Source organism: Triturus cristatus, chromosome 3_1 (genome assembly GCF_964204655.1).
Source record: "Triturus cristatus chromosome 3_1, aTriCri1.1, whole genome shotgun sequence".
Lineage (NCBI taxonomy): Eukaryota > Metazoa > Chordata > Amphibia > Caudata > Salamandridae > Triturus > Triturus cristatus.
The window spans coordinates 717,415,718-717,559,896 of record NC_140583.1 but is presented as its reverse complement, the minus strand read 5'-3'; the positions used below and the strand labels follow the sequence as shown (position 1 = coordinate 717,559,896).

At 44.6% G+C, this 144,179-nt stretch overlaps 1 protein-coding gene and 1 long non-coding RNA gene across 2 annotated transcripts in view; one reads left to right on the top strand and one right to left on the bottom strand.

The window, feature by feature from the left end:
• Window positions 1-47,542: 47,542 nt before the first annotated feature.
• Window positions 47,543-112,262, top strand: LOC146860842 (uncharacterized). Its single transcript, XR_014979215.1, has 3 exons — window positions 47,543-47,759; window positions 109,872-111,302; window positions 111,443-112,262. It is a non-coding gene; the product is annotated as an uncharacterized LOC146860842 (long non-coding RNA).
• Window positions 112,263-139,077: 26,815 nt separating this feature from the next.
• LOC146860841 (uncharacterized) overlaps window positions 139,078-144,179 on the bottom strand; it is a 915,295-nt gene continuing 910,193 nt past the window's right edge. Inside the window, exon 42 of the mRNA XM_085646176.1 lies at window positions 139,078-139,213. Coding sequence (XP_085502302.1) covers window positions 139,078-139,213 — 136 coding nt within the window. The remainder of the gene's footprint in view (window positions 139,214-144,179) is intronic.

The following is a 144,179-nucleotide window of genomic DNA, read 5'->3' as shown; positions in this document are numbered from 1 at the left end:
AGCAAAAATTTGAGAACAATATGACTTTATTTGTTCAATTTGAGGTTACAGGGGATTCTGGGTAGGAAAACGTTGGTGGGTCCATGTAAGCCATACCTCCCTGGACTCCCCCAGGTGTCTAGTTTTCAGAAATATGTGCGTTTAGTAGGTTTCCCTAGATGGCCGCCGAGCCTGGGCCAAAAACCCAGGTGACCCCCTTTGCAAAACCAGGTTGTTTTGTGATAGGTAATTTTGATGTCTCCTTGATGCGTTTTGGTCCCTTGCCTGTCGCGGGTACTTGGCCCACCCACGCGATTGAGTTATCATTTTTATCGGGAGACCTGGGGGAATGCTTGGTGGTAAGAAATTTGAGTCAGTCCGGGGATTCCACAACATTCCCAAGCATAAATTTGAGAACAATTTGAGAACTTGGCCCATCCACACAAGTAAGGATTCATTTTTTCTGGGAGGTGGGGGCATTGGCATCCCCATTTTGGGCAGCCCTTACTCCTAAAAACAATTTTTTTTAAATCCCTAGCATCTAGTGGGCTTTCTGCTTCCCGGGGGGTCTGTACGTAAAACCTTCGTTCGGGCACTTGTTATAAGTTGTCTGGACTACTGCAACACACTTTTGGTCACAGCTAATGAATCAATACTGAGTAATCTACAGGTAGTACAGAACACAGCGGCACAGCTTGTCACAAATATGCCCACCCGAAACGGCCTCCCTCCCGGTCTTGCAACAACTTCACTGGCTGCCCATTTGCCAGAGAATAAAGTTCAAAATTTGCTGCATTGTACATAAAGCAAAGGATCCAGTCACCTAGCTGATAAACGTATCTTCTACCAGCCGGACAGGCCCCTATGCTGTGGTGAGAAATCTCTCCTTATCATTCCTTGCTTAAGGAAATCCTGTACAAGAGGTAAAGCCTTCTCCTATATGGCCCCCCAGTTATGGAATCAACTGCCCCATAAACTTCGAAGACGCAATGGTCTTTCGATTTTTATGAAACTCCTTAAAACCGAACTCTTTGCCATTTAATCCTTTGCTGGTTCTGCTCTTATACTGCTCTAGCGCAAGAATACCCCTTTAGGGGTGATTCAGGCACTCTATACATTTTTTATTTAAATGTAATGGGTTCAACATAGCTGTTATTTCTGCCCCCCCCCCCCCCCCTTACAGGAGAAACAAGTGTAGTTTATTTTGGTATTTCAGGAATTACAGGGGAGTTTGGAATCCCAGCTGTATTTCCCCTCCTCAAACCCTCACCCTGAGATTCATTGTATGGTGGTGGACAATTCATCAACAAGTTATTCAAGAGTTCGTCATCTATGACACTGCTTTCTCCTTCTATTCCAGCCTTTTTTTACATGTTCCCGTTTCTCTTTTTGTTTTCCCTTAATGTCTACTTTTTCTGTTATTAAAGTATACATTCTTGTTTCCTGAATAATATCCTATCTAGCTTCTATATATTGATCTATGGTTCTTCTATATCTTCCTTAATATTTCTCTTTCTCCTTCTGATGAGCTATGTGTTCCCAAGTTTTTAATGCCTCAAATTTGGCAGATCTAGGAGGTGATCTCATTTCGTATAACTTCCTCCTTACGTTTTCAATGAATCCCAGACTTGGGGCCTGATTACAATGTAAATTCGAAAGCCTCCGACCACAGGTCAGAGGCTTTCTGAATTACATCGTTGGTTTCAAATCCAACTGCCTTATTACGATGAAGGCTGTTGGATTTGAAACCTGCCGGTCGGACCAAATGGCTTCCAACAGTCGGAGGCCGCTCATATCCCCTATGTACGGCGTTTACGCCATGGGGATTATCATGTCGGTTTCCGACAGACGTTTCTTGCTGGCCTTTCCAACATGAAAAACCTGTTGGAAAGCGACTTTGGGGGACCCTAGCAGGGCACCCTTTCCACAGAGGCCTCCAGTTGAAAGCTGTTAATCCCTGTACCGAGTGGCAGGCACCATTAGGTGCCTGCCACTCTGTGCAGGGATTAACAAAAACACCAATTTCTCTATGAGAGCTTGTGCTACAGCCGGTTTATGGCTGTAGCACAAGCTCTCATAGAGAAGTGGGCATGTGTGACCGCACCATTTGCGGTTGCATCCTGATAAGGAGGTTGGGACCACTGACCAGAGGTCAATCGGTCCAGATTCTGCAACGGTGTCATCCAGTGAACATGATAATGAGAGCTTAAATGTCCCATAACGAGGAAAGTGTAGAACCTCGTCTTTCTCAGTATTGTTGTGCAATTGTTCAAGTCAAATACATGGATGTAATCCTATATCCATCAAATACGGTGTATCCTGGTAGATCCTCAGGCGGTACATATTCTACTACTCTAACAGGTATGGTCACATCTCCTTAATTTAATCTTCGTAAACCTTTGAAAAATGTCATTTTTAGTTAATTTTGTATTTCACAAATGTTTTCTGTAAGATCCAGAAAATGAAATTCTCCCACAATTCACTAGTTTGGCAACCACAACCAACAACAGCATGACCTTTTATGACATAGTCAACCAATCTCAGCGCAACTTTACACTAACTGACCAATCATAGCGCAACACACTGTGAAGTCACTCTTGCTCCTTGCAGCAGCTCACACTCCTTTACAAATGTCCTTTCAGTGCATCTTCTAAGCAAGTACACGATACAAAGCAAACCACAATCAACTCTGTATGCTCCACTAAAGGAAACTTGATTATTACTCTCACAAGGTAACTACAACTATTTTTTCTATATTCTAAGGGGCAGATTTACAATAACTGGCGCATCCCTGCATATCAGCAGGGATGCGCCAGTTATTGTGCATCATCTGCTCTGCCACCATGGATGCGCCGTATTTACAATGCGGCGCACGCACCATAGGGTGGACTGATGCGTGACGCATCTGCTGCCGTAAAGGCGGCGCATTGCTGGAGTTGTGTCTCAAGCACGACGCGGCTCCAGCAATGCTCGGGGGTGCCCTATCCTTAAAATGTTGTGTCAATCCTTGCGCCTGCTTCAAGCAGGCGCATGGTTTTGACGCAGCATGACCTTAAAAGTGGCTGAGTGAAATCTTGTAGATTTCACTCAGCCACTTTTAGGAGGCGTTCCTGCGCCGGAACGCCCCCTCCTGCACCAGAACACCTACATGTGGCGCAGGGCTTTACAACGTGACGCATCTCCCATATGCGTCACGTTGTAAGTACCCCGCACCATGGCGCTGGCTTTGTGCCGCCGCTGCGTCACAAAAGTGATGCAACGGCGGCGTAAAAGAGGCGCAAGGGGCTTGTAAATCTGCCCCTTTATATTCATTCACTTCAAATGAAATCTCGACCAGCAGGATTTCACTGTAATTGATACAGTTATTCTCTGTGCACATGAGATCAACTATATCAACCACTTACCACTAACACACAAAAGAAAGTCCTTTCCCATAAGAAGTTGTTGACATTTCACAACCAACACCACAACACAGAAAACAACTCACTCAGCGTCTTCTACACTGAGACCACCATGTAGGTATATATATCTCGAAATCTAACGATGGACATGATAACAATTTCAACTTCTTTGCGTTAAGTTATATGGCATACAACTTTCTCAACTCTCGCATTTCATCACACAGCCATTGTACAACTCATAAGTTAGAGATACCATTCAAATACACTCCCTTCAGAGCCATGCAATTAGGAGACCCAACCTCCTAAAGACGTTTAGTCTAGCCAGAATTATACAAACCAAAGGCTCTGCAGTCACTACACAGAATAAAAGCAGCAGAACCTGATGTTCTGAAATAATCTATGACTCTTCCTGTCACTCATTTAGAGATCCATATCTCATAAGCACAGTTTCTATGGAAAGAACATTAAGACCCAATGACAAAACTAAGGTAGTTTCGGTAATTTGGTTCTTGTATTAAAGATCCAAAATAAATGCATATAAGTACCATTCTTAGCAGTTCCGTCATAATTCTTACAGCATGTAGTATAAAACCAGTCATTTACTCAAAGTATTCTAATATCTAGATAAAGGATTCATAAAGAGGGTGGTTAAGGTTACAGAGTCCTACCACCAGCAAAGGCAGGGGGATGGTTCAAAGTCAGATTCTCTCATAAGGGGAAAAGGGATCAAGTTAAAGTCCACTAAGGAGAAGTCCATGGGCATGGGCAAGGGAATGGAGCAAAAATCAGGTACGTTCTGGTCTAGTCTCTCACCAGGCAGCTCCAAACAGTCCAGCAGGCAAGTTCATTAGCAAAGGAAAAAAGGTATGGAGCAAAATCAAGCAGACTATCGGCAATGAAAGATTCCAATTGATTTACACAGTAGAAGTTTCAAAGGTAGTAAGGGCAAAAAGCAGAGACAAGCAAGGACCCCTCCTCCTTTGGAAAGTCTCTTTCTATACTCCAAAATGTCAAATTGTGACAGCAGTAGTCACCCTACATTGGTCTGATCATCATGTGACCATTCTTCCATTCACCAGGTACAAATTTGATACGCCAGCATATTTTCCAATATTGCTTATGAGAAACGACTGTCCATTCCATCCTCACAGTTCACAAAAAGCTATATACTTTGTTACTCTTCATGGATTCAGTCAAACGGTTGAGTTCCCACTGAATCATTCATAATTAATTATTTAAAGTGTCTTATTGATTAAAGAATGGTGCATAAGCAGAACCGATAAAGCAACTTTTGAGGAAATGTAACAAAACCTACTCCAGGCAATGAAATAATGCAGTCTAAGGAAAAAAGGTAATTCAATGCATTTGAAGTTAGTATTTCTTATTCAGTAAAATAAACTGAAAATTAATTTCAAGCATAATAAAATAAACCAAGCAAATCATATAAAGAAAAAATTGTAACGTTTGTCAGTGATTGTTGCAAATAAATGTCTACACATGAATATGGCCTACTACTGCAATTTTCAAAGTACATACATGTAAATTATTCTTAAAAATCATTGTAATAAATTTGTTATAGCGTAATTCAGACTCTAATAACACCAAGCATTTATATTGACAGTATCATTCATGTAAACTGTTGCACATTCATTTTGCACCACTTTTGCATTACAACCAAAGCAATAGAGATGCTAAGTCTCATCTTAAGAATTGCACTATTTTGTTGGTAAAAGCATTTTCATAAATAGTTTTCACAATTGTTCTGTTATAATACTCAATAACCATATTAAACTTATCATATTTAAATTCTTCTATTTCTACAAATGAAAGCACGCTTCTATAGTGCTGGTCCTTCAACTTTTCTCAGTTTCAGTATTGTTTTTCTAGATATGTGTAAAATGCACGTTAGAGTTTCAGTGTCTTAATCAGTTATTATGTGGTGTCAAGAATAATCAGTTTTTATACTGTAACAGGAACTAGGCCTTTTCAGTTTTATGTCTGGGGTAAAGTAGAGTATGTTTACTTGTATCACCTGCTCCATACATATTGGCAAGGTCTGCAGGAATGACATTTACTTTCAATGTTACTGTTTTGAGTGTGATAAATTGCATATATACTGTCACCACCCCTCCCACGGAAATTGTTATGTGAGCCACTGATTGTGAAACATACTTTTGAAATGGGAATAAAAAGAGTTTACAAAAAAAACAAGTACAGGCTTCGTAACTGTAAGCTGAAACGATATTACATACTCTGTGTGCCTTAACGTGCACGTATGAAGGAATGTGAAACAACTATATAATCATAGTCAAACATGGAAAAGTCCACATGTGCCGGCAAGTCCTCATCTGTTGCTTGAATGGATCGAACTCATCCTAAATATAAGATGCGTAAATTTTGCAACTTGCTGAAAAGAAATTGCAAGCAAAGGAACCCCACACCACCAGCAAGAGACTGAGTTATTGACAACTTAACCATGCAAGTCTTTGTTAACCATATTATTTTACATCACCTAACGCCACACTAAATTTGGCAATGATTGAATAATAGATAAGCCAAACAGTGCTTTCTACTTGAAATATGAAAAATTCGGTAATCATAATACTGGTAGAATGGTACTGATTTGAAACTCGCTATATACTGATTACATTTATATAAGAATGTTTTTTTTAAATTACTTCGTGCTCATTACTTGACAATAATTTAATTTCAAATGAATTGATTTGCCTCACATATTTGCACACTTTGGTTAATTTTGCAGAGCCAGTGGACCACCCAATACGTTTGTCTTAAATGTTGCATTTAACAACACTTCAAGTGTGATTCTAACACTGAATTTTATACTGACCTATTGCACAATATTCTGGAAATATGCAGATTTCAATTGAATTTACTATTTGGGGGATGAAGTCCCCATGACTTTTGAGTGTCCCTGGGGACCAACTAGCCCCCAGTAAGCCTCACACAGCTGGATTGCTGAGAGGTGGTCAGAGGTCACGCCCCCTTTCTCAACTGCTCTGCAAACGCTCCTCCTGGTGCACTACTGCTTTCGGGATGAAGTCCACTTTAGTCCTGAGGCCCTCAGGAGGCAAGGGGACCTCACCACCCCACCAGCAGTGCGCCGAGAAGAAAGTTTTCAGAGTGGTGGAAAAAGGGGCATGGCCTCCGACTGCCTCTCAGCAATCCCACTGTGTGGGCTAGTTGGCCTCTAAGTACCCTCACTAGCCCAGGGGACTTCATCCCCCAACCAAGAGCGTGTTTTGCAGAAAAAGGGGTCAGGCCTCCAGGGAGTAGCCGGCCTCGGGCATATTTACAAGGGCTTTATCTCCGCTTCCAAAGCCAAAAAAGCAGAGATAAAATCAGCGCCCTATTTACTATAGGGTGCTAACATGCATAATCGCATGTTAGCACCATTTTTCCCAACGCCTCACTTTGCATCTTCAATGAGATGCAAAGTGGGCGTTACTGGGCATACCCAAGATGGACTACCTTGCAAATATCGCTGATGTTTACATCGCGATATTTACAAGGCAGCCCACATGATTTTAGCGCACATTAGATTTTGGCAAATACGGCCGTTTTCGCCAAAACCTAACATCTGCTAAAATCCTAATTTAGCCATCCCTAACATAGGGGGTGGATTATGCTGATACGACCCTATGGGTCGTATCGGCAAGGTTATCGCCCTTTTGCAGGGAACATCGCTGGAAAACCAGCGATGTTCCCTGCAAAAGGGTGATAACCTCGCTATCTCTGGAATTTGTATTGCTCTGGAGTAACGCGTTGTTAATAACGCGCTACCAGGGTGATAAATACCAGAGAAAGCCTGCGATAATATAATTATCGCTAAGCACGGCCAGCTGTTAATATGCTCCTTGGTTTTTAACCTTTTATTTTAGGAGGGGGCTCTCCTTCCCTTGACCTTTTTAGAACCCTGGGGTCCCATCCCCTGGGGCCTGACCTATTTTAAATTTTTTTATCAAAATAAAAAGGGAGGGGGGCACATGGCCCCCCTCTTAAGGTCGATTTCAGCACAGTGGACGCCATATGCTTGGGCTGGGCCTTTTATTAATAAAAAAAGGGGAGGGGGCCGCGAGGCCCCATCCCCCAGGCCGATTCCAATTTTGGTATTCCTTTCATGGGAGGGGGTCTGAGGGACCCCATCCCTGAGGCATGGGCATCTCATTGGGGACTATGGGGGGATCTTGAAGCCCCTGCTGCCCTGACCGGCATCTGCCTCCTGTGGGAGCCGGCATTGCTTTTTGCACCCAGGAAGATTCTGACATGCAGCTCCTTGGGTGTAAAAAGCAGTCTGGCTTGCGTGAGTGACAGGGCTGGGGAAACCCAGATGGGCAGGGCTAGGTAGCCTGGTGGTGAATAGGACGATTGACAGGTAGATGGGTGGGAGGAGTGCACCTGGACTCTGAATAGGACTGTGCTCTGCCACCACAATGCCGGCTCCGCCCCCTGTGGAGCGTCTGATGACTCTGCCCTACACCCTGAATGAAGAAGCCTGCATCGCGTAAACAAAGTGCTCCAGAACTGGACTGAACTAGGCAAGGGCCCCCCTGGCCTGGGAGAACAAAAGAAATGTAGTATAAATGAAGGAGCCCTGCTCCTAAGAAATTAGATCCTGCTACAAGACGAACCTCTGCCTGAGGAGAAGGAACCGGGAAAGCTGTAGGAGGAGTACTGTCCCTGACCTGGGGGATTGGCCTGCAGTGGTTGCCTTGCTGCTGAAGGAGAGGAGAAAGATTGCTGATAAACTTTGCTTCAACTTGTGCTGTTTAAGGTCTCCAAGGGTTTGTGCTGAGCTTGCCCCCTGAACGAAGTCCCAGGACCAGTGGACTTCACCGCCTTTGAGAACCGCCGTGAAGATGACGCCAAGAGAAGTGTGCGCCTCCCAACCCGGCACGTACTTTCGCAAGCCTGTGCCCCCTGCCCAGCCCAAGCACCGTGACTAAGGCCCCCGAGCCGTAGCTCGCAACGCATAGGAAGGACTGTGTGACACCTGATTTGCCTCTCTGCATCGTGCCACTTTGAGTGTCCCCTACCCTTGCTGTGGGCAGGCTGTGGCTCCTAGAGTGGTTGGTTCGTGGCTCCCCACCAGAGCGTGTTACCGGCTTTGCCTCACGCTGAGAACAAAGGCACCGTCCTCGAAGGGACAGGCTCGAACACCGCAACTAAGAGCCAGCGCACCGTACGTCTGCATCGTCCCCCTGAGCGCCGCGACTGAGGCCCCCTTCGAGCCGGAGCTCGCACCGCGATTGAAATGACTTCGCGCCGTACGCGCACGCTGAGGATTTACTGCGCCATCCCTGACGAACTTCTACAAAGACCAAGGTACTGTGCCCCCTTCACACCGTAAGGTGCACGCGTCACCCGGAGTGTCTGCCGGCGCTTGTGAGCCCCGCTCGCAGCCTCTTATACCGCACGAACCGGCCGACGGCTTTAACCAAGAACACTTGAACTAAATAGTATTGTGGGCCCGTTTTTACACGTTATGGTCCATTTTAGTTGATGTTCTGAGAAAGAAAAAGTAGTAATATAAAAGTCCAATTAAAGTCTTTATTTCAAAGCTTCTTCACATTTAATATTTTTAAACGTCATCGGTTAAACACATAAATTCAATAACCAAGCCAACAAGTGTTTTGCGAGTATCTTGCTTCTTCAGGGCTGTTGTTTTCAAAAACATAAATAATATTTACTTAGTATATATGAACCCATGCAGCAATGCTGGGAATACCTCAATGGGTGTGTGTGAAAACCAGAGTACAGAGTAGAACCCAGAGTGAAAAATAAGTATTGGAGCCTGTAATTATGGCCCAACCAGCCGAGAGAAACTGGAAGAATTCTGAGCAGCCAGCTTCTATAGAGACACCAGATCAAGTCCCCTTTCTTCAGGGAGATGACTTGTCAGCCCCAGAGGGAACTGAGCCCCAGGAGTTTGGGCTCTACACGGCAGAGCTCTTAGGCCTAGGGGGGGCCCACCAGGGAAGGTCTGTGCCTGGGGCAGAGAACCTGTTCCACGTTTGAAATCCTGAGGCAGGAAGCGGCTGATCAGGAAAAGGGAAGTGTTAGTGGTTCCCACAGGACCTATTGGGAGGAGGGACTCCTATAAATTGAGGCCCGGGACCCTAAACCTGGTGCCACTATGAGAGCGGTAGTGCTTCAGCAGTTTAGATAGTTTCTCCTAACATTGCCGCATGAGATTTCCATAGCTGTGCATCTATGCCAGACAAAACCAGGAGTAGGTTAGTTAACCACCTCTACTGGCCAGGAAGATCTCAGAAGGTGAAGGAGTTTTTCAACTCCTGTTTCACCTGTCAAATTAGTGGCAAGACAGGTAGTCACCTAAAGGCTCCCTTAATTCCACTTCCAGTGATTGGGGTACCCTTTGAGAGGGTTGGGATCGACATTGTTGGTCTCCTTGACCCTCAAACAGCAACCAATTTATACTAGTGGTAATAGATCATGCCACTAGGTATCCTGAAGCAATTTCCCTCAGGACAACCACTGCCCCTGCAGTGGCCAAAGCGCTCCTTGGTATTATTACTAGGGTTGGGTTTTCTAAGGAGGTAGTATTAGACAGGGGTACAAGCTTCATGTCTGCATACTTGAAGCATATGTCGACTGAGTGTAGGATGACTTATTGGTTCACTACACCAAACCATCCGCAGACAAACTGGCTTGTTGAAAGATTTAACAAGACTCCAAAAGGTATGATTGGTGGACTCAGAAGGAGGTGGGATGTCTTACTATCATGCCTGATTTATCTTACAGAGAGGTGCCACAAAAGGCAGTAGAGTGTGTCCCCTTTGAACTTTTGTTTGGACATCCTCCAAGGGGACCACTTTGTCTTATAAAGAAAGGATGGGAGAGGCCTCTCAAAGAGCCTAAACAGGATATTGTGGATTATATGCTTAGCCTTCATTCCAGGATGGCTGAGTACATCAAAAAAGCCAACAAAACTCTTCAGACCCGCCAAGAGATCTAGAATGCATTTATTTATTTATTGATTTAGTGTTTTCTATAGCGCGAACCAGACCCTGAGTTGGGTGTCAGAGCGCTTTACATTTCGACCAATTCGATATCAGCAGCTATCCCATTAATTCACATCTAGAACATCTCTAAGTGTTCCCCTAACATTGGCAAATATTTATCTATACATCAAAATATACTGAGGGATACTAGAAAACATTAGGTTACATTCCAGATTGTCTTGTCGTACTTCATTTTAGGAGTAGCGGCTAGCCATTCAAGCTCAAGATAAGCCAGGATAAGGATAGTATTTAGCCTCGGGAGGTGAACAGTTTCTTTGTTCTGAGTTAGTAACGCCGTATTGACATCCTATATCCATAACTACTTAGACATCTCTGTTGTTCGTTATGGGAGATATTTACCCATCAGAAATTACTTAGTCTCCTTTTTGAATCGCGGAGCATAGGTGATTCTTCTAATATTTGGTGGGAGCGAATTCCAAATCCTTGCTGCTGCTCCTGTGAATGCTTTATCGTACGTTTTTTCTTACAGAAGAGTGCTGGTTTCAGTAGAAAATCCTCTGATCCTCTCGAGGGTCAAGTGCCACCAGATAGCATGATTTTATGAGCTAGGTAATGTGGAGTTTTTTGGTGTATCGCCTCGTGAGTGATACAAGCAATTTTTAGCTCTATTCTTGCTTCGTATGGCAGCCAGTTGAGCGTTTTCAGATGAGGAGTGATGTGGTTGTATTTTCTTGTTCCCGTTATAAGTCTAGTTGCTGCATTGAGACAAGCTTTTAGGGGTGTTGTTGAGATCTTAGGGAGTCCTGATAGGGTTGCGCATCCATAAGAATCTCTGGTATGAACGAAAGGCTGCCATGGTGGAGATCCAACCAGGGCAAAAGTATTGGTTATGGTGCTTGTGGCACCTAGGGCCCTCCAGGACAAATGTGACTGGTATGTACCCTATCCTTGAAAGAAAAGAGGTGTTGCCGATCTGGTGGACCTTGGCACATGTAGGAACCCCAAAAGGGTCACACATGTAAATTGCCTGAAACCCCTATAATGACAGGGGTGACATGACCATGGTCATGGTGGTCACAGATGAGGGTCAAGATGCAGAGAGTAAACCTCTCCCTGACCGCCTCTATCACAACACTAAAGATGACTTAGTGGAAGGAGGGGTCTTTTCACATATCCTCACTGACCAAAAGCATACTGATTGCAAATCCTAAATCAGTTTGCTCTAGGACAGGCTCTAGTATGGCAAATGATAACACTGATCAACATTATCATAGAAAAGTGCACGTATTCCTCAGCATAGCGCCTCACATTTCATTTCACACTTTTCACCTTTTCAGCATTGTTATTAAACACCATTGCACTGAAGTGCAACACATGCAGCATTTTTCAAGTATCCAATGTACATGTACAGTGCACTGCTTCCCAGGTATGCACAAAGTCTCAAAGTGTGTAAGGTAATATCAGGTTGAATGTAGCCCTTCACATAGCATGAAACCTTTAAACAGCCTACCAGCTGAAAGTGCACATATGAGGGGTTAAATCCGTTCAACCTCTGCAAGAGCCCTCTCCTGGGGACCGTCCTGGCAAATTAATGGGGACACTCCCTTATCAAGAAGACATGTGCTGCTTCTATAAGGATTGGATTGAGCAAGCGGATAACTCCTCCAGAGAACTTTTTACCATTCTCAAAGACCTATCTTCTCTAGAGAGAACAGTGGCACCGGCCTCCAATTCGAAGGAGTCGTGTAACAATATTGCCAACTTTTTTTCTGCAAAGGTATCAAAAATGTATGACACCTTCCCGGATGAGGCTTGAAACGGCACTGATTGTCACACTGTACGGATCCCGAAGTGGGGGGATAACTGTCTCTCAGAATTCTCCCTTCCCTCCCCAGCAGATCTGAAAAACATAGCCTTAAGCATTAAGTTGGGCTCCCCGACAGATCCAACCACGCCAAAAGTTATCAGTGTAGGGCTAGATACTATACTACCCTGTTTGTAACCTCCTTTCAAGGAGAGAGGGTCCTGGACACGTGGAAGCAAGCAGTTGTTATATCCCTGAAAAAAACCTACAGCAAATATGAACCTACTGGAGAACCTGAGGCTTGTCTCATTGCTCCCTAATTTCTCAAAAATAGCAGAAAAGGTGGTAAACACACAACTGGTGGCACACATCAACCAAAGCAATCTATCCTACCCCTCCCAATCAGGTTTTAGAGCAACTTACTCAACAGAGTCTGCTTTACTCGTTGCTACTGAGACAGTACGCATGCAGGTGGATGAGGGCCTGATGACTGCACTGGTCCTACTGGACCTTAGTGCAGCTTTCGACACGGTATCCCATACATTACTCCTACACCGTCTCAGACTAGGTGGACTGGACGGAGCTGCCTTTAGGTGTATGACCTCCTACTTGCAGGACCACAGCTTTCAAGTTACACAACCTCCACATACCTCCATAAACATTGCTTTATTTCAGGGGGGTGCCCCAAGGCTCAATTTTGAGCCCCACTCTTTTCAATATTTACGTCTCCCCCTTAACAGAGATAGTGGAGAAACATGGTGGCACCATCGTATCATTCGCGTATGACACGCAGCTAGTGGTCACCCTATTTCCCAACTCAGTGAAGGCAGCAAACAAGTTTGTGGACTGCCTAAATAACCTTGCTTCTTGGATGACAAGCAATTGCCTGAAACTGAATGGCAATAAAACCGAGATCCTGGTGGTAGGGAAGTCTCAATACATCTGGTCTTCAGTCTGGTGGCCAACAATTTTAAGCCCTGTCCCTAACCCTAAAACAGAGGTGAAAAACTTAGGAGTCTGGCTGGATTCTACTCTCTCCTTTGAGACTCATACCAGGAAAGTTGCAGGCAAGTGTTTCTAAATTCTGAAAATGCTGAGAAAAACCTTGGACATTTTGCCTCCTTCCACTTGGAAAACCTTGGTCCATGCCCTTGTGACATCTCAATTGGACTATGGTAATGTCCTATATCTAGGTGCAACAAAAAAAATTCTCCATATGTTACAATGCATCCAGAACGCAGCAGCGCGCTTAGTTTTGAATCTACCCAGGAAAACTTCCTCCAAGAAAGCCCTTGAGTCCTTACATTGGTTACCAATAAATAAAAGGATTCTCTTTAAGGCCCTGTGCTTCTGTCACCGCACCTTGCAGGATAAAGGCCCGCTCTACCTGCGGGACCTTCTCACTCCTTAGAACCCAGGTCGGCACCTCAGATCTACAGGGACATACCTGGTTAAAATTGCCAAGGTAAAAAAAAGCACAAATGGGCGCTCGATCTTTCAGCTACCTGGCAGCTAAAAATTGGAATGTGCTTCCTTTGACTCTCCATGCAGAACCTTCAGAGAACCTTTTCCGGAAAAGACTAAAAACTTTGCTTTTCCAACTATAAGCCCTGCCACCTCTTTCTTCGCTACTCCGGATCCTCTCTGACCCCCTTTCTGGCCTGTTTACCTTTTTTGTTTTGTCTGAAGAGAAGTCTCAGCGCGGGGACAAGCCAGTTGGTGTAACCAGGCACTTTATAAGTTATATTATTATTATTATTATTCAAAACCCTCAAAAGCTCATTTATTGAGCTAAAGTCAGGAAAGTACTGGCAGAAACGTCGCCGTATTCCATGCTTGATGCAGCAAAATCTTGGGGCTATGACTGAGCACTATATGACGGCTCCGCACCATAAACACAAAAGGTAGCAAAGCAGCAACCAGCACAGAGTGCTGCCGCAGACTTTAAAGAGCTGGTTAGAATAGCCAGATGAGACAGGAAGAAAGGTCAAAGAAAGAGGTGGTGCCAAGCACCCTCACCACACCGAACAGGAACTTCCCAGACCTCTCTCCTCCTCATAACAGCAGGAATGTAAGAATAATCTGCCTGGGTATGAATGACGGAAGTGTGTTTTATAGCCCTTCTGGTTCAGTAGTGTGATGCAAATAAACCATGGGGTGTGTTAGCCAGAGGCTCACTAATCCTCATTGAAGTTGTAGACTCGCGTATTGTATCTTTCAGTTTGTGAGTCATACACCTTACTCACATTGGATGCACCTCCTCTCTTATGGTGCCCACTACCCTGTGAGTGACTGCAACAGGATAACAACCCTCTCTACCCTTGAGTGTGTAATTTGAATGTCTTGAGTGGGTGGAGCAAGCAGACTCCAAACAGCACAGGGTTCTGACCTCGGTTATGCGTTCGGGTGTAACACTCTGCCCCTTCTGTGAGTTGTCCTGAAACACCTGTGGAGCAGAAATTGATTTAGTTAACTTCTGCTTCATCTATTTGTGTGTCAACTGCTCATACCTTTGTGTTTCAATTACAATAAACGTTGGTTAACTCCATTGTGTGTCTTGTACTACATGTCCCATGGTGCATTGGTATGGCTGCTGGAAGTGTAACCTTAACATGTCTCATTGTATGGACCATTTGCATTAACAGTACAATGTTCATGCAACACTTACTTGGGTTGGATCCAGGAGTAACATCCAGCTGTCCGAATCTGGCAACTGCCTCGGGCTCAATGGTGCCTCCCACCATTGTTTCTATAGCTGTAGGTTGAACTAGTGTGGAAGGTCTACCCCCTATCACTCGTCCTCTACAAGGCATCTGGCAACCTTCTCCTTGGTCCTCGACCAGAGTTCATACCACCTCTTGCGTATTTTCTCCACAGCATTTAGGTTTGCCTGCATGTCAGACCAGATTTTCTGTTTTGTGGGCCTCAGGGATGGCCATGGAGGCCTTTCCAAACCACAAGCCGTGATGGGTGCAGACTTTTTCCATAAGGATTTCTATCTCCTTCTCACTGAATTTATATTTCCTCTTCCTACCCACTGTCTCCTTCTCTCCTTCGTTGCTTTGTAGGGTTGCTGTTTCCAGTGGCTCACAGTTTTCAGCAGTCAGAGCAGTCTACCATGCCTTGTTTCTCTCTCTTTCTCTCCCTCTCTCTCTCTCCTTCTCTGGCAGGCACTAATTAGCACTTCCTGGGCCAGGTGTAAGGGCATGGGTGTGGCCTTTGTTACAGGAAGTGTTTCTCAGATTTGAAATTACATTTGCAAAATCGCAAAATTTGTTTCCTAGAATTGTGACTTGCTTACTTTTCAGGTGGAAATTGTACCACAATTCAATTCAATATTTTATTAAAGATTTGGAACTCCTAAGAGGTCCACATAAAAGTACATGCATATTATTACAAGTGATAAAACATAACAAAACTCATTCCACGGACCATCATAAAATTATCAAAGACCTGCATTAGCAAGGCTAGAATTCCTTTAGATAACATCAGTCAGTATTGCCAATTATCCCAATATACAAAGTAATTAAGATTTTCAACAATAAAACCATTAGGTCACGGCAGAAACAAGGTCCAAGACCTCTATTGTAGAAGATAGCGTTTGTTTAGGACCGTATTAAACAATAGCAGGTACATTTAAGTAAAAATAATATGCATTACCTCAGTGCTTAGAGAAACTTTTTCAATCATTTGGGCAGCAGCACTTAGCTATTTCAACAGAAAATAGCATTTTAGAACTAGCAGCATAAGAATTGAAGTAACAGAGCATATCCTGGAATGTGAAAAGGACAGTAAATAGCAGCCAGTTCGTATACAAAATAAGGTCCAAAATTCAGCTTCAGCTAAAAGTTCAATTTAGAATTAGCAGCAAAAAGAAAGGAATAACAAAGCATATCCAAGAATGTAAAAAGGACAATAAGTAGCAGCCTATTCATATGCAAAATAAAGTCCGAGATTCAGCTTTGGCTAAAAGTTCAATTTGGAAGTAGCAGCAAGAAAAAGGAATAGCAAAGCATATCCTAACCTGTGCAAAAAGCAATTCAGTAGCAGCCAGTTCATGTGCACAATATATACAAAATCCCACTTCAATTAAGTTTTGAAGTTAACAACAAGAACATAGTGGGAAACAAATGCAACATATCCCTATTGTGCAAATAGCAGTAAATAGCAGCCAATCAATGTGCAAAATACAATCTGACAAAGGAGAAAATATTAATACTTCGTAAGAAGATGACAAACAAGGGTTTAACCGTCCAATTAAAACAAAATATAAATTTAAATTTATACCTAAACTCCTTAAAATTATTTAAAAGTTTTACACACACTGCTTCGTTTTTAGGACAGAAAAAGATAATCTCATGCTTAGGCTACATTTTTAACACAGTCTTGTCTAAACATCGGCCGAAGCCAACGATGACGACTTGAGGCCAATGCTGGACAGGCAAACAAGACATGGTCCGGGGTCTGAATGCTCAGTTTACACAAATTACAAGTTTTTTCATTTTTCAAATTCTGGAACCAGTTTGCTGTTAAGTCATTTAGAGGTAAGAGATTCATACGACATAAAGTGAGCAAACGTCGAGTTCCGTGTTCTAGATTCCATAGTAAATATTTTTGTGAAATTCTCAGTGAGTTTGTCCTGGCTATTAGCTTTAATCTCTCTTTAGAATTACAAAATGTAGTATCTCTATTAGAGCTAATTTTGCCACTCAAGGTTTTCAAGAGAGATTTAAATTATAATGGTGGATGGGTGAACACTGATTCTTCTTGTATACAATTTTTTTTTAGTGCCAATGAGAATCACGATAAAAAGAATAATTACCTGCCTTAACACCGAAGATTTCATGACACATGAAACCTCTTAATGAACCTGACTCGCTACTTTTTAGCTGATATACCCCCAGCGTAAAATCCTGGATAAACCTTGGATCTAGGAACTTATCAAGCCAAATTCCAGTCTAATTGCTGCCGTTGGAACTAATGTGTTAAAATTACAAATTTTACGTAGTATCTGACCTTCAATACTATCTCAAAAACTGCAGTTCTTAACGGGGATTGATTCAATCGCATAGAGCAGGGTTGGGAGAATGTTTGCCTTAAAAACCATCAGGTGATGTAAAAAAAAGTCTTCTATCCATAGCACTATAAAAAATACGCAAACCATTAGCGTGGGATGTAGCTTTGCAAGAGCTATGTTCAATATGAAGTTTGTTCTTCGTACTACCTGCAATATGTTTCCCTAAATAAAGGTATGAGTCGACCATCTCCAGCTTTTCAGGACCAATTTGCCACTTGAAATTACATGGTTTTCTACTTTTATTACTTTTCATAATTAGGATTTTACTTTTAGAAACATTTATTTTCAAAAAATGGCCCACTGTGTAATTTTGTAGTAATATCAGCTTCCTGTTTAACCCGATAGGGGTTAGGTCCATGACTACTATATCATCTGCATATAAAAGACATGCAAAAGGCAGTCTACTTATCTTTGGTGCATCTCCATTTGCTTGAGCAAAGAAATCGGGTAAATCTGCTATATAGAGAGAAAATAGTAGCGGTGCTAACAAGCAACCTTGTTTCAAACCATTTTCTGTAGGGATTACATCTGATAAACCTTGATTTCCACCCATTAGTATCTGGCACCAAGTTTGTGAATGTAGTGCAATAATTAAAGATAGCAGGGGTGAGGGCAATCCCATTTTTTGCAATTTTCTCCATAGTAGTGGTCGATCTACCTTATCGAAGGCTGTTCTAAAATCTATAAAAGCCACGTATACATTTGAGTTATGAGAAATTGTGTATTTCTCCTCTATTAGTTTCAACGTGGAGATATTATCTAGAGTGGAATGCTTTTTTCTAAAACCTTGTTCTATGGTGAGGACCTTTTTCTCCGTCATCCATTCCGTAAGATGATCGAGGATACTATGTGCAAATTTTTTCCCCGCCGCATCCAATAAGGCTTTTTGCCGATCATTCCCTGGTTGTGTTCTAGGGCCCTTTTTGTACAGAGGGATTAAAATACTTCCAGACCAAGATGGTGGTGTCTTCCCCTGGGAGTAACAAAAATTAAACAGTGGAGCTAGATAAGTGGCCCACAAGAGTGGCTCCTTTATAATTACCGTCATAGGAATTTCATCAGTACCCATAGCCCCTGAGGATCTCATTTTTTTGATAGCTCCAGCCACTTCATTGATTGAATGTACATAATTAGATACAGGGGTTTTAAACTGTTCGGGTGCCGCAATGGTTGTACTGATAGAATTAAAATTTGCAGAATACAGTTCTAACAAATGAAGTTTCCATTCCTATTCTTTTATGGGTATAGGGAAAGATTTCACTCTAGTGCCACAACAGTCGGCGATTATTTCCTAATACCTTTTGGAATTATTTTTTGATGCTGCCTCTTTTAGTTGCATCCATCTTCCTTTATTTGTCTTAGGGAGTGTTTTTTTCTCTGTCTTTTCCTCTTTAGTAGATTTATTAAATGACTTCGCTCGCACAAAAAATTCAGAAACTGAGCCCTTACTAATTTATTTATTTCCCTATTTATAGTAAGCAGTGGGTTGAAATATGATCTCCGTTTAATTGGAGCATGTGTTAATGTACAGGATTTAGGCAGGAGACCTATATTGTAGGAAAAGGCTTTGAGTAAATCTGGTTGAGTCATACGCAACTGTTATTGAGTGCTGCTGATCTCTTATTAGTGCCGTTAAGTACACTTTTAATTTAGCGGTCGTTGAGTATTCCAGTGAATTCTACCATTTTTTGCATTGAACCCTACTGTGTCGCCTTTCAAGTTTCATCGGCCTACCTTAACACAAGTGAATTAAAATTTAAAGCAAATCAACATATGGGGCTTCATGTAGGTAAATTACATTTACCACTTCATAAATACCGAATCATACCGAATCGGTATTTATGAAGTGGTAAATGCAATGTAGGTAAAAAGTCGGTAAAGATTACCGATTCGGAAAAATTCGGTAATTACCGAATCGGTATTTACCGAATCGGTAATGAGGCATACCTTACCATTGATTTCTCAATGGGATGGTATGCCTCATTACCGAATCGGTAAATACCGATTCGGTAATGGGGGAGCACATTCAAGGGTGGTAGGGTGTCACATTGACACCCTGTTGCACCCCTGATTCCTGCATGTGTGCACATGTGGCACACATACATGCCCTGAGGGCATGTATGTCTGCCACATTGCACACTTAAACGTGCACAAAAATGCTTTTTTTCACCTATTCGTCATTTACCACTAACCTTTAGTTGGTGGTAAATAACGAATCCCCACACCCACGACACACTCCCCCTACATCTCATTTCATGATTTGGTATTTACCGAATCGGTAAAATTACCGATTCGGTAATTTTACCGATTCGGTAATTTTACCGATTCGGTAAATACCGAATCATGAAATGAGCCCCCTACATCTCAGAAGCCCAAATACCGGTCGGTAACGGTATATTTACCGAAAATCGGCCGTTACCGACCGGTATTGGGCTTCCTACATGAGGCCCATGGTCACTAAAAACATTTCCCAGGACTTTCATATTTGTAAATTTACAGAAAAAATCTACTGAAACAATTAAATAATCTATAATAGATAACTCAGTTGGCGCCTTATGAGTGTAATTTGCTGCAATATCCTTTTCCAGCATCCCATTAGCAATTATGAGATCTAGACTTCTCAAGCCTTCAAGTAATAAGACTCCTATTTTGTCTGTCCTGCTTTTATTCGGAAATTTGGCAACAGGGATAGTTGGGGCTTCATTTTTATTGGTGTTAGAAAATACCCTTATACTGTGAGATGAGAGTTTAGAGTTCAAATCTCCAACTAATAATAGGGACCTGCAATTTTCACTTTCCAGGGTAGAGGAGATACAAATAAATAGATCTTTTAATAGATAAGGAATCCAAATGATTCTGGCCATCCTTATGATCTAACATAATTGCCTGAAATAGGTTAGAGGCATGAAAAATGTCTTTATGTGACCAACTAAGGCTTGTACATAACAAAATAGGAATACATCCTTTAGCGTGACCTCTATTCACAGGGAGCGCAGGCCGGCTCAGCACAATATAATCTTCGGTGGACCAGTTCTTTGTGATCCAAGTCTCTTGTAGACAAATTATATCGGCATTCTGCTCTTTCAAGAATAAGAGCTTGTTTTTATTAGTGCTTAAGCCGGCTGCGTTCCAAGATATCACATTAATATCCTTGCTAGGAAGAGTTCCCACATTTTAGGCCTAAGGGTCTATTTGAATTAAGAACGCCTGCAACCCAACTCCATTTCTTATCTTCCTCCTCTGCAGGAAGCAAATGCTGAGTATTTTTTTCTGTATGGAGTGAAACCCTCCTACCTTCTTTACCGAGGAAAAACTGCAAAATACTCTCTTTCTCTGAGAAAGGTTTGCCTCTTACGGAGGTTTCTAGATCGATATTAGACAGCATTATTTTGGACCACTTTTTAATGGTAGCTCCACTTCTGGTATTAAAACATCAATGCCACAATAGCATAGTTTATCGCTGTGTGCCATTATCAGGTGGGAGATAGCTTTGGATGCAAATGTTACTCTTGCACCCCTAGGATTATTATATTTTTGAACCTCAACCAGAGCGATGTCATTGCTTTCCATCATCTGAAGGCCTGAAATTTCAGCAAAGCAACCAACAGAAAGGTCCTATTCATATATAGTTCATGGTAAAAAATAAACGAAAAATCCAGGTTATAAGAGGCAGGATGTGGGTTATTAACTAGGCTGGATACCTCAGACATGTTTTCATTGGGATTATAAATGACATTATTACCTAAAGAAGAAGCAAATAGAGAAGCATTAGGGTTCAAAATACTCTGAGCGGTAGGGGGAACATTTATATCTATTATCACTGCATCTTGGGTAGATTTAATTGGTGCACTTATATTCAGAAAAGAGGAACAATGACCCGATAGATTGACCTCTGTTTGTCCATCTTCTTTCTTCAGAACATTTGATTCCAGATTTGATGGTATATTGTGGATACGGTTAGGGTCGAAGCGTACATTTTTTGACTTTTTATTTATTTATCCTTCGGCGTTTTTACTTTTTTTCTTCTTCTTTTTCTTACCAGGGCTGTTACATTTGTTCTTGGTAGTCTTTTCCTTAATAGGAGAGCATCCGCCATTTAGTCCTTCCTCTATAAACTGCTTAAAAGAATTTCCACCTGTGTTTAGAAAGACAGGGAAAACCTTTCGAATTGTACTTGAAGCTGTATTTTCCGTCTTAGCTTGTGGGCGGGACGTAGGTACACCCACTGTAGCTAAAGGCTCAGATTCGAAGAGCTGCTGTAAAGTAGAGGAATGCAATTTATCAAGAATATCTTCACTTTCTTTCATTTTGGTTTTATTTTTTCTACTAAAGAAAGGCTAACCAGCCTGGATGCCAAAGTCCCGCCCTTTGTTTGAGTATCATATATAGCTTGTCAGAGTCTTCCTCCAAAAGAAGGGGAGTGGGAGACCCCTTCCCTAGATTAGGTATACTGAAGGGAATTACGCAAACTTTGCCTGACAATAGTTTTTTTTCAGAGGCTATAAACTTTGTCAGGGCCAAAACAGAGTCCAAAATAGAGTCGGAGTTACTTACTGATTTCTCCATTAAGGCTAAGATGGAAGCCAGCACTCTTTCCAGGCAAAGTAATGATTCCGACATCAGCATTTTTGACTCTGGATTATTAATTAGGGGAAAAAAGTTTGGAGATAGTTCAGGAGTTAATAAGCCATGTAAATCTAATAAGCTTGTTCCACTGGGTGTATTACTGAACAGTTGCATTTTAACAGGATGATCCTTGGAGGAAAGTGAAGTGGTAGGAATAAGAATCCTGGACGATTCTAGATTATGGACTTGAGACATTTTAGGAGACTGATCTAGATTAATGTCAGGTAGCATGAAATCTTCCATTATGTGTTCTCCCGCTTTTGGAACTAGTTGAGATACTCCATCAGGATCAACGGCTCCGGTTAAATGGGAGTAGATGGTTAAATTTGACAGCAAAGAGTCAGCCACCCTAGATTCCGAGTGTTGAAGATCTGTAGACCATGATCCACCGCTTTTAGACCGTTATATGGAGGGTACTTCTGGCAATGGTTTTTAGGGAATTACTTTGGCCTCTACATGATCTACATGATCTTTTTGGGACGACCCCAGCATCCCTACTGATTTTAAACTTGTTTCTTTTTTAGGAAAGAAGGAAGGATGGTATTGAAACTCTTCAAAACGTTTATTTGTAGTAAGTTGCTCCTTAGAGGATTAGCTCTAGTGTTTTTGCAGGCTCTTGTGTACACCAATCTGCCAGTGCGTAGTTTTTTTGCTGTCATATCTTAGTTCATACATTACAAGTCCCTTAGCCAGGCCGACCAGCACAGCCAGAGAGCTCCAATGCCCTAGTGTGCCGATGCACCGATGCGCTGCTCATGCAACACTGAGCACCGAGCGCCGAGTTTCCACTCTCCAGTGCACAGCTCAAAATCTCACAGTCTCACAAGCTCAGGCAGGAGGCTGAATTACTGGCTGCTAGCACAAGCCTCTAGGGGCTCATGAAGACACAGGAAGCGCAGGAAGGGAGCCGCGCTTGTCTCCAGTAGTCAGCGCGCTCGTCTTCAATGATCTTCAATGATCAGAAGTCACTACAAGTATACGTGACATGCACCCTCTACCTCTTGCACACCTCCAATAGATCTTTTCTCCAGGGACAAATTGCAATTGTAGATTTGGCAATACCAAAGTCTGATAGAATCTTAGCAAAGTTGTGGCAGAGTTGTGGCATGGTTAGACCGGATCCTAGGTCCTTAGTGCTTAGTTGCTTGAGTTCTTGTCAGCTTGCCTGGCAGCTTGACAGCTTGGAGGCCTGGGTGTTTGGTATCTTAGTGGCCTTGAAATAATAAAAATGCTTAAAAAAAAATAAAAAAACAACAGAGCAAAAACCAGGGATAAGTCACAAGGGGGGGTTGCAAATTTTACCACGTAAGGCCTACGTCCATCCCTGTAGGAAGCTGGCTCTGTATATACTATACCAAAGTAAGGTAGAGCGTGCACAGAGTCCAATGGATCCCCAGAGGTTTAGCAGAGGCTAAAGCAGATAATACCTTTTCTCTTTTGTGGTAGTGTGGTTGAGCCAGGAGGCTTATCGGAGGGTAGTGTTAAGCATTTGTTGTACATACTCAGGCATGACATGATGTCACATACTCAAAGACTGAATCCAGACCAATTGTTTGTATAAAAAGTTGTTACTTTGTTATTCTGATTACTACAAGCAAGATTTACTTATTAGCAGGCAAGCGATAGTACAAAAAAATTATACTTTTCAAAATACGCTATGTACTGTATTTGTAGAGGTATATAATTTACTTTGCAGTAGAGAAAATGGGTTGTAAACTCTTTAGAATAATTGTAATGACTTCAGATAACTTTACAGTTACTTTTCAGTTATTTTTCTAACTTTGTGCAAAACAAACTAATAATAAAGTTTAGGCACTGCAGTACATCGGTAAGCAGGACAACTCATTTCAAGACACTAAGTTTCTTTGTCGCCATACAAGAGAGAGTCAACCCTTAGAACATTTTTCAGAGAAAAACCACACCATGCAATCCTATGGGAAAAACAAAGATAGCAATTGCAGGTAAGTAAAACGACTTTTGGTGTGGTCCTTTTGGAGGTAGAACCAATGTTCACCAAGGTTCAATTCTGCAGTCAAGGTGCACCACCAGCGTTACTAGGACATCCGAGTGCAGAATGCAAGGGTGCCAAAGCCAGTCAATTGGGACTAAGGGCAAAACAGTTGAAGGCTGCTCGCGGGAAGGTAAAGCATCCTTCGAGGGCAATCTTTAGGACTGAAGGTTATTACAAAAAGGGGTGGGGGGGGACAAGGCAGCACCAGAACACCACCACCAGCACAGGGGCAGCGGGGTGCAGGGTGCTCACACAGAGTCAGGTGGCCTATGTTACCCTATGGAGATCGTTGGTTCCAGTATCAGGCTGCAGGCTCAGTCCAGGAGCTCTTTTCGATAGAACTAACAGCCAGGGGAGGAAAGTGAGATGCCAGGCGAGATTGGGACACTGTTGGTTCTGGTCACCAGGATGCAGGGGTGTCTTTGGATGTCGGGTTTCTCCTAACCGGGCAAGTTGCGGTTGAGGGGGGGGTCGTCATGAAGAGCTTGCAGGAATTGACACTGGACCTTGGAAGTGATATCCCTCAATGGTTTGGCAGTTAGTATCGCTGAGGAACCACTTCTGGACTGGCAGGCCCTCTGGACATGGGTCGTGGATGGCGGGTGCAGAGGTAAGTCAGAGAGCATGGTTTCTTGGTTTCTAAGGGTCTTGATCTTCTTTTGTGGACAAGGCCACTGTCCTCTGGAGTCTCAAGTCTTTATTGAAGCAGGGGATTAGTCCTCATCAAGTCTGGAGGGAGGGTGCTGATCATTTTTGGAACCGTTGTTTTCTCCACAAGTTGATTCGGATCTGTAGTCAGGCCGTTGGGCCTGAAATCTTCACTGCTGCCACGCCTTCAGGTTCTAGTCTTCGTAGGTCATCAATTCTGAAATCCAGGACTGCTCCCTAAATACTGTATTTAGAGGGCGTTTTAGTGATCTCATGGTAGTAGCCAGTGGACTACTGACCTTAGGGTGACTACACCCTTGGTGTGCTCACCCCACGTTTGGGAGTAAGCACATTCCCTAACCCTGATTGGGGCATGTCCCCCATCAGCAAGTGGGTGGTACTGAGGAGTGGGCTCCAACTCACCTCCCCCACCTGAGGGGTGGAGTTGGCAGAGGTGGGCACACTCCTGGGCTTGCTAAATGTTACCACCTGTCTTCCTGCTGCAAAGGGGGTGAAACAGGAAGGTGGCCTGCTCCTGATAGCAGAAGAGGCTGGGGGACTCGTTGCATGGGTGGGAAGGCCTTTGAAGGTCGCCTGCCATATTTGGCTCTTCCTGACCTGGGGGAGGCGTTAACACCTCTGCCCAACAAAGGCTTTGTTTCTGGGCCCTGGGAACAACCCCAGGGGTCCAGAAACCTGTCTTGTGGTGGCAGGCTGGTGTTCACCAGTCAGGAACCCAGCATGTTTGGTTTGATTCAGGGGTTCCCTCTAGAAGGGACCCCTGAGTACAAGGAATAATAAATCTGACACTGGAATCAGTGCAGATTTATTATTCTGAGATGTTGGATACCAAACATCCCAGGATCCCAGAACGCCATTATGGTGCTAGGAAACTCATAGTGACCAGTTTCTAGACCATATACTCAGTATGGCATTACTGTGCACTTATACTATCTAATAATAGCCTTGGGTATTATAGGGGCCTGTCTGCTCATGCAGATAGGTCCCCACCCTGCCTTAAGGGTGACTTACCTAGGCCACATGCAGTGTTGGCCAGGCATGGCACACAAGGATAGGTGCCAAGTTGACTCTGCACTTTTAGCTGCATCTTAACAGACTGCAATGGCAGTGGTGCATGTTTGTGGTGAGACGTATCTGAAGGTGGCATAATACATGCTGCATCCCTCAGAGGCCTTCCCCTGGCTACTATGCCCTTGGTACCAAAGGTACCCCTTACAAGGGACTTACTGGCATGCCACGGTTGTGCCAATTATGGAAACAATGGTTCATGTTAGGGAAAGAACACCGACTCTGGGAACCAGATTGGCAGGGACCCAGGGCACACTCATTCAAAGTGCATCAGGTATCTGGCAAAAAGTTAGGAGGCAACCATGCAAAAAGGGCACTTTCCTATAATCCCTAATTTCAATTCGCTATCTTTCGCTAATAGGGAATCACCATTTCTGGATTTTGTTCAGTAGAGGAAGTTTAGGTAAAATTATTGCTAAAAGATTATAGTGAGTGCAATGCACAGTGTTGTTTTATTACAGTAACTAAGGGCCATATGTAGGTAATTGCTATGTACCGATTCCTAAATACTGAATTTTACCGATTCGGTATTTAAGAATCAGTAAATAGAATGTAGGTAAACAATCGGTAAATTTTACCGATTCGGTAATATTCATTATTACCGATTCGGTATTTACCGAATCGATAATAAGGAATACCTTACCATTCATTCCTATGGGCCTGGAGGCCCATAGGAATGAATGGGAAGCCATTCACTATTACCGATTCGGTAAATACTGAATCAGTAATAGGGGGAGCATATTCAAGGGTGGCAGGGTGTCACATTGACACCCTGTTGCACCCCTGAATCGTGCATGTGTGCACATGTGGCGCACATACATGCCCTAAGGACATGTATGTCTGCCACATGGCACTTTTAAAAAAGCACAAAATTGCTTTTTAAAAAGGTATTCGGTATTTGCCACCAACTTGTAGTTGGTGGTAAATAACGAATCCTTAAACCAAAAATGCACTCACTTGAGTGCTCCCTACATAGGATTTAAGTATTCGGTAATTTACTGATTCCTTAAATTAAGGAATCGGTATTTTACCGATTCCTTAGAATAACGAATCGGTAAATTACCGAATCCTTAAATCCAGACTCCTACATCGCAAAGGGCTAAATACCGGTCGTTACCGACCGGTATTAGCCCACCTACATATGGCCCATAGTGTGCAGTTTTGGGTTTCTGTTCTACAATTTTTATGATTGTTGTTCTCCACACTATTCAATTATGATTCTTTCAATAATACACCATTCATGGTGTATGAGTATAGAAACTGAGAACGGTAAAAACGGACAATGCAATGCTTAATTTTTAATGTAACATAGCATTACAGCATAAGAAATTAGCACTAATTTGTTTGTTATTATGAAGTTATGTATTGTTTAAATTGTAACTATATTGTGTAATTTCATAAATGTTAATACTAACTCATATTTGTGTTTGTATGTATTCCATAATCTATTGGAGTAATTTATTTCACTTATTACTTTTTTCAAACTGTTTCATAAGATTATATTCTCAGGGTACACACCCAGGTAGACACTAATACAGTCATTCACATACCCATATACAACCCGATACAGGTACTGACACACCCAGCTACACACCAATACAGCTACTGATAGACCCAGCCAAGCACTGATACAGCCTCTCAAACACCCGTACACACACAAATACAGCCACTGACACACCCAGGCACACACTGATACAGTGTGTGACACATCCAGGTACACATTAATAGACCCTGATATATCCAGCACACACTGATACAGCTAATGACACATCCGGCCACACTCTGATACATTCATGCAAACGCCAATAGTGCCACTGACACATTCAGGCACATATCGATAGAGCCACTTAGACATTCAGCTAAACACCCATACAGTCTCTAAAACACCTATATACATGCTGATACAGCCACAAATATACCCAACCACAAACTGATAGAACTGCTGAGACACCCAGACACACATTGTTAGACAGTGACACAACCAGACACATACCAATATAGCCACTGACACACACTGACATACCCACACATACATACCAATACAGTGTCTAACACACCCAGGTACATACTGTTAGACACTGACACATCCAGGCACACACTAATACAACTACAGACACAAACAGCCACATTCCAATACACAAACTGACACACCCAGGCACATACTCATACAGCCAATAACACACCCTCTTGTATATTGATACATCCACTTAGACATTCAACCAAACACTCATACAGCCCCTGAAACATCCACACACATTCTGATACCGCCACTAATACAGACACTTACACACCCAGGCACACATTGTTAATGACACTGACACACCCAGGCAAACACCATTATAGCCACTGGTTCACCCAGGCACACACCGATACAGCCACTGACACACTCAGGCACATACTTGTCCACCCAATAACACACCCACTAACACATCAATAGAGCCACACACACACCCAGGCGCACACTGATACAGCTACTGACACACCTAGCCACACTTCGATACAGAGACTGATCCATTCAAGCACGCAATTTACAACCACTGACATACCCAGACACACACTGATATGGCCACTCACACACCCAGTTTCACACCGATACAGCCACTGACACATTAAAAACACGCCTAGTCACACTCAAATACACAGACTGGTACATTCATGTGCACACCAATGCAGACACTGACACACCCAGCTACACACAAATACAGCCACTGACACACACAAACACTAATGCACTCACATACCCAGCCAAACACTGAAACTGCTGCTCAAACACCTGTATACACACACGCATCCAAAACGCCTCCGCCTGACTGATCGTCAACGCCCCCCGCCACAGCCACATCACCCCCGTCCTGAGAGACCTGCACTGGCTCCCCATCGACAAGAGGATCACCTTCAAGCTCCTCACCCACGCACACAAAGCACTCCACAATGCCGGACCAGCCTACCTGAACAGCAGACTCAGCTTCTACACCCCCACCCGCCAGCTCCGCTCCGCCAACCTCGCCCTCGCAGATGTCCCCGGCATCCAACGTACGACCGCCGGCGGCAGATCCTTCTCTTACCTCGCCGCCAAAACCTGGAACACCCTCCCAACCCACCTACGACAGACCCAAGACCTACTCGCCTTCAGAAGACTCCTCAAGACCTGGCTCTTCGAGCAGTAGCGGCACCCATCCCCCCCCCCCCCCCCCACCCCTCAGCGCCTTGGGACCCTCACGGGTAAGTAGCGTGCTTTACAAGTACCCTGATTGATTGATTGATTGATACAGATACAGGCACTGACACACCCAGCCACACAGTGATACAGAGCCTTACACACCCTGACACACATTGTAAGACACTGACACATCCAGGCACACACTGATACAGCTATTGACACACCCAGACACACTCCAATACAGAGACTGACACTTTCCGTCACATATCGATACAGCCACTTAGACATTCAGCCATACACTGATGCAGCCTCTCAAACACCCACACATACTGGTGCAGTCACTGACACACCAAGGTACCAACTAATACAAACATTAACCTAAACACACATTGTTACAGACACTGACACAGCCTAGGTACACACCAATATAGCCAGTGACACCCAGGCAGACACTGATACAGGCACAGGGACACCCAGGCATATACTCATAAACCAAATAACATACCCACTGACATATCGATAGAGCCACTTAAACACCCAGGCACACACTGATACAGCTACTGATACACCCAGCCATACTCTGATACAGAAACTGCCACACCTAAGCACATACTCACACTGCCAATGACACACCCAGTCACACATTGATACAGCCACTTACACATTCAGGCAAAAAATGATACAGACTCTCAGACACCCATACACTACTGATACAGCCACTGACACACCTAGTCACACACTAATACAGACACTTACACACCCAGGCACACATTGTTACAGACAGTGACACACCCAGGCACACACTGACACAGGAACTGAGATGCCCAGGCAGATACTCATCACCCTAATAACACACCCACTCACACATCGATAGAGCACTTACACACCCAGGCACACACTGATACATCTACTGACACAACTAGCCATACTTCGACACAGAGACTGATACAATCATGCACACAATTTGCAACCACTGACACAACCAGACACACACTGATACAGCCTCTGACACCCAGTTTGACACCAATACAGCCACTAGCACATTAAAAACACAGAGTTCGCTCTTTGTTTGAACAGATGGTAGTTCTAAAAAGAACAGGTTGTTTTGTAGAAGGTATTTTTAACAGTTTTATTGTTTTCTTGTTTCTTTTCATTAAAAAGTAAACTGGGTACGAAAAGGGTATGGTAGGAGAAATTTAAACAAGCAATTGACTTAAATGTTAAAAAGACAATAACTGGCAACTGGAAGCAAAAATATAAACAGCGATGCTTCTTGCACATATTTAATAACCCTTTCGGTGCTCATGACGGAACCATTCTGTCATGTGTACAGCGGCACTAAATCCCTCTGCTGCAGACAGCAGAGGGATTTCCTTTTTTTGGTGGCCTCGGGATGAGGGGAAGCTCCTGAGGCCCTTTTTGAATTTCCAATGCAATGACAATTTCAGTTTGATTGTATCAGTGCTTGTGGGGTTATCTCAGCCCCCAAGCACTGAAACACTTGGGAGAGATATTATTGGAAAAGGGAGGGATCTCCCCGTTCCAATGGTACCCTTTCCGAGTGGATCCCTGCTTGTGGATTGCCCCTGGAGGCAAGGGCCTTTGCTCCCCCATTAGATTTTTCCACAGAGAGTCATTGGGAGCAGATGGGACAGTAGCCCCCAATCCACCCACGAGGGGGGGGGGGGCAGAAAGCACCAATGCCCACACCCTACCCCCCAAAGAAGGCAGAAGACTTTCTGGCCCCCCAGGAGGCAAGAGGGGGCAATAGCCCCTGTTCTGCCCCCCCCCCCATGGGAGACAGAAAGCCCACTAGGCACCAGAGATTTTTTTTATATACGTAGGGGTGGGGTCTGACCAGAATGGGCATGCCATGGACCCCCCCACAAAACAACATGCTACAGTCTTTCTGCCCTCCCTAGCAATAACCCATTATCTGACCACTCATGGGGGCAGAAAGCCCACTAGGTACAAGTTTTTTTTTAAATTATATATAGGGGTGGGGGCTGCCTAGAATGGGCATGCCAATACCCCATCCCAAAAATAATTGCCACAGTCTTTCTATCCCCCCCACAAGAGGCAGATGAGGGCAATAGCCCCTTATCTGCCCCCTTGGGGGCAGAAAGCCCACTTGGCACCAGGGATATATTTTTTCAAAATTCAGGGGTGGAGCTGCCCAGAATGGGTATGCCAATGCTCCCACGCCCCCAGAAAAAAATCCGCAGTCTTTCCGGCCCCCCAGGAGGCAGATGGGGGAAGTAGCCCCTGAGCTGCCTCCGGGGGGGGGGGGCAGAGCGCCCACTAGGCGCCAGCGAATATGCTGGCTTTTTTATACATAGGGGGGCTGCCCAGAATGGGCATCCCAATGCCCCCGCCCCTCCCCCCAAAAATTACCACAGTCTTTCTGCCCCTTTGAGGGCATATTGGGACAATAGCCCCCGATTTCCCCCTCCACAAGTCGGCAGAAAGCCCACTAGTCACTGACTTTTTTTCGGAATGTGCCTACCTGTGGACTTTAGGTCCTAACGCAGCCGGCACCTAGGGAAACATAGCAAACCTGTATATTTTTTAAACCTAGACACCAAGGGAAATCCAGGATAGGGTGAGTTTTGTGCCTCTCCCCAGGTTCTGTTACCCAGAATCCCTTGCAAAACTCAAACTTAGTTAAAAAAACAACACATTTTACTCAAATTTATGTGATGTAAAGTTCTGGAATCTAAGGGGCACAACAAACTTCCACCAACCAAGCATTCCCTCAAGACGCCAGATAAAAATGGTACCACACTTGTGTGGGTCGGCCTCATGCCAGCAACAGGAATCGGCCCAAAACGCAACGTGGACACATCACATCTTTCCAGAGAAAACTGACCCTTTTTGGGTAATGTGCCTACCTGTAGGTTTTTGGACCCTAGCTCAGCCGGCACCTAAGGAAACCTAGCAAACCTATACATTTTTGAAAACTAGACACCCAGGGGAAACCAGGATGTGGTGCCATGTGTAGCTCTCACTAGTTTCTGTTACCCAGAACCCCTTGCAAACCTCAAACGTTTTTAAAAAAAAAAACATTTTCCTCACATTTCTGTAATGGAAAGTTCTGGAATCTGTGCAGATCCACAAACTTCCACCCACCCAGCATTCCCCAAAGTCTCCAGATAAAAATGGCACCTCAGTTGTGTGGGCAGGCCTACTACCCACAACAAGAAACAGCCCAAAACGCAACGTGGGCACAACACATTTTTAGAGTGAAAACTGACCCTTTATATGCAAAGTGCCTAGCCGTAGATTTTGAACCCTAGCTCTGCCGGCACCTAGAGAAACCTAGCAAACCCTCTACATTTTTTTAAAACTAGACACCCAGAGAAATCTAGGATGGGGTGACTTGTCTGGCTCTCACCAGGTTCTGTTACCCAGAATTCCTTGCAAACTTTCCCCCACATTTCTATGATGGAAAGTTCTGGAATCTGCGTGGTCCACAAACTTCCATCTACCCCGCATTCTCCAAAGTCTCCCCAAAACAATGTTACCTTACTCATGTGGGTGGGTAAAGTACCCGCCACAGGCAAGAGCCCAAAATGAATTGTGGAGACATTAAAATTATCTATAAAAAAACAACCTGGTTTTGCAAGGGGCGGGGCACCTGGGTTTTTGGCCCCAGGTTCAACGACCATCTAGAGAAACCTACCAAACCCTCACACTTCTGAAAACTAGATACCCTGGGGAGTCTAGTGAGGTATGGCTTGCGTGGATCCCTCAACGTTTCCCTACCCAGAATCCACGGGAAACCTCAACTTTAGCTGAAAAAAACCAAATTTTACTCACTTTTCTGTGTGGGAAAGTTGTGGGATCACCGGGCTGACACAAATTTCCTACCACCTAGTGTTCCCCCAGGTCTCTCGATAAAAATGGTACCTCACTTGTGTGGGTAGGTATCGTGGCTGCAACAGGAAATGGCCCAAATCTTGCTGTGGAGACTTAAAAATCACCCATCGTAAATCTACCTGGTTTGCAGGGGGGGCACCTGGTATTTTGGCCCCCGGCTTGCTGTCATCTAGGGAAAACTACCAAACCCACACATTTCTGAAAACTATACACCGTCGGGAGGCCAGTGAGGTATGGCTTGCGTGGATCCCCCAACGTTTTCCCAATGTGAGGAAAATGAGATTTTATTTTTACAAAGTTTGAGGTTTGCAAGGGATTCTGGGTAACAGAATCTGGTGAGAGCCAGACAAGTCACCCCATCCTGAATTCCTGTGGGTGTATTGTTTTAAAAAATGTATAGGTTTGCTAGGTTTCCCTAGGTGCCTGCAGGGCTAGGGTTCAAAATCTGCAGCTCGTCACTGTGCAAAAAAGGGGTTCATTTTCACAGTAGAAATGTGGTGTATGATTATATCCAAATTGTGTTTGTGTAATTTCCTGTGGGGGGGACTAGGCCTACACACACAAATGAGGTACCATTTTTATCGGACAACTTTGGGGAATGCGTGGTGGGTAGAATTTTGTGGATCCACGCAGATTCCAGAACTTTCAATCATAGAAATTTGAGGCAAATGTGTTTTTTTTTTAATCAAAGTTTAAGGTTTGCAAGGGATTCTGGGTAACATAACCAGGTGAGAGCCAGACACGTCACATCATCCTGGATTCCCCTGGGTGTGTCATTTAAAAAATGTATACGTTTCCTAGGTTTCCCTAGCTGCCCGCAGAGCTAGGGTTCAACATCTACAGCTAGGCACTTTGCAAAAAAGGGGTCTGTTTTCACTGTAAAAATGTGGTATGTCCATGTTGCGTTTTGGATTGTTTCCTGTCGCGGGCACTAGGCCTACCCACACAAGTGAGGTACGATTTTTTATCGTACGACTTTGGGGAATGTGGGGTGGGTTAAATTTTGTGGGTCTACGCAGATTCTAGAACTTTCCATCACAGAAATGTGAGGATAATGTGTTTTGTTTTACAAACTTTGAGGTTTGCAAGGGATTCTGTGTAACAGAACCTGGTGAGAGCCAGACAAATCCCCTCATCCTGGATTCTCCTGGGTGTCTAGTTTTAAAAAATGTATAGGTTTGCTAGGTTTCCCTATGTGCCGGCAGAGCTAGGGTTAAAAATCTACAGCTAAGCACTTTGCAAAAAAAGGGTCAGTTGCACTGTAAAAATGTGGTGTGTTCACGTTGTGTTTTGGGACATTTCCTGTCACGGACACTAGGCCTCCCCACACAAGTGAAGTACCATTTTTATCGGATGACTTTGGGGAATGTGTGGTGCGTAGAATTTTGTGGATCTACACAGATTACAGAACTTTACATCACAGGAATGTGAGGATAATGTGGGTTTTTTCACAAAGTTTGAGGTTTGCAAGAGATTTTGGGTAACAGAACCTGGTGAGAGCCAGACAAGTCACCTTATCCTGGATTCCCCTGGGTGTGTCGTTTAAAAAAATGGATACGTTTCCTAGGTTTCCCTAGGTGCCCGCAGAGCTAGGGTTCAACATCTACAACTAGGCACTTTGCAAAAAAGGGGTCAGTTTTCACTGTAAAAATGTGGTGTGTCCATGTTCCCTTTTGGATCGTTTCCTGTCGCGGGCACTAGGCCTACCCACACAAGTGAGGTACCATTTTTATCGGAAGACTTTGAGGAATGCGGGGTGGGTGGAATTTTGTGGATTCGTGCAGATTCCAGAACTTTCAATCACAGAAATGTGAGGAAAATGTGTTTTGTTTTACAAACTTTGAGGTTTGCAAGGGATTCTGGGTAACAGAACCTGGTGAGAGCCAGACAAGTCACCTCATACTGGATTCCCCTGGGTGTCTAGTTTTCAAACATGTATAGGCTTGCTAGGTTTCTCTAGGTGCCGGCAGAGCTAGGGTGAAAATCTACAGCTAGGCACTTGGCAAAAAAGGTTCAGTTGCACTGTAAAAATGTGGTATGACCACATTGTGTTTGGGCAATATCCTTTTGTGGGCACTAGGCCTACCCACACAAATGAGGTACCATTTTTATCGGACGACTTTAGGAAATGCGGGGTGGGTAGAATTTTGTGGATCCACGCAAATTCCAGAACTTTCCATCACAGAAATTTGAGGATAATGTATTTTTTTTTTACAAAGTTTGAGGTTTGCAGGGGATTCTGGGTAACAGAAACTGGTGAGAGCCAGACAAGTCACCGCATCCTGGATTCCCCTGGGTGTATCGTTTTAAAAAATGTATAGGTTTCCTAGGTTTCCCTAGGTGCCCGCCGAGCTGGGGTTCAACATCTACAACTAGGCACTTCGCAAAAAAGGGTTCCGTTTTCACTGTAAAAATGTGGTGCGTCCACGTTGCGTTTTGGACCGTTTCCTGTCGCGGGCACTAGGCCTACCCACACAAGTGAGGTACCATTTTTATCGGAAGACTTTGAGGAATGCGGGGTGGGTGGAATTTTGTGGATTCGTGCAGATTCCAGAACTTTCGATCACAGAAATGTGAGGAAAATGTGTTTTGTTTTACAAACTTTGAGGTTTGCAAGGGATTCTGGGTAACAGAACCTGGTGAGAGCCAGACAATTCACCTCATACTGGATTCCCCTGGGTGTCTAGTTTTCAAACATGTATAGGTTTACTAGGTTTCTCTAGGTGCCGGCAGAGCTAGGGTTGAAAATCTACAGCTAGGCACTTTGCAGAAAAGGGTCAGTTGCACTGTAAAAATGTATTGTGTCCACGTTGTGTTTTGGGTTGTTTCCTGTCATGGCACTAAGCCTATCCACACAAGTGAGGTACGATTTTTATCGTACGACTTTGGGGAATGTGGGGTGGGTGGAATTTTGTGGGTCTACGCAGATTCCAGAACTTTCCATCACAGAAATATGAGGAAAATGTGGTTGTTTTGACAGAGTTTGAGGTTTGCAGGGGATTCTGGGTAACAGAACCTGGTGAGAGCCAGACAAGTCACCCCATCCTTGATTCCACTGGGTGTATCATTTTAAAAAAATGTATGGGTTTGCTAGGTTTCCCTAGGTGATGGATAAGCTAGGGTTCAAAATCCACAGCTAGGCACTTTGCGAAAAAGGGTTAGTTTTCACTGTAAAAATGTAATGTGTCCACATTGCGTTTTGGCCCGTTTCCTGTTGTGGGCACTAGGCCTACCCACAAAAGTGAGCTACTATTTTCATCTGAAGATTTTAGGGAAAGCGGTGTGGGTGGAATTTTGTGGATCCATGCAGATTCCAGTACTTTCCAACACAGAAATGTGAGGAAATGTGTTTTTTTGTGACAAAGTTTGAGGTTTGCAAGGGATTCTGGGTAATAGAACCTGGATTCCGCAGGGTGTCTAGTTTTCAAAAACGTATAGATTTACTATGTTTCCCTAGGTACCGGCAGAGCAAGGGTTCAAAATTCACAGCTAGGCACTTTGAAAAAAAGGGTCAGTTTTCACTGTAAATATGTGGTGAGTCCACATTGCGCTTTGGCCAGCTTCCTTTTGCGGGCACTAGGCCTACCCACAGAAGTGAAGTACTAGTTTTATTGGACGACTTTGGGAAATGCGGGGTGGGTAGTATTTTGTGGATCCACACAGATTCCATTTTTATCTGGAGACTTAGGGAAGAGCTTTCCAATCTGTGTGTCCCGACACAGTACTGTGTCGCCTGCAAATTGTAGGTGTGTCGCGGGATGACACAGGCACTTAGCACATAAATGCTGCTAATTAAGAGGCATTCCTTTGAAAGCTTTGTTCTCACTATGCCTCATCTATTGCATAACGTCTCCCAGTAAATGGTCTTTTAAATACCTGAGACGTACTCGGGTGCGGCTGTGTGTGTGCCTGGGAAGCTGGGGTGTTGTGACTTAGGGTGACAGACAGAGGGAGACAGACAGAGGAAGATAGAGGGAGGAAGACAGATGGAGGGAGACAGAGGGAGACAGAGAGAGAGGGAGACAGAGAGAGAGGGAGACAGAGAGAGAGAGAGACAGAGGGAGGGAGACAGAGCTACGGAGACAGAGGAAGACAGAGAGGGAGACAGAGGGCGACAGACAGAGGGAGGAGGGCGACAGAGGGAGGGAGACAGACAGAGGGAGGGCGGGATACAGAGGGAGACAAAGGGAGGGAGACCGACAGAGGGAGACAGACAGAAGGAGGGAGACAGAGAGAGAGGGAAAACGTGGGAGACAGAGAGAGAGGGAGACAGAGGGAGGGAGACAGAGGGAGGGAGTGCGGGGTAGACAGAGGGAGACAGAAAGAGGGAGACAGATAGAGGGAGACAGAGGGAGGGAGACAGCTAGAGGGAGACAGATAGAGGGAGGGAGACAGAGAGAGAGGCAGAGAGAGGGAGAGAGAGGGAGATAGAGGGAAGGAGACAGAGGGACAGAGACAGAGGGACGGAGACAGAGAGAGGGAGACAGAGGGCGACAGACAGAGGGAGACAGACAGAGGGAGGGAGACAGACAGAGAGAGACAGACAGAGGGAGGAGGGTGACTGAGGGAGGGCGACAGAGGGAGGGAGACAGATAGAGGGAGATAGATGGAGGGAGACAGATGGAGGGAGACAGAGGTAGAGAGACAGACAAGAGGGAGACAGATGGAGACAGAGGGAGGGAGACAGAAGGAGAGAGAGGGAGGGAGATAGAGAGAGAGAGAGGGAGGGAGGGAGACAGAAAGAGGTAGACAGAGAGTGAGGGAGACAGAGAGAGAGATAAAGAGAGGGAGGGAAACAGAGAGAGAGGGGAGGGAGACAGAGAGAGAGGGACAGAGAGAGGGAGGGAGACAGAGACAGACAGGGATAGAGACAGAGGCAGGGACAGAGAGAGACAGATAGAGGCAGAGACAGACAGAGACAGAGCGACAGAGCGACAGAGAGGGAGACAGAGGGAGGGAGACAGAGACACACAGGGACAGACAGAGACAGGGACAGACAGACAGTTAGAGGCAGAGACAGGGACAGGGAGACAGAGAGGGAGACAGAGGGAGGGAGAGGGAGGGAGACAGAGAGAGGGAGACAGAGAGAGAGGGAGTCAGAGGGAGGGAGTCAGGCGGAGACAGAGGGAAGGAGAGGGAGACAGACAGAGGGAGGGAGACAGAGGGAGGGAGACAGAGGGAGGACGAGGGAGACAGAGAGAGAGGGAGACAGAGAGGGAGACAGAGGGAGGGAGACAGAGGGAGACAGACAGACAGAGACAGACAGACAGAGGGAGAGCGAGAGGGAGACAGAGGGAGAGGTAGGGAGGCAGAGGGAGGGAGACAGAAAGACGGAGACAGAGGAAGACAGAGGGAGACATAGAGCGGGGGACAGAGGGCGACAGACAGGGAGAAAGACAGGGAGGGAGACAGACAGAGGGAGACACACAGAGGGAGGAGTGCAACAGAGGGAGCGGGACAGATAGAGGGAGACAGAGGGAGGTAGACAGACAGAGGGAGACAGAGGGAGGGAAACAGAGTGAGAGGGAGGGAGACAGAGGGAGAGAGAGAGAGGAAGACAGTTAGAGAGAGGGAGACAGAGTGAGTGAGACAGTGGGAGACAGAGAGATGGAGAGAGAGAGGGAGAGAGAGAGAGAGAGGGAGTCAGAGGGAGGGAGACAGAAAGACTGAGACAGAGGAAGACAGAGGGAGACAGAGAGTGGGAGACAGAGGGCGACAGACAGAGGGATAAAGACAGAGGGATAAAGACAGATAAAGACAGAGGGAGGGAGGGAGACAGACAGAGGGAGACACACAGAGGGAGGAGGGCAACAGAGGGAGCGGGGCAGATAGAGGGAGAAAGAGGGAGATAAACAGACAGAGGGAGACAGAGGGAGGGAGACAGAGTGAGAGGGGGAGACAGAGGGAGAGAGAGGGAGAGAGGGAGACAGTTAGAGAGAGAGAAGGGGAGACAGAGTGAGTGAGACAGTGGGAGACAGAGAGAGAGAGAGAGAGAGAGAGAGAGAGAGATGGAAAGAGAGAGGGAGAGAGGGAGGGAAACAGAGAGGGAGGGAGGGGGAGAGAGAGGGAGAGAGAGAGAGAGAGAGAGAGAGAGAGAGAGAGAGAGAGAGAGAGAGAGAGAGAGAGAGAGAGAGAGAGAGAGAGATGTGTATACCGGGTCTAGTGGCTCAGTGAACAAAGGCACACACTGCAGGGGCCTGTGTTCAACCTCATGGTCTCAAATTTGCTTGAAAATGCACCATTTGCCCGCTTTTATTTCCAAATGTTCTTAAGTGGTTCGGGCTCGCTCGCTTCACTGCCTTACTGTGTCCCAAAATGATGCATCTCCAAAAAGTGTGTCACCAACATGAAAAGTTTGGAAAGCTGTGACTTAGGGGAACACAGAATTGTACAGCAACTGTTATTACCTATCGACTTTCGATGCATTTCTGCCTTCCAAATGTAAGAAAATGTGTAAAAAAGAAGTCACTTTGAAAAATGTTCTATAATTCACATGCTAGTATAGGTACCCACAATTTCGGAGATGTGCTAATAGCTTCTGCTTCTAAATTCTATATTTTGTTTCCATTTCGGAAATACATAGGAGTCCTTGATACTTATTTTTTACTCTTTATATTTTACCAAATGAATTGCTATATACCCGGTACACATTGAAAAAGCATTGCAAAATGCAGGTCAGTTATTGGCTCTGGGTCCTCGGGTTCTTAGTGAACCTACAAGTCCTATATATGCCCACAACCAGAAGTGTTCAGCGGATGTAACGATATATTGCTTTAAAAAATCTATCATAGTTAGAAGAAGTTACAGGTAAAAACGTTGGCACAAATGGCTGTTTTTTTCAACTCATTTTCAATTTTTCTTATTTACAACTGTTAGTTTCTTTAAAAAAAAACTTAAAGGATTTACACAAATGACCCCTTGCTGAATTCAGAATTTTGCCTACTTTTCTGAAATGTATGGCTTTCCAGGATCCATTATTGCTTTCATATCCATTTCTACCACTAACTGGAAAGAGGTTGAGAGCACAAAAAATAGCAAAAATAGGCTCGGTTCAAATCTGTCTGTCCCTGAAAGCCTGTTCCTGCTTTTTCGTACTTGGCTGGCCCTGAGGATCCCGCTGCCTGCCTGACATTGTTTCCTTGCTGCCTGTCACCTGTTGCTGTCCCGGTCTCCCGCCGCCGCACTTCCATCTCGTGTGGCTGCAGTGGGGAGACCGGTTCACAAGAAACTACAAGACCCAGGTGCCCCAGCGGTCACGAACCACGTGACCGAGCGTTGCGCGCCAGGAGGCGCTTTAAATCACGGTGCTGCTGCGGCAGAGCGGGTTCCCTGTTCCTGCTTTTTCGTACTTGGTTGGCCCTGAGGATCCCGCTGCCTGCCTGACATTGTTTCCTTGCTGCCTGTCACCTGTTGCTGTCCCGGTCTCCCGCCGCCGCACTTCCATCTCGTGTGGCCGCAGTGGGGAGACCGGTTCACAAGAAACTACAAGACCCAGGTGCCCCAGCGGTCACGAACCACGTGACCGAGCGTTGCGCGCCAGGTGGCGCTTTAAATCACGGTGCTGCTGCGGCAGAGCGGGTTCCCTGTTCCTGCTTTTTCGTACTTGGCTGGCCCTGAGGATCCCGCTGCCTGCCTGACATTGTTTCCTTGCTGCCTGTCACCTGTTGCTGTCCCGGTCTCCCGCCGCCGCACTTCCATCTCGTGTGGCCGCAGTGGGGAGACCGGTTCACAAGAAACTACAAGACCCAGGTGCCCCAGCGGTCACGAACCACGTGACCGAGCGTTGCGCGCCAGGAGGCGCTTTAAATCACGGTGCTGCTGCGGCAGAGCGGGTTCCCTGTTCCTGCTTTTTCGTACTTGGCTGGCCCTGAGGATCCCGCTGCCTGCCTGACATTGTTTCCTTGCTGCCTGTCACCTGTTGCTGTCCCGGTCTCCCGCCGCCGCACTTCCATCTCGTGTGGCCGCAGTGGGGAGACCGGTTCACAAGAAACTACAAGACCCAGGTGCCCCAGCGGTCACGAACCACGTGACCGAGCGTTGCGCGCCAGGAGGCGCTTTAAATCACGGTGCTGCTGCGGCAGAGCGGGTTCCCTGTTCCTGCTTTTTCGTACTTGGCTGGCCCTGAGGATCCCGCTGCCTGCCTGACATTGTTTCCTTGCTGCCTGTCACCTGTTGCTGTCCCGGTCTCCCGCCGCCGCACTTCCATCTCGTGTGGCCGCAGTGGGGAGACCGGTTCACAAGAAACTACAAGACCCAGGTGCCCCAGCGGTCACGAACCACGTGACCGAGCGTTGCGCGCCAGGAGGCGCTTTAAATCACGGTGCTGCTCCCGCGTCGCGGGATCGCGCGCGGGTAGCGCCGGGAGAAGCCCGGGACAAGGGCGGGACCGTCTGTGGCCGTCCGGGGCCGGAGGAGGCCGGGCTGGGCCCACTCCCTAAAGTCTATCGAGGCGTGTCCCCGCTCATTCAGGACCCTACTGACAAGGTATTACTGTTGTACTGTCTGGGAGACTGACTTGGCACCTGTATCATGGGAAAAAAAGCCATTACGAAGAAACGATCTATGGAAATGCAGACCAAAGGCACTAAGGTCCCCTTGCCGAGCCTGACTGCGATCGATAGGATGCTGCAGAAAACCATAGGCGTCGTTGTAACCGCCATAGAGAGCACAGAGAGGCGCTTATCACTTCCCCCTAACATGCGCCTAGCTTCACTAAACCCTTCCTCCAATGAACAGCCAATAGTCTCACCTGGATCCACATTCCTGGACTCTTATGTAGGACTTCCAGGAGTTGAGGGTAGCCACAATATCTTATTGTCAAAAAATCCTCCTCCTGTAATATCACTCTCTGCAACAAGTGCAATTAGTGCGCCACACATATCAACTGCACAGCACCAAGATACATCTGTAGAGATATATGATCCAGCAACTGATCCAGTGGCCATGGAGGACCCAGCCCTCTCCCTCTGTACGTCATTGAACAAGAGTGGGAGCCTTACTGATTTAGATAGGTCCCCACCCTTGCTAGCAAATGAGAATATCTGTCACCCTAATCATAATGAAATGAGGCCATATAGTGAGCCACCCTTAACGAGCAAAACCCCACTGTCTAAAACAACTAACAGACGTATTGCTAATCGAGTAAGAACTGGTGGGGCTTCGAAGAGGAAAATAATAGAAGCAGTACAAAAAGGGAGGGAACCAAAGTTATTTAAAACCCAAGATTTGGGAATCCCTAAGCAAAGACTGTCCATAAAAAGGATACCTGTAAGGCCCAATGATAACCAAGGGCGTCCCACTCAAATTATCACTACAGGTAGTCCTACTGGAACCATAACTCCTGCTTCTAATGAGGGTGTCTACGGGTCACTGGCACATATAGAACACATTGTTAGGTCAATGATTTTGCCAGTCCTTGAAAGGATCAAATTGGTAGATGAAAAGCTGGAGAAATTGGAACAGTTAACTCTGGATAATTTTACTTCCCTAAAGAACCTGATAAAGGTAGAAGTTAGAGGGAGACCAGAGAACTTACCACTATCCAATGTTGATTCTGCAAGCACCATAAGTGCTGGAAGTGCTGTAAGTGCAGGATTGACAGTACAATCAACAAAGGTACTAAACTGCAAAGGTCTGAATTGTAATCAACAAAAGTTAGAAAAACGTGCTAAAAGTCCAACACCTAGTGTAGGGAAGCTTATGAAGGGAAAAGCTGTTATACCACAAAGCACAGAAAAAACAACACATAAGCACGAAGGAAGTATAAAAACTCCTTTGATAACAATTGACCTACCACCAGATTCACTACCCTACACAATTGTACTCACTGGCGTTCCTGAACTGAAGAATGGGAAAGCAGAATCCTACCAAGAGTTAAAGAATAAAGTGTTATTCTGGTTGAATACGAACAGGCCGATCCCTAGATACTTAAATGGGGAGATATTGTTTGTCAGAAGGGTTGGCTGGATAGGTAGGAAGGTAAAAGTCATACAAGGAGACACGATTATAGTCAATTTCAGGGATAGAAACGTAGTGGCACTAGTTTGTAATGATGAATATTATAATGATAAGGGCCCTATTAGAATTAAAAATCTTAATTATTTTTACAGTGAGAAGGCTACCCGTACATATAAATGCCGGGCAAACACGGCATGTGAAGTTATGCCGTGGGGGCCCGACAACTTTTTCCAGATACCCACAAATAATCGCTTTTCAGAGCTATATGGGTTAGATGAGGCAAACTGACTTGAAGAAAGTTATGATAAAGAGGATGATATAATTGTCAAACCCATTAAGGCAACCATGGATGGATGTATTACTAGGGACACAGCCAAACAGGATAATAACCTAACCCTGCAAACAGAAGTGGGGAATATTAGTCCACCAATAACAAGAACTGGTGACGTAATAAATATAGACCTGAGCCAATCTGACAGCACTAAGGAAGCTGTGGTCAAATTAATTTCTTGGAACATTGCTGGTATAAAGAAAAATCTGTCTGATCCGGCATGGCATAATTATATCAGCAAAGCGGATCTCATTTTGTTCCAAGAAACATGGGGAGTGGAACACTCTTTTAAAGTAGGTTATAGGTCATTCCATATAGCAGCATCACATTTAAATAAAGGCAGACCATCTGGTGGGTTGATAATCTGGGCAAGAATCACGCTGGGTATCGACTTTACACAAGTGGATTCTAATAGCCCTGATATTCTGGCTATAAAATTTAATGACGCTAAAGGACGGGCAATGTGTATTATTAATATTTACAACAGACCCCATCCGTCAAATAAAGAATCAGATACAATAGCCCAACTAGATGGTTTTATCCGCAGTTTAGATCATAAAACTATGCTGATTATAGGAGGAGACCTTAATAGGAGTTTTGAATCCATTACGGGGTTAGATGATATCCATGGAGAAGAAGACAAGGCCTTTAATATCCCTAGCATTGACGCAAATTATACAACACCTTGCACAAATAGTTCATTGCAGATATTAAGATTGATTATGGAACATGGCCTACGCTCCTGTAATGGTCGACTCCCTTCTGATTGCCCAAGTAAACCGACCTTTGAAAGAGGTCGTTCTACTAGCCATCTTGATTACATATTGGTTTCCTTGAACCTATGGCCAATGCTCATAGATCTGAATGTGGATAACCGTATTGAAAGTGACCACTTTCCCCTTCCTTTGACTATCACTGGCTCATTGTTTATGTTCCCTAAGGTATTGATACCTAGTGATTATATTTCCATTCATGAGCCCTTGGAGTCCAACAATTGCAGGTCCTTAAAATGGCCTGCTGTAATGGGTAATGTCGATACAATTAGAGAAATCTATGTACTTTATGTAAAACTTATGTCGTCTTTAGATAACATTAATACTGAGAAACACTCGGTATCATTAGTACATAGGAATCTGATGCAGCAACTTAGGAAAATCCTCTCAAAAGAGGTCAACAAAGGCCAAGCCTGTCGGATTAACCGGCCTAAGGAGAGCCTTTGGTATAACAAAGCCTGCCGGCAGGCTAAATTAGAACTAATAAAGGCTATAAAAGGGAAGCAAATAAATATTTTGAGAGAAAAAAGAACATTTTATAAAAATACTATTTTATTTGCAAAAAGATCATGGGATGAACAAGTTTGGGTAGACTTACTTCAAGCTTGTAAATCAAAAGATCAAACGTTGTTCTGGAACCTCATAGCAAAGGGCACCAAAGAAGGTGTGCAATCCAGAGACAGTTTTCTAGAAGAAAAGGTCTGGGTTAAACACTTCTCCACATTATACTCATGTGAAGGGGAGGAGGAAGTAATAACAAATGAATACCTAGGGCAAAACACTTGTGATACTACGTTAACATTTAGCCTGGCAGATACCATACTAGCCATTAATTCAATTAAACAAGGTAAAGCCCCAGGACCAGACAAAATCCCTGGGGACCTTTGGAAACACGAGAACAATCTGTGGGCACCCTATATTAATTTACTTAGCAATGACATTGCAAGAGGTGCCCCAATTCCAGAAACCTGGCAGGGTGCAGAAATTGTGACCATTTTTAAGAAGGGGGACAGATCTAATCCATCAAACTATAGACCTATCAGTTTGATAGATGTCTTACAAAAAATTTATGCGCGTCAACTTCTCAATAAATTGAATATGTGGATTGAGGATCACTCTATTTTTACCAAATACCAGGCAGGTTTTAGAGCCAAAATTAGTACAGTAGACCAGTTTTTTAGATTTTTATGTTTAACATGGAAATACATCAATATAAGGAAATCCCATCTATACGTAGCCTTCGTGGACCTTAAAGCGGCCTTCGATTTGGTTCCCAGGGGGCAGTTATGGAAAAGGTTGAGGGATGTGGGCGCCCCTGGGGACATCTGCCAACAATTGATTAGGTTACACGAGGGTAACTATGCAAGAGTAAGGTGGGGGCCAAATGGAGAGCTATCGGAGAGAATAAATATAAAGAGAGGTGTCCGACAAGGTTGCGTTTTGTCACCAACCCTTTTCTCTCTCTACGTAAATGACATCCCTGAAACCCTCTTGGGCTGCGAGCATGACTCTCCCAAGTTGTGTGGTCAAGCCGTTCCGGCCTTATTATTTGCGGATGACACGATTTTAATCTCCCAGACACCTAATGGACTACAAAATCTTTTGAATAAATTTCGGGCCTACTGCTTGGATAAAAATCTTGAAATTAATGCTTCCAAAACGAAAGTTATGACGATTAATCCCCACAGAGGGTCCAATAAAGTCTTTAATGTAAACAAGGAAAAGATTGAACAAGTGAATATTTTAAATATTTGGGTATCACCCTCGACACTAAAATGAACTGGAAACCGCAAATAGAAAAATCGAGGTTAACACTAATACAAAATAAAGCCCCTATAATCAGGAAGTTTAAAAGTAGCCCTATTAAAGCAATATCACCTGCTATTGAACTTTTTAAATATAAAGTTCAATCAGCTACCCTATATGGGGCAGAACTATGGGGTCATGTACCACGAGATTCTTTTTCAGCCCAAGAAAACAGTTTTTTCAGGCAACTTTTAGCGATCCCGGGCTGTACCCCTCTTGTCCCGTTATTTTGGGATTTGAATATACGCCACTTGGACGATCAAGCTCATTTACGCCCATTACTGTACTGGGTGCGCCTGTGGTCAACTGATGAGCTTGCAGACTACAGAGATGCATTGAAGGAAATAATTCAAATAAAGAATGCTACTCAGTTGGTTTGGTTAGCGTATATTGAAAACTGGTTCACAAAGCTGGGCTTACGCAACTTATGGACAGATCCTGATTCACTTACCAATTCTTCCAAAAAATTGCTGAAGGACACATATTGGGATTATATTAATAATTCTGTATTACATAACCCCAAACTTGGACCATTGACCCTTAAATTTTTGAATTCTAAATGTGGAAGCAAATTTGAATATTTTATGGATGAAATTGAACCCCCTTTGGCTAAATCATTGTATTTAAAGTATCGCTATGGTATTTTGCAACTCAGTTCTAGAACATCTAAGTGGGCGCCCAATAATAATAATAATAAATCTGACCTGTGCAAATTGTGCGACATGGATGTAAAGGAGGATGAGACCCATGTCCTATTCATATGCCCTGCATATATGCGGCCAAGGATAAAATGGATCAAACCCATTTGTCTAAATTTGGGTCTTCGTCGTGTCCAGGATGGGGAAAGAATATTTAAGGGCGACACTTCACAGAGGATAGTATTTAGCCTGAGTCGTTTTCTATTTAATGTTGCGATAATTAGGAAAAGGAATGGTCAAAAAATGTAATGGTATCATCACTAAGCCTGGTTCTTAAAACATTTTTAAAATGTTTTACTCCTATTTTAAAAGGTTGGTAAACCAACATTGTGTATAAATTAATATTTAAAATTTTTATATTGTATATTGTATTTATGTATGGATTATTTGCACCCACTAGAAATGCTGCACTTTGTCATAATGATTGTTTTCATATTGTACGGTACTCTTTTATGATTATTATAACCGAAATAAAGAATTGAATGAAAGCTGTGAAGATGGTAATTTCAGCACCACAAAACCATGTGCAGGGAAAAAACAGACGCTTTCTTCTGCAACACTTTTTTCCCATCGCCCCCCCCCCCCCAAAAAAAAACACCAAACTTTTGCTGTATTTTGGCTAATTTCTGAGTCCCCTCCAGATGAATCAACAATCCCTGTGTATCTTTAAAAAATCCCCATGATGTTGGAAGAAAAGGACCCAAATTTGGCATGAATACCTTATGTGGACAAAAAGTTATAAGGGCCTAAGCACAAAATACCCCAAATAGCCAAAAAAAAGGCTTAGCGCAGGGAGGAAGGCCTAGAAGCGAAGGGGTTAATCTTTTCACAAGCCACAACCTCCAAAATGTTTTCAGTCACTGTCTAGAGTTGGTCTCTGTGATCGAAAGTCATTCTACAAGATGGCATGTCCATCAAGTGTACGTTTTATTTGATTACTCTGTAGGCATGTATATGATCGTCAGACTATAAACAACATACCAAGTAACGTTAAACTAAGAATTGTAGTCACATTATGAGTTTGTAAGTTTTGTGGTAGGCTCAGGGTCGTTCTTCCGTCTAGTTCCAGTCCCTCCGTTCTTGTGGAATCGACGCGATGGAGCCTCCTCAGCTATCGTGTACTCTACCAGCTGGAAACGAAACCGAGAACGGGAGGCCGCTGCCCTGCCAGGCAATTGGAAAACGCCCTGACAGCGAGCCAGAGCTTCAAATACCTGGATAGCAGCGACCTGAACTTCACACTCCTGGGCAGTAGTTACAACACCGTAACAGAAGCGGTCTGTACCACCTGACAGCGGCGTCTGTACTTTAAACACCGGGGCAGAAGCAGAAGTGCACTCCACGCACCTGGTATCAGCGGGATGTACTTCAAACACCAGGACAGGAGAGGCCCGTACTGCACCCACCTGTCTGCAGGCAAATAAGCAACCTCTTGCCTCGTGTGGTTGGTGAACAGCGTACATTTAATGTGACGTGGCCGGGATTCCGAGCGCATTTAGCCGTCACTTATTTACAGGTGAGGACGGTGATGGGTTCTTCTAGTTGGGGGAGGGTCTTATCTCCGAGTGGTCAACAATGTATTTGCATTGCTATAGAACAAGTTCTGTCATCACAGTAAAGCTGATTGAATTCATATAGCACCCAATCAATGCATTTCCCGAGCAATAAACATCAGTCTATCTATGTTGCGGTTTATTTTTCCGTCAAGTTGTCAATTCGCGCGCGCCTCTTTGAACCCGGGTGGCTGGCTATATGCAGTGCTGGATCTGACTCGGGGTGGGCTCCATCTTCACTACGGAATGGAGTTATTCATGAAACGGACCGGAATACCGACCGGCCCCGGCAGTACTCCGTCTCTGTGATGCGGCGGAGTGTGCGGACACCTGGGCAGAGACGTTTTAAGGCATGGGCAAAGTGGGCTCTGGCCCAGGGCCCCAGTCTTTCAGGGGCCCCCCAGATAAAGCTAGCTATATTCTGCAAATGCTTGCCCTGATGACTTTGAATAATTCTTCAACAGTCTGTTTTAAATACTGTTTCTCTTTCGTTTATTTATTGATGTGAGTGATGTGTGAAAGTCTATTACAGACATCTTGCAGGGAAATGTTGTGTTTATGTTTCATGCAACATCCATAAAGAAAGTTTCTTTTAGATCAAATCAGGACCTCATATATGAGAAATGGGAGGGTGTCACAGAGATTATTTGCACTAGAATTAGTGAGCTGCTTATGTGTTACAATATTGAAAACACACATCGCTATCTTTGAATATTAGATGTAACAACTTCAGAATTTGGTTCAGTTTGTCTGTCAACTGTCAATGACCCGACCAAAGAGGGCATGAAAGATCTGAAAGTGGATCATAAATTCAAAATTGTTCTGAACAGGGGCCCCTAAAATACAATCTGCTCAGGGCCCCCAAAATCCTTAAGGTGTCCCTGCACCTGGGCATAGCAGGGGCTCTAGCCTGCACAACTGGCATTTAGTGGACGATTGCCTCCTTTTGTTAGTCGTGCCCTGGCTTGGAGCAGAGCAGTAGGAGTTCAAATGAAGAACAGCTTGTTCCAAATTCCCAGGCATTCAAGAAAAACTAATATTTACTCAGCAGTTCACTTTTTTTTTTTTTTTGCATATTTATATAGCGCGAGCTCGACCCGAAGGTATTGGAGCGCTTTACATGAGCACCGTATTTACATTACACATTCAGGCACGGGGGATTAAGTGATTTGCTCAAAATCACAGGATGTGGACGCGACCTCGAGGCTCTAACTCTGGATTCCAGCACCAAAGTCGGCAGCGTAGCCTGACCACATCCTCTCCACTAGTTGACAAGAGAAATAAGCCTACGCAGCGTCAATAGATCTGGCTTTGGCCATCAGTCTTCTGGCTTACATGGGGTTGCTTTGTTTAGTTATGACTTTTGGGAAACTTTATTGTTGGGAAAGCTGCTATACTCTCATCAATGTAAAAAAAAAATGGTAACAAGCAAAAAAGCACACATTCCCATAGTAGTCCATGCAACTTAAGGGAACTAATTTGTGTGTGGAAGTGCTCCTTGTGAAAGAGGGCTGGCTGAAGTAATTACACATATATTTTTAGAATAATCAAAAGGTCTTGGCTAACACCAATCCCGAAATCTGATAGCAAGTTTTTGTTGACTTTCCAAAATTTTGTATGTAAGACATGCAGGTCTGTGCATGCTCTCCAAGAATGCCAGATTTATCTGTCAATGTCTGTACGTATACTCATAATGACTATTTATGCAGCACACAATAAAAACGGACCTTTGTCACATAATATGTGTTTTCTACCAGGCAACAAAACTAGATTTAATAAGCATTTAGCTTGCAAAAGGTTGAATTAAAAACTGCAAGGCTTCAGAATGATGTCTTGCAGGTAACATGGAGTTGTTTGAAGCGTGCACATTACTGAATCAGCTACTTTATCAGAATTGTAACCTGTGTCCTGCACGTAACAAAGTTATCTCTGCAAAAAAATAATCATTAACACACTAAGCTATTTTTATGAACCACAAATCTGTGGCCTACTTGTTGTGTGCTCTGAAGCTTGCCCATTAGGCCTATGTGCTAGTTAATAATTCTTAAAACCTGTGCCCTGAGATGGCGAATGCATTGCCCCAGTTAGTGCATTATCCACCAGAGTTAGATTATCACTATTGTACTCTGCAATCTACTGGATACACAGATGTACTCATTCGGGACCTTTGCTCCAATGTTTTCAGAGGGGATCCTACTGCTGCTTAATAATGGCAAAGGAAAAAAAGGCCAGTTGTGATGGGTCGATAGTGGAACCTATTTTCTGTCCTCCATGCTCAGGATGCTTTTGCATAAGAATATGGGAGCTTCTGAAGAAAAAAAAGTGACAGGCATAGAGGCAGTACCTGGCTGACCTAGAGGAGATGCGAAGGAGGACTAGCTGCTAGACCTGGATCAGCAGCAGGGCCAGAGGAAGTATGACATCAAACCCCTTTTGGGGGCAGGCACAAGCCAGACAGGGTCTACTGGCCTACAGCTGTGGTGGTGGGGGTCATTTGCCTCTGGTGTCTTAGGGTCTGTCCTACTGTGGCTGTGCAAACTGGGCCACGTACACCCATTCCCCATCTGACTCTCAATGTTAGGGAGCAGTCAAAGTCTTGTCTGGGAGATAGTGTGAGGGCAGAATATCAAAACTCAATAGTCAACTAAGACACAATAATTCACAGTCGAGCCAATTGCTTATCGTAAGTAGAGAAGTACTTTAAAGTCACAGCAAAACAAAATACCAACCAGGCTAGCACCAAAAGATGGTCTGGAATTCCTGAATACGAGTTCCTCGCAGGTGCCCCAGCATGTGGTTTCCCGCAGGTCTGGAACAACTGCAGGGTGTAGCACAGCATAGGCAACAAAACAATAGCATTGGTAGCTGGTAGGGAACGGTTGCGGGGGAGGTGGGGAATAGAAAAGAAAAAAGAAAACTTACCTACTGGTCCCAGGTCGCCAGCCGCTTCTTCTCCTCTGACTCAGAAACCAGGAAGCACACAGGCTCCCAGAATCCCCTTTCCAATCACAACACTGCATTACAGCGGCGTTTTGATTGGTTTGAGCACCGTGGTTTGGCCCTCAGAGAGAGACTGGAAGGCTGTGCATGTTCACCACCCAGGCTGTGCAATAAAGCTGGTGGAGAACATGCATAGTGCGCATGACGGTTTAGCTGGCCCAAGACGGACGGCCAAACCGTCATGCGCAGTTAAGGTAGAGCAACCACTCCTCCTCCCTCATGGGAGACCAGCCCCGCCCCGCCCTAACCTAACCTTGCTGCAACTGCAATCCTAAAAATAAAATGATAATAAAGTTCCGTTATCATTTTATGTTACCTTTGCACTGATTTAAAGCAGTGGGGCGATGCTCCTCCGCCTTAACAGAGGAGCCACCGCTGGGTGGGAATGTACTAAGCGATTACAATGCTATCAGGATCTTTGAGAGTTGTTGTGGTTTCTTATGGATTGAATGAGGTCCACTCTCTTCGCCTGTGTAAATACCAGACTAAGGATTCCACTACCAAGGGGAAAAGGGCAAAGGGAGACAAATACTGGTGATCGTTCTTGAGGAAGGGGGTGACTTGTTTACAGTCATGGAGTCTTCAGTGATACACTGAATTTTATGGAGATACCCAGTTTCTGTCCAACAATACTAATCACAGATTACTTTGATAATGTGAAACATCCGCACAATAGTTAACCTATAATTGGCTGCTGCTCATGGCTTACTAGTAGAGGAATGAGGGGACTCTGTAACTGGCCCCCCAGCTACCAGGATGTAGCCAGCAAAACAGTTTAGCATGCGTCTAGTCAGGTATTGTTATAGCACACGCAGAGTTAAGTAATTAGTTCAATCATCAGTGATTGTTTAAAGCATGAGTAGAGTCAGGTAAATACTTAAAATGCCAGTGATGTGTTACTGTCGCAACACAAGAAAGGGAAGGTTAAACTACCAAGTCCTGTCTATTAGGGTTGAGCTAGCACTCATACAGAAAGGGGAAAAGGAGGTAGTTAAAATAGAATGCCACCCTTTCCGGAAAAAACACAAGGTTATTTCAAAACGCTCTCACCCACTAGTAATGGCATGCTTCATCATTGGACATGCTTCAACATCCCTGCGCAGACCAATGCCTGGGATTGAGCAAAGGGTAAGGGGTGAATAGACTAAACACACATTTGTATGGATCCACCAAGCAGAAAAATCTCATTAAAACTACCTCAGGGATGTCCATGGTTCCTCTTTAATATTGGACCCCCTGGGAAGTATTTAAATAAAACTCAGTAATGAATTGGATATATTAGTGCCCCTTCATCCAATTTATCAGCTATTTGTCAACATGTTTCAGCCTGTCTGATCGCACCATGGGTCTGTCAGCCTTTATCAGGCCTAAGATCTCACATTTGAACCAGGCTACCCCTTGTTGTGAACCAGTATTTAGTGAGTGGAGGTATATGTACACAGTGACCTTACTTGTCACTCCTTGTACGACACTCTGAGTTTGACTGAAATTACAAAAACACACATAGAATCATTGTCGTTCTTCCATCTGAGGGTGCAATAGTGTATAAATTCAGCATCTGAACTGTATTTTCTCTGGCTTGATATTTGTAACTCAGTTAGTGCCTAGTGTGTTAACCATTATGAAGTGCCCGCTCATTTCTATTTGCAAGCACTCCATCACCAAACTAACACTCTGTCAAGGTGAGGATCAAAGGAGAAGCAAGTGGAACACAAATTTAGTTGCTTGCCCTGCTTCATTAGTACATTCTCTGGAACCAGAGTAGGGGTGGCAGCTTCTCCCTGTAGTCACTCACTATTATTGAGAGTAAAAACTTACCAGTAATAACAATGAATTCTCTCCCTTCAGAGCATAATACATCTGCGTGTTTAGTCTCAATTGCGTCTTGCTTATCTCTATGCACAGTAACCAGGCTGATTCTGCTGAAGCATGTCAAATCTGCAACATTCACTCAGTGACGCAGTGCGCATGTGGTCCTGCTGTCCCATTCATATCATGAGGGCCGTACGCGTGTCAGATCATTTTGTTTTAAGTGGGCTTAAACGATCATCAGCAATGCGAGTGGTTTGGTATGCATCAAGCAGACGTCCCTGAACAGGGTTCAACACTTATCGGAAGTGGCCCAACACATCCCCATTAAAAGTAAAGGACGCCACTCTACTTTGCCGCTCACTGCCCTCTGTAGTTCGGAATTTGTTTCTGGACCTCGCCCCATTTGTTGTCCACCAATGGGATGCTGTAGTTACTAATGACACCTTCACCCATGAGCTTGACCATGCCAGCCCCTAGGGTAGTGTCTGAATACTCACAGCCATGTTGTGACTGGATTTAAAACGAGAAGCAGCAGGCTACTTGTAAATGGTTGGGAAGAGTGATTCCTTTAAATGACGAATAGACATTCTATCAAAGACCTTTCTATTTTAGGATTACAAAACATAACAATAATGAAAATGCATATAGAGGATTTTACTTCATCCCAAAATCGATAACCTTTATATAGTAATACACTTAGTGCATATTCTATTAGATTCTTGATTTCAAGTCATTAATCCGTAAGGGTGCTCTCCTCTATCACATGCTCGTGCCATGATGTTTAAATTATTCTATTGTCAATTTTATAGGGTCAAAGACAGGGGAAATCGGATGCCAATGAATTGGGTGTCTAACTGGATGTCATCGTTTAATCCCCTTTCATGGCTACGTATGCGATACAGCCGTTTCTGTTCCTGTATTAGCAGGAGAATTTTTACATCTTTGACATTCCAGGAGTTGTTAGGTTTATCCAATACACCCCATCTGATATCATCGATTGTGTGCCTTTTCTTCCAAGAAGTGCACAGCCAACTTTGTCATGGTTTTCCTGCATCTGATATTACTTTTATGTTCTATGATTCTGATTTTGACTTTTCGAGTAGTCATCCCTAAATACAGTAGTTTGCATGGACAACGGATGAGATATATAACGTTGTCCGAGTTGGAATTAGGATTTTTTGTGTGGATCCATGGATATTTTAGGCCCACATCCACATTCTTGGTATTCATAGTCAGGGGTCACGCACTGCGTGATCCACACACATTGTGGTCCACTACATGTGGAAGATCCCACATTTCTAGTTAAAGACTAGGACCATAGTCCTGTGGTCTCGTATGTACTAGCATATCCCTGATACTAGCACTTTTCTTAAAAGAAAACATGGGAACTGTTAGGCCCAGGTCTTTTGAGTTCAAAATTACACCAATTTCTTGTAATTATTCTCTTTTCATGATCGGATGCTGTGCTGAATATAGGGGCACTAATATCCCTTATTCATTACTGGTTTTTATTTTAATCCTGCCCAGGGGGTCCAATATTGAAGAGGAACCAGGGATGTCCCTGAGGTAGTTTTAATGAGATTGTTCTGTACGGCAGATCCCTATAAATGTGTGTTTTGTCTATCCCCCCTTACCCTTTGCTCTATCCCAGGCATTGGTCTGTGCAGGGTTGTTGAAGCATGCCCAATGATGAAGCATGCCACTACTAGTGGGTGAGGGCATTTTAAAATAACTTTGTGGTTTTCACCTTTTTGTGTGAGTGCTAGGTTATTCAATAGGGAGAACAGAAAAGGAGAGGTACCTTTCTCCCCTTTTCTTGTGTGTTTTGATATCATGATTGAAATCCAGGTAGACGAAGGAAAATGGAAAAGATAACAGGGACTGCAAGCTGGAACAACGTGGTAAAAGCCCAACAATCATTGTTTCCAAGCATCAAATACTGTCTTTGTTGCTCTTGGTTAGAAATGGGGTTGTAATCGTGGCAAGGAAAAGAGCAGGAAGCAAGGTATCCCATCCACAACCCAACCGATTTCTCTGGCACCAGCCAGTTTCTCCCATAAAAATCCAGCCCCCTCACTGACATAGTGACATTCCAATAAAGACATTCGACTACGTCAGCAGAGGCCAGCCAGGGACTGGATCCAGATACCACAGGGGGTCTCTAGTTGGCAGTGGTTTACACCCTGTCCAAGTAGAGACCCTTATTTTAGTCAGGGTAAATATGTTACACACCCAAGATAACCCCTGCTCACCCCCTTGGTATCTTAGCATGAGCAGTCAGGTTTATCTCAGAGGCAATGTGTAAAGTATTTGCACATATAACACACAGGAACACTGTGAAAACACTACTAATTGACACCATACCAGTTTAGAAAAATAACCAATCTTTATCTAAACCAAACAAGACCAAAACAACAACAATCTAACATACATAAGCAGAGATATCACTTATTAAAGATTTAGCAATTTTAGTCAATAAAACTCTATGGATGCGTTGATTTTAGCACAAAGTACCTTTGATGCGACCAAATCCGGGACATAAAACATCCGTAGAGGAGGGGAGCAAACACAATGAGATGATAGACGGGGCGCTGAAACTTTTCAGACACTCATCCCCAGTCACAGATCTGGGTTGAATCCATCATCGTTCTTTGGCTCACTTCGCCACCACAGTTCAGACCCAGCCATATGCAAATCAGTCTTGACCCTCTTCCATATGGGAACAGTCCAGCCCGAACTGTCAAGCCTGGTCTTCCCTGCAAGCATCCTGGGACCGTGGGCAGGGTGCCGTGTATGTGAAAGGAAAGACATGTACTGGTGTGTTTTACATGCCCTGATAGTGAAACACTGCAAATTTCGTGTTTCATTATTGCAGGGACTACCTCTCCAATAGATCATCATTGGGGGCTGCCTTGTAACACCCTATAAGTGTAACTTTCAAATGGGAAGGGATAGAGATTTGGAGTTTGAGTTCCCTGAACTCAGGATTTAAAAACACTTCTTTCTGTGAAGGTGGTTTTGAAAATTGTATGTTTGAAAATGCCAGAGAGCTGAGGTGTGCCCTGCATATCCTGATTGCCTATCACCAGCCTGATAGGCCTTCCTGAGCTCGAGTAGTGGGAGGAGATGTCACTGACACCGGAATAGGGTTTTGCCTGTCCTCTCACAATGCTGTCTTCACCTCCCTGTAGTGTGTCTGGCCCAGGTCAGGGAAAAGCATGATCTGTGCACTACAAAGACTATCCTTTGAAGTATGCCTACTTCAAACGCAGAAAGGTGTATAAGTATTCGACATGTAACCCCACATTTTTAGGACACTCCCTGATCAAGAGCCGTTTCTGCCAAGAAGAAGAGCTGGAGAAGCTGTAGGAAGAGAACTGTCAGTCTGCTTGTTGCTGTGTTGTTCTGGCCTGCAGCTTGCTGCTTCTGTCTTAGGCAGTAAAAGGACTGGACTTTACTTTCTTGTCCTGCTTGTCAAGGGCTTGTGTTTGCCTGTCTTCTGTTGGAAGTCTCAGGGCCATCAAAGACTTCATCTTCAGCTTCCCTGAACTCCTAGGCTGGGAGTTCCAACCCGCCAAGCGGTGGCAATCCTAGTTCTTGGCCCGTGGAGATGTTTTTGCTGCTTCAAGTACTAAAAATTCATTAATCGCCATTCAGCGCCTGTTTCCCCCCCCTGCAGCAACACTGTGTGCAATTGACATAGGGCCTGTCATGGTGCTGATAAATCGCAACAGCCCGAGTCCTGGGCACCCTGTCTCCAACTCCGATACTGGCCCTTCTGTGTGGCCGAAGGTATATACAGATTACCTCTCTGCGGCTGGGAGAATCCACGCAGCACATGTTTTTCCGCTGCATCCAGGGCTCCTGTTGCACCGACTGGAGTGGGAATAGTAAATTTATCTCCACCGCAGTCAGCGCTTTCCCTACTGTTGCACAGACTGGAATAAGACTAGTAAATCTAATTCCGTCAAAGTCCAATTTTTCTTTACTGTTACACAAACTGGAGTGGGAACAGTACATTTCATCCTTCCGAAGTCCAACACTTTCCCTATTGTTGCACAGACTGGAGTGGGAATAGTAAATTTTACCCATCCAAAGCCGTACACTTTGTCTACTGTTGCACAAATTGGAGTGGGAATAGTAAATCTTACCCCTTCGAAGTCGAACACTTTCTCTACTGTTGCACAGATTGGATTGGGAATAGTTAATCTTACCCCTTCGAAGACCAACGTTTGTCATACTGTTGAACAGACTGGTGTGGGAATAGTAAATGTAATCCCTCGATGTCCAATGCTTTCCCTACTGTTGTAGATACTGGAGTAGGAATTGTAGATTTTACCCCTCCGAAATCCAACGCTTTCCCTACTGTTGCACAGACTGGAGTGGGAATTCAATTAATCAGGAGTTTGTAAAGCATGGCTACTCACCTGTGAGGGTCTCAAGGTAATGAGGAGGGGGGGTGCTTGTCCGTCTGGGCTTGGAGGTTCAGTCGAAATGCCAGGTCTTGAGATCCTTCTTGAATTGGGTCAGCGTTGAGGATTGCCTGAGGTGGAGGGGCATGGTATTCCAGGTCCTAGCGGCGAGGTAGGTGAAGGATGTTCCTTCGGTTCTGGTATTGTGAATCCGTGGTATGGTGGCCAAGGCAAGTTGGGCAGAGCGCAGTTGTCTGGCGGGTATGTGGAATGAGAGGCTGTGGTTCAGAAGTGCTAGTCCTGCATCGTGGAGAGTTTTGTAGCCATGTGTGAGAAGCTTGAAGCTAATTCTCTTTTTGACTGGGAGCCAGTGAAGTTGTCGAAGGGGTTGTGTTATGTGGATGCTTCAGAGGATGTTCAGGACCAGTCTGGCTGTGGTGCTTTGTACGTTCTGAAGTTTCCTGAGCTGTTTCTGGGTGAGACTGGGATAGAGTGCTTTTTAATTGCTTTGTACTTTTTACCCCACTGAAGTTCAACACTTTTCCCACTGTTGCACAGACTGGAGTGGGAATTGTACTTTTTACCCCTTCTAAGTTAAACACTTTCCCTACTGTTCTAGAGACTGGGATAAGAATAGTAAATCTTACACCTTCGAAGTCCAACGCTTTCCCTACTTTTGCACTGTCTGAAGTGGGAAAAGTAAATCTTACTGCTCCAAAGTCCAACTCTTTTTCCTACTGTTGCACAGAGTGGAGGGAGAATAATGCATTTATCTCCTCCAAAGTCAAGTGTTTTCCCTACTGTTGCACAGACTACAGTGGAACTAGTAAATGTAAACCCTCTGAAGTTCCACGCTTTCTCTACTGTTGCACAGATTGGAATGGGAATAGTAAATTTCCTACCTCCAAAGTCCAACACTTTCCCTACTATTGGACAGACTGGAGTGGGAATAGTAAATCTTTCCCCTTCAAAGTTGAATACTTTCTCTACTGTTGCACAGATTGGAGTGTGAAAATTAAATTGTACCCCTTTGAAGGCCAAAGCTATTCCGTACTGTTGAACAGACTGGTGTGGGAATAGTAAATGTAATCCCTCGAAGTCCAATGCTTTCCCTACTGTTGCATAGACTGGAGTAGGAATTGTACATTTTACCCCTCCGAAGTCCAACGCTTTCCCTACTGTTGCACAGACTGGAGTGGGAATTCAATCAATCAAGAGTTTGTAAAGCATGGCTACTCACTAGTGTTGCCTGTGGAATTTGGGCCACATGTGGAACAGCAAGCTAGATTATATTTGGAAAAGGAACATGATCGAGGTGTCCAAATGGAGGTTTTTTATATAAACAGTGATTTTTAATGCCAGAATATGTGTTCCAGTTGGAGTGCTCATCAGAGTGCGTAATGACTATGTGATTGACTATTTAGACCAGAATGCATCAGGAATGTTTGTCAATTGGTTAGACTCACTGGAGGGGCCACTGGTATAAGTAATCAGCAGCTGTAATGAACTGCCGATTGTACCCATGATTAAGGCCATGAAACAGAAACGCTTAAGGGAGGCACACTTTGTTTCGTGTTCCGGAGTCATTAGTTAAATTGAAATTGCAGGCTAGTGCATCTCTTTTCTCTGTTGGATATTGGAGAACATATTGATTTGTTAGCGGCATAGCCCTACGCCGTTTTAGAGACTGCACCACCTCATCAAAATTAGTACTGTACCTCCTGGAGGATTCGTAGTTGGCATGTGCTATTGCAGATTTACTACATAGAGGGTCCGTGTTGCCTGTGGAATTGGGGCCACATGTGTGACATCAAGCTGGATTATATTTGGAAAAGGAACATTATTGAGGTGTCCCAATGGAGTTTTTTTTTTAATATAAACAGTGATTTTTATGCCAGAATATGTGTTCCAGTTGGGGTGCTCATTGAAGGGCGTAATGACTCTGTGATTGACTATTTAGACCAAAATGCATCAGGAATGTTCTCCCATTGGGTGGCTCACTGGAAGGGTCACTGGCATAAGTTAACAGCAGCTGCAATGAACTGCCGATTTTACCCATGATTTAGGTTATGAGACAGAAACGCGTGGGGGAGGCACACTTTGTTTTGTGTTCCAGAGTTATTACTTAAATTGACCTTGCAGTTGAGTACATCTCTTTTCTCTGTTGAATAGTGGAGTACCTATATATACACATATATGTTTTTATAGTGTAACTTAAAAAAAAATAACCCAGAAATGTAATATAATGTAAAATAAATATTTTTAATAATTGTGTTACATTATGTTTATATGCATATATTAACATACACATAGATGTGTGTGTTCATATAAGTATATATTTGATGTAGTATTAAATATTTTCATTTATTTATTTACATTATCTTAATGTTATATGTTAAAATAATTAAGATTTCTTTTAACTACATATATATAAAAAACACATTTTATATGCTTATTAAGGATATTAGTAAGAAACAATATTTTTTTCAACATTTTTGTACTTATCATTATAATTATAGGTCTTTACACAATATTTCTGTATCTCAATATCGTTGTGTTCGATATTGTTTCTGTGATCCTGAAGAACCGAGACCTTATGGGCCTGGCGGCGCAGGATACGCCTTAATCTCCTGAGTTCACCTGCTTTGTTGAACAGAGACACGGGACACTCCGTTAGGCGTGGAAGGTTTGGTTTAGAATCGACTCGGAGATCACATGTAATTTGGAGATGGCTTGGTATACCGTAGGGGCATCGTCAGGTATATAAATGCAACAGCTAGATCCGATCAATTTACAAACTCCACCACGATCCGCATGAATAACATCCAGAGCAATCCGGTTCTGCAATGTCATGAGACGATCCGCCTGAAGTTCAGCTGTGAGATTACTCAAGGCTCCCGCAGTGACATCTATGGTAGTCTGAACAACACAAACCAATTGTCTCATGTTTCTACTGTTGGCCTTTGGGCCCCAAAAAGGGAGAAAACCTTTAAGGAAATCACCTCGATCTTGTCCTGCTGTGTCTTTAGATTCAATAATCCCTCTGCCATATCTGTTTCTGTGATGTCCCGAAGGAGCAGTGTATGTAGGAGGGAGAAGAAAGGCTATATAGCACGTTCCTGAAAAATCTGTCGGTAGCCACGTGTAGGCTCTATCGTGGCAGACAAAATACGTGCCCTGGGATGGCACTAACGGTGGTGAATTCTGAGATGTGTAAATGTATTTATGGGAACAAAAACTCTTTCCTTGTCCAGTGTCAGTAGTCTGGCCATTCATTTGTAAACAAAAGTTACCTCGATGAGGCACAGTCCAAATTGGTGGAGATTTTCCTTGTTTAACTCTATCTGTAAGGCTAGTAACGTAACGAGTCACGTTCCAACCATCGTATGCCCGTTTCTCATCAACAGGAACCCTACTATTCTCCACAATTCAAGCCATAGCCATTATTCCTTTTATCAGAGAACTATGACTAAAATCTTGCCCACTACCATATGAACCAACTGGACGTCTAAATCGGTTCTGATATGCATTTGAAAACATCACAAAATAGGCCCAAGCGGAACCTTCATAAGAAAATGGAAGGGCTAAATATGGCATCCCTTTGTCTGTGGTATGAGGCATAAGTCCACACACCCAACAGTTGGTTGTGTTGACTACCAATTGGTGTTGATGCAACAACTGGACAAATGAATTGTTAAAATATTCTGTTCTCCTGATTAGTTTATGTTGAGGAAGCGCATGTAATTGATGTGGGGAGATAGTAGAATGAAGAGGCAAGGAAATAGAAGTAGGGACAGATTTGTGCTGCATAGCATGAACAATCCAACCTACACAAGCCAATAAGGTACTAAAAAACATAAGAACACACAATGTTATGCCACATTGACTGTACACTAATTTACAATATTTCTTTCTCATCTCTTCCTTCTTATTATTATTTCCCACTTTGACATCCATCCTCTAAAATTGTTGCTCACGGCAATCTTCCTTACTCACTTGGCTGTGATTATTAGCCGTCCTATGACACTGCAAGTCCAGGGGGCCTAGCCACTATACAGGTCACGAACCAAGACTCCTACCGTGACCCTGCAACCTGGACAGAGGATACATGTCACGAAAGAGATGAAAATCTCAGGTGTCCTTCACCAGTCTAGGCCTTAAATTATATTGAGTTCTGTTCAGTACAGTTTGGTCCTGAAATAGTGTCTGTGGATCTGTAGTGTTCAATCGGAGATGTGGCGGTACGGCTTCTTGTAAAATGTCGTCATCTTCTTTCTCTGACCGAGTTACATCTAGGTGTGCACTACTGAAAGGTACAAACCGGGGGACCCTTTCACCTTCAAAATCACCTACACCCTTACGGACCCACTGGTCAAAAGGCAAGGGCACCTTTTTGCAGTGCACGCCATGGATCCAGTTCTTTTTCCCTTCGACTTTCACTGCTGTACGTGTCACCAGAAGAACTTGTCGAGGCGCCTTCCAACGAGGTTCCAAATTCCTTGTCCTCTGAAAAGTTTTCACACAGACCCAGTCTCCCAGTTGGATAGAATGACCTGGGTCTGTGGAGGCCTCTGGTAAAGCGTTTTGAACCTGTTGGTGGAGAACACGTAATTTAGTGGTGAGGTCATGTAAGTAGTCAATCAGCATTGGATACTGTATGTCAGAATACTTTTTAGGGCGAGGGACTCCCCAAACATTAGCCGGGTGCCCAAAAAACAACCTCGTTTGGGCTGAGTCCCAAATGAGAATGTACAGCTGTTCTAGTGGATAGGAGAGACAAAGGTAAAGCATCGGGACACGCAAGTCCCTTGCTAGCCCGTACCTTTGCAAGCTTAAGTTTGAGAGTGCCGTTATAGCACTCTACCAAACCCGCTGATTGGGGATGGTTCGCCGCATGGAATTTCTGCCTGATACCAAGACCGGCACACACCTTTTTCATAATTTGGCCCACAAATTCACTTCCATTGTCACTCCAGATAATGCGTGTCAAACCAAACCTAGGGAAGAACTCTTTCAGAAGAACTTTGGCAGTGGACAAAGCAGTGTTGTCTTTCAGGGGGTAGGCCTCTATCCATCTGGAGAAGGTACACACCACCACCAAAACATATTTGAGATTGTTGCATCGTTCCATGTGAATATAATCAATTTGCAACACCTCAAAAGGATATGTTGGGGGAGCAAAATGACCTGCTGGAGTTGGGGTTCCCTTTCCTGGATTATACATCAAGCAAATGATACAATGCTTCACTTTAAATTATCTGCACATTTTGGAATCCCTTCGTTCAGCCACACTGGAGCCAGAAGCTTACATATTCCTTTCGCACTGATGTGGGCTGGACCATGTGCCATAGCAACTACAGGCAGGACATAGGCATCTGGTAACAGCCAACGCTGATGTTCTGACAATTCTATCCAACATCCCATCACGTCTAACATTCCTGTACTCTCTTTCCACTTACTCAACTCTTTCTCTGTAGCCTCTCCTTGAATCGATCTCACACTTTCTATTGTATCCTCACACATTCCTTTTTCCTTGACCCAATTTGCAGGGCCCGCAACATACATGCGACTTACAGCATCTCTGGCTGTTTCTTTCTCTACCTCATCCGCAAAAGCATTCCCGCGACCAACATCATCAGTAATCCTCTTATGCGCACTACACTTTATGATTGCTATCTGGGTGGGCAAAGCAAGTGACTCAAGAAGATCAGTTACCAACTGACCATGCTGTATTTTAGTACCGTGGGAGGTAAAGAATCCTCTTTCCTTCCACAAACGACCAAAACTATGTGCCACACCAAACGCATACTGGCTGTCGGTATATACATTCACTCTCTTCCCCTTAGATAACACACACGCTCTGGTCAAAGCTATCAGTTCAGCCGCCTGAGCTGAATTATGTCTGATGCGTGCTGTCTCCACGCTTGTATGCAAGGAGGTAACAGCATAAGCTGAAGTTGTTTCACCATTAGGGAGTTTAAAACAAGAACCATCCACCCATAGGATCCCATCCGGGTCCATTAGTGGTGTATCTTTCAAATCAATCCTACCTTTTGTCTCCGCCTCAGTACGGAGAAAACAATCATGTTGTTCCTGAATACCTTTCTCCTCTGGAAGAGGTAACAATGTGGCTGGATTTAAAGTGTTACATCGTTTGATGTGTACATGACTAGCCAAGAGCGTCAGCTCCTACCCAGACAAGCGAGCACTTGTAAGATGCTGTGTTTTCGTCCTATTTAGCAAGGTATCCACTGCATGTGGTACCATAACAATAAGAGTGTTATCTAGCACCACTCCAGCAGACTGACGAATAGAAATTGCTGCTGCTGCTGTAGCTTTAAGACAACTAGGCAATGCCATGGCTACTGGATCTAATGTAGCCGAAAAGTAGGCACATGGCCGCTGCTTGTCTCCAAATCATTGTGTTAAGACTGACAACGCACAACCCTGTCTTTCATGGACATAGAGCGTGAAGGGCTTACTGTAATCCGGAGTACCCAACACAGGAGCAGAGCACAGAGCAGCACGTAAATCAGAAAAACTCTTCTGACATTTGTCAGTCCAAGGAAGGGGTTGGGGTGTGTCTTTCAAAGTGAGTGCCAACAAAGGTTTAGCCAACAAAGAAAAATTTGGAATCCACTGTCTACAATAAGAGGTAATGCCTAGAAAGGCACGCACTTCTCTTTGTGTGGATGGCACAGACATTTGTGCAATTGCTTGAATACGTTCTGGGGTCAGTCGCCTTCCCTCCTTCGACAAGAGATGACCTAAATAGGTAACCTCTTGGCGGGCATATTGTAATTTAGAAGGTGAAACCTTATGGTGAAGGTCAGACAAGTGACGCAATAGTGCAATAGTCACGTTCTTGCAAATATCCTCTGAATCAGCAGCAATCAATAAATCATCCACATACTGAATAAGGGTAGCACCTGGCGGTAAAGGAAAAGCATCAAGCTGGCACTTCAGAGCTTGGCTATAGATGGAGGGACTTTCACAATAGCCTTGGGGTGCGCGCTTGAACCGGAAACTTCGGCCTCCTAAAGAGAAGCCAAAAATATCTCTACTCTCTTCAGCAATGGGGATGCTGAAGAAAGCATTTTTTCAGATCAATAACAGAAAACCAAGCTGCCGAGGCAGGTATCATAGTTAACAGGGCAGTGATATCTGGAACAACAGGAAACTGCGGTACAACAATTTTATTAACCTCCCGGAGATCAATAACAAAGCGATAAACAGGAGGCTGAGAAGGATCAGTGCGTTTAAGAACTGTGAGAACAGGATTATTGCATACATTTCCCGTCGTCTCCTCAACCACACCCTTCTGAACCAAATCATAAATAATAGCAAAAAGCGCTCTTTCACCATCATTGGGAATTTTGTATTGAGGGATGTGTGGCAATTTAGCATTGGGCTTGAGGGTAACGACATAGGGTGGGATCTCAAGACAACCAACATCATTTGGACTCGTAGCCCAAAGTGTTGCAGGGAGAGAGAGCAATTCATGTGGAAATTGATCTTTAGACAAATACATTGGAGAAGTCAGTTTTCTGCTCCAAAGCGAGATGTACACCAGAAGGAGAACAATATATCGTTGCATGCAATCTTTTCAATAAATCCAAACCCAACAGATTTTCGCCGCAACCAGTCGTTAAAAGAAGCGGAGCTTCCAAATCATAAGAACCAATTGAAATAGGCAGAGGACAAGAGACCGGGCTATGAACTGGGGAGCCAGAAAATCCTATCTGAAACACCCATTGTAGTGACATTAACATAAGGACCATTCTGATCTACTGGAATCGATACAACTCCCTCACTTTGTCTATGGCTGTCCTAGTTAGCGTGAAGACTGTCATTCTCATCTTCAACATAGTAATCATCATTGTAATACTGTGTAGACTGAGTATTTTGCTGATCAAAGTAGTTCATAGAATGTGGATGTGGAAGAGAACGCTGTGTCTGGGGCGACATACCTCGACCTTTACCCCTGGGCGCTAACTGGGAACCACCACGACCTCGTGGAGTAGATACTCCTCCATTACGCTGTAATAAAACCGGGCAGCCATTCTTAAAATGACCTTCCTCCCTACAATAGGCGCATTGGTTAGGACCTAACAAAGGCCGCGGAATATAGGGCTCAGGCTTTTGAAACACCCTCTGAAACTGGGGATGCTGTTGAAACTGGCGCTGAGCAGAGCGAGGAGGATAAGCTTGTTGCAGAAGAACCTTCGTTTTTAATTCTTTAGTCTTTTTCTCTTGTTTGTCTTTTTCCTCTTTGTCCCTGTTTTTGTAATATTGAGCAGTAGCCAATATCTGAGCAAAAGAAGAAACAGCCCATGAACTTTCAGAGTCTTTTAATTTATGTGACAACTCGGGAGCAAATTAAATACGAATTTATCTACAAATAATCGCTGTCCACCCTCCGTAGTCATATCCTGACCACTGTGATCAATAAACGTCTCCTCAAAACGAGTGAAGAAATCGGAGACACTCTCATCTTTCTTCTGTCTACACGCAGCTAACTTATCCCAATTAACTCGTAAGGCGGGCATCATTGTTTTCATTAAAGTAATAATCCTACCAGGGAGTTCTGTAATCAAAACATCAGGCTTAGCACCACCCACTTGTGCTTTATCCGAGGCAGTTATAGCAGCCCATGTACCACCCAATTCTTGAACGTGATCCTCTCTACGAATCCGAGCCCATAACGCTTGTGGGACTACATTTCCCATCAGCATGTCAATATCGGCTAAATTCATAATACAGGCATCAACAGTCTGGGACAATTCTTTATAGTAACCAGCAGGGTTTTTACGGGGATCCGGTAAAGATTGTTAGAGGGCCAAAACATCAGATCTCTTCCAGGGCACATGTACCCATATACGCTGGAAGTGAGCGGGAATAGCTGGATTATTACCTGCTTGCGCAACCTCTTCCCTCCATATCGGAGGAACCTCTCTCATTGGGTAATGTTTCAATGTCTGCCGAACAGCAGGATCAGAATCAAGAAAAGTTTGTGAAGAAAATAAGGACCTAAAAGTAACAAGTGTCCTTACGGCGTCCTCAACCTTAGAACCCACAATGAGTCCTTTATCGAAATTAGCCTGAATATCCAACAGACCCTGGGGAAGTAAACCCAAATCCATATCCTCCCATCCTTTAGCAAGAGTGTCACACATAACATTAAATACATATCTCTGCGTGGGCGCATCCCACTGATGAAAGGTGATCATGATATCTTACACACTATACTGGGGACCCTTCTCGATCCATTTGCGAGCGAGAGAGTCCAACACCACCCGTTCGTCGGAACCTGGAAGTTGACTACGAGACTGTCTTCGAGAAAAAGCCGGAGACATGTTCAGAGTCCCAAAGAAAGGGGACAAAAAACCAGAGACAGTATCTGTTATTCGTTTGCGCACAGTAGGAGAATTAGACATAAGGACAGGGGACAAGGTATTAGGCGATACAGGAGAGGAACTGGCAGTTATAAGGGGAGCCGAAGGCAAAGAAGATTTATGTTCAGGAGATGGAGACAAAGGAATCAGTGACACGAGAGGTGGGAGTGGCAATACCGGAAGGGGCAAATGTGGAAGAACCGGAACAGGTGGGGGGACAACATGCAACTGAACAGGTTGTAACAACGGGGGTGCATTAGCACCTTGTACATAGGGTGGAGGCAATCTCAATAGGTGAGACATCAAAGGGTCTTCCTCCAGATCCTTACTTTTATCAGAAGGGGAATTAGGCAACACCGGATAGCATCTATCTATTGCCATACGATGCTGTCTCTCTGATATTTCCATTGCATTACCAATCTCATTATCTTTAAACTGCTGGGCAGCCTGTATAATCGTCATATTTTGTGCTTTCTTATCTCGTTTTGCCTGCTTAATTTCTTTCTGTTTGGCTTCCTTACGCCAGAGGCGGAAAGAGTCAAACATTGCCGGTCGGGCTTGTCTTTTGAACAATATCGCTTCCAAATTGTCTAATATGTCAGGCTCAAAACTACCATTTTGTGGCCACTGTAGAATGCCATCGTTCTTCGTGTATCGGATCCATGCCTTATTAAAGGCAATGGGGCCGACACCATGTTTTGAATAAATCTCATAGGTGGGAGTTCCAACCCGAGGAATCGGACAAGAGTCCTCCAGCCGGGAACCCCTATTACAAGGCAACAGAACTTCCTAAACTTACTCAGACCAGGCATCGTTATTTCACTGGACTGTTCACAAACATCAAGGGGTTAAATCAAATAATACAGCACAAACGTACTCACCCCTCGACTTCGGCTTTTGCAATAGCCGAATCAAAGACCCAAATCAAAACAAAATAGTGGGAGCTACCCACCAATACTTAACTAAGTGTCTTTTTACGCCAACAGAGGCCCGTCTAATGTCTCGCGATACCAAACATCATCAAAGGGACCAAAGCAGGGTGGCAGTCAGGGCAGCAGTCGTCAGCAGCCGTTAGAAAGGAGAAACCACGCTGCAAAAGACCTTCGGACCACTTCGACATACAGTGGTCGCTTGACGTGGTTCGCGATTCCTCCAGAATTTTCTTGCGGGGCTCCTCACGATCCTCGGGCAGAACTGCTACCTCTGAAGCCGGCCCACGTTCGGGCGCCAAATTGAAGAACCAAGACCTTATGGGCCTGGCGGCGCAGGGTACGCCTTAATCTCCTGAGTTCACCTGCTTTGTCGAACAGAGACATGGGACACTCCGTTAGGTGTAGAAGGTTTGGTTTATTAGCTGCAGCTAAGTACAGTTGTCCCAGAAGTACACTCGGTATGTTCTTAGGAGACTGCCACTTTACTTCGTGGTGCACAATCTTTTATAACACACATATTCACAAAGAACACTCCCAATGCATACAGGGTTAACCAATGAGAAGAATGTGAAAACAAGATATTAAGTAACTCAAATAAGCCTCTCTTCCAACTGTGTTTGTCACCCTTCCCCACAAGTTAATCAGTGGTAGTGTTTATAATTCGACTTGCAGGTGGCAGGACACATTTGTATGCCCCGGAGGACAGTTGTGAAATGAGAGAATACGAGTAAAGAATAGCGAAGGCCAGAGGTTAAGATAAAGTCAGGAAAGAATGGTGCGAACCAACAGATAGTCGAAACAGGGATCAGTCAAACCAGACGAGGATTAGTGGAGTCGGCCAGACCCTGACACCAGCTTTAAACAGAGGCAGGAGGTTATGTGACACTTTGCAGTAGGAAGAGGGAAAACAACACCTCGTTCACCGTGCTGCCTGAGTGAGGGCAACACAAAATGGCGGCGGAACACAAAATGGTGGCTAAATACGAACGGGATCGGAAAACTGAATTACCTCAATCCCTAATTCCTCCACAAAAAAGTGTGATGCCATCAACCTCTTCTCTAGTGAAAAAATACAGAAGATCCAACAGCACATCGACAATAGCAGGCGTGCTTCATGACTTACACCCTCCCCACCCCCCATCCAGTAGAATCCCACAATGGTCACCCTTCAAAGCTCTATTTCTCACAGATCTCTCTAATAAACAACTCCCTCAAAACCACTTCTTATAAAGATGATGTTTTACCCTTGTCCTTCATAAAAAACTATCTGGGGATGCTCTGTCACTTTTACTTATCATTGTTGGTGCCTCCATCACTCAAGGCATCTTTCTAAAAGCTCTCAAGACAGGCCATATTTTCCCACTTTTAAAGAAACCTACTCTAGAGTCTGATAACCTCACCAAGAACTGGCATATCATTCACCTACTATTCATCGGCAACATCACTGAAAAAGCAGTCTGTGTTCAACTCGAAGATTGCATCAATGATCTTCTGCATGAACACCATTCTGGCTTCAGATCTCACTGCAGTACGGAGACTTCAACCTTACACATCATAGATGCTGCCCTCCTAACCACATATAAAAGTGATTCCTGCCTCCTGATACTGCTGGACCACTCAGCTGCCTTCAACACAGTTGACCAGCCCACCCTCATTTGCACCATGTAGTCTCAAATTGGATTAGCTTTCAATGGCCTTCACTGGTTCTCCTACCTTTTCTAATCAACAACAGCTTGTTCACATGCTCACCTCCAGGTCTCAAACGATTACCATCACTTTTGGTGTTCACCATGGTTCCATAAAGGCTCCTTTCATATTCAACCTCTACATGAAGTTGCTTGATATTATACTCACAGATGTAGCATCAAGATTCATCTTTACCCCAGGGGCTGCTTTATCATGATGGAGAAGCCTGTGGAGTCATTTTCTTTAGGCTCAGGTCAATACCTCTAGTATATTAATATCTCAGCCATGGCTCGAGAGGTGTGGCCGTCCATCCCCGATGAACCACCTCAGTCCAGTACACTTACCACATTGCTTGGTATGGCCCAGGGCAGTCGACTGATCTCCCACCTATATAGGGCTCTCAGGGGTAACATACCATTGGAGGTGCTCCTGGTTCATGCCAACTGGGAGACCATTATGGGGAAACCATTGGCGCCTAAGACCTAGTTGAAGGTAAATGAGGGGGTGATGGTCATCAGTTACAACACATGGTTTACATTTATACATTTCAATTTTATACACCAGGTATTCCTTACTCCACAGGTCCTATATAGTATCTATGCCACTCGCTCGGCAAGTTGTCTGTGCTGTGGGACTCTGGTGGCTGACTTTCCCATATAGTATGGTCCTGCTGGCCCCTAACCCCCATTGATGCATATTGCTATGTGCTCTCAAGTAGGCCTCAGGGTGGAATGTACAGTTGGAAATTAGTCAGGTTTTGCTGGGCTTAATACCCTCCCAAAAAGAAACAAAACAGAAAATGCATTCTTCTTGGACTGGTACTGTCAAAGAGGTGCATAGCGATAGCGTGGCTTAGTCCGATGCCCCCAAGTATGCAGCATGGGTGAAAATGTTTCTGAGTGGGCGATTGCGGAGTAGGTATGGATGAGGCACATCTGTAGAGACGATAAACTTGAGGATGATCTGCGAGCTTGGTATGCTATGCTGAATTACTTAAAAGAGCCCCAGGAGTCGGATGCATCTGATGACAAGGCTTTGTAGAGTGCTGCCTCTGCTTGGGAGGTTGGGAAATGAGATTGAAGGCGATCTGGGACATGGGTCATTCTGCCAAGACCAGATGGAGCATACTTATTAGTGATACCATGTTGAGCGGACCGTAGAGAATAGGCACAAGAGTAGAAAAGGGAGGGTGGGGGATCTCATCCTGTTATCATGTTGGATTCAAAGACACTAGGGTGCCGATTACGATCCGGTAAAAACCGGGTACGAACCGTCGGACGGAGGCTTTTCTCCGTCCGACTCGTACCCGGTCGTAAAACTTCACAAACATGCAAGTACGATTCGCACGGAAACACCATTTCCGTACGAGTCGTACAAAACACCGACCGACGAAAATATACATACGAATGTGATCCGGGAATGCTCTGATGTGACGTCGGGACGCACCCATGCAGCGTTTCACGACCCAGGAAGTACGATTCGAACCGACAGCAGTCCGGACGGCAATATTTGTACGGCACCCAAAAAGTGCCGGAAAAGCGAAGTACGGCGCGAAACGACCAGTGTAGGGGGCCGGGCACCTGTTTGGACGTCTCCATGGTTGCTATAGGAGTTCGCTCCGGACGGTCTTTTTTCCATACGGTTGTAAAATCGGACGCCCGGGACGGATCGTACTTGCACGGTCGGACTTCGCTTTTCACGTTTGTACGGTAAATCGTCCGAGGACGTGTCGGACACTTTTTCCGACCCGAGGACGTGTGGGGAATAATTCCCAATGCGATTCGTATGGACTTTTTACCATACGAATCGTACTTGCCAGTTTGTACAGCACTTGTATGATTCGTACGGTAAAAAGACCGGATACGAGTCGTACGGGGATTTTTTTTACCGGATCGTGATCGGCACCTAGGACTATATTTTTATATTTATTATATTGTTCACTGGCAACGTTTGCATAATCACCAATGCCAATTCGCATGATTCCGATGGGCCTTCTTGGGCCCCGTATAACCGAAGGGGGAAAAATGACATGATGTTTACTGCAATATTCTTCCCTGTACTGTCTCTGTGGTATCCCTGTAAACCAATAAAGTTTATTACAAAAAAAATAGCATATGATGTGTAACTCCAAATAAAAGTCTCCTCTGCTTCAGACATTCCATTCCTCAAACATTGCCTGTACATCATCAAGACCTGAATGCCCAGTGCCTACCAAAAGCTCAACCCAAATAAAATATAATTCCAGGTATTTGTCAAGAACAACTAACAAGAAAGACATGAACTTTGATGGTTTTAAGCCCCAATTTTCACTGAATGCCAACTCACTTGGATTCACCCTAGTTACCTACCTCACCGTAAAGGAACACACTGCCAAAAAAACAAAGATTGTCGGGTACCAATTCTCTCTTCTAAAGAAAGCGAAACCATTGCTTTCAGAAAGAGGCTTCCAAACTGCTGTTCAAGTCTTTGTACTCGTACATCTGGATGGTGATAACGCCCTGCTCCATGGCATTCCAGACTCCATACTAGAACCCTTTAAGAGCATCCTACATGCGGCAGCAAGTCTCCTAGGCCAGAAGAAATATAATCACATCACCCCATACTTTTGGAACTCCGTAACCTCCCCATGCCGGCCCACACCATCTTCATAACCAGCAGCGCCAGAGTCATTATGACCACCACCGCTGCTTATCTTGCAGGCAAGCTCACCATTTCTGGTGGTTCTCGCCACACCTACATCTAGAACACCATTAGACTGAAGACCAAGCAGTTTAAAAACAGAAAAAACAAGACAGCAGGCCTTTTCCATTTGTGAACCTATGACCTGGAACAACATCCCCTTATCCATCAGAACCACCCCAACACTACTCCAATTCAGGAAAGAGTATAAGAATCACCTCTTTAATTACCATTACACCACAATCCAATAACCATTTACAACCCAGCTATCTCTCTATCATCCACTGACGTTATGCATGTCTTGGATCCTGACCAGCACTCCCCTGACCTCTGGCTAGGTTCAGACTATAGAAATTCCATATACTTACATACATACACATATACATACATATATGTCTTAAAAGTATCCCAGATTCTACCTAATTTTCTCTTAGATGGATGTTTGGATAATTCAAATTCTATCAATTGCTCTCTACCAGTCTTAGGTGGACTCCTTAGAGCAAGTACCATGGCTGGGTTTATGGTGCCCATTGCTACAGCTTGCTCTCTGGGCACCTGAGTGGACTCAGGTCCTGTTATGGGTTTGCTGCTCTGTTGCCCATGGTGGACCCATCAGAGAATACTATTGCTTGTTGTATCATATTGTATCATGTTGATTACTAATGATTGCCCCCCCACCACACCGAGTAGACTCCTCAGGAGTATCATGGCTGGTCGGACAATAGTTTCTCCTCTGTAGCTCCATGGTGGTCTATACAGAACAAACACTATTGCTGGTTGTATAATGGCTATTCCAGTGAACTTGATCCCTCTGGATTCTTATGGTCTCCCAAGGGAAGCACTGATCACTTCTGGGCACTTCCTCTGTCTATATTCATCATGGTTTTATTAGACTTTAGACATACCACTCCAAAAGCGGTAAGCATCTGCAAGAATGCTCCACTTTTTCCCCGACACTTTCATCTGCACCCTTGCCGAGTTGCAGCTACTCTCTTGCTGTGAAACAAAGGGAATAGTGTCAGCCATATATGCACAACACCAAAAATCGTGCAAAGGGGCCACACTGCACTTGACAGGGCACTGCACAATTTCTATCCAATGTATCCCATTCTACTCCATTTTGCTTCAAATTCACGCATATGCACAAAGGAAAAATATAAAAGCAGAACTCTAGTTCTCAGGCACAATATCATATTACACATATTACAAGCACACATTCTTCCATCTATAGCAATTGCAAACAGTAGGGTGGTACTAACCTGCAAATGGACTTCCACACCTCGTTTGAAGCCTATTTAAATGCAATGACAGTACAGTACAATACATTTCCAAATGAGTTATCTATGATGCTAGAAGTTGTATCATGTGGCGTATAAAACCAAATCAGGCAGTTACTTTCAAATGTTATTTATGAAGAGGAAGGCTTCAAATTAGTAACAGCCTTGTGGAAGTACAAAGGGACAGGATGAATCTTGCACAAGACTAGACTAGACGACCCTCCAGGGACCTAGGGCACCACCGGCAGGGGTTCTGTGGTGCGCCATCCAACAATAAACAATGCCCCTCTGCTGGGAGGCAGTGGGTCCAGGATAGCAAAAATCCTCTTCTGGCCCTGGAAAAACACTCTACAGGGAACAATGGGATACTTTTCTCACATTTACACACCCTCCAAACCACCAGTCAAAAGACTGCAGCTGGTGCAAAATCAGGCTGACAGACTGATTTCCCATCAGCACAGATGAACACATGCTTCCCCTCTAATGAGGAAGCCACACTGGCTCCCCATAACACAACATTGAGCTTTCAAAATCGTGTGTTTCATCTTCAAATCTCTGCATGGCTCCTGTCCGAAATTTGTTTCCAACCATATTCAGAGATTTACACCTGCTCGCAATCTGCCCTCAACCCACCTGAACCTCCTGGTCACACCGACCTACAAACTGAAGGGACTAGGAGGTTGTAGATTTGCGGTGTTAGCTCCCATTTTTTGGAATACCCTTCCCCCTAACATCAGACCCTGTCCAGACTTACAGATCTTCAGGAGACTTCTTAAGGCCTTAATGTTTATCCAGGCTACGCCAAGAAACTGACTTGTGAACGCGCTCTCTACAAATAATTTTAACATAACAAAACATAACACAATGCACCAGAGTAAAAGTCTTCAACACCATTAATAATGGAGATCAGGTTCGCACACTCATCACCTATGGGTATCGAGTTGGAAATGTTGACGTACACAAATATTGAGTTGGAAATATAGTCACACAGAAATATCGACAGCAGTAATATTTTGGGCCAGAATATCAAATTTAAGGTAAGAAATATAATTTTCAAAAATATAAAAGCCATTAATATCGTTTGCAAAAATATAGTAGTTTAAAATATTGATTTTGTATTTAGTGATGTTAGACCTGGCACCATTGGCGTGGGTTTCCATTCCATTTTTTGCTGTTGCCTCCTGTATTTTTGCTATGTGTTTTGCTGGTCTAGATGCTTTGGGCACTTTGCCACTGCTATTCAGTGCCACAGTGCAAGTTCTCCCTATTGAAAATTATTGTAATGGATTAGTGACTCCATGATTGGCTTATTTGATTTACTTGTCAAAACCTAGTGCAGTACACCATGTGTGCCCAGGGCCTATAAATCAAATGCTCCTGGTGGGCTTGCAGCACTGGTTGTGCCAGCCACAGAAGCAGCTTGTAAAGTGTGTCTCAGGCCTGCCATTGCAGAGCCTGTGTGCAGTCTGTGACTGCCATGTCAACTTGGCAAGTGCACCCACTTGCCAGTCCCTAAACCTTCTCTTTTCTACATGTTAGTCACCCCTAAGGTAGGCCCAAGGTACCACCATGGGCAGGGTGCATTGGATGTAAAAGGTAGGACCTGTCCTGATGTGTGTGGCATGTCCTGATAGTGAATTACAGCCAACTTAAGTTTTCACTATTGCAAGGCTACCTGCTCCCATAGACCAGAATGGGCAGTTTGATTATAACATCTTATAATCCTAACTGACCCAGGGAACAAGGTGGAAATTCAAATTTAGTATGCCTGAACTCAGAATGATAAAATACATCTTTTAGTAAACTTAGTTTTAACATTCTGGGGCCGATTCCGATCTAGGTCGGAAAGCACTCCGACCGAGCCGGATCCAGAGTGTTGTCCGACTGAGCCGGAGTCCTGCAGTCCGACCGAGCGAGTACGATGCGGCCGTATGCTGTCGGACTCGGTTCGGTCGGACTCACATAGAAGTCAATGGGAGCCAGTCGTACGACACGTACATGGGCTCCCATTGACTGAATGGGTACGTCGCGGACAAGTGCGCCCCCTACAGTGAGTACGCGTCAGTGCCATCAGCACCATACATGCCTGTGTTGGGGAGACCCATGGGTCTCCCCCTGTGTCCGAGTCATAGGGCTGCAGGTGACAGGGGGTCCGACGCGGACCCCCAATAGCAACCACCCGGACGATTTGCGAGCCAGACACTCCGGCTCGCACAGGCTGTCCGATGCGTGCATTGTACTGGCTCGGTCGTGAATCGCATCCATTGCATGCCACGGTTGGCTTCCGACCGAGACATACGGAGCGGTTCGGACCCGGAAACAAGTCGGTCGGTGAATTTCATGTAGCTCGCATCGTACTTGCTCGCTGGTACAGCTGTACGAGTCGGGCGGAAAACACGTGTACGGCGCATAGTTTTTCCGGCCGGATCGCGTTCGGTGCCCCTCCGACCCGGATCGGAATCGGCCCCTCTGTGTTTGAAAATACTACTTTTAGAAAGTAGGTATTTTCTTACCTGACCACCCAGTCTGCCTCTGCTAGGTTGTGTATTGCATGTCTGATTTGTGAGTGACAGGGGCTTGGGTGGCTCCAGGAGACAGGATGAGTCAGCACTAGGCTGAATAGATCTATCTGCATTGGGAGTGGTGGGAGGAGAAGCACCTGGGCCTGAATAGGGCTGTGCCTGCCTTCCACAATGTTGGCTCCACCTCCTGTGGTGCGCCTGATGACCCTGGCCCACACTGACAAAGGAAGAAGTTGTGCACTGACAGAATGCACCCAGAACTGGTTTGGACTAGGTACAGACCCTCTCTGCCTTCAGAGACAAAGGATTTGTGTGTATACATAGGGGGACCCAGACCATAGAACTTTAGATCACTTCTGGGAATCAAGATGAACCTTTGCTGAGGAGAAGAACCAGGAAGCTGAAGGAGGAGACTACCCCTGTGCTGTGTGTTTGGCCTGCAGTGGTTGCTTCATTGCCAAAGAAAGGAGAAAAGTACTGAGTGTGCTTTCACCATGTTGAAGAAGATCTCCAAGAGCTTGAAGATTGAGCTTGCCTCCTGCCTGAAGTCTCAGGGATACAAGACTTTACCACCAGCTACCCCCTGAATTCCGTTGCTGGGAATGGAAGTGCCTGCTGTTGTGCTGGGCCTTCTAAGAGACTGCGTGTCGCTGGGAGCTGGAAACGCGACTCAACAAAGAAGAAGCATGTCGCCGCCGCAGCAGTTGTCGTTGCATCGCCGAAGCGCATCACATCCTGGGAGAAGCGTGCCGCTGCCACAGAGGTTGCCGTCGCATCACCGGAGAAGCATGTCGCAGGGCCTGTCGCGGCTCAGAAGTTCACCGAGTCGCCGCACGTTGTCGCACCGTAACCAAGACGCCATTTTGTCGCATCGCACCGGAGCGTCATCGCATCGGATCGGAGTAAGAAACCGGCGCATCAACTCACCACATAGTAAGGAAGCAAGCCTCAACTCCCCTGCGCAGCAGTAAGGAACCAAAGCATCCACTCCCCTGAGTGTAAGGAACGGTGCATCACCTTCCATGCGACCCTTTTGTTTGTTTTACGTTACGCATCCCAGGTACTTTGAGAGTAAAGTGTCGCATTTACCATCTAAAGTGAACTAAACTATTTCTACCATTTTAAAGTCTATTTTTGATTACAGTATTGTGAAATTTTGTCCTTTGGTCTTGTGTTAAGTCTAGTAAAGATTTCTTATTTTTCTAAACTGGTGTGGTGTCCATTTTGTAGTGTTTTCACTGTGTTACTGTATGTGTTCACAAATGCTTACATACTTCCTCTGAGATAAGCCTGTCTGCTCGTGCCAAGCTACCAAGGGGGTGAGCAGGGGTTATTTTAGAAGTATAGCCCCTTACCCTGACTAGAAGCAAGGGTCCCTATTTGGTCAAAGGTACCAACCTCTGCCAACAAGAGACCCCCAGTTCTAACAAGTGTTATGTATTTTAGTTTATATTTTAAATGAATGTGGTGTACCTTTTCTTTGTATAAGTATTGATTATGTTTTTTAATATATGTCTTGCATTTTTAGTAGTTATCAATTGTATTTTAAGTAAATTTTGCGTTTTTTAGTTCCATAGCGAGTTGTGGGTTTATAGGGGAATAGGGTGGGAAGTAATTTAATTATAATGAATTAATGATTATTTTTGTTTATTATTATTTATTGGATTGAGTTTTTATAGTGTTAATTGTGGCAAGTAATTTATTTGTAATTAATTATCTATTGGTTGTTAATTAATAATTAATTAACTGGTAATTAAATATAGAAATTGTGTTATTAATTTTAGGTGTGGGTTATATGGTTTATAGGGGTAAAGGGTGGAAAGTAATTTATGTTTAATTAATTAATAATTAATTGATCATTAATATTAATTAATTCATATTTAATGAGGGTTTTTGTTTATATTTTTTTGTGTGAGTTTTCCTTGCATAGGGGTACAGTGTAGGGAGTAAATTAATTTTACTTACTTTATATTAGTTTTTTAATTGAACATAAGTTTTTATTGTGTCATTAACCTTTTTACAGTTCAATGTTAGCTGTGGGTTGTGAGGATTATAGGGGTAAAATGTGGGAAGTTAATACATTTTTATGAGTTTTAATTTGTTTTTTAATTATTAATATTATTTAATTATGTTAATTAAGGAAGTACATTTTTAAAGAAAATTTGATGTGGGTTGTGGATTGTGTGGTGTTATAGGGAAGGAAATAAAAAAAAGTAAATTTCTGTAATAATTAATGTTTTTGTTTCTAAATAATTTCTTATTAAAAATATTTATTTGTTTGAAAATTATTTTGTATTTTATTTAATATAATATTTATAAGTATTTGTCATATGTATTTAACATTATAATATGTTTAAAAAACAAAATTAGTATTAAATATATTTGAATTTGAATTTTTAACATATTTTTATATTTTGTCATTTAGTTTGTTTTTAAAATATTTTTGTTGATATTTTGCTTGTTTTTAATTTTGAACTGATTAGAGTGAGAATATTAATTGTTGCCCCTCCGGAATCCAACACTTTCCCTACTGTTGCACTCACTGGATTGGGAATAGTAATTTTTACCCCTCCGCTATACAACACTTTCCCTACTGTTGCACTCATTGCATTGAAAATAGTCATTTTTACCCCTCTGCTATGTAACACTTTCCCCACTGTTACAATTATTGGAGTGGGACTAGTAATTTTTACCCCTCCACTATCCAACAGTTTTCCTACTGTTGCACTGATTGGAGTGGGAATAGTAATTTTTACCCCTCCGCTATCCAACACTTTCCCTACTTTTGCACTGACTGATGTGGGAATTCAAATTTTTACCCCATCTATTGCCATACGATGCTGTCTCTCTGATATTTCCATTGCATTACCAATCTCATTATCTTTAAACTGCTGGGCAGCCTGTATAATCGTCATATTTTGTGCTTTCTTATCTCGTTTTGCCTGCTTAATTTCTTTCTGTTTGGCTTCCTTACGCCAGAGGCGGAAAGAGTCAAACATTGCCGGTCGGGCTTGTCTTTTGAACAATATCGCTTCCAAATTGTCTAATATGTCAGGCTCAAAACTACCATTTTGTGGCCACTGTAGAATGCCATCGTTCTTCGTGTATCGGATCCATGCCTTATTAAAGGCAATGGGGCCGACACCATGTTTTGAATAAATCTCATAGGTGGGAGTTCCAACCCGAGGAATCGGACAAGAGTCCTCCAGCCGGGAACCCCTATTACAAGGCAACAGAACTTCCTAAACTTACTCAGACCAGGCATCGTTATTTCACTGGACTGTTCACAAACATCAAGGGGTTAAATCAAATAATACAGCACAAACGTACTCACCCCTCGACTTCGGCTTTTGCAATAGCCGAATCAAAGACCCAAATCAAAACAAAATAGTGGGAGCTACCCACCAATACTTAACTAAGTGTCTTTTTACGCCAACAGAGGCCCGTCTAATGTCTCGCGATACCAAACATCATCAAAGGGACCAAAGCAGGGCGGCAGTCAGGGCAGCAGTCGTCAGCAGCCGTTAGAAAGGAGAAACCACGCTGCAAAAGACCTTCGGACCACTTCGACATACAGTGGTCGCTTGACGTGGTTCGCGATTCCTCCAGAATTTTCTTGCGGGGCTCCTCACGATCCTCGGGCAGAACTGCTACCTCTGAAGCCGGCCCACGTTCGGGCGCCAAATTGAAGAACCGAGACCTTATGGGCCTGGCGGCGCAGGGTACGCCTTAATCTCCAGAGTTCACCTGCTTTGTCGAACAGAGACATGGGACACTCCGTTAGGTGTAGAAGGTTTGGTTTATTAGCTGCAGCTAAGTACAGTTGTCCCAGAAGTACACTCGGTATGTTCTTAGGAGACTGCCACTTTACTTCGTGGTGCACAATCTTTTATAACACACATATTCACAAAGAACACTCCCAATGCATACAGGGTTAACCAATGAGAAGAATGTGAAAACAAGATATTAAGTAACTCAAATAAGCCTCTCTTCCAACTGTGTTTGTCACCCTTCCCCACAAGTTAATCAGTGGTAGTGTTTATAATTCGACTTGCAGGTGGCAGGACACATTTGTATGCCCCGGAGGACAGTTGTGAAATGAGAGAATACGAGTAAAGAATAGCGAAGGCCAGAGGTTAAGATAAAGTCAGGAAAGAATGGTGCGAACCAACAGATAGTCGAAACAGGGATCAGTCAAACCAGACGAGGATTAGTGGAGTCGGCCAGACCCTGACACCAGCTTTAAACAGAGGCAGGAGGTTATGTGACACTTTGCAGTAGGAAGAGGGAAAACAACACCTCGTTCACCGTGCTGCCTGAGTGAGGGCAACACAAAATGGCGGCGGAACACAAAATGGTGGCTAAATACGAACGGGATCGGAAAACTGAATTACCTCAATCCCTAATTCCTCCACAAAAAAGTGTGATGCCATCAACCTCTTCTCTAGTGAAAAAATACAGAAGATCCAACAGCACATCGACAATAGCAGGCGTGCTTCATGACTTACACCCTCCCCACCCCCCATCCAGTAGAATCCCACAATGGTCACCCTTCAAAGCTCTATTTCTCACAGATCTCTGTAATAAACAACTCCCTCAAAACCACTTCTTATAAAGATGATGTTTTACCCTTGTCCTTCATAAAAAACTATCTGGGGATGCTCTGTCACTTTTACTTATCATTGTTGGTGCCTCCATCACTCAAGGCATCTTTCTAAAAGCTCTCAAGACAGGCCATATTTTCCCACTTTTAAAGAAACCTACTCTAGAGTCTGATAACCTCACCAAGAACTGGCATATCATTCACCTACTATTCATCGGCAACATCACTGAAAAAGCAGTCTGTGTTCAACTCGAAGATTGCATCAATGATCTTCTGCATGAACACCATTCTGGCTTCAGATCTCACTGCAGTACGGAGACTTCAACCTTACACATCATAGATGCTGCCCTCCTAACCACATATAAAAGTGATTCCTGCCTCCTGATACTGCTGGACCACTCAGCTGCCTTCAACACAGTTGACCAGCCCACCCTCATTTGCACCATGTAGTCTCAAATTGGATTAGCTTTCAATGGCCTTCACTGGTTCTCCTACCTTTTCTAATCAACAACAGCTTGTTCACATGCTCACCTCCAGGTCTCAAACGATTACCATCACTTTTGGTGTTCACCATGGTTCCATAAAGGCTCCTTTCATATTCAACCTCTACATGAAGTTGCTTGATATTATACTCACAGATGTAGCATCAAGATTCATCTTTACCCCAGGGGCTGCTTTATCATGATGGAGAAGCCTGTGGAGTCATTTTCTTTAGGCTCAGGTCAATACCTCTAGTATATTAATATCTCAGCCATGGCTCGAGAGGTGTGGCCGTCCATCCCCGATGAACCACCTCAGTCCAGTACACTTACCACATTGCTTGGTATGGCCCAGGGCAGTCGACTGATCTCCCACCTATATAGGGCTCTCAGGGGTAACATACCATTGGAGGTGCTCCTGGTTCATGCCAACTGGGAGACCATTATGGGGAAACCATTGGCGCCTAAGACCTAGTTGAAGGTAAATGAGGGGGTGATGGTCATCAGTTACAACACATGGTTTACATTTATACATTTCAATTTTATACACCAGGTATTCCTTACTCCACAGGTCCTATATAGTATCTATGCCACTCGCTCGGCAAGTTGTCTGTGCTGTGGGACTCTGGTGGCTGACTTTCCCATATAGTATGGTCCTGCTGGCCCCTAACCCCCATTGATGCATATTGCTATGTGCTCTCAAGTAGGCCTCAGGGTGGAATGTACAGTTGGAAATTAGTCAGGTTTTGCTGGGCTTAATACCCTCCCAAAAAGAAACAAAACAGAAAATGCATTCTTCTTGGACTGGTACTGGCAAAGAGGTGCATAGCGATAGCGTGGCTTAGTCCGATGCCCCCAAGTATGCAGCATGGGTGAAAATGTTTCTGAGTGGGCGATTGCGGAGTAGGTATGGATGAGGCACATCTGTAGAGACGATAAACTTGAGGATGATCTGCGAGCTTGGTATGCTATGCTGAATTACTTAAAAGAGCCCCAGGAGTCGGATGCATCTGATGACAAGGCTTTGTAGAGTGCTGCCTCTGCTTGGGAGGTTGGGAAATGAGATTGAAGGCGATCTGGGACATGGGTCATTCTGCCAAGACCAGATGGAGCATACTTATTAGTGATACCATGTTGAGTGGACCGTAGAGAATAGGCACAAGAGTAGAAAAGGGAGGGTGGGGGATCTCATCCTGTTATCATGTTGGATTCAAAGACACTAGGGTGCCGATTACGATCCGGTAAAAACCGGGTACGAACCGTCGGACGGAGGCTTTTCTCCGTCCGACTCGTACCCGGTCGTAAAACTTCACAAACATGCAAGTACGATTCGCACGGAAACACCATTTCCGTACGAGTCGTACAAAACACCGACCGACGAAAATATACATACGAATGTGATCCGGGAATGCTCTGATGTGACGTCGGGACGCACCCATGCAGCGTTTCACGACCCAGGAAGTACGATTCGAACCGACAGCAGTCCGGACGGCAATATTTGTACGGCACCCAAAAAGTGCCGGAAAAGCGAAGTACGGCGCGAAACGACCAGTGTAGGGGGCCGGGCACCTGTTTGGACGTCTCCATGGTTGCTATAGGTGTTCGCTCCGGACGGTCTTTTTTCCATACGGTTGTAAAATCGGACGCCCGGGACGGATCGTACTTGCACGGTCGGACTTCGCTTTTCACGTTTGTACGGTAAATCGTCCGAGGACGTGTCGGACACTTTTTCCGACCCGAGGACGTGTGGGGAATAATTCCCAATGCGATTCGTATGGATTTTTTACCATACGAATCGTACTTGCCAGTTTGTACAGCACTTGTATGATTCGTACGGTAAAAAGACCGGATACGAGTCGTACGGGGATTTTTTTTACCGGATCGTGATCGGCACCTAGGACTATATTTTTATATTTATTATATTGTTCACTGGCAACGTTTGCATAATCACCAATGCCAATTCGCATGATTCCGATGGGCCTTCTTGGGCCCCGTATAACCGAAGGGGGAAAAATGACATGATGTTTACTGCAATATTCTTCCCTGTACTGTCTCTGTGGTATCCCTGTAAACCAATAAAGTTTATTACAAAAAAAATAGCATATGATGTGTAACTCCAAATAAAAGTCTCCTCTGCTTCAGACATTCCATTCCTCAAACATTGCCTGTACATCATCAAGACCTGAATGCCCAGTGCCTACCAAAAGCTCAACCCAAATAAAATATAATTCCAGGTATTTGTCAAGAACAACTAACAAGAAAGACATGAACTTTGATGGTTTTAAGCCCCAATTTTCACTGAATGCCAACTCACTTGGATTCACCCTAGTTACCTACCTCACCGTAAAGGAACACACTGCCAAAAAAACAAAGATTGTCGGGTACCAATTCTCTCTTCTAAAGAAAGCGAAACCATTGCTTTCAGAAAGAGGCTTCCGAACTGCTGTTCAAGTCTTTGTACTCGTACATCTGGATGGTGATAACGCCCTGCTCCATGGCATTCCAGACTCCATACTAGAACCCTTTAAGAGCATCCTACATGCGGCAGCAAGTCTCCTAGGCCAGAAGAAATATAATCACATCACCCCATACTTTTGGAACTCCGTAACCTCCCCATGCCGGCCCACACCATCTTCATAACCAGCAGCGCCAGAGTCATTATGACCACCACCGCTGCTTATCTTGCAGGCAAGCTCACCATTTCTGGTGGTTCTCGCCACACCTACATCTAGAACACCATTAGACTGAAGACCAAGCAGTTTAAAAACAGAAAAAACAAGACAGCAGGCCTTTTCCATTTGTGAACCTATGACCTGGAACAACATCCCCTTATCCATCAGAACCACCCCAACACTACTCCAATTCAGGAAAGAGTATAAGAATCACCTCTTTAATTACCATTACACCACAATCCAATAACCATTTACAACCCAGCTATCTCTCTATCATCCACTGACGTTATGCATGTCTTGGATCCTGACCAGCACTCCCCTGACCTCTGGCTAGGTTCAGACTATAGAAATTCCATATACTTACATACATACACATATACATACATATATGTCTTAAAAGTATCCCAGATTCTACCTAATTTTCTCTTAGATGGATGTTTGGATAATTCAAATTCTATCAATTGCTCTCTACCAGTCTTAGGTGGACTCCTTAGAGCAAGTACCATGGCTGGGTTTATGGTGCCCATTGCTACAGCTTGCTCTCTGGGCACCTGAGTGGACTCAGGTCCTGTTATGGGTTTGCTGCTCTGTTGCCCATGGTGGACCCATCAGAGAATACTATTGCTTGTTGTATCATATTGTATCATGTTGATTACTAATGATTGCCCCCCCACCACACCGAGTAGACTCCTCAGGAGTATCATGGCTGGTCGGACAATAGTTTCTCCTCTGTAGCTCCATGGTGGTCTATACAGAACAAACACTATTGCTGGTTGTATAATGGCTATTCCAGTGAACTTGATCCCTCTGGATTCTTATGGTCTCCCAAGGGAAGCACTGATCACTTCTGGGCACTTCCTCTGTCTATATTCATCATGGTTTTATTAGACTTTAGACATACCACTCCAAAAGCGGTAAGCATCTGCAAGAATGCTCCACTTTTTCCCCGACACTTTCATCTGCACCCTTGCCGAGTTGCAGCTACTCTCTTGCTGTGAAACAAAGGGAATAGTGTCAGCCATATATGCACAACACCAAAAATCGTGCAAAGGGGCCACACTGCACTTGACAGGGCACTGCACAATTTCTATCCAATGTATCCCATTCTACTCCATTTTGCTTCAAATTCACGCATATGCACAAAGGAAAAATATAAAAGCAGAACTCTAGTTCTCAGGCACAATATCATATTACACATATTACAAGCACACATTCTTCCATCTATAGCAATTGCAAACAGTAGGGTGGTACTAACCTGCAAATGGACTTCCACACCTCGTTTGAAGCCTATTTAAATGCAATGACAGTACAGTACAATACATTTCCAAATGAGTTATCTATGATGCTAGAAGTTGTATCATGTGGCGTATAAAACCAAATCAGGCAGTTACTTTCAAATGTTATTTATGAAGAGGAAGGCTTCAAATTAGTAACAGCCTTGTGGAAGTACAAAGGGACAGGATGAATCTTGCACAAGACTAGACTAGACGACCCTCCAGGGACCTAGGGCACCACCGGCAGGGGTTCTGTGGTGCGCCATCCAACAATAAACAATGCCCCTCTGCTGGGAGGCAGTGGGTCCAGGATAGCAAAAATCCTCTTCTGGCCCTGGAAAAACACTCTACAGGGAACAATGGGATACTTTTCTCACATTTACACACCCTCCAAACCACCAGTCAAAAGACTGCAGCTGGTGCAAAATCAGGCTGACAGACTGATTTCCCATCAGCACAGATGAACACATGCTTCCCCTCTAATGAGGAAGCCACACTGGCTCCCCATAACACAACATTGAGCTTTCAAAATCGTGTGTTTCATCTTCAAATCTCTGCATGGCTCCTGTCCGAAATTTGTTTCCAACCATATTCAGAGATTTACACCTGCTCGCAATCTGCCCTCAACCCACCTGAACCTCCTGGTCACACCGACCTACAAACTGAAGGGACTAGGAGGTTGTAGATTTGCGGTGTTAGCTCCCATTTTTTGGAATACCCTTCCCCCTAACATCAGACCCTGTCCAGACTTACAGATCTTCAGGAGACTTCTTAAGGCCTTAATGTTTATCCAGGCTACGCCAAGAAACTGACTTGTGAACGCGCTCTCTACAAATAATTTTAACATAACAAAACATAACACAATGCACCAGAGTAAAAGTCTTCAACACCATTAATAATGGAGATCAGGTTCGCACACTCATCACCTATGGGTATCGAGTTGGAAATGTTGACGTACACAAATATTGAGTTGGAAATATAGTCACACAGAAATATCGACAGCAGTAATATTTTGGGCCAGAATATCAAATTTAAGGTAAGAAATATAATTTTCAAAAATATAAAAGCCATTAATATCGTTTGCAAAAATATAGTAGTTTAAAATATTGATTTTGTATTTAGTGATGTTAGACCTGGCACCATTGACGTGGGTTTCCATTCCATTTTTTGCTGTTGCCTCCTGTATTTTTGCTATGTGTTTTGCTGGTCTAGATGCTTTGGGCACTTTGCCACTGCTATTCAGTGCCACAGTGCAAGTTCTCCCTATTGAAAATTATTGTAATGGATTAGTGACTCCATGATTGGCTTATTTGATTTACTTGTCAAAACCTAGTGCAGTACACCATGTGTGCCCAGGGCCTATAAATCAAATGCTCCTGGTGGGCTTGCAGCACTGGTTGTGCCAGCCACAGAAGCAGCTTGTAAAGTGTGTCTCAGGCCTGCCATTGCAGAGCCTGTGTGCAGTCTGTGACTGCCATGTCAACTTGGCAAGTGCACCCACTTGCCAGTCCCTAAACCTTCTCTTTTCTACATGTTAGTCACCCCTAAGGTAGGCCCAAGGTACCACCATGGGCAGGGTGCATTGGATGTAAAAGGTAGGACCTGTCCTGATGTGTGTGGCATGTCCTGATAGTGAATTACAGCCAACTTAAGTTTTCACTATTGCAAGGCTACCTGCTCCCATAGACCAGAATGGGCAGTTTGATTATAACATCTTATAATCCTAACTGACCCAGGGAACAAGGTGGAAATTCAAATTTAGTATGCCTGAACTCAGAATGATAAAATACATCTTTTAGTAAACTTAGTTTTAACATTCTGGGGCCGATTCCGATCTAGGTCGGAAAGCACTCCGACCGAGCCGGATCCAGAGTGTTGTCCGACTGAGCCGGAGTCCTGCAGTCCGACCGAGCGAGTACGATGCGGCCGTATGCTGTCGGACTCGGTTCGGTCGGACTCCCATAGAAGTCAATGGGAGCCAGTCGTACGACACGTACATGGGCTCCCATTGACTGAATGGGTACGTCGCGGACAAGTGCGCCCCCTACAGTGAGTACGCGTCAGTGCCATCAGCACCATACATGCCTGTGTTGGGGAGACCCATGGGTCTCCCCCTGTGTCCGAGTCATAGGGCTGCAGGTGACAGGGGGTCCGACGCGGACCCCCAATAGCAACCACCCGGACGATTTGCGAGCCAGACACTCCGGCTCGCACAGGCTGTCCGATGCGTGCATTGTACTGGCTCGGTCGTGAATCGCATCCATTGCATGCCACGGTTGGCTTCCGACCGAGACATACGGAGCGGTTCGGACCCGGAAACAAGTCGGTCGGTGAATTTCATGTAGCTCGCATCGTACTTGCTCGCTGGTACAGCTGTACGAGTCGGGCGGAAAACACGTGTACGGCGCATAGTTTTTCCGGCCGGATCGCGTTCGGTGCCCCTCCGACCCGGATCGGAATCGGCCCCTCTGTGTTTGAAAATACTACTTTTAGAAAGTAGGTATTTTCTTACCTGACCACCCAGTCTGCCTCTGCTAGGTTGTGTATTGCATGTCTGATTTGTGAGTGACAGGGGCTTGGGTGGCTCCAGGAGACAGGATGAGTCAGCACTAGGCTGAATAGATCTATCTGCATTGGGAGTGGTGGGAGGAGAAGCACCTGGGCCTGAATAGGGCTGTGCCTGCCTTCCACAATGTTGGCTCCACCTCCTGTGGTGCGCCTGATGACCCTGGCCCACACTGACAAAGGAAGAAGTTGTGCACTGACAGAATGCACCCAGAACTGGTTTGGACTAGGTACAGACCCTCTCTGCCTTCAGAGACAAAGGATTTGTGTGTATACATAGGGGGACCCAGACCATAGAACTTTAGATCACTTCTGGGAATCAAGATGAACCTTTGCTGAGGAGAAGAACCAGGAAGCTGAAGGAGGAGACTACCCCTGTGCTGTGTGTTTGGCCTGCAGTGGTTGCTTCATTGCCAAAGAAAGGAGAAAAGTACTGAGTGTGCTTTCACCATGTTGAAGAAGATCTCCAAGAGCTTGAAGATTGAGCTTGCCTCCTGCCTGAAGTCTCAGGGATACAAGACTTTACCACCAGCTACCCCCTGAATTCCGTTGCTGGGAATGGAAGTGCCTGCTGTTGTGCTGGGCCTTCTAAGAGACTGCGTGTCGCTGGGAGCTGGAAACGCGACTCAACAAAGAAGAAGCATGTCGCCGCCGCAGCAGTTGTCGTTGCATCGCCGAAGCGCATCACATCCTGGGAGAAGCGTGCCGCTGCCACAGAGGTTGCCGTCGCATCACCGGAGAAGCATGTCGCAGGGCCTGTCGCGGCTCAGAAGTTCACCGAGTCGCCGCACGTTGTCGCACCGTAACCAAGACGCCATTTTGTCGCATCGCACCGGAGCGTCATCGCATCGGATCGGAGTAAGAAACCGGCGCATCAACTCACCACATAGTAAGGAAGCAAGCCTCAACTCCCCTGCGCAGCAGTAAGGAACCAAAGCATCCACTCCCCTGAGTGTAAGGAACGGTGCATCACCTTCCCTGCGACCCTTTTGTTTGTTTTACGTTACGCATCCCAGGTACTTTGAGAGTAAAGTGTCGCATTTACCATCTAAAGTGAACTAAACTATTTCTACCATTTTAAAGTCTATTTTTGATTACAGTATTGTGAAATTTTGTCCTTTGGTCTTGTGTTAAGTCTAGTAAAGATTTCTTATTTTTCTAAACTGGTGTGGTGTCCATTTTGTAGTGTTTTCACTGTGTTACTGTATGTGTTCACAAATGCTTACATACTTCCTCTGAGATAAGCCTGTCTGCTCGTGCCAAGCTACCAAGGGGGTGAGCAGGGGTTATTTTAGAAGTATAGCCCCTTACCCTGACTAGAAGCAAGGGTCCCTATTTGGTCAAAGGTACCAACCTCTGCCAACAAGAGACCCCCAGTTCTAACAAGTGTTATGTATTTTAGTTTATATTTTAAATGAATGTGGTGTACCTTTTCTTTGTATAAGTATTGATTATGTTTTTTAATATATGTCTTGCATTTTTAGTAGTTATCAATTGTATTTTAAGTAAATTTTGCGTTTTTTAGTTCCATAGCGAGTTGTGGGTTTATAGGGGAATAGGGTGGGAAGTAATTTAATTATAATGAATTAATGATTATTTTTGTTTATTATTATTTATTGGATTGAGTTTTTATAGTGTTAATTGTGGCAAGTAATTTATTTGTAATTAATTATCTATTGGTTGTTAATTAATAATTAATTAACTGGTAATTAAATATAGAAATTGTGTTATTAATTTTAGGTGTGGGTTATATGGTTTATAGGGGTAAAGGGTGGAAAGTAATTTATGTTTAATTAATTAATAATTAATTGATCATTAATATTAATTAATTCATATTTAATGAGGGTTTTTGTTTATATTTTTTTGTGTGAGTTTTCCTTGCATAGGGGTACAGTGTAGGGAGTAAATTAATTTTACTTACTTTATATTAGTTTTTTAATTGAACATAAGTTTTTATTGTGTCATTAATCTTTTTACAGTTCAATGTTAGCTGTGGGTTGTGAGGATTATAGGGGTAAAATGTGGGAAGTTAATACATTTTTATGAGTTTTAATTTGTTTTTTAATTATTAATATTATTTAATTATGTTAATTAAGGAAGTACATTTTTAAAGAAAATTTGATGTGGGTTGTGGATTGTGTGGTGTTATAGGGAAGGAAATAAAAAAAAGTAAATTTCTGTAATAATTAATGTTTTTGTTTCTAAATAATTTCTTATTAAAAATATTTATTTGTTTGAAAATTATTTTGTATTTTATTTAATATAATATTTATAAGTATTTGTCATATGTATTTAACATTATAATATGTTTAAAAAACAAAATTAGTATTAAATATATTTGAATTTGAATTTTTAACATATTTTTATATTTTGTCATTTAGTTTGTTTTTAAAATATTTTTGTTGATATTTTGCTTGTTTTTAATTTTGAACTGATTAGAGTGAGAATATTAATTGTTGCCCCTCCGGAATCCAACACTTTCCCTACTGTTGCACTCACTGGATTGGGAATAGTAATTTTTACCCCTCCGCTATACAACACTTTCCCTACTGTTGCACTCATTGCATTGAAAATAGTCATTTTTACCCCTCTGCTATGTAACACTTTCCCCACTGTTACAATTATTGGAGTGGGACTAGTAATTTTTACCCCTCCACTATCCAACAGTTTTCCTACTGTTGCACTGATTGGAGTGGGAATAGTAATTTTTACCCCTCCGCTATCCAACACTTTCCCTACTTTTGCACTGACTGATGTGGGAATTCAAATTTTTACCCCATCTATTGCCATACGATGCTGTCTCTCTGATATTTCCATTGCATTACCAATCTCATTATCTTTAAACTGCTGGGCAGCCTGTATAATCGTCATATTTTGTGCTTTCTTATCTCGTTTTGCCTGCTTAATTTCTTTCTGTTTGGCTTCCTTACGCCAGAGGCGGAAAGAGTCAAACATTGCCGGTCGGGCTTGTCTTTTGAACAATATCGCTTCCAAATTGTCTAATATGTCAGGCTCAAAACTACCATTTTGTGGCCACTGTAGAATGCCATCGTTCTTCGTGTATCGGATCCATGCCTTATTAAAGGCAATGGGGCCGACACCATGTTTTGAATAAATCTCATAGGTGGGAGTTCCAACCCGAGGAATCGGACAAGAGTCCTCCAGCCGGGAACCCCTATTACAAGGCAACAGAACTTCCTAAACTTACTCAGACCAGGCATCGTTATTTCACTGGACTGTTCACAAACATCAAGGGGTTAAATCAAATAATACAGCACAAACGTACTCACCCCTCGACTTCGGCTTTTGCAATAGCCGAATCAAAGACCCAAATCAAAACAAAATAGTGGGAGCTACCCACCAATACTTAACTAAGTGTCTTTTTACGCCAACAGAGGCCCGTCTAATGTCTCGCGATACCAAACATCATCAAAGGGACCAAAGCAGGGCGGCAGTCAGGGCAGCAGTCGTCAGCAGCCGTTAGAAAGGAGAAACCACGCTGCAAAAGACCTTCGGACCACTTCGACATACAGTGGTCGCTTGACGTGGTTCGCGATTCCTCCAGAATTTTCTTGCGGGGCTCCTCACGATCCTCGGGCAGAACTGCTACCTCTGAAGCCGGCCCACGTTCGGGCGCCAAATTGAAGAACCGAGACCTTATGGGCCTGGCGGCGCAGGGTACGCCTTAATCTCCAGAGTTCACCTGCTTTGTCGAACAGAGACATGGGACACTCCGTTAGGTGTAGAAGGTTTGGTTTATTAGCTGCAGCTAAGTACAGTTGTCCCAGAAGTACACTCGGTATGTTCTTAGGAGACTGCCACTTTACTTCGTGGTGCACAATCTTTTATAACACACATATTCACAAAGAACACTCCCAATGCATACAGGGTTAACCAATGAGAAGAATGTGAAAACAAGATATTAAGTAACTCAAATAAGCCTCTCTTCCAACTGTGTTTGTCACCCTTCCCCACAAGTTAATCAGTGGTAGTGTTTATAATTCGACTTGCAGGTGGCAGGACACATTTGTATGCCCCGGAGGACAGTTGTGAAATGAGAGAATACGAGTAAAGAATAGCGAAGGCCAGAGGTTAAGATAAAGTCAGGAAAGAATGGTGCGAACCAACAGATAGTCGAAACAGGGATCAGTCAAACCAGACGAGGATTAGTGGAGTCGGCCAGACCCTGACACCAGCTTTAAACAGAGGCAGGAGGTTATGTGACACTTTGCAGTAGGAAGAGGGAAAACAACACCTCGTTCACCGTGCTGCCTGAGTGAGGGCAACACAAAATGGCGGCGGAACACAAAATGGTGGCTAAATACGAACGGGATCGGAAAACTGAATTACCTCAATCCCTAATTCCTCCACAAAAAAGTGTGATGCCATCAACCTCTTCTCTAGTGAAAAAATACAGAAGATCCAACAGCACATCGACAATAGCAGGCGTGCTTCATGACTTACACCCTCCCCACCCCCCATCCAGTAGAATCCCACAATGGTCACCCTTCAAAGCTCTATTTCTCACAGATCTCTCTAATAAACAACTCCCTCAAAACCACTTCTTATAAAGATGATGTTTTACCCTTGTCCTTCATAAAAAACTATCTGGGGATGCTCTGTCACTTTTACTTATCATTGTTGGTGCCTCCATCACTCAAGGCATCTTTCTAAAAGCTCTCAAGACAGGCCATATTTTCCCACTTTTAAAGAAACCTACTCTAGAGTCTGATAACCTCACCAAGAACTGGCATATCATTCACCTACTATTCATCGGCAACATCACTGAAAAAGCAGTCTGTGTTCAACTCGAAGATTGCATCAATGATCTTCTGCATGAACACCATTCTGGCTTCAGATCTCACTGCAGTACGGAGACTTCAACCTTACACATCATAGATGCTGCCCTCCTAACCACATATAAAAGTGATTCCTGCCTCCTGATACTGCTGGACCACTCAGCTGCCTTCAACACAGTTGACCAGCCCACCCTCATTTGCACCATGTAGTCTCAAATTGGATTAGCTTTCAATGGCCTTCACTGGTTCTCCTACCTTTTCTAATCAACAACAGCTTGTTCACATGCTCACCTCCAGGTCTCAAACGATTACCATCACTTTTGGTGTTCACCATGGTTCCATAAAGGCTCCTTTCATATTCAACCTCTACATGAAGTTGCTTGATATTATACTCACAGATGTAGCATCAAGATTCATCTTTACCCCAGGGGCTGCTTTATCATGATGGAGAAGCCTGTGGAGTCATTTTCTTTAGGCTCAGGTCAATACCTCTAGTATATTAATATCTCAGCCATGGCTCGAGAGGTGTGGCCGTCCATCCCCGATGAACCACCTCAGTCCAGTACACTTACCACATTGCTTGGTATGGCCCAGGGCAGTCGACTGATCTCCCACCTATATAGGGCTCTCAGGGGTAACATACCATTGGAGGTGCTCCTGGTTCATGCCAACTGGGAGACCATTATGGGGAAACCATTGGCGCCTAAGACCTAGTTGAAGGTAAATGAGGGGGTGATGGTCATCAGTTACAACACATGGTTTACATTTATACATTTCAATTTTATACACCAGGTATTCCTTACTCCACAGGTCCTATATAGTATCTATGCCACTCGCTCGGCAAGTTGTCTGTGCTGTGGGACTCTGGTGGCTGACTTTCCCATATAGTATGGTCCTGCTGGCCCCTAACCCCCATTGATGCATATTGCTATGTGCTCTCAAGTAGGCCTCAGGGTGGAATGTACAGTTGGAAATTAGTCAGGTTTTGCTGGGCTTAATACCCTCCCAAAAAGAAACAAAACAGAAAATGCATTCTTCTTGGACTGGTACTGGCAAAGAGGTGCATAGCGATAGCGTGGCTTAGTCCGATGCCCCCAAGTATGCAGCATGGGTGAAAATGTTTCTGAGTGGGCGATTGCGGAGTAGGTATGGATGAGGCACATCTGTAGAGACGATAAACTTGAGGATGATCTGCGAGCTTGGTATGCTATGCTGAATTACTTAAAAGAGCCCCAGGAGTCGGATGCATCTGATGACAAGGCTTTGTAGAGTGCTGCCTCTGCTTGGGAGGTTGGGAAATGAGATTGAAGGCGATCTGGGACATGGGTCATTCTGCCAAGACCAGATGGAGCATACTTATTAGTGATACCATGTTGAGCGGACCGTAGAGAATAGGCACAAGAGTAGAAAAGGGAGGGTGGGGGATCTCATCCTGTTATCATGTTGGATTCAAAGACACTAGGGTGCCGATTACGATCCGGTAAAAACCGGGTACGAACCGTCGGACGGAGGCTTTTCTCCGTCCGACTCGTACCCGGTCGTAAAACTTCACAAACATGCAAGTACGATTCGCACGGAAACACCATTTCCGTACGAGTCGTACAAAACACCGACCGACGAAAATATACATACGAATGTGATCCGGGAATGCTCTGATGTGACGTCGGGACGCACCCATGCAGCGTTTCACGACCCAGGAAGTACGATTCGAACCGACAGCAGTCCGGACGGCAATATTTGTACGGCACCCAAAAAGTGCCGGAAAAGCGAAGTACGGCGCGAAACGACCAGTGTAGGGGGCCGGGCACCTGTTTGGACGTCTCCATGGTTGCTATAGGAGTTCGCTCCGGACGGTCTTTTTTCCATACGGTTGTAAAATCGGACGCCCGGGACGGATCGTACTTGCACGGTCGGACTTCGCTTTTCACGTTTGTACGGTAAATCGTCCGAGGACGTGTCGGACACTTTTTCCGACCCGAGGACGTGTGGGGAATAATTCCCAATGCGATTCGTATGGATTTTTTACCATACGAATCGTACTTGCCAGTTTGTACAGCACTTGTATGATTCGTACGGTAAAAAGACCGGATACGAGTCGTACGGGGATTTTTTTTACCGGATCGTGATCGGCACCTAGGACTATATTTTTATATTTATTATATTGTTCACTGGCAACGTTTGCATAATCACCAATGCCAATTCGCATGATTCCGATGGGCCTTCTTGGGCCCCGTATAACCGAAGGGGGAAAAATGACATGATGTTTACTGCAATATTCTTCCCTGTACTGTCTCTGTGGTATCCCTGTAAACCAATAAAGTTTATTACAAAAAAAATAGCATATGATGTGTAACTCCAAATAAAAGTCTCCTCTGCTTCAGACATTCCATTCCTCAAACATTGCCTGTACATCATCAAGACCTGAATGCCCAGTGCCTACCAAAAGCTCAACCCAAATAAAATATAATTCCAGGTATTTGTCAAGAACAACTAACAAGAAAGACATGAACTTTGATGGTTTTAAGCCCCAATTTTCACTGAATGCCAACTCACTTGGATTCACCCTAGTTACCTACCTCACCGTAAAGGAACACACTGCCAAAAAAACAAAGATTGTCGGGTACCAATTCTCTCTTCTAAAGAAAGCGAAACCATTGCTTTCAGAAAGAGGCTTCCGAACTGCTGTTCAAGTCTTTGTACTCGTACATCTGGATGGTGATAACGCCCTGCTCCATGGCATTCCAGACTCCATACTAGAACCCTTTAAGAGCATCCTACATGCGGCAGCAAGTCTCCTAGGCCAGAAGAAATATAATCACATCACCCCATACTTTTGGAACTCCGTAACCTCCCCATGCCGGCCCACACCATCTTCATAACCAGCAGCGCCAGAGTCATTATGACCACCACCGCTGCTTATCTTGCAGGCAAGCTCACCATTTCTGGTGGTTCTCGCCACACCTACATCTAGAACACCATTAGACTGAAGACCAAGCAGTTTAAAAACAGAAAAAACAAGACAGCAGGCCTTTTCCATTTGTGAACCTATGACCTGGAACAACATCCCCTTATCCATCAGAACCACCCCAACACTACTCCAATTCAGGAAAGAGTATAAGAATCACCTCTTTAATTACCATTACACCACAATCCAATAACCATTTACAACCCAGCTATCTCTCTATCATCCACTGACGTTATGCATGTCTTGGATCCTGACCAGCACTCCCCTGACCTCTGGCTAGGTTCAGACTATAGAAATTCCATATACTTACATACATACACATATACATACATATATGTCTTAAAAGTATCCCAGATTCTACCTAATTTTCTCTTAGATGGATGTTTGGATAATTCAAATTCTATCAATTGCTCTCTACCAGTCTTAGGTGGACTCCTTAGAGCAAGTACCATGGCTGGGTTTATGGTGCCCATTGCTACAGCTTGCTCTCTGGGCACCTGAGTGGACTCAGGTCCTGTTATGGGTTTGCTGCTCTGTTGCCCATGGTGGACCCATCAGAGAATACTATTGCTTGTTGTATCATATTGTATCATGTTGATTACTAATGATTGCCCCCCCACCACACCGAGTAGACTCCTCAGGAGTATCATGGCTGGTCGGACAATAGTTTCTCCTCTGTAGCTCCATGGTGGTCTATACAGAACAAACACTATTGCTGGTTGTATAATGGCTATTCCAGTGAACTTGATCCCTCTGGATTCTTATGGTCTCCCAAGGGAAGCACTGATCACTTCTGGGCACTTCCTCTGTCTATATTCATCATGGTTTTATTATACTTTAGACATACCACTCCAAAAGCGGTAAGCATCTGCAAGAATGCTCCACTTTTTCCCCGACACTTTCATCTGCACCCTTGCCGAGTTGCAGCTACTCTCTTGCTGTGAAACAAAGGGAATAGTGTCAGCCATATATGCACAACACCAAAAATCGTGCAAAGGGGCCACACTGCACTTGACAGGGCACTGCACAATTTCTATCCAATGTATCCCATTCTACTCCATTTTGCTTCAAATTCACGCATATGCACAAAGGAAAAATATAAAAGCAGAACTCTAGTTCTCAGGCACAATATCATATTACACATATTACAAGCACACATTCTTCCATCTATAGCAATTGCAAACAGTAGGGTGGTACTAACCTGCAAATGGACTTCCACACCTCGTTTGAAGCCTATTTAAATGCAATGACAGTACAGTACAATACATTTCCAAATGAGTTATCTATGATGCTAGAAGTTGTATCATGTGGCGTATAAAACCAAATCAGGCAGTTACTTTCAAATGTTATTTATGAAGAGGAAGGCTTCAAATTAGTAACAGCCTTGTGGAAGTACAAAGGGACAGGATGAATCTTGCACAAGACTAGACTAGACGACCCTCCAGGGACCTAGGGCACAACCGGCAGGGGTTCTGTGGTGCGCCATCCAACAATAAACAATGCCCCTCTGCTGGGAGGCAGTGGGTCCAGGATAGCAAAAATCCTCTTCTGGCCCTGGAAAAACACTCTACAGGGAACAATGGGATACTTTTCTCACATTTACACACCCTCCAAACCACCAGTCAAAAGACTGCAGCTGGTGCAAAATCAGGCTGACAGACTGATTTCCCATCAGCACAGATGAACACATGCTTCCCCTCTAATGAGGAAGCCACACTGGCTCCCCATAACACAACATTGAGCTTTCAAAATCGTGTGTTTCATCTTCAAATCTCTGCATGGCTCCTGTCCGAAATTTGTTTCCAACCATATTCAGAGATTTACACCTGCTCGCAATCTGCCCTCAACCCACCTGAACCTCCTGGTCACACCGACCTACAAACTGAAGGGACTAGGAGGTTGTAGATTTGCGGTGTTAGCTCCCATTTTTTGGAATACCCTTCCCCCTAACATCAGACCCTGTCCAGACTTACAGATCTTCAGGAGACTTCTTAAGGCCTTAATGTTTATCCAGGCTACGCCAAGAAACTGACTTGTGAACGCGCTCTCTACAAATAATTTTAACATAACAAAACATAACACAATGCACCAGAGTAAAAGTCTTCAACACCATTAATAATGGAGATCAGGTTCGCACACTCATCACCTATGGGTATCGAGTTGGAAATGTTGACGTACACAAATATTGAGTTGGAAATATAGTCACACAGAAATATCGACAGCAGTAATATTTTGGGCCAGAATATCAAATTTAAGGTAAGAAATATAATTTTCAAAAATATAAAAGCCATTAATATCGTTTGCAAAAATATAGTAGTTTAAAATATTGATTTTGTATTTAGTGATGTTAGACCTGGCACCATTGGCGTGGGTTTCCATTCCATTTTTTGCTGTTGCCTCCTGTATTTTTGCTATGTGTTTTGCTGGTCTAGATGCTTTGGGCACTTTGCCACTGCTATTCAGTGCCACAGTGCAAGTTCTCCCTATTGAAAATTATTGTAATGGATTAGTGACTCCATGATTGGCTTATTTGATTTACTTGTCAAAACCTAGTGCAGTACACCATGTGTGCCCAGGGCCTATAAATCAAATGCTCCTGGTGGGCTTGCAGCACTGGTTGTGCCAGCCACAGAAGCAGCTTGTAAAGTGTGTCTCAGGCCTGCCATTGCAGAGCCTGTGTGCAGTCTGTGACTGCCATGTCAACTTGGCAAGTGCACCCACTTGCCAGTCCCTAAACCTTCTCTTTTCTACATGTTAGTCACCCCTAAGGTAGGCCCAAGGTACCACCATGGGCAGGGTGCATTGGATGTAAAAGGTAGGACCTGTCCTGATGTGTGTGGCATGTCCTGATAGTGAATTACAGCCAACTTAAGTTTTCACTATTGCAAGGCTACCTGCTCCCATAGACCAGAATGGGCAGTTTGATTATAACATCTTATAATCCTAACTGACCCAGGGAACAAGGTGGAAATTCAAATTTAGTATGCCTGAACTCAGAATGATAAAATACATCTTTTAGTAAACTTAGTTTTAACATTCTGGGGCCGATTCCGATCTAGGTCGGAAAGCACTCCGACCGAGCCGGATCCAGAGTGTTGTCCGACTGAGCCGGAGTCCTGCAGTCCGACCGAGCGAGTACGATGCGGCCGTATGCTGTCGGACTCGGTTCGGTCGGACTCCCATAGAAGTCAATGGGAGCCAGTCGTACGACACGTACATGGGCTCCCATTGACTGAATGGGTACGTCGCGGACAAGTGCGCCCCCTACAGTGAGTACGCGTCAGTGCCATCAGCACCATACATGCCTGTGTTGGGGAGACCCATGGGTCTCCCCCTGTGTCCGAGTCATAGGGCTGCAGGTGACAGGGGGTCCGACGCGGACCCCCAATAGCAACCACCCGGACGATTTGCGAGCCAGACACTCCGGCTCGCACAGGCTGTCCGATGCGTGCATTGTACTGGCTCGGTCGTGAATCGCATCCATTGCATGCCACGGTTGGCTTCCGACCGAGACATACGGAGCGGTTCGGACCCGGAAACAAGTCGGTCGGTGAATTTCATGTAGCTCGCATCGTACTTGCTCGCTGGTACAGCTGTACGAGTCGGGCGGAAAACACGTGTACGGCGCATAGTTTTTCCGGCCGGATCGCGTTCGGTGCCCCTCCGACCCGGATCGGAATCGGCCCCTCTGTGTTTGAAAATACTACTTTTAGAAAGTAGGTATTTTCTTACCTGACCACCCAGTCTGCCTCTGCTAGGTTGTGTATTGCATGTCTGATTTGTGAGTGACAGGGGCTTGGGTGGCTCCAGGAGACAGGATGAGTCAGCACTAGGCTGAATAGATCTATCTGCATTGGGAGTGGTGGGAGGAGAAGCACCTGGGCCTGAATAGGGCTGTGCCTGCCTTCCACAATGTTGGCTCCACCTCCTGTGGTGCGCCTGATGACCCTGGCCCACACTGACAAAGGAAGAAGTTGTGCACTGACAGAATGCACCCAGAACTGGTTTGGACTAGGTACAGACCCTCTCTGCCTTCAGAGACAAAGGATTTGTGTGTATACATAGGGGGACCCAGACCATAGAACTTTAGATCACTTCTGGGAATCAAGATGAACCTTTGCTGAGGAGAAGAACCAGGAAGCTGAAGGAGGAGACTACCCCTGTGCTGTGTGTTTGGCCTGCAGTGGTTGCTTCATTGCCAAAGAAAGGAGAAAAGTACTGAGTGTGCTTTCACCATCTTGAAGAAGATCTCCAAGAGCTTGAAGATTGAGCTTGCCTCCTGCCTGAAGTCTCAGGGATACAAGACTTTACCACCAGCTACCCCCTGAATTCCGTTGCTGGGAATGGAAGTGCCTGCTGTTGTGCTGGGCCTTCTAAGAGACTGCGTGTCGCTGGGAGCTGGAAACGCGACTCAACAAAGAAGAAGCATGTCGCCGCCGCAGCAGTTGTCGTTGCATCGCCGAAGCGCATCACATCCTGGGAGAAGCGTGCCGCTGCCACAGAGGTTGCCGTCGCATCACCGGAGAAGCATGTCGCAGGGCCTGTCGCGGCTCAGAAGTTCACCGAGTCGCCGCACGTTGTCGCACCGTAACCAAGACGCCATTTTGTCGCATCGCACCGGAGCGTCATCGCATCGGATCGGAGTAAGAAACCGGCGCATCAACTCACCACATAGTAAGGAAGCAAGCCTCAACTCCCCTGCGCAGCAGTAAGGAACCAAAGCATCCACTCCCCTGAGTGTAAGGAACGGTGCATCACCTTCCCTGCGACCCTTTTGTTTGTTTTACGTTACGCATCCCAGGTACTTTGAGAGTAAAGTGTCGCATTTACCATCTAAAGTGAACTAAACTATTTCTACCATTTTAAAGTCTATTTTTGATTACAGTATTGTGAAATTTTGTCCTTTGGTCTTGTGTTAAGTCTAGTAAAGATTTCTTATTTTTCTAAACTGGTGTGGTGTCCATTTTGTAGTGTTTTCACTGTGTTACTGTATGTGTTCACAAATGCTTACATACTTCCTCTGAGATAAGCCTGTCTGCTCGTGCCAAGCTACCAAGGGGGTGAGCAGGGGTTATTTTAGAAGTATAGCCCCTTACCCTGACTAGAAGCAAGGGTCCCTATTTGGTCAAAGGTACCAACCTCTGCCAACAAGAGACCCCCAGTTCTAACAAGTGTTATGTATTTTAGTTTATATTTTAAATGAATGTGGTGTACCTTTTCTTTGTATAAGTATTGATTATGTTTTTTAATATATGTCTTGCATTTTTAGTAGTTATCAATTGTATTTTAAGTAAATTTTGCGTTTTTTAGTTCCATAGCGAGTTGTGGGTTTATAGGGGAATAGGGTGGGAAGTAATTTAATTATAATGAATTAATGATTATTTTTGTTTATTATTATTTATTGGATTGAGTTTTTATAGTGTTAATTGTGGCAAGTAATTTATTTGTAATTAATTATCTATTGGTTGTTAATTAATAATTAATTAACTGGTAATTAAATATAGAAATTGTGTTATTAATTTTAGGTGTGGGTTATATGGTTTATAGGGGTAAAGGGTGGAAAGTAATTTATGTTTAATTAATTAATAATTAATTGATCATTAATATTAATTAATTCATATTTAATGAGGGTTTTTGTTTATATTTTTTTGTGTGAGTTTTCCTTGCATAGGGGTACAGTGTAGGGAGTAAATTAATTTTACTTACTTTATATTAGTTTTTTAATTGAACATAAGTTTTTATTGTGTCATTAATCTTTTTACAGTTCAATGTTAGCTGTGGGTTGTGAGGATTATAGGGGTAAAATGTGGGAAGTTAATACATTTTTATGAGTTTTAATTTGTTTTTTAATTATTAATATTATTTAATTATGTTAATTAAGGAAGTACATTTTTAAAGAAAATTTGATGTGGGTTGTGGATTGTGTGGTGTTATAGGGAAGGAAATAAAAAAAAGTAAATTTCTGTAATAATTAATGTTTTTGTTTCTAAATAATTTCTTATTAAAAATATTTATTTGTTTGAAAATTATTTTGTATTTTATTTAATATAATATTTATAAGTATTTGTCATATGTATTTAACATTATAATATGTTTAAAAAACAAAATTAGTATTAAATATATTTGAATTTGAATTTTTATCATATTTTTATATTTTGTCATTTAGTTTGTTTTTAAAATATTTTTGTTGATATTTTGCTTGTTTTTAATTTTGAACTGATTAGAGTGAGAATATTAATTGTTGCCCCTCCGGAATCCAACACTTTCCCTACTGTTGCACTCACTGGATTGGGAATAGTAATTTTTACCCCTCCGCTATACAACACTTTCCCTACTGTTGCACTCATTGCATTGAAAATAGTCATTTTTACCCCTCTGCTATGTAACACTTTCCCCACTGTTACAATTATTGGAGTGGGACTAGTAATTTTTACCCCTCCACTATCCAACAGTTTTCCTACTGTTGCACTGATTGGAGTGGGAATAGTAATTTTTACCCCTCCGCTATCCAACACTTTCCCTACTTTTGCACTGACTGATGTGGGAATTCAAATTTTTACCCCTTCGCTATCCAACACTTTCCCTACTGTTACACTCACTGAAGCAGAAATAGTAATTTTTACACCTCCGCTATCCAACACTTTCTCTACTGTTGTACTCACTGGAGCGGGAATAGTAATTTTTACCCCTCCGCTATCCATCACTTTCCCTACTCTTGCACTCAATGGAGTGGGAATAGTAATTTTTACCCCTCCGCTATACAACACTTTCCCTACTGTTGCACTCATTGCGTTGGGAATAGTAATTTTTGCCCCTCTGCTATGCAACACTTTCCCTACTGTTACAATTATTGGAGTGGGAATAGTAATGTTTACCCCTCCACTATCCAACAATTTTCCTACTGTTGCACTGATTGGAGTGGGAATAGTCATTTTTACCCCTCCGCTATCCAACACTTTCCCTACTTTTGCACTGACTAGTGTGGGAATTCATATTTTTACCCCTTCGCTATCCAACACTTTCCCTACTGTTACACCTACTGAAGCAGAAATAGTAATTTTTACACCTCCGCTATCCAACACTTTCCCTACTGTTGTACTCACTGGAGTGGGAAATATAAGTTTGAAGATTTGTTTAATAGTTTAATGTTTTAATTTATAATAGAATGCTTTTTTAATGAGCTTTGATGTTATTGTACATATATAAATATATATATGTATATATATATTTGTACATTTTTATATAATTTTAAAATCATAAAATAAATTAAAATTAATATTCCATTAATTGTTTTAAAGTAAATATATATATTAATTATTATGTATGTGTTTTTAACTTTTTCAAATGGTTTATTTGGTTATATTAAATCTACTTTATTTTTTATATTAATTGTAATATTGAGCATATTTAATATTTATTGTTTTATTATATATATATATATATATATATATATATATATATATATATATATATATATATATATATATATATATATATATTTCTCAAACAAACGGTCCACGATCGGTGCGCTCTTAACTCAGCTGCTGCTTGTGTCGAGGTTAGACCATACCTCGCAACTTTCTTTCCCATCAAATAGTTCACCGCACTCCAGAAGTCATCTTTTGAAAAAAGCCTTTAATAAAGCATAATTTCCAACACCAAACGTTTCGACGAAGAAATGGTCTTTATCACGGTTTTGTGAGTCCATCTTTGTTTTCACCCTTTTATAGTGTCACACTGTGTCCCCAAATATACTGCATTCTGGAACTTGTATTCTCACTTAGTCACAAGAGTCTGTTCATTTGTTAAATCACTCGTTCTTGTTGTTACTTTTATCATCTATTTTTTGTTTTCTTGCACTGTTATTCATCCATGTTTAATGGAGAGTTGCTCTTTATTGTGTATCTTAACCACTAAGGGGCCAATTCCGATCTGGGTTGGAAAGCTCTCCGACCGAGCCGGATACGGAGTGTTTTCCGACCGAGCCGGACTCCTGGAGTCCGACCGAACGAGTACGATGCAGCTGCATGCTGCCAGACTCAGTTGAGTCCGACTCCCATAGAAGTCAATGGGAGCCGGTCGTACGACGCGTACATGGGCTCCCATTGACAGAATGAGTACATCTCGCACAAGGGCACCCCCTACAGTGGGTACGCGTTGGTGCCATCCGTACCTTACATGCCTGTGTTGGGGCAAGGGTCTCCCCCTGTGTCCGAGTCGTAAGGCTGCGGGTGACAGGGGGTCCGTGGCAGTTTCCCGGACGTTTTGTGAGCCGTAAACTTTGGCTCGATCCAGCTGTCCGGCGCGTGCATCGTACTGGCTCGGTCTGAATTCGCCTCCATTGCACGGCACGGTTTGCTTACGGACAAGGTGTACAGAGCAGTTCGGACCCGGAAATGAGTCGGTCGGTGATTTCGCGTTTCTCGCATCGTACTTGCCCGCTCATACAGCCGTACAAGTCGGTCGGCAAACATGCATACAGCTTGTACTTTTTACGGCCAGATCGCGTTCGGAGCCCTTCCGAGCGTGATCGGAATCGGCTCCTTAGTAGTGTCATCATTGTTCCCCATGCGAATGCATTTTATTTGCTTTTCGTTATTGTTGACTTTATAGTGAACAAACTTTATTTAGATATATGTCTAAGTAGAGTTATTCTCGCTTTTTCTTGATTCTCATTGTTTTTCTTCATTCAGATTTGTTACGGGTATAGTACCCATTATTATTATTATTATTATTATTATTATTATTTTAGCGCATGTTTAATATTTGTATTTTCAGAGATGTATATATAATTCTTCGTCTCCGTTTAGTCCATACGGAACTTTATGATAAGATACGATTCCAATCTTCTTAATTTGAGAGTTCAATTCCCTCCTCTTTTATTGATCAGAAAAGTTGCTTTACCAAAATAGCGTATGTTTTTCCAGTTGGTTCTATGCTGGGTATGTAGATGTTTTGATATCGCATAGTTCATGTCTGTATTATGAATGGCTCTGAGAACGCAGCACAAATCGTTGCATTGTGTTACTCTGCCCCAGGGAAGTGTTCCATGGGTGGTGTGTGGGTGTTTCCATGTAACATCCATGGATTTTAGCCCATTCCCAGATTTACCATAAGTGGTAAACCTGGGAATGCTGCAAAATGCTACGCCTTCCCACATGAGGCATAACAAGTATAACTATCTTTTTTTCTCTTAATTTTTCCCGCTTTCTCGGTGTGCTGCATTTTGCAGCACACATAGAAATAGGAAAATGCCTTAGGGTATAAGGTAGTGGGGCCCTAGGCCCCCATGCAGTAAAATAATGACACTGACACCGGAATATAGTTACTGGAACTGGCCCAGGGCATGTGCGCCAGGCCCCTTTTATTAGCAGGGTCATATATCCTTTGTTGCCTGTGTTGGATGGGTGTGGTGCGGAGTGCAAGCCAGCTTTCAGGGAGTGGCTGGCACCACAGACACTAGAATAGTGACTAGCCGGTCACTTCATCCCTCCCAAACTTAATTAATACTGGAACAACAAGTCCAACCCATGGGAGAGAATTAAACAACAGAAAACTCCACTGAGCCTAGTCGGCTGCTATCAGAAAAGGACGAAGGTACAGCTGCAACTAGGATCACCAGTTCTACTTGTCACAGTTCAGCGGTGCACTGCGGATCCTGTCCTCCCTGGACTCAATGTGTTGAAGTTTACAACCAAAGTCTGTATGTTTACTGTGACTTGTGGAGCAATGCTGAAGACTGTGGATGTTATGTTTTCACAAAGACATCCTGGCTCCATGAACATCAAACCTTCTACGACAGATGACATCCTGTTTATTGCTGCTGAGCCTTCCGCAGATGCAGCAGTGCTTCCAGCTGCAGGATGGTGGAGCCATTTCCTACATTCTTCTCTCACCAGAACTCCCCTCTCATACTAGGATTCCCCTGAGGTCCTCTTCACCAGGCTTCCACGGATTTGGGTGTACTTCACCGTGCCACTCCAACTCCATACTCTAGGCTCATGGAGGAAGCACTACCAGTCCCACCTTCAAGTCAGTCGCTCAGCCTATAGGGTAATTGTTTCCAGATTGGATTACTCCTGCCATCCAGATTCTGGTGCAGTGGCATTGACAGGATAGTCTTTGGAGGAACCAGCTTACCACAAGAGATTTTCATTATCCTGGGACCTGCGGTGGAGCTGGTGTAGACTCATCTCTCATGTCAGGATACCGCTGTCACCAGCAATCCCTGAGGCCCTTGTCCCTGGACTGCCATGGTCTGGTGTGGAGTGGTTGGATCTTCTGCTAGACCCAACATCCGAGGTCACTCAGGACATCCTAGCAGGACCACAATCCAGTCTCCCGTGTGACCTCAAAGGTGGATGGTACAAATGGTCCAGCTTGCTCTCATTTGCATGCGGCAGGTTTGCTTGGTGTAACCGAAGACTTCTGGACAGCCGGCCTCTCATGGTGCCACAAATGTTACATAGGTACTGTACTTCACTCACAGTGTCCAACACTCCTAAGATGTTCTTGCACTCAGTCCTCTTCTTTGCTTTGTGGTGTGCCAGATATCTATCACACCTCCTCTCTACCTCTTTCTTTGGACTAATTTCATGGTGGCCTCATGTCACACTTCTTCCCTTTCCTCTACTTTCACTTCATGATGTGGTCTAGCCCCATCTTGTCTTACTCTTCTTTTCTGAACAGGCCTCTCCATGCGATGTGCACTTCACACCGGTCTTCCTGACCAAGTCCTACCCCTAAGACAATGCTTTCTCCTCGTCCAGTGACCAGACCTCAAGTCGTGACCCTCTTCATTTCACGACATCTCCCAGGTCTTCTTTCTCCGACTTCAGGTAAATCTTCTCCGACCTCTCACAGGCCATTTTCTCTGACCTCTCGAAGGCCTCCTCTTTGCCCTCTTGAAGGTCTCTTCTCTTGAGGAAGCACTCCTTGCGCCTCAAGGCTACGTCATTGTGGCACTCTTCAGCCTCTACTCATGTAGGCTTTGCATGGTCTGCCACTCCCTGTGACAACCTGGCCCCTCTTCCCCGCAGGGCTCTCACACTCATACTGTCAGACCCTCTGACACAGTCTTTGGCGCACTCCTAACTTTTGCGCCCTCTGTTGTTCAACCGGAGGGTGCTCCTGCTTCTGGTGCTTTGTGTACTAAAGTCCTCCAATTGCGGTGGCATCTTTTCGCCCATGGGCACACATGCAGCACACTTTCTTCAGTCCTTCGGGGACTTGCTGCTTGGGGCTGTTGCCCTGTACCACACCTACCATCCAGATGCCGTAACCTCCAGTGTCCTTACTGCTGCAGTGACCACTCATGGCCACTAGGTGTCACTGTAAATATCCTCACCCGCCCTGGTAGCCTTTCTGCTTAAATTTCCCTTCAGCGCTCACTCGCTAACTGAGGATGTAGTCCTTCATCCACACATAGCATGACGAGGTCTTGGGGGGTCTGCTACTTCAGTTTAGGCCGGTACACTTTCTCCCAACAATGTTGAGCCGCAGCAGCTGTCCTTGTGCTGCAGTACATTTCCCTTCTCACTGCCCCTTACAAGTACTTTTATTTCTTTTCTTCATGGCAGGCCGATGTGCCTGCTGCGACTTGTAGGTGGTGCTGCCATCGCTTCATATTCTAGGCCACAACCTCCGCCTCGCTGGGCTGCCGTCGGAGTCTTCCTTTCCTTCCCCGGCGGCATCTCTCCACCCTCACAGGCCGTGCGGAGCCTCATACCATGCTGGCGCAGTGGGAAGCTCTCAACAAGCGGCAGCACCTCCTCGGGATGCCTCATACAGCCCGCAGCACTCCTCTTGTATTCCCGGCCGGGGCACCCTTGCTGACGGCTGCCACTGGTCTTCACACGCGGCAGGACCCTCCCCAGGGCAGCGTCACCTCCTCCCTTGCACAGTAAGAATGTTTCCATTTGGGCAGTGCATGAGGGCACACCTGGCCTTGGAAGTGTATCGGATTGGGGAGGGTAATGCTTTAACCTCCTGGCCTTACATTCAATGCATTGCTGTGCGTCTGACCGCCGCTCTCTGTCTTTTCAATTGCACCAATCCTCTGCAGCAGCCTCTATTACCTCATGGGCTACGCTGCTGATGGGGAGCCTCCATGCCTTTTACACATGCAGCGGGTCTCTCTGCTTTCTGGAGCCGCATCACGCCGCTACTTTCACTTGCGGCAACCAACCTGGGCAGCTTGCAGATGCCTGAGCATGTATGTCGTGTGGATAGGCTCACTGCAGTTCTGCTGCTCTTTGGCACTCAGTTTGCCCTTCACCACCTCGATCATTGCCTTATTGGTTGGCACTTGCCAGGACGCATCAGTTGGGCATAAGGAGGTCTCTCCCACTCTTCATTTCATCGGGGGAACACTTCCTCTTACTGGGTGTCCCTTAACCCGCGGGCTCACATCACAACCACCCGCTGGGTCCGTCATTGCTTCACCTGCTCCGCGACAGCCTCACTGAGTCGCGACAGGCACTTAGCCTGCATAGCCTTCCTTACCTCCTGTGACCTCATTCACGGAGCTGGCGCAGGCTCACAGCAGTTCTCCACTGCAGGGTCATGCGTAGGCAGGCAACAACTTCGTCGCCTACCTCTTGCAGCTTGTTAGTGGTGAAGCCATGATCCTGGCTACACCTCACCCCCATGCCAACCTTCATGGCTGCTGCTTGCACGGGCACAACACGCTTGTCGCCAATGTAAAGTAGTAGGGCCCTAGGCACCCATGCAGTAAAAGTAACAACACTGACACTGGAATATAGTTACTGGAATGGCCCAGGGCACTGCACCTGGACCCTTGTATTAGCAGGGTAACATGTCCTTTGACGCCTGTGTTGGATGGGTGTGGGGTGGAGTGTAAGCCAGCCGGTCACTACACAGGGGATTGTTTTTGCGCAGAAACATTCACTTTCCTGCACAAAAACAATCCTGTTTACAATGCAGGCACCCTTGCATCATGATGTCAGAGTGCCTGCATGGGCGCCAGGCAGCACCTTGTGCGCCAGTGCTAGCAAAAGGTAGGACTGAGCCGTATCATGTTAAATGCGGTGCAGTCCTGCCCTTTCCCTGTCACGCAGCGCAGCAAGGGGGCTTGGTTCTAGAATAGTGTTGTCAGAAAATTGTCTAACATATATACATATCCTAAATATTGTGTACAGAGATATTGCCCTGTTGGAGTTAATAAATGAAAATCTACTCCCAGTGAGATCATATTTTGTGAAGAATATTTAGGGCACAGTATTTATATCAGGCGAAACTTCTGTATTCTGATAAACAACTTCAGTTGGAACTAGACATTTGTTGTGGGCCTGGTAGCAGAGTTGTGGAGCCTCTCAAAACTTGGAAAAGATTATTTTTCCAAAAGTGGACTAGAGCTTAAGGAGTCAACCCTGAAGATTTATGAAGCGGAGCAAAAAGCTTCTATCTAAATGCCACTTATTTTGTGATTATGATTGTGTACTCGGACATATTGTGAATATTTTATTTCGGTAAAGGACAGTCTAAACTATCGGCTAGTTGCTCAAAGGATCAATAATTTTTTGAATCTGTGGGAAAGTGGAGGTATATGCAAGTGAAGAATAGAAATTGTCAAAAAAGCCATACAGTCTAGTGGGCAAACACCGAGACACTTCTCTGATGATTTACTCACTTCTCAAGTCTCCCATACTTCCACATGTCCTTCTAGAACTCAATTCATCTGCCCCAACATTAAGGAATGGCAGGTGTACTCACCACAGTTATAGGTCAGGTGCCAACCATCCCTTTTCAGTTACCTTATACATTCTGGCTGTTTATAGCACCTAGGTGCGTCAAACTCTAGGGCATATTTACAAGATAATGACTCAGCTCTGCTCTGCAAGCCATAAAGCTGCACCGAACTGCGTCATTAGGAAAGTGCAGGAATGTGTCGTAGTTACAACAATACGATACATCCCTGTGCGATACATCCCTGAGCTTTCCTCTGAAGTGGCACACAATAGACTGCCTAACGCCAATGCAGGCACCCATGCACCATGGTGCAAGGGGGCCTGTGTTGCAGGGATGATTGCGTTAGTGCAGGAAGGAACACCTTCCTGCACAAAAACAATAATTGTTGCCATTCTTCCTCCTTTTATGTGTGCTGCAGAATGCAGCAAGTTGTGCCACTTTAATGCCTCCACTGGGGAGGCATTAGAATCTGACGGATTCCGCAGGTTTATAAAACCTTGTAAATCTGGGAATGCGTCAGAATCCATGGGTACTGCTTGGGAACACCCATAGCAACACCCATGGAATGCCCCTTTCAAGCAGAGTAATGCGAAAAGGAGGCCATATTTACATGACCATCAGAAGCCACGCAGGGTGGCTTTGCGTGGCCTTGTAAATATTGGCCAACACACACCGCCACCGGAGTGTCAAAAAAACGTGGCGCTCCGGTGACGCAAGGGGCTTGTAACTATGCCCGTCTGAAGCAGTGGAAGGCAAAAGGGGCACATGAATTTGAAACTATTTCATTTCACATTATATACATTTTCATTTTATAATCTCACTTATCAAAGAAGTCCCTGAAGTGTGCTGTAGAGCACAAATAACCATTATGATGAATCACATTTCGCACTAAGGCACAAGCAAACATTTAAGGAGGATCGCGGAGTCTAATATTCCTTCGCTAGTTCCATACCTGGGTGCTTCGTCGAGGAAACTGAGAAGAAACATAGGCATTCCTTAGTGGATATTTGCATACTCACATTTAATTTCCATGAATAATCTATTTGTAAGAAATGTACCTTCGTCGTGCCTGAAAGTTTACATACATAGCTATTTTCGTGTATTTTGTCTGCTTGAATTAAGTGAAATGTAGTATTCAGTCTACTGATATCTTCTTGTCAGCATTTTCCAAAAGTACAGCACTGGAGCACAGTGAACTGTTGAACATATATTAAGACACAGTCTGTACTTAATTCTAATATATATGTATTTGTCATAAATGATATTGATGTGTATTGGGTTTTTTCTTCCCAGGTTCATTTATCATGGGAAACAGTTCTAGAAAAGATTTTTGCACATATCCCCTGCCTGCTGCCACTTGGCTGAATTGGATGTCCTCAGTTCCAGATGAAAAATCCCTTACCGACCTGTCCATTCCTGGAACCAATAACACCCTGTGCGTTGATGGCTGGTCTAGGTGTCAGAGCTGGCCCTTGGCCAAACAGTATGAAGCTGGGATACGATTTATTGACATACGCTGCCAACAAATCAACAATCAGTTGCTCATTCAAAATGGTGGTACAGGTCCGAAGAGAAATTTCACTGAAGTCCTGGCTGAAACAATAGCTTTCTTGAAAGAGCATCCAACGGAGACCGTCTTGTTGTACATTAGAGATGAGTCTGCACCAGCTGAAGACCAAGAGAGCTTTCAAAACAGGGTTGCAGAGAGCATCAAAGAAATGGGATTTGTGTGGTTCTGGCAGTCCAGCGGCATTCCTACACTGGGTCAAGCGAGAGGCAAAATCATCATTCTGCAGGACTGCAGCTCTCCCCTCTGTGGGCTCGGCGACACTGCTCTAGATGTACACGATGAGTGGGTGGTACCCACGTTATTTTATGTGAACGAGAAATGGTCCAGTTTAGAGCGTCGTCTGCAACAAGCTCAAGAGAGGGAATTGCACCATAAACTATTTCTGACATTTTCTTCTGGACATGGTTGGCTTGCCTTGTCTGAATCAGTGGCCACCTGGATGAACTCTTATTTGTACAGCTATCTTGAGAGCCAGGTCAATGAGAAGACAAGACTGGGAGTTATAATCGTAGACTTTCCTGGAGCTGAGCTTGTCCAACTCATTATTCAGTGCAATGAGGCTGTATAGGTGAAATGACCATGTAAAACTATTTCATAAGCCCATAAAATACTCAAAAAGAAAGTGTATTAAAATGGTTATACCATACTGGGCTATACTTTAGGTGGGTGCCTGGCCGTAGATGCACTTTGCTTATTCCAAACCACGTTCCATGCTCACCACGCCTCTGTTCCAACTTGCTTCGCTTGCAGGTAGTGGATGTTCCAACGAACACATGCATTTCCAAAAGGGGGATCATTCTACCGCGGGGGTGGAGTGGGGCGCTCCTTCATCAATTATGCTTTTGTACCATATGTTTTCCCTTCTATTCAGATATATCCACAACATACATTGACATTTCATTATCCACAGCAAATCTGCGGACCTTAATCATGTCTACCTGATATAAAATGCTTTATCAACATAAGGGCCCTACACAAAGAACCTGACACAGTGTTTAATGAGCTGGAGACAAGAACTACGTTATATGGATAGGGAAAGATTGACTTTTTTATGTGACATCTTTTTGCTTTTCAGTTGAGCCATCAAAATTATTTGGAAAAGCCTGCAGCCATAAATAACCACCAATGAGTTTAGAAAGTGAAATAAGATATATGTTAACCCCTTCGACGCTTATGACGGAACGGTTCCGTCATGCACGTCGGTTGGGCTGTGCTTATGACGGAACCGTTCCGTCATGGCCCCGCCCGCGCTCAGAACCTTCAGCACTGCGCGGAAATCCGCGCAGCGCTGAAGGGGTTAAACCACGGGCAGACAAGGATGGTCCCAGAGGAACCGAATAGGGTGAGATTGTCCAAGTAAACTGAAAGCAATGTGGCATAAATGGGTGAGCTTCAGGCCTCCAGTCTGTGTCCATTACTTCGACTTTGAGTAGATAGTGGAGACAGATGGTGTGATCTACCATGTCAAAAGCTGCAAAGAGTTCTGATAGGACAGAGATTCTAGTAGCATCTTGGGCTACTGCTTCTTGGAGGTTATTGAGCACTTTTAGGATGCCTATATAAGGTAAAGAATATCATGTTATTCAATGATGGGCTTAATAAGAACTACAGATAGCTGCCCAGAATACTCTTTGCTAGAAAGGGACGTATGATATGGACCGATGACTAGTTAGGTTGGATGACCCCATGGCTGGCATTCTAGGGCCTTCATAGAGAGGGCGGAACAAGGTCTGATAATAGAGGGGCACTGATCATGACATGTTGTGAAACAGTCATGACTCACGATAGAATTGGTTGCCAGCGATTTGAAGATGGTACATGAACAGGTGTCCAGCGAGGTTCTTCTAAAATGCTTGCTTTAGAGTGCAAAATCAAATCTTGATTTTGTACTTATGTTTTTAGTATTTAATTAGAATGTTCCTCTTTGTCTAATGTGTTATACATGGAATGGAATGAATGCTTTTTTTGGCAGTATATTTTGTGACATGCATAGTTTGTGTGATTGCTGTATGAAATACTGTACCATGAGCACTTTAATTATTTTTTGCGTTTTGCAAGAGAACAATTCTGAAATAAAAGCATTGTTAATAAGCTATATTGATCTATTTAACCCATTTTAACTAAATCCTGATCTTTTGTGAGTATGTTTACTTTAATAGTTCTGAGCAATTATTAAACTTATTAGCAAGCACCAACGTATATTCAAATATACTTCCATATAGGTTTTAGAAACCCATGCCATAGTCTTTAGTATGGACCTATGTAGTGAACTATCAAATGCGATGCTATCAAAAGTGAGACAAGCTCATTGGTGTGGTTGGCCAAAGTTAAATCCTAATTGTTATTTACCCAAAGCTGTGCTCTAACCTTAAATGAAGTACGTGTCACAAATGGGATCCATGTGTTAGGTCAATTATTTTGTTTTTATCAATAGACTGCATTTTGGGCCTTGCAAACACGTGGTATTATTTTTTTGTATACTGTGCTATGCGTCACTAATAACATAACAGGTGTATTTGTAACGCGCACGTTCACGCTGAAATAACAGATGTATTTTGTTACCCATCTCAATGGTACTCATTTTATCAACCTCAAATGGATGAAAGGCTGAGTGGACCTGCCGGGATTCGAACCTGTGTCCAGGAGGTCGAACACAGGCTCCTGCAGTGGATGCATTAGTCCACTGAGCCACCAGACCCGCCTTAATCCTTCACATCGTTTATCATCGCATAATTGAAATGACACATGATCTCTAATTTGAGTTTTTCACATCACTCAACACATTTGTGTATGAATGTAACATAACATAATGAAATCCTTAAACCCAGATCCTGCCTGGACGTCATTCAAGTCTGGATGTTTGCAATATATCTGAAACTCAGTCCAACATATATTGATTCTGCTGTAATTAACAGATGAAATAATGAATGCTGCCATCAGGAGTGGCTGAACAATGTCACCACCTTTTAATTTCTGAAAAATCCCTGGATTTTCTTATAGAGCCCACTCTATCCTTCAAGCAGCACAACAAAAACAGATAGAATCGCTCCATCTTACCTTGCTGCATGACATCAAGATCTTTCTCCTTTCTCTGTCCTTTTGGTCCACGGTCCAACCCCTCGCCTTATCACACATCAGTGGAGGTAAGCTACTACTCACTGGTCTCCTAAAGTCCTCATTGACACCAATCAAAGCCGTTCTTCGTGCAGCTGCTGATTAATCACCAACCAAAGAAAGTTCAAGTACATCTCAGCGAACTGCAGAACTGCATTGTTCCTCCTCCCTGCAAAAGTCCACTTCAACATTTGTTGTGCGGTCTCTAGAATCTCCTTAGAGTAAACCTGACTGTCCTGCCTCTATACTTAACATGTCTGCTGGCTCATGGATTGCTAGGAGCACACCTCTCGATCTCTCGCTAGACTGAAGATCCAAAAGGTTCCCAAAGAATGCACTTATCAACTTGCCTTACCAATATGTTGACTGAGACTCTGGAACAACTTGCTTATTCTATGGTGCAAATCAGAAAAGATCTCAAAACCCACTTCTTCGTAATCTTCACACTACCCTACAGTGTATTCTTTCCCTTCACTGCATCACCCCACTGTGATGTTTTGTTAATTCTTAATTAGTTCGCATTTATTGCCTGATGTCACCTTGTTAGGTCTCGCCTAGGCAGCCCTTGCGCTGTATCTGCATTCAGACATGCTGCATTCAGGATATCGGCATGCAGCTCCGCCCTCTTTCCACCCATCTTTTTAAATTGGCTCCTGTCACTGTCCAATGTAAATGGTGATTTTTCAGAGGAGAAATAGAAAAAACATTTTTTTTGATTTCTTTACTTTTGAAGCAATTGTGTCTTCAGCTTTAGATGTTTGAAACGTAAGCATGAGTGCTGCCAATTGATTTGTAATGCAATAGCTCTCGCATAACTAAAAGTATGAGCTATAGGCGTTGCATTACTATTAGCAACGCCAATAGCTCAAACTGACCTATTGCATTTCAAATGCTTGTTTTGTTTTGCATTCAAATGACATACTAATGTTCAACTTGTATAATCATTGCTTACAAACCTACACGCATGATTTTATATTTAGACCATTTATAATAAATGATTTTATATTATTAGTTAACTATATTTAGAGTGTGGGCACAATAATTTAGCAGGAGTTGATGTAGGCATCAGATGACTGACTCCAGTCTAAGCAAAGGGTTGTATTCTTGTCTGCTGTGAATAATTTTTTTTCATTCAAGGCACCACGGGCCCCTGTGATTTTGTTAATTGTTTTGTTTTGTATGAATTCTGTGCGAAGGTCATTATTTGTGCAGATAAACGAGCTGAACAGTGATTCCCAGCACATTTGAGAGAAGAGAGAGAGATGAAAAATCCTGCATTCTATTAACCACGAGAAGTGTTCCAACACCATGCACATGGCAGTGGCGCAGCAAGGTGGGAGTGGTCTGCCCCAGGTGGCACGAGTTATGAGGGCGGCGGAGGTCTCCACCCACTCTTTCCTGCTGTTTCGGGCGGCAATCACCAGCAACCCCCCTTCAGCCGTCGCAGGGCAGCAATTGGTAGAATCTTGCCAGCACCCCTCAGCAAATGCAGGGACCACCACGAATGGACAAAGGGCTAGCTACGCGACTGGCACATGGTGAATGTTAGTTTTGATTGGTTTCTGCCTTCCTGGGAACCGTAGGGGGGTGTATTAACAAGGGCTTTATCTCCACTTTTTTGGCTTTAAAAGCCAAAGAAGCGGAGATAAAAATATCACCCTATCAACAACAGGGTGCTAACATGCAAAATCGCATGTTAGCACCCTTTTTCACTACGCTTCCCTTTGCATCTCTAATGAGATGCAAAGTGGGCGTTCCAGACCAAAATAATGGGAGAAATGTCGCTAAGCGACATTTCTCCTATTATCAAGCTTCACGCTAACCCTGTTAGAGACAAAAAAAGCAGCGCTGACCACGGTTAACGCTGCTTTTTTACATCTGCTAATTTTCAGACTTAGCCATGTAATCTAATGGGAGGTGGATTACATGGCTAAATCCACCATGGGCTATCAACAAGAATATCCCTATCCTTGCAGTTTTATCGATGCATTACCAGCGATAACCTCCCAAAATGCCGCTATCGCAATTGAAGCCCATGTTAGATGTCCTTCACATCTAACCTGAGATTCAATTGGAATTCCATAGAGCATATTATCAAGCCCATTATCGCCGTTTTAGCGGCAGTTTTCTGCCGCTAAAGCGGCGATAATTTTATCGCCTGTCTTGATAATATGCCCCTGTATATTTTGCCTATTTCACTTTTAAATAACTTGTCTAAGCATCTGCCTTTTGACTTGCCTGGATTATATTCACATATGCTGTATACCATCCTATGCTCTCTCATGCTTCTCATTGTAAATACATCTCTTGATCCTCGCATGTTGGCTGCATATCCAATTACTATGTACAGTGCTCTACTGCTGTGAGGGGCCAGGTTCACCCTGCATACATGCCTATAATAAGCTCATAAATAAAGGCGGTGCTGTGTGATGAACGTAGCTTTACCTGTAGTGCTGTCCTGATTTAGCACTTTATCAGGTGAACTGTGTGGCATAAATGGAATTTGGCGATGAACTTAGCGAGCCCGTACAATTTATAGGACAATTTTGTGACTAAGGCAAAAAGACTTCCTGAATGACAATATAAAGGGGAAATGCATTGACTTTTTGGTTTAAAGAAAGACCCCCCTCCCACAAAGTTTTCGGAAAAAGTAAGAATCAACATCATGGGCATTCTTGGAGATTTCTCCCAATGCGTGTGTGACATTGTTGTTATATTCATGCCAGGGATCGCCTTGCCTTGCAGAGCGGTTCGGAGCAGACAATATACAGCGTTGGAAGGCTTGCCTTCTATAGAGTGGGATTTCGATGCCATGGGCCTGGTAGTTCTCTGGAGGCTGCTATGAAGGTCCTTCTCTCCCATCGGAAACTAAGGGGCATATCAGCAACAACCAGCGATAATTATCGCTAAGCGCACTTAGCGCAAGGATAATTATCGCGGACTATCGCGGAATTTTATCGCTGAGATAGCGTACTATTAGCAACGCTTATCTCAAAAGCGATAAAATTCCAGGCGCAAGCTGGCAATTGTGCGATTGTCGCTGGAAATACAGCGATAATCGCACAACGTTTGGCGATAGCTTGCTGATAGGGCAGGGCAGACTCAGCCATGATATCCACCTTCCATTGGATATCATGGCTAAGTCAAACTAAAAGCAGGCGTAAGGAAAGTAGCCATAACCAATGTTAGCACTACTTTTCTTAGCGCTATGCTTGTTAGCGTGCCCATCGATAATTGGAGGAATGTCGGTTAGCTGCATTTCTCCAGTTATTTTGAGCTGGAACGCCCACTTTGCATCTCATTAGAGATGCAAAGCTGGGCGTTACGGAAAAGGGTGCTAAGGCAAGGATTCACGCGATAGCGTGATCTTGCTGATATAGTGATATAATTTTCGCTGCTTTTCAGCCGAAAACGGCCTCAAAAGCGTTGCTAATATTTTATCGCCACCTTGTTAATATGCCCCTAAGAGTTGTCCATTCTCTAAATGAGGCGAAAAAAACAGTAGGCAGAGAAATTCAGCCATTTTACCTTTAAATGTCTCCAGATTTTACCGGTTTATGAACACCCTTCACCCCATCTCTGCCCCTCTAAGCTCCCATCCCTCCCTTTTCCAACTCGAGCCACTGTATCTCCTTGGTCAAACATATTCTTTGTTCTCATATTCATTTCTTCTTATCACTTCCTGGTATCTCTTCTTTGCCACTTAACATCTTCAGCTCACAAACCCTTAAGATTGTTGTGCTCTGCTTTGGTGTACTTTACACCCTCTCCAAACTCTCCAGTCAGTCTCTCCCTCTGATGTCTATCAACAACGTTAGGAAACCAGTGGTACTGTGTACAAAGACTCCTAGGGCCTCATTTAGGAGAGCCCTAGCGACACTTTTGCACTGTTGAAACGTCATTTCTTTTATGCCGCAGTGGCTCAATGTGCCTCAGCATATTTACAAGGTCACGCAAAGCCACTTTGCGTGGCTTTTCATGGCCTTGTAACTATGTGCCACTTTTATGCATAACACTGTGTGAAAGGGGCGTTCTATGGGTGTTGCTGTGGGCGTTCCCATGCAATACCCATGGAATCTGAAGCATTCCAAGATTTAGGAGGAATCGTAAACCTGGGAATGTGATTCTAACGACACTCCAAGGGTGGCATTACGGAGGTGCAACTAGGAGAAATATCCTTATTTCTCCTCGTTTTTTCCTCTTTCTATGTGTGCTGCAGAAAGTACACACTGAAAGGGGAAAACACCTCTTGAGATTGATTTTGTGCAGGAAGGTATTCCTTCCTGCACAAAAACAGTCACGCCTGCAGCACAGACACCATTGCACCATGGCAAAAGGGTGCCTGCAGTTAGTACATGGCAGCCCATTGTGCGCCAGCACAGGGGAAAAGAACAGGAATGCGCTGTATCTCATAGACACAGGACATTCCTGCCCTTTTCTTTTGACGCAGCAAAACCCTTTCCACGCTGCCCTGTGCCAAAACCTTGCAAATGAGGCCCCTAGGTTTCTATTTTGATGTTAATTTGAGAAACATGACAAGCAAGAAGTCATCATCCTCATGGGCATCAGCAGCTGGTTCTTGTTTTCTTTTTTAAACTGCTATGTGTCGGTGGCTTTACAGTGGTGGACTTTATTTGTTTCTTGAGATATTGCATATATTTAATTGACACATTTGCGATACCTTGTCGTAGAGCAAACACATTAAATGTGGCTGTTGGCGCGGGGAGGTGAGCATAATACATTATGGGGCAAAAAGGCTTTCATTTAACAGGCAGAGTGCCTGCTCTGCATAGAAGTTGCCATTAGAACTCCAACTCTCTGATTCACAAAACCCATGGGGAAAAAATGGAAATGTTATTCTATAAGATTACATATGAGGCAAATTAGTGACTTTTCAGAGACTGATAAAGAAAGTCTAGAGAATAGCCCTGGAAATGTATGATAGATGGAACTTACTAGTGCATAATTTCCAATGCATGGAAAATGTTTCATACGAAAATATGACGAAAATGTGCACTTGCACTTATAACAGGTTTCTATTTGTTCATGGAGAAATTTCTTCTCCTTAGACGAACCATTGCATGCAATCCATCGAAATACTGAATATATTGCTCTGACCAGAGGCCAGAGCCTGATATGGGATTACACATTTTTTTTATCACTAGAAAGATGAGGTATTAGATAATTATGCTAACCAAAGATATCTGTCTAAAAAGACCTCCAAAAAGGATACATTTTGTTGGAGTTGGGCCGCAGATTATTTTTTAAAAGAATAAGAGCCAGGGCCCAAGTTTCACTCAGACGCCTGCTGCCAGCACTATCGACTGTGAGGGGTGTTGAATGTCAAGACTGCATGATCTTTATTACACCTCAGGCCTCTCTAATCCACCATCAGACACTCCCTGCCCTTTTATCTCAACCTTGCAAGTTCTTATTCATACATGCTTTCTCCTTAGTCACTGTTTTTCCATCTTTATTTCACCTTTGTGAGTTTTGGGGCATTCATCAACTCGTGCATTATTAACAATTTGCAAAATATGAATCTACACTTGAATTATTATGTATGTACTGATATAGTGATATTGCCTTTGAAACAATTTTGCCATTAGCTGTTAAAATTCCTTTTTTGGCTTATGTAACTAGGCCTCCATTAGGCCTATACACCATCTTGTTCAAAATGGATGTTTCACCCTGCACGCTCACTGTTTATTATTTTTGCAGCACACAGCCAAGCAGACTCATGTTTGTTCATTTCCACTGACGTTGTTCTCAAGGAAACCTTTTAAACATGGCTTATGGGCCCAGTAATTTTGCAACCACTCAAGGCGTCATCCATTAGCTTTCTGAATTACATTCATTCACAATAGTTCACTGCTGTTTTGCAACTAGTTTATCCTGCCATCTCCATAACATTAGCATATGGGAGGCTGCATAAATATTCATGTAGTGGGATAGTGTTTAGATGATGAGGTAATATTACGTTTAATACTAGTGTGCTATGATTTGCTGAAGTTGTATAGCTTTTGCTCATACCATTACGAATTTGCAGTTATAGAACATGGGCTTCTATGGGAATTCTCTAAGGCATATTATCAAGCCCATTATCGCCGTTTAGCGGCAGTTTTCTGCCGCTAAAGCGGCGATAATTTTAACGCCGTTTCTTGATAATATGCCGGCCAGTTATTTTCTATGAGAACATTTCTTAAATAAACCCTCAAATTTGTGGGTGAGCATGATGACTCTCCGATGCTGCTAGAAATGCTGCCCGATTTTGTTCTGCTCATTTGGGACTTAGAATATTTTTACATTTTCTTGCTATTCTGTATTGCCCTATTTGTGAGAGTCTTCATGGCAACGACATTATGCATCTGAACTTTACAATTTCTTTAGTATACCTTTTTAAGTTTTGTAATAAATCTTTCTTTTTTTTTTCAGTTTAAAGAGGATTTTATTGAAAAACGAAAGAAGTTGCAGTACAATAATAATATAGACTTGTGATAAAAAATACAATGTAAAACATTCCAAAATAATAGAAGAAATAGAGAGAAAAAGAGAGAGAAGAAAAGAAGGAAAGAAAAAGGGATATCATCAAAAACATATTTTAACACTATAATAAATAAGTGGCAGTATAAAGAGCAAATATGATTTCATAATGCAGGAATTAATAATTAACAAGAGATAGAACAGATTGAGAAAGGTACATACGTTGATACCATCAGAATCATTAATAAAAACAAAAACATCAAGGAGGCTTAGGTACTTCCTCCCTGCAGGGGTTATGTAAGGGAATGGATTGGGCAGATACATTTAAAAAAGAAGTAATGGGTAGCCATAATAAGTCCCTTTTAATCGCAAGGGAAATAGGGTAGACATATGCTCTATCTAACCTATGGTTATAACAAACCCCATACCACCATGCTTGGTAGGAAATAAGACAAGTATCCTTCCAAGCTTTCGTGATTTGTTGAAACGCCACAGCAAGAAGGAGATCAACAATGGAGGTATCAGTGTTGGAGGAGGACCACATTTGTGAGAGACTCCCAAGAAAAATTTGAGAAAAAGAAAAGGGGAAATTGGTAGAAAAAATGGAATTAATTTGTTGCCAAACTTTGCCCCAAAAAAGGTGAACATCAGGGCAAGTAAACAACATGTGTTTAAGATCAGCCACTAAAGCCGAACAGGACCAACAGATGGCCGAGATGGAGGGGTCAATGTGGTGTAGTTTGGATGGGGTGATTAAAAGTCGATTGTATATAAAAAAATAGTGTTTGGGTTGTATTTGCCGCTCTAGACGATTTCCTTATTTTGATCCAAATGTTATCCCAAGTAGTGAGAGGAAAACAATCCTCTAAATCTGATTCCCAAGCACATTCCACAGCAGATTTCACTCGATCAGCAAATGAATCTCGCAATTTTTTGTAAATTTGAGAAGCGGATGGAGAGGAATGCAAAAATGGCAAGGAAATGAGAGAGGAAGTATATTGAATGGAAGTACCCGTAAGAGCATCAAAAGTAGTTTGAGCCGCCGATTTTAATAGAATATATTTAGGATAAGAAGAGAGGGGAAGAGAGAAACGATCCTGAAGAACAGAAAAAGGGATAAAAGAACCATCATGGAAGAGTTGATGAGTCCATTTAAGACCTAGAGATAGCCAATCATTCCAAAAAATAGATCTATTTTTAATCTAGAGAGTTATACCAGATAGGGGATTGTAAAAAACGAGCACGGTCATCCCGGTTATGCAAAGTAATAGGTTGAAAAGTTTTGTAAACATGTTGAAGAATAGGGAGAGAAAATTTCTTTGGAGCTTGTGATAATGAAACAAATTCTTCAAACGTAAAGGGTTGAAAAAAGGAAGTCTCAACCTCTACCCACAGAGGACAAGAAGAGGGGTCGGGGGTATGATCAGAAATGAGAGAAGCAGAATGAGTAAGAAAAAAGGAGGTATGGTACGACGAAAAATCAGGAAAATTGACACCACCCAAGTGTTTAGGAGATTTAAGTCTAGAAAAAGACATTCTGGCAGTTTTGTTTTGCCATAAAAATTTAGATAAAACGGAATAGATATTCTTGTAGTAGAACTTAGGAATGTGAACCGGAAGATTCGACAAGAGAAATAAGATTAAAGGAACCAACATCATCTTGATAGAATCTAACCTACCCCACCAGGATAAGAACAAAGGGTGCCATTGTTTCGTAGAGGTGGTAAGAGCTGTTAGTAAATTTTTAAAGTTCAGAGCCACTGTGTCCTTAATAGAAGGTGTAAACCAAAGACCAAGATATTTGATTTTGTTCGGGCTCCAATTAAAGGAAGAAGTTAAGAAATCGGCATGAAAGCAAAATTTATTAAGAGGAAGAATTTCGCACCTGTCTACATTAAGCTTATAGCCAGACACTGATGCATAGTTCGAGACTTCTGATAAAAATGCCGGAAGAGATGTATGGGGATTCGAGAGAAATAACAAAATATCATCTGCGTATGCAAAAATCTTTAACTGTGTAGAACCATAAGGGAAACCAGAAATATCAACGTTCATACGAATTTTAGTTAAAAAGGGTTCTAATGCTAATATAAATAGGAGGGGGGACAGCGGACAACCCTGTCGAACCCCACGAAGAAGCGGAAAGGAAGAGGAAACAAGGCCATTGGCTAGAATAAAGGACCTAGGAGAAGAGTAAAGCATTGAGACATAAGAAAGAAATTTAGGGCCGAAACCAAACCAAGAAAGGGAGGAAAAAATAAATTGCCAGTTGACTCTATCAAAAGCTTTCTCAGCGTCCAATGCAATAGCTGCCAATGACGACTTATGAGAGTGTGATTTACTTAAAACATTAAAGAAAAGACGGGTATTGTCAGATAAGTGACGTCCCTTGATAAATCCACATTGTTCTTTGGCAATTAATTTTGGGAGAATTTTTTCTAAACGAAGTGCAAGGATCTTGGCAAAAATTTTATAATCTAAATTAATTAAGGAAATGGGCCTATAATTCTTACACAAGGTGTGATCCTTACCATCTTTGGGGAGAAGACAAATAAGGGCCTCCTGAAAGGTACCTTCTGATCTTTGGGATGATATAAAGGATGAGAATAGTTGGTGAATCCTAGGAAGAAGTAGGGAGGAGAAATGGGAATAAAATTCTATAGTAAACCCATCAGGGCCAGGGGCTTTACCCCTCTTCAGAACTTGAATAGCCTCCAGAATATCGTTGCGAGTAATGTCAGACTCTAAAGGGGAGAAATCAACCCCTGAGGGGGAAGGTGGGGCAATGGACGATAAATAACGAGTAATTTCGGATATGTCTGGGGAGGATTCCGGAGTATATAAACGCTGGTAGAAATCCGTAAATTCAGCCAAAATATCTTCGTCTTTATGAACCACAACATTAGAGGAGGTAACAATGGATTCAATTTTAGTACGTTCTTTCCTGACTTTGAGGTATCTAGCTAAAAGATTACCGGCTTTATTGTAATAAATCTTTCTAAATTTTCTAATTCCACCCTCGAACTCACTTTCTGAGTCTTTCCTTACTTAATTGGCTGTTTTGATATGCAGTGTTGTGCCTTATTTTGGGACACATTTCCTCATGAAATTGAGGTTAAACACCATCGCGACCCATCTACCTTTGGGTATGCGTCTTTTTGGGATGGAAGAATAAAGCCCACACCCCTTTTGTATTTTTCTTTTGATCTGTGTCAGAGTCTGATGAGGAAGAATAAGCGCCGGTCTCCAAAAAAAAAGAGGGCTGGCGGGTCCAGCCTGTAACCACCAGCACAAATTAAGCACTGTAAACTGCAGACAAAACACATAATAATAAAAACTGTTGCCTCCTTCACTTGAAATAGCTTGTCATTTATTTTTGCAAATAGATACCTAGTTACCTGTATCTTTCTGTTGAAATCTCTTAAGTCAGAGCACATGCAAACATTGCCTCTGACTTTTCTCGCTAGAAAGAGAGCCCTCAATATAGAAGAGTTTGTAAATTTCATGTGGTCATTATTTTGAAACTTCTTCAATATCCCTCTGTGAGACCGGCCTCACGGCGTTGCCCTCTCCATCATCCAGCCAACCTGCAACCACCCTCAAGACACGACATCTCTGACTCCGGCCGCCCCAGCCACCCCTGATCCACGGGCCGGCCAGAGGCCTGACAGACTCAACACCCTACCACGCATGCCCAACCGAGGGAGCGGGAACCCTCGAGCCAGACCCAGAGGCGCCAGCCCAGTCACACCTCGGGTTGCCTTCCCCGGGAGGACTCAATCGGCCACCAGGCCCCTGGGGAGCAGGCGCCTCCCCTACCGAGCGTCTGGGGTCCCTCCCAGACCCACCTGAAAAGACCAAAGAAGTGAGCGGCAGGAAATCCCGCCGAACCCCCTCCGTCACCCCAGTCCCCCCTCTGCGAGCACTCCGGACTTCAAAGAACCAGCGGAGTATAACAAGGGGTGTCGGAGAAACAAGGACAGAGAAGACCTGGAACCATCTGAGCCTGCTGACGCTGTCGCGGCTCCTGAACCCTGAAGTCACCTGGGCCTGCTGAGTGACTCGCGGCCTCTTGCTATTGAACCATCTGAGCCCTGCGGACGAGGTCGCGGCTCCCGAACACTGAACCACCTAGGCCTGCTGAGTGACTCGCGGCCCCCAGCTATTGAACCATCTGAGCCCTGCTGACGAGGTCGCGGCTCCCGAACACTGAACCACCTAGGCCTGCTGAGTGACTCGCGGCCCCCAGCTATTGAACCATCTGAGCCCTGCTGACGGAATCGCGGCTCCCGAACTCCGACCACCTGTGCCTACTGAGAGACTCGCGGCGCTCCCCTTGAGGACGACTCGGTAAGAGATCGCCCAGAGATACGACACCCTCCAGCTCGAGGATTGTGAGCTTCCGCAGGGTATTTCGCAGAGACACTATCTTGAAAGACTGTCCCGCTACCCCCATTCCCCACGACTGATTTGTGGTACGTTGTGCCACTGCTGTACTACTTGCCTTTTGGATCATAAAGATCCCTTGAAATCATCGATAAAAGAACCTATCGTCCTACAAAGAATACGTGTGGTGTCGCTCTGTTCGTAGTGCATCTCAGGGTGTGTGCGCCTGGTTCGGCTTACTTGGGAGGGGTGGGTCAAAGGGGTGGGCAAGACGTGTATTGAACCCCCCTCCGGCGAACGCCTTTCCAACATTTGGTGGCAGACGACGGGATCCGAGCTGACACCGAAAGAGAGCGTGCAGTGAACGACTGACGCACTACCAAACAGAGATGGAAGGAGAAACCTCCCTGGGTGCCGCAGGTACCGAAATAAGCTCACCGTTCCGAGAGGATCAATTGGACTATTACACGCATAGAGAATTAAAACAGTTTTGCAAAGACCTTGGCATCGCTACCACCGGACTAAGCACAAAGGAAGACTTCCAGAAAGTACTGAAAGCCTGGGTCGAGACGGGGGCGCCCCCGACCCAAACGGAAGGGGATTCTACCCATGAACCACCAAGCATCCCGGCAAGAAACAACGGGCCAGAGGGGAACCTGTCCCCCGAGGAACTAGCGGACCGAGAGAGAAGCCGAAACCACGAACTTGAACTGGCCAAACAAAAAATCGAGGGAGAGATAAAACTGGCAGAGAAGAAGTTAGCCGTCGAGCAGTTACGGCTACAAGGGGAACTCGAAGAGAAGAGACTCCAAAGGGAGCACGACGAAAAGAAACTCCAGCTAGAACATGAACGCGGCCTGAAGGAGATTGAGTGGCGGGCTAGAAACGAAAAGTCACAGCCATCCGGGAATCCACCGTCCGCTCCCACCGGGGAAACCAAAGTTCACATCCCCAAGGATGTGGTAAAGGAGTATTATAAGAACGATGATATCCAGCAGTGGTTTAAGGCCTACGAAGTCGCCATGACCTCTCACCGAGTCCCGCAAAAGGATTAGGGGGCTGGCCTATGGGGCCGGTTCTTAAGCGAAGGAAGAAACACTCTGCTAGATCTGCCCTCCACGGTCATGAACTCCTACAGCCACATGAAGGAAGCCCTCGTGGGCCGGTACGGACTCACCCCCGAAATGTACCGACAACGGTTCTGAGATTGCAAGAAGATACCGGGCACCACGTGGGTAGAATACGTGAACTTTTACAGCCGAGCCTTGGACGGGTGGATCAAGGGCAGCAAGGTCTCCACCTTCGAAGAACTGTTCGATCTGATTGCCTGGGAACATTTAGCGGCCAATTGCTTTATAGAACTGCGCCAGCATCTCCTGGACAGTAAACTCACCGACCCTCGGAAGCTGGCCGCTGAGGCTGATCGTTGGGTGAACACCCGGGCCACCCGGGGCCCCGTGGGGGACTACGGCCGCCACAGTCAGGGTCCCCCCCGCCAGAGGGGCGGAGGGAACCACGGCCGACCCAGAGACTTCCCCGGGGGGTCCTCGACCAGCCCCCCCAGCAGCCCACCAGCGGCGGGTTCGGCACAGTCCCCAGCAAGCACCGGAGCCCCAGGACGACCAGGTCCACGAGCTAGGATCACCTGCTTCCGCTGCCAGCAGCCCGGACACTACGCCAATGACCCACAGTGTCCCCAGTATCAGCGAGCCGCAACGACCAACCCCACGGCCCGGCAGATGGCCTCCGTGGTTCTGGGGGAAGAGATGGAAGACTCCGAGGAATGGGAACCGGCGGCCATGGCCCTGGTCTCCCTTGGTGATCGAGAAATGGTCCCCGGGACACCCTTGCCCGCCAACACAGAAAAATACCGACAGCGGGTGACCATCAACGGCCACCGAGTCGAGGGCCTTCGCGACACCGGGGCGAGTGTCACCGCGGTCCACCGCAGCCTAATTTCAGAAGACCAGATCCTAACCGGGGCCCTCTGTCCGGTCGTATCCTCCGACAATTCTGAGAGCCTCTGCCAGATGGCGCTGGTGCCCTTCGAGTGGGGAGGGGTCTCCGGAGAACTGAAGGTAGCGGTCCGGACATCGCAGCCCGTAGACTGCCTCCTGGGCAACGACCTGGAGAGTTCCCCGTGGGGGCAAGTAGAACGAAGAGCCCACCTGGAGATGATGGGCCTACCATAATGGGTCTGCGCCACCACGCGCTCCATGACTGCCCGAGTGCCTCCCTCCAAGGGCGGTGAAGCCCTCTTACCGAACACTATCCCCGAGAGCCGGGACCCCCTCCCAGAAGCAGACAACCCTCCTTCCGAGGGAGAAGGAGACACTAACCCAGGGGAAGGATCGGAACCTTCTGCCCCAGAGGCCCCGACGGAACTCGAAGAACTGCCCGAGTTGGCCCAGTGGCGCTGCGAAGGGGGGCCCTCCCGCGAAGAGTTCTGCCAGGAACAGACCACCTGCCCCTCCCTCGAGGGACTTAGACAACAAGCCGAAGCCCAGGCCGCCGGTGACCGAACCGGAACCCATTGGGTCTATTGGGACAATGGCCTCCTATACAGCAAGCAAAAGTCCGCCGAGCTAGGCGCAGCACGAGTACTGGTGGTACCCCTGCGGTTCCGGAGCCTCCTCCTGGGCCTGGCCCACGATGTACCCTTGGCAGGACACTTGGGCCAAGACAAGACATACCAGCGATTGGTGACCCACTTCTATTGGCCCAAGATGCGAGCGAATGTAGAAGCACACTGCAAGTCCTGCCTCACGTGCCAGGGCAGTGGGAAGAGTAGCGGAAAACGCAAAGCTCACTTACAACCGTTCCCCGTTGTGAGTACCCCATTCGAGCGGGTCGGCATCGACATCGTGGGACCCCTGGATCCGAAGACTGCCCAGGGCCACAGATTCATCCTTGTCCTGGTGGACCATGCCACCCGCTACCCCGAGGCCATCCCCCTCCGCACCGTGACGGCTCCCGTGGTGGGCCGGGCTCTCATGGGGATCTTCTCCCGTGTCGGATTTCCCCGCGAGGTTGTGAGTGATCGCGGCACTAACTTTATATCCCGCTACATGAAGTCCCTGTGGCAGCAGTGCGGAGTCACGTATAAGTTCACGACCCCCTACCACCCCCAGGGCAACGGACTAGTGGAATGCTTCAACCGAACCCTGAAGGGAATGATCCTGGGCCTCGAAGAGCCCCTGTGCCGGAAATGGGACGTCCTCCTCCCTTGCCTCCTGTTCGCATACCGAGAAGTCCCCCAAAAGTCTCTGGGGTTCAGCCCCTTCGAACTGCTGTACGGACATCCCGTCCGAGGGCCCCTGAGCCTGGTCAAAGAGGGCTGGGAGACGAGCCCCCGGGGGACACCCCCTGATGTGTTCCACTACATCCTGGCGCTCCGCAACCAGACGAGGAAGTTTAGAGAACTTGCAGAGGCTAACCTCGAGGCCAGCCAAGAAGAAATGAAGCGCTGGTATGACCAGAACGCAACCCTGGTCGAGTTCCAGCCGGGCCAGCAGGTTTGGGTCATGGCTCCGGTGAAACCGTGCGCCCTACAAGACAAATGGACTGGTCCCTTCAAGGTGGTCGAGCGGAAGAGCCAGGTCACGTATCTGGTCGACGTGCAGTCCCCACGGAACCCCCTCCGGGTCCTCCACGTGAACCGTCTCAAGCCCCACTTTGTAAGGACGGAATTAAGTTTGCTACTGGCCACTGATAATGGGGCGGAAGAAGACACCGAGCCCCTGCCCGATCTCCTGTGCACGAAAGACCTGGACGGTTCCGTGGAGGGAGTGAAACTGTCGACCACCCTCACTCCCCAGCAGGCCGACGACTGCCGCCAGCTGCTCAGACAATTCGCAGACCTCTTCTCTCTCATTCCAAGGGTTACCGACTGGTGTGTCCACGACGTGGACACCGGCGACAGCCCGCCTGTGAGACACCGAGCCTCCCGGGTGCCTGACCGGGTCCGCACCTGCATCAAGACCGAGGTACAGAAGATGCTCACCCTGGGAGTAATCGAACCCTCCGACAGCCCCTGGGCCAGCCCGGTGGTTCTGGTCCCGAAGGCGGCTTCCCCGGGGGTCGCCCCCGAACTAAGATTCTGTGTGGACTATCGGGGGCTCAATGCGGTCACCCGCGCAGACGCTCACCCTATTCCCCGAGCCGACGAGCTCATCGACCGCCTGGGGGCCGCCCGGTTCCTCAGCACTTTCGACCTGACCTGCGGATACTGGCAGATTGCTCTCACGGAAGGAGCGAAAGAGCGCTCTGCCTTCTCTACGCCAGATGGCCACTACCGCTTCAGGGTCATGCCGTTCGGGATGAGAAACGCCCCAGCCACGTTCCAGCGGTTGGTGAACAAGGTCCTGGCCGGACTCGAGGAGTTCAGCGCAGCGTACCTTGACGACATCGCTGTATTCAGCTCTCAATGGCACGAGCATCTCCAGCACCTCCGACAAGTATTAATGGCCCTGCGCCAAGCCGGACGAACCGTGAAGGCCAGCAAATGCCAGCTCGGGCAAGGCTCCGTGGTCTACCTGGGGCATCAGGTGGGCAGCGGCCAGGTCGCCCCTCTCCAGCCGAAGATCGACGCCATCAAGTCCTGGGAGCCCCCCACCACGCAGACAGAGGTTCGGGCCTTCCTGGGCCTTACGGGGTACTACCGGAGGTTCATTAAAAATTATGGCAGTATCGCAGGGCCCCTCACAGAGTTGACCTCCAAAAAGCTTAAGCAGAAGGTGCAGTGGACCACCCCGTGCCAGCAGGCGTTCGACGCCTTGAAAACCACCATGTGCACCGCTCCCGTACTCAAGGCCCCCGACTACTCCCAAGAGTTTGTGGTCCAGACCGACGCATCCGAACACGGCATCGGGGCCGTGCTCTCGCAGTTCGACGACAAGGGCATTGATCAGCCCATAGCCTTCATCAGCCGAAGGCTACTGCCGAGAGAGCAGCGTTGGAGTACTATAGAGCGAGAGACCTTTGCCGTAGTCTGGGCCCTCAAGAAACTGCAGCCCTACTTGTTCGGAACCCATTTTTGAGTACAGACGGACCACCGGCCCTTGCAGTGGCTAATGCGGATGAGGGGGGAGAACCCCAAGCTACTACGATGGTCCATCTCTCTCCAAGGGATGGATTTCACTGTCGAACATCGCCCCGGGACGGATCATGCCAACGCCGACGGCCTGTCCCGGTTCTTCCGCTTCGGCGAAGAGAACCCCCCAGTGGATGGGTAGTTCTCCACGCCTTTCAGCTGGGGGGGACGCGTGTGAGACCGGCCTCACGGCGTTGCCCTCTCCATCATCCAGCCAACCTGCAACCACCCTCAAGACACGACATCTCCGACTCCGGCCGCCCCAGCCACCCCCGATCCACGGGCCGGCCAGAGGCCTGACAGACTCAACACCCTACCACGCATGCCCAATCGAGGGAGCGGGAACCCTCGAGCCAGACCCAGAGGCGCCAGCCCAGTCACACCTCGGGTCGCCTTCCCCGGGAGGACTCAATCGGCCACCAGGCCCCTGGGGAGCAGGCGCCTCCCCTACCGAGTGTCTGGGGTCCCTCCCAGACCCACCTGAAAAGACCAAAGAAGTGAGCGGCAGGAAATCCCGCCGAACCCCCTCCGTCACCCCAGTCCCCCCTCTGCGAGCACTCCGGACTTCAAAGAACCAGCGGAGTATAACAAGGGGTGCCGGAGAAACAAGGAAAGAGAAGACCTGGAACCATCTGAGCCTGCTGACGCTGTCGCGGCTCCTGAACCCTGAAGTCACCTGGGCCTGCTGAGTGATTCGCGGCCTCTTGCTATTGAACCATCTGAGCCCTGCGGACGAGGTCGCGGCTCCCGAACACTGAACCACCTAGGCCTGCTGAGTGACTCGCGGCCCCCAGCTATTGAACCATCTGAGCCCTGCTGACACGGTCGCGGCTCCCGAACACTGAACCACCTAGGCCTGCTGAGTGACTCGCGGCCCCCAGCTATTGAACCATCTGAGTCCTGCTGACGGAATCGCGGCTCCCGAACTCCGACCACCTGTGCCTGCTGAGAGACTCGCGGCGCTCCCCTTGAGGACGACTCGGTAAGAGATCGCCCAGAGATACGACACCCTCCAGCTCGAGGATTGTGAGCTTCCGCAGGGTATTTCGCAGAGACACTATCTTGAAAGACTGTCCCGCTACCCCCATTCCCCACGACTGATTTGTGGTACGTTGTGCCACTGCTGTACTACTTGCCTTTTGGATCATAAAGATCCCTTGAAATCATCGATAAAAGAACCTATCGTCCTACAAAGAATACGTGTGGTGTCGCTCTGTTCGTAGTGCATCTCAGGGTGTGCGCGCCTGGTTCGGCTTACTTGGGAGGGGTGGGTCAAAGGGGTGGGCAAGACGTGTATCGAACCCCCCTCCGGCGAACGCCTTTCCAACACCCTCCATTGAATTAGAAATATACAATGGAATCTTCATCATTGTACATATATTTTGCTCTGAATTACCCTTTGGGACTACATGATGTGCAAACCCCTTCAGTTGCCACTAGGGCCTACTTTCATGGGAATCATTTTTTTATTTGATATTGCAAGGTTGTTGGTCTTTTGCCTGACTATATCTATAGTTTGAACATCTGGATGAAGCGTTCTTTTTCTGTGGAATAATGTGCACGTTATATTCTATGTAAATACACCTTCCACTGTCTCTTGTATAATAATGTGATAATTTGAGCGCGCACTCTGTATGTCTAGTGGATTAATTGTCATGAATATTGTTGGGTGTTCTAGAGGGGTGGGAACAGTTGGTTGGTGGGCCAGAAAGTTGGTGACTGGCAGCCTGGGATAAAGTTTGATCCTACCAATTTTCCATGAAACACTTGTCTCATGGAACTCAAAATATAAGAGGTTGACTCATCCTTCACAACCATTACTTGCAAGGGTGCCCTGGGGTTGACAATTATATGTAGATCATATTGATGTTCCCATCCTACAATTGCGGGACTTTCTTCAGATACATAGACTTTTCTTATCATGGTACTACCCCCAAACTCTATTTTAGACTTCATAAACCCGACAGTGTAAATGTTTTCTCCTTTGTACCCAGTAGAAGAAATGTCCCTGGGTTTCAACAATGTTCCACCCTACAATTGTGCAAATAAGGCTTTGGGCACAACGGTGTACCTTGACCCTGTGTCAACCATAAGTTGTACTGCACACCCATTGACCTTAAACATCACTTTGATCTATTTTTCGGATGACCCTCAGAACCCATGTCCTCGCCAGTGTCTATGCTTAAATTTCTTTCAGAAGTCTCAGTAGATTCAGAGGGCTCTTCAGTGACACAAGATTCTTTCCCCCGACATGCCATCCTGCATGGCCTAAGTGACCACACCTTCTGCACTCTCTGTTACTGGCAAAGCAGAACTTGGAATCAGAAGCATGACCCACACTGCCACATCGATTTGGCTGTGTGGATGAAGCATACACTCTCCCTTTAAAAGTGGTTTTACAGGAGGAAAAGTATCATGAACCGACTTACTTACAGCCCCAACCTCTGAAACTTCCGCTTTCTGGTCCTTACTCTCCAGCTCTTTCATACACAAATCTTATTGTTCCAAAACTTGAGCAATCCTTATGGCATCATTCAAAGTTGGATTATTTGCTGCCCACGATCTCTCTTGAATTTTTTTATTATGACACTGAACAATGAGTTGGTCCCTAATAAGTTAATCTGTTATCACCCCAAAACAACACTTGGTGAATAACTCATGCAGCCTAGCCACAAATTCCTCTATTCTTTATTTTGTTTTATCTTACAAAGTTTTATTTAGCGCGAACTTGACCCGAATCGGGTATCAGAGCGCTTTACATAGCACCAGTTGCATTACATGAGGACACATTCACTTTTAATGTTTTTGTGTTAGGCACGGGGAGATTAAGTGATTTGCCTAGAATCACAGGATGTTCAGCGTCATTGCCGAGACTCAAACCCGGTTCCCCAGATTTGAGGTTGACCGCCCTAGCCGTTAGGCCAACTCCTCTCCCCACCTCTATACTTTCTTCTGCTTTCTGGTGTTGGGTATAAAACTTATATCTAGTCATAACTAAGTTCTCTTCTTTTGCATAACAAATCTCTTGATGCTTATTGTCGGGTGTTCTAGAGTGGAAGGAACGGTTGGTTGGTGGGACGGGCAGTTGGTGACTGGCCGGCCTGGGATAAAGTCTGCTCCTACCTGGGTCCTGGACTAATCCTTCCAACTACATTCTTTGTGTCAGCGTCTTCCTTCACAATGTAATGATTAGCATGGACCCAACAAAAAAGGTAGTGGAGATTCTGTATTTCAACTTCATGTACTTTACATAGACCTCTTCTCACCTATAAAGGTTTTTTCCGAAGGTCCTCTCTTCACCAATTCACCAGAGCCCAACCCTATCCACATGAATGTCACTCCGAAAACTCAGGCTCTGTAGTAGCAGTGAATCGATTTTTGAACTGTGGCAGCCCACACGAGCACCCTGGCAGGATTCTTTTGCAAGATGAACCAACTTTGTTACTGATTAATCTGATCTTGTTTGCCAGAACGCAGTGCGTTGCTTATTGTATTAATGCCCTTGTAAGCAGTCAAATGCAATTACTATTTTCCTTGTATTGTATTCTGTTGTACCTGCTGCTGTGGAATGTTAGATGAGTGGAGTTTGTCAGTTGGGAGAATGGGCTGAGCAGCGGGAAGGCTGCTCCTGGTGGGGCTCACTGTATCTTTATCTTGAACCTACTATCTGAATAAATACCATCTTAAGTTTACCATGGAACCGGACCCTGTCTTCATTGCAACATATTCCTTCTTGAAGTAAGCACTGGAGCCTGGATAATGTTGTTTATTTGAAGTTCAATATGTCACCAACATCGCCAAAGGAGCTCCATCGCCTGCTGTCTGTCGACTTTCATCCAGTCACCCGGGAAACCAGTGACCTCATAGAGATCTCTGGTTACTGTGACAGCATGACAACAGTGATGTAAGGACCTCGAGAGCTTAGAGGAGAATCCTCTAAACCTAGTACAATAGAACACGTATTCATGGTACCACCCACCTATGTAGTTATTCCTTTCCCCAGTAGCCTTGCTGTAGTCCTCAGCTTTGTATTTGTGTTTCCCTGACAATGCAGAAACGGTTTTTTCCATTACAAGTACTCCTCATTTCTAGTATCACACATGCAGTCTTGCTCACACTATGGACCTTTCTATACCAACTTGCTGGCATTTAGGGGTGAAATTCACCCATGGAGTGCATCTCTGGCTCAAAATGCGCCATCTGCTTGCCAAGTGGACTCAGAAAATAGAGGGATTCTTCCCAGTAGAGCCCCAACCACAAACTCCATTGGGTCTCATTTATGGTGCCCCTTGCAGCACCATAACATCACTTTTTTGATGTTTTGGTGGCAAAATGTGCCCTGGCATATTTACACGGCCACGTGAAGCCACTTTACGTGGCTTTTCATGGCCTTGTGAATATGTGCCCTTTTCATGCAGAACACTGCGTGAAAGGGGCGTTCCATAGGTGTTGCTGTGGGTGTTTCCAGGCAACACCCATTCAATCTGAAGCATTCCCAGATTTACGAGAAATCGAAAACCTGGGAATGCGTCAGAATCTAACGCCATCCCAGGGGTGGTGTTAGGGAGGCGCAATGAAGAGAAATGTTTTCTCCTCGTTTTTAGGTCTCGCTGAGTCAGCGCGCATGCGCTGCTTGGAGAGACATTTTGTAGATGAGTTTTCAAAGTGCTGCTGGCTGGCCTAGCGCTTGCGTTCCGTGATGACTTTCACTTTCACTTTTAGCAGCTGTGTTTCATGTACAGCATGTAGTCCTTCTCTCCTCCAAATTTCTAACAGCTACAGCTACTCTGCTTATGTGCTGGGAGACTGCATCAAGCACGGCAGAGAGCTGGCTCATAACACTATTTGGAAAATGGTTTGCTTTAGTCCGCGTATGGCTGAGTTTTATTTTGATTTGCTTATTGCGGGAGGGCACGCTGAAACTTATTTTTGGTTCCCACACAGAACATACTTGCTCTCCCATTGGGTGTCCTCTAAGTCATGTGACATTGTTAAAACCTATCGGCGCTGGTGTTCGTCATGTGCATTTCCCCGCACGGCACTGTTTGTGTTGCATCGAGTGCTGTTGCCGCATTACAAGCTCCCCCAACCCTCATAGATGATTTACTGATTATGTTCAGGCAGCGATGGCCCGTATAGGGTGTGTTACCGGGGCGGTGACGTGGGGCAAAGGAGGGGCAGGGTGGGGTGTTGCAAAATGCGGCATACGGCCGATTGCAGGTAAGTTACGAAAAAAAAAAAAAAAAATTTCGTTGCGCACGCAGCATCGCCAAATGCGATGCAGCGCGCGCAACAAAATTCATTTTCTTTATTTTTGTCGTAACTTACCTGCAATCGGCCGTATGTCGCATTTTGCAACCCCCCACCCTGCCCCTCCTCTGTCCCACGTCACCGCCCCGGTAACATGCCCTATACGGGCCGTCGCTCTGTTCAGGTATGGGATTGGCTGTCATACAACCTGGAAGTACTGTAATTACTGATGAATATCTTTCAAAGAAAGAGCAATAACTGGGAAGGGATATTAGGCTGCATTTACTGACAGTCCGTGTAATTAATGGGTGATGGTCACCTTATATGGTGAACTCGTGCGAATTCCCAATGCAGGTAATTACATGAATTAATGCTTACAACCACTCTTACGGTGTTTAAATCCTGTTGGAATATAACTGTTGATAAACAAACAAACTCGAAGTGCCCGTATCGCTCACCTGTGCAGTACTGAGCACTGCAAATACTGCTATACGTGTTTAATGGGCAAAATATTGTGATTTCCCATGTTTGAAAATGGAAGCCCATTCCAATGTTGTCTAGCTGCTCCATGGATAGTTTTGATGTTGTGTCAGGTGATCTTGACCTTTCTGTCGCTATTAATTTAGCATGTCCTAGTTGAAGGTTGGCTTTGCTCGGTGCTGCCCAGGCAGTGCTGACAGCTGTTACTGCTTGTGATAAGCCCACTGCAGCATAGACACGTTTTGCTGCCAAGGTAGTGAGCCTTAGATGAAGGATTATAACAGAAACTACTAAATGTGATAGTAGAATTGTATTTTACTGGGAAGGGCCATATTAGCTAAATTAGAAGTGTGATTGTGTTCTCTGAACACCGTTTAGCAAGAATATGTGAGAAAGTGTACACATCAGCAGCAATGTTCAAGGGATTTGTGCCTAATTTTACAGTTTTGCTGCATTTCATATGTTTTTGTATTTTATTTGCACTATTTGCATAGCGCCGATCTAGCCGTGTAAGACAGTAGAGTGTTTTACACAGCACAGTAAACGTGCAATATCAGAGTGCGTGTTGAAAAATAATGATCAAATGGTTTTATTTGGACACTTTATTTTTAACATTTTGATTTGCCACCATCCTGTTTTAAAGCGTTTGTCAGCACCACTAGCGGCTCCAGAGCAGAGTGTGTTTACGAGGTTGCCTTTTTGCAAGCCCACGTCACACACTTGGTTACGTAAATGATGCAAGATGGACTTTTGCATTCTTCAGCTTTCCTGATCTTTCTCCATTTCTCTTGGTACCTACAGCCTAATGGAAACTCTGCCTATCGAAACTGCCAGTTTCCCTCAACAGGGCATTACACAGTCATATGTTGCCTCCTCCAAACACTCCTAGCTGCATGTTGATGTTTTCACTTCGAGGTGTATGTAACAATGATTCTCTCACCAGGCTCTGCAATTTTTTTTGCATTAACAGTGGTGATTGGTTAACTGTGAAACCAGTTGAAAGTGAATACTTGCGTTGCGTCTTGCTTCTACAAAATGTTCAAATGCGCTCTTTTCCATGTTGGAAAAATAGGTTTTAGCATCCATTTTAAATCAGAACTACCCAACTATATCACCCTAAGCACCCTGGGTTTAACAGGCTGCTCGGAAGGAGAACTTATGAAATATTTCAGTAAATCAACATTTACTATAGTAAAATGCACAAAAATGTATTTCCACCAGCTAATTATGTACGTGTCAACAAAAAGAGAAATGGATTAAAACACTGGAAACACATCAGAAACATCTGTGCTATATCTACCTCGCGGGCTGTTAAGTGTGTCACCACCTGACCAGAAGAACTGTCAATGATAAATTACATGCCGGAAGATGCAACACCAGTTTTAAATAATGTGACTGGAAATATATTGTCCATAATTGTTAATAACATATAAAATATGTGTACTAACAAATATAAGAGGATCATAATTGCTCCCATCATATACAAAGCGCTGCAAACATATGTTTTGGTGCTTCCTAATTGTATCCGAGTTGTTTATCAAACAAGTCAGAGTGCCCCTAATATTTAAATTAGTGACATCTGCCAGAGGGCTGTTGAGTGGTGACAGGACCACAAAAGGTTATAGATTCTGTTAATATGTGGACCACAAAAACAAAGTCCTAGCAGACCTGCTACTATTATATGGAATGTGTTACCATGAGATGCCCAATACTACCATTACAAACCCTAATGTGTTCGGTTAGATAGCGTGTGCTGCTTCCAAGCAGAAGCTGCTGTGTTGCGCATAGCTACATATACATATCTGAGCCTTAACACAGTACTGCACTCATACCGCCTGTCTGTGAATGAATGATGGGATTTGTTGAGCACTCGGCTACTCTAAAAGAGTGCACGGCGCTATACTGAGAGTAAAGAGGAACAAGCATTGGCATAGCCAATATGTCTCGCTTTTGGAACCTTATAAGTATTTAGTTATGCAGCACAATATCCTTGGTGCAACAACATCAACTGTTGCATGGCTAAACACTTATGAGGTCCCAAAGGTGAGACCTATTGGCTATGCCAATGCTTGTTTCCTTTTTCTACGTGCGCTGCAGAATCCAGCACACATAGAAAGAGGTAATTGTCTGAATTGATTGATTTTGTGCAGGATAGTTTCCCTTCCTGCACAAAATCAATCAGCCCCGCAATTCAGGCACCCTTGCACCACAGTGCAAGGGTGCCTGCGTTGGCCCATAGCAGCCCATTGTGCGCTGGCACTGGGGAAAAGGACAGGAATGCACTGTATCACTTAGATACGGCACATTCCTGTCCTTTTGTTTTGACGTAGGGCAGTGACGCAAGATTCCTTGCTGGGCTGCCCTACGCCAAAACCTCATAAATGAGGCCCCATTGCATTTCCTCCTCCCTCTGACTCCAGGTAACAGCACCCCTACTAGTCTGTACCACAAGCTGAGTAGTGCATGCTCCAAGTTTGATCTGCAGGCAGGAGGAGTTGTGTAGACCATGTCTCTCCAGTAGTACTGGAGAGACATGGTCTGCTTCAGGGTTGATGAATGTTGGTGGAGGTGGTGGCTGCCAGCTGGTTGGGGTCTGTGGATGTTGGTTTGGGTATTATGGAGGCCCTTTCGTGTTGGTGGTGACAGAGTTGGAGTTGTTGGTGTTTTGGGCCTGTGAGTGTGGGTACTGGTGTGGCGAGGGATGCTGACGGTTTGGACTTATAATTGCTGTGGGCCGGATCGGAGCCTGGGAGTGTTGGTGATGATGTAGGCTGTGGGCAAATCAGGAACTTAACTGCTGTTGGGAGATGCGGGCAGTTCAGAGAGCCGTAGCCGCACAGTGGTTCGCTATGGATACCACCTCCGACCTGCCATTCATCGTAGACAGAAGCAGAGCACCACAACCTGCAAATTTGCTTACTATGGGATGGAAAATAACATTAGCTGAGTTCTACTGGCATCCATCACCTGTCAATTAAACAATACTAGTAGCAAAGCTCTTTTCCTAGCCCTCTTTTCTCAGAAGCAAAGTCTAAAAATGGGTCAATGGCACGTCATGGACCCTCCAGCCTGAATCTTCTCTTTTCCCTGTGAGCACCACCATGGCGTTAGGATGTTTACCTGTGCCTTGCAATGACTTTGTGGCTGCCTGAAACTGCATCCTCGCGCATAGATCCTTTACTCCTTGCAGTGGTTAATTTGTGAAAAAATAAGTGCCGGGGCTCTCACCAGGAGGCAGCTTCCACCAGACCATAACCCCTATTAGCACTGCCTATAACAGAACTAACCAAAGCTCTACAAATGGGGAGCAGGTATGGCGTAAGGGCCAGAGGTGCCAACTTTGGACCCGGGGAACCAGGTTCGAGTCTCAGCATAGGCTCAACATTCTGTGATTCTGGGCAAACCACTTAATCTCCCCGGGCCAACGAAAAATGAATGTATTCTAAACTGGTGCTCATGAAAAGCGCACCTTTGGGTTGAGTTTGCGCTACAGGCACCGGTGTTGACGATTAAGTGCTAGTGCTGAGCACCGGAAACCACTGGTTCAAATTAAGCGCTGAATCCCCTTGCCAGGGCTACGGACAGTCTAGTGGAGGCCGCGCCAGCTAGGGCTGGCTTGTCCTCGTCAGCTGGGCAGTCTCTTGGCCCTATTTCTTCTTCCAGACCTGTAAGTTGCGCTTTTTGTCTTTCAAAGCTCCTGTACATTTGATGAATGCCACAAGACACTGATTATAGGTTTTTAATGGAATCTTTAATAGGAAAGCCCAGGAAAACTGCACAGAGTAATTGAGTTCAAATAAAACGTAAGACCATATCAAATCCAAACCAGAAAACAGAACTCGCCTCAGAAACATTCCTGCATAAAAACTCAAATATCACCCCTACATTACATTACAAAGCATCTGAACAAACATGAAGGGGCACCGCTCTCCTCTCCTGCACTCCCAAATAGTCTTTCTACTAAACCATCACTCGATTGGTGGAAAAGTAAGACATGCTAAAGCTGTGAATCATAACAAGATTCTTGGAGACGTGCAGACCAATGACTACCAAATTGGAATTATTTTTCAGTCTAAGGCCAAGCTGTGCTGCTCCTGTCGTCGCTCCCGCTGTGTTCTTATCTCCTATTGACAAGAGCTGCAGCCACATGTTTCCGCCGGGAAGTAGGTGTGGAATGAAACTGTCCCATCCGAGCTTGCGAGTAGCACCGTCATTGCGCTGCTTTTCAGAACTCGGCAGCAATTGCACTTTGGCTTGGCGCTGGTCGTAGCACGAAAATGAATAAATAAATAGATAAAAGGATTCGTGAGATAAGACTTTTTTTTAAACAAATTTCACATTTAATAAAATGAACGTAAACGTGATAGGGTTATAACAATGTCAATTGACATAAAACAAACAGGTATTTGATCGACGGAAGCCGAATGTTACAAGCAGCTGATAGCAAGTAAAGGGTTGCTGTCAATACTTTGCAGTAGTAAAATACATTATAGGGAATACATCAATCACTCTTAATACAGGTTTAAATGCATCATATTTTTTTTCTTGTCTAGTTCCCACCCATATTTTCCCCCATAAACCCGCCTCTGTTCCTCTTTGCAATCTTCACGTTACTGGTTGGCTTTGATTTTCCTTTTTTCATTCATTGATTTAATTTGAATTTAAACATTTATTTCCTGGTGTCTGCACTCGTGTGTACACACACACACACGCACGCACGCACACACGCACACACGCGAACACCCTATTCTTGCAGGGATACTCTTATCTGGACTCGAACCTATGAAGTCGGGGCCTGGCTCGAGCTCGGTTGACAACAGGACAGTGCAAAAGAGGTGAGGGAATGGCCTGCTCATGTGGAGTGGGCAATGGATGTGGATGCATTGGGGAATGTTTGCACATGTGCGGGAGGGTAGGAACCATAGAGGGAGTGGCATGAGCGCCTTTTCGGAGTGGGTAGTGTATTTATTTATCTTTGCGGTACATGAGCAGTGGAGACATGAAACACAGAAAAAGCTGAATTTCACAAAAAACCGCTTGGAAAGTCAACTAATAAAATACGTCATTACTTGGCAAGACTTGTCATGAGTAGAGTATTTTGCATCTTCTGATGTTGTGCTACAAACTTAGGATCGCTCTCTAACTCACTAACTGGAAGGCCCAAGGGGCATATCAACAACAACCGGCGATAATTATCTCTGAGCGCACTTAGCCGGCTGGCGCCGATTTTTATCACTGAGATAGCGTGCTATTAGCAACGCTTATCTCACCAGCGATAAAAATCCTAGCGCTAACTGGCTAACGTGAGATTATCGCTGGAAACCCAGCGATAATCTCACGTTAGCTTGTTGATAGTGACTCACAAACTTAGCCATGATATCCTCCTTCCATAGGATATCATGGCTAAGTCAGTCCTGAAGCAGGTGTTAGGAAAGTAGCGATAACAGGTGTTATCGCTACTTTTCCTGACACTATGCTTCATAGCGTGGGGCTTGATGATAGGAGAAATGTCGCTTAGCGACATTTCTCCTATCATGTCAGGTCAGGAACTCCCACTTTGCATCTTATTAGAGATGCAAAGCTGGGCGTTAGAAATCCCCACGCTAAAGCAAGGTTTCACGCGTTAGTGTGGCCTTGCTAATATAGCGATAAAATTATCGCTGCTTTTTGGCCGAAAACGGCCACTAAAGCGGCGATAATTTTTTATCGCCTCGTTGTAAATATGCCCCCAAGTCCTGTAAAAAACGTCTATTTTGTGCTGCCCTTAAAATCCTGGCGCGAAGAAGGAACAGTTATGTAACGTACATGAACTAGGAATTTGTATTTGTCCCGAATGTGCGCTCTGCTCTGCCAGGATAAAAGGACAGAAACCTCCCTGGAGCAGCCAGCTAGGCAACATACAGTGAGGTCTTCAGCCCTGAGAGCCCAGTCCAGGCGAAAAGCTAAATGCACAGGACCTAACCTTCTGCACTCTCGGTAGGGGGCCTCTGATGCATTTGTTGTCCCAGTCCTTGAAGCATTTTGGGAAATTAAAAGCATTAGGTTATATGTCAGCACTCTGTTCAGCTCGGACACACACCACTCGTGATGTGCTGCTCCTGTCCAGGTTCTGCTCTATGAATTCTGGGAGTCGTAGTCTTGAGTGTTCCATTATAAAACAAGATTACTAGTCCCAGACTTCAAAGAAAAACAAATCTGGACTGGAGCATTGCATCATGCAATGGACCTAGGAAACTTGACAGCTAAAAGAGAAAGGCTGCGTGAAAGGCTTAAATTGGTAACCATTTACACGCTTGAAGTTGTCAGTCAGTGACAGGATTTAAGAGTGTAAAATTGTTAAGCGTAACCTTTCACTCACTTTGCCACTGAAGCAGCATTCTCCTTATGAGAACGTATCGAGAACATTATTAAAGTTTATTATACTTTAAAAAAAATAATAATATAAAATATTAATGTATAATAATGCTACATATTTATGTTAAACGTAGAATAATAAAATAAAATGTTAGAGTACATTAACTAAAATGTGTTTTTAAGAATTAAGATATTTTTATTTAAAATCCCATCTGCATGTTCCAAAATCACAATAAAAATGATTTAAAAATAAAACCCATCTACTGTAAGACTGTAATTATATTTAATATTGAAAAAGATGTACTAAACATTATGAATATAATACATTTCAGTTTTTTTTAAACAAAAGTAGAAAGTTCAATTTAATGTTATTGTTAAAATAAATTTATACTACATATTATATTTATATAAATGGTTATAAACTATATATTTTTAACATTATTACATTATATACATATATTAAACTATCTTTATTTATTTATTATACATCAATATTGTTTTTATTTAACATCATTTCTTATGGGTTGTTATTTTAAGTCCCTGCTGCAGTGTCTGTGAGTGGCCATGTGTAGTGCTGCACTTACTCCAAGGCTGGGCTGGAGAATACAGTCATTACTGTCTTGGGACTTTTTCAGCTGTAGTAATTTTAGAAGTGCAGTTTGTGAATAGTAATGAGATTACTCTTTTTTGGGTTCATGTTTGTAGTTTCATGTCCCTCCCTGAACCCCTTATTATCCCTCACTAAACCGTTCACATTTATGTGTTGCTATTCCCCATTTTCTAGTCATGTGGGACTCTGCACGTAGGTTACGGAATAGTATTTTTAGTATATGTGTAGAATCACTTCAGGTACTACAAAATACAGTTCTGAGAGCAATTTTTGCAATAAAAGTTTTAATGCAACATCTCCTTCTCTGTAGCAGTTTTTGATTGGCAGAGCTTTTGACATAGCAAAAGTCTCCTAGGTGCACGTAATGCTGACAATGCCACTTTTTCTCTGGTGCTGAGATGGGAATATCACCCGACTTATATTAGAAAATGTAGTTATTTGTCCATTTTAGGTCTCAGCTATATATAGCTCTGGCTGTTTGTAGGCAGACCTATTGTTTCCCATACAAAACATACCTTTAGTGTGGGCTTTAAGTCAGCCCCTTGCTCATTACAGGATAGATGTGTTGTCTTTCTCAGTTGTCTGCTTCTGATTCACTGGCTTTCCTCCCTATTCTTGTGTTTGTTCCACTCAGGAGCATATCAGTCTCACAGTGTTCTGACTGCATACGTTGTATCCTTCCACTGTATACATGAAGGGGGCTCTTATTTAGAACTCTATGGGAATGCATGTTTCCTAGCTCTCTTACTCCATTCCAAGCCCCCACACCCACTTCTCAGTCTCCCTCAATTCTCCCTTGCCCTGCTTCATGATTCTGCCCGCCCCACTTCCCATCTCGCTTCTCACTCCTTCTCTCTCTCTCTCTATATATATATATATATATATATATATATATATATATATATATAAGATCAAAAGCAGGTGTGCTGCAAAGTTTCTGTTACTTGAGTTTGCCTGTGAACAAGGACGGGGAGTCCGAAACCGGTCAGGCTTTGATGAAATTTGAAGCAAAGTGGAGTGCTGTTCCGTTTCTCTGACTTCAATAAAGAGAGGATTACTCACCTATTTGAGCGTTCTCACTGCAAGGGCAACCTTTTCTTCTCATATTAGCGGCCGGCCCCGGTCGCGAGAACGCTCTGCCGCGAGCAACAGCGGATCTGGTGCGTCTCATAGAGGCGCGGTCGGAATGGGTGAGCCCGGATTGAAGTTACAGCATGGTGAATGGAGCAGCATGGGACTTTGAATCAACCCACTGGGGTATGTTATGTTTTAAATGATGTTCCAAGCTACGGACTTTGCAGAACTGCCGATACCATAATGCACTTGCCCTGAAAGCCCACGTGGGGCGGGACTGTTTAAGATCAAAAGCAGGTGTGCTGCAAAGTTTCTGTTACTTGATTTTGCCTGTGAACAAGGACGGGGAGTCCGAAACCGGTCAGGCTTTGATGAAATTTGAAGCAAAGTGGAGTGCTGTTCCGTTTCTCTGACTTCAATAAAGAGAGGATTACTCACCTATTTGAGCATTCTCACTGCAAGGGCAACCTTTTCTTCTCATATTAGCAGACGGCCCCGGTCGCGAGAACGCTCTGCCGCGAGCAACAGCGGATCTGGTGCGTCTAATAGAGGCGCGGTCGGAATGGGTGAGCCCGGATTGAAGTTACAGCATGGTGAATGGAGCAGCATGGGACTTTGAATCAACCCACTGGGGTATGTTATGTTTTAAATGATGTTCCAAGCTACGGACTTTGCAGAACTGCCGATACCATAATGCACTTGCCCTGAAAGCCCACGTGGGGCGGGACTGTTTAAGATCAAAAGCAGGTGTGCTGCAAAGTTTCTGTTACTTGATTTTGCCTGTGAACAAGGACGGGGAGTCCGAAACCGGTCAGGCTTTGATGAAATTTGAAGCAAAGTGGAGTGCTGTTCCGTTTCTCTGACTTCAATAAAGAGAGGATTACTCACCTATTTGAGCGTTCTCACTGCAAGGGCAACCTTTTCTTCTCATATATATATATATATATATATATTACGGCGGCATAGCACACGAATAAAAATAAAACAAATTGGGAACAGTGAAGTGGAGTCCGTCCCTTTCTTGATCGATGGTGAAGACGATCGCTTGTAGGAATGGTTTGCTGCGATATATATATATATATATATATATATATATATATATATATATATATATATATATATATATATATATTCACTGAAAAAACCATAGGTTTCAGGGGCGTTATAGTTAGTTGGACATTTCACTCG